This window comes from Pelophylax lessonae (assembly GCF_965119305.1).
Source record: "Pelophylax lessonae genome assembly, chromosome: 4".
NCBI classification, from domain to species: Eukaryota; Metazoa; Chordata; class Amphibia; order Anura; family Ranidae; genus Pelophylax; species Pelophylax lessonae.
The window spans coordinates 631,089,196-631,233,374 of record NC_138771.1 but is presented as its reverse complement, the minus strand read 5'-3'; the positions used below and the strand labels follow the sequence as shown (position 1 = coordinate 631,233,374).

The 144,179-nt window shown below is 44.6% G+C and overlaps 1 protein-coding gene across 1 annotated transcript; it reads right to left on the bottom strand.

Annotated features, from left to right (window-relative positions):
* Positions 1-24,740: 24,740 nt before the first annotated feature.
* Positions 24,741-138,294, bottom strand: LOC309552862 (uncharacterized protein; the record flags this gene model as incomplete). The annotated part of the gene is made up of 8 exons (XM_082253773.1): positions 138,207-138,294; positions 85,701-86,096; positions 80,725-81,069; positions 67,163-67,552; positions 57,427-57,492; positions 52,762-52,836; positions 38,996-39,042; positions 24,741-24,890 (listed from the first exon to the last, which is right to left on the bottom strand). The coding sequence occupies exons 1-8, from the start codon at positions 138,247-138,249 to the stop codon at positions 24,741-24,743; spliced, it is 1,512 nt and encodes a 503-aa protein (XP_082109899.1). The 5' UTR covers positions 138,250-138,294.
* Positions 138,295-144,179: the final 5,885 nt, after the last annotated feature.

Below are 144,179 nucleotides of genomic sequence, written 5' to 3'. Positions count from 1 at the left end.
CTACCCCGGCCCAATGGCCAGACCGAGTGTAGCCCTTACCTACCAGGAGGTTTGGAACGTGGACAGCTTAGGGTGAGCCTGCCTTCAACTGGGGACAAGCCTTTTGCAAGGCCAGATTCAACCCAGGAGGAAAGGCCCTCCCACCGCCATCCTAATTCCTCACCAATTACATCCAGGAGCAATACAGACCGGCCTCCACGACGAACCAGCCCTCTTGCTCCCTTCAAACTGGTAGGGGCGGACCCATTCAAATCAGGAAGGCATTGGAACCATCCGGCTTTCTCTGGTTTGGCCTACTCCGGTCCTCCAGTTACGCCCAGAGCGCCCCGGTTAACTTCGGCCACCACCGATACTAACCTTCAGGTTCCATTCCAACACTGATAAGAACAGATACTACACTTGATCTTAGCCAAAAGGCCGAGAAGGTAGTGTCAGGTTTGGGATTTGAACCAATGACTAGTGTTTGCACTCCCTAGCCACTCCTTTCTTCATAACAGCCAGTTACACAGCCTGGTGCTTCTAGGTATGGGAGAGCATGTGACCTCCTCTCCTGTGACAGTGCTTAGACCTAGCAGCCAATCACTAGCCTGAACACGGTCACATGACTAAGGGAGAGATGGCAATGCTCTCCTGTGATGGAGGAAGGATCACTTCATTCAACATGGCTGGAGAAAGAAATTGGGGTGAGATTGCAGGTAAGGTGAGTATAAGGGGGTCAGGGGAGGCCCATTCAGAAGGTATTGTCACTTTGTCTTGCATGAACCAAAGTGAGAGTGTCCCTTTAAGTGAAATAATTGTACAAGAGTGGCTTCTAAATTAAAAAGTTGATGTGATGGAAAAAAAAGAAGAAGATATTTCATCACTTTAGGTTTCTGTATGTCGTTATGTGTATCTGAATTTTGTGCTTGTGGGAAGGAAAGAGGAAGTGTACGCACAGCGTGGGGATAAATACGAGAAAATAAAGACAGGCATATTTAATATTTACCAGTATAAATTTTCATATGATATAAAAGGAGTTTAATTTTAGCCTGGAAAATAGCAAGCTTGGCTCCACTACAGTACACATTGGTTATTAATGTTAAAATAGGACCCAGGGCCTGCGCTACCTATAGAGGAGGCCTAGAGCTCACATCAGCCAGGGACGGCCGCCCACACTTATATAGACACTGACACCATCTCCTTCTCACTGCTCTCCGATCGCCGCTCTCTGAGCCAGCTCGGTTGTCTGAGCTCAGCGATGGGCGGGAAGCGCCCTGTGATCATGGTCATGTGATGGGGGTCATGTGCAGGCAGCGGGGCTGGCCTATAGGTGATCGCAGTCGCAGAATTCCGCCTCTCTGCTTGGCGGGCGCTGTGCCTCTTCTGCTCCGGACCCGATCTCCTTGTTGTGACAATCCAAAAATCAAAACTATGCAGCGCCAAAGGATGAATACATTAAATATACACAATGAGTGTCAATTAACAAACCATCTTTAAATGAATAAATACGTATAAAAATCTATCACAATCAAAGTGCAAATGCTCTTAAATTATGTGATAAAAAGACAATCCAGGTGATAAAAACTATTTTGGTGAAAAAACAATTGTTATGATAAAGAAATAATATCACAATAAGTGCTCATGCAAATAAATAGTCACACATATGCATACGATAGTGTGAAAATAAGAATCCAAAAAATAAAAATAAGTGCACCAAAGTCCATAGAAGTGAGTGATGATCTTCTAAACTGTGTAGGTATCAAGAGACCAAGTGCTAGTGCTTGGATAACTAAAAAGTGCCTTGGTGCATAAATGATAATGCTGGCTGCTCACCTCCTGGTTTGGCTCACAAGTTATAATGAGCCAAACCCGCTTTGTGTACACACAGGTGCTAATAGGTATGGATAGGTAGCTTCCTCCTGTCCTCCCTCTGTGCAAAGGTACTCCAGGTGAAAGATGACCCGATCCACAGTGTCACTGAGGGGATAGGGTGGTCGCCTCCTCACACTCCTCTCTCCACCATCATGATGCGATACATGTGTAAAATAAATACAACTATCTAGTGCTCTCTGTAACTTACCCCACTTTTATTGGGGTAAAAAAACAGAAAACCAATCACATTGCCGCGGACAGATCGGACCCCTGACTGACATTTGTGACACTTTTGAGGGTAGCAGTGACATTACTATAGTAATCAGTGCTATGAATATGCACTGTTACTATAAAAATGACACTGGCAGGGAAGGGGTTAACTTTATTGGTGATCAAGGGGGTAAGTGTGTCCCTAGGGGCGTGATTCTAACTGTTAGGGGGCGTGGCTAGTGAAGTAATCACAGAGACATACGATCCTACCTAGCAGGATCACATAGCCTCTGTAATTACTTCAGTGAGAATGACAGACGACTGTGTTTACATCAGCCGTCTGTCTTTCTTCCTCTCCTGTGGGAGATCACGAGTGGCCGGTGGACATCGGAGCCGCAGGTCACACGCGCTGGCTAGGCAGGGAACGAGCGGGGGCAGGAGCACGCCGCCGCCGGCACACTCGCCCCCTACAGGCTCGTGGGCGAGTGAAGTACCTGACTTTTTTTTTTATGAATCCCATGCAAGACCTAGCACATTATGATATACTTACCTTAGAACAAAGCTCTTCCAACAGTCTTCCTCAGTTCACATGCTGAAGACATCTGATTGACTGCACAGTGATGACATCACTCCTGCGCATGACCACTAACCATAAAGATTTTCAATCTATCTAATTAGACCTTCACGTCCTCTGAGGTATCCTTATTGAGCCGAGGCCTCACCTTTGCCCCTATAGTTGCCCCAAATTCCTTCCAATTGTTTGTTGATCTTAATCGCTTCACTAGAAATGTAACGGTTAAACGCTATTTCAACATGAAACTTCTAAACCTGATCAGCATCCAGAAGATCCTTTGGAGGATTATTCCATTACAGAGGAGGGTTTAGACTTAACCCCCTCAGATTTGACAGCTCTAGCACATCTAGAGCTACTTTATAATGACGATGAGGACATCTGTCTTCACCTTCTCACCCAACATATGCCAACATCCCCACCCATACAACACACATCATTTCATCCATTTTTAATCCAACCTTTTCTATGGGACCGAATATACAAACCTTTTACCAAGTGGTTTATGCCGACATCCTCCGCCTTTGCAAACAGGCGCCTAAAGCGATCTCCCATTCCTCCAATCTCACCAACCAAGAACACATCACATTGCGTTCCTTCACTTATAACAGAGAACTTATTATCAGGCCAGCTGATAAGGGTGGTGAGATTGTTGTTCAGAACAGGTCAGACTATCTCTGTGAATCCTTCAGCCTACTCTCTGACACCCAAACTTACACCAAACTCACACATGATCCTCGGTTCATTGCAGAAGCACATAATAGCATCGATAGGGCTGCATCTGAAGGCATCATCAACAAAATGGAAACTTTCCTTCTTGAAACATGACTTCTACCATAGACCATATTTTTTATCATCTACCCAAAATGTATAAAGATCCTATACATCCCCCTGGTAGACCTATTGTGGCTGCAATGGAAAGCATAACCAGTTACTTTTCCATTTACAATTCTTACAACCATTAGCACAAAGTCTCCCCTCCTATATAAGAGATAGTAAACATCTGCTACAAACACTCCATAACTACTCTTGGGAACGCACAAATAGGTGGCTCTCGTTAGACATGTCTTACCTACTTCCATACCTCATGGGGTGGGCCTTCAAGCGGTTCAACATTTTCTTGACGAAGATTCAAATCCTAATTCACGCTAAGCCCAATTTATCCTAGAAGCCACCCCCTATTGCTTGACCCATAACTATTTCGAGTTCAACGGAGAGTTTTACATTCAAACAAAAGGCACAGATATGGGGGCAAACTTTGCCCCGAGCTATGCCAACCTTACCATGGGGTTTTGGGAGAACTGATACATCTGGTACGACAACCCATTCTCCTCTCAGCTAGTGTTTTATGATCGCTACATTGACAATGTGGTTATTATCTGGGATGGCTCGCTGGCGTCAGTCCAACAATTCAATTGCAACACTGGAAAAGTACTAGGATGGGCCTATCCTTCACCTCTGTTTGTGATGAAAGCACCTTGGCCTTTCTTGATCAGTTGCTCTGCCATTAGAATCAGACCATACATGCACAAAAATATACTAAACCCACAGCAGGTAACTCGTATTTGCACTATAAGAGTTGCCACCATCCCCGTGTGGTTAATAACATCCCCAAGAGCCAATTCTGTCGGTTCAAACATTGCACCCGAGATGCCGGTTTAGAAAGAAAAATTCTTAGATAAAGGTTACCCCCCCCAAACTTGTAGATGAAGCATTCTTGTTCTTTCAACAAAACGAAACCGCCACCAAAAAGCATACACCTATCAGTCTTGACACACAACCCTTAAGGTTCACCATAACCGTTCACAATCGTTTTTAAAAAATGGAACGCATTTTCCAGAAACATTGGTCTATCCTTTAGGAAGACTCACGTTTAAAATCTAGTATTCCTGATCGACCTCAGGTTATCTTACAGACGAGCCCGGAATCTAAAAAATCGCATCGGCCTGAGTAAGTTTAAAATACACCCCACCACAATCAGCGCCCAATTGACATTTTTCAATATCAAAGGCATGTACCAATGCTGTAGGCCACTATGCCTTACCTGTAAGCATGTTCATCATGGCCAAAAAGAATTTCAAGTTAAAGGTCATACTTATACAATTCCTGATTTCTACAATTGCTCATCTGAATTTGTTGTATACTGCATGTCCTGTCCATGCAGCCTACTTTACGTAGGCCGCACTATCCATACTTTGCCAAAAAGATTTGGGGAACATAGGCATCTTGTAGAAGCCAAGTCAGACAAACACAGTGTCCCTAAACAGTGGTGAGGACAGCCAGTCTGCTCACTGACTGACTTTCCTGGCTGCACAAAGCTCACTGACTGACTGTCCTCAGCATACACTGCTCACTGAATGGCGGTCCTCACCCCACACTGCTCACTGACCAGCTGTCCTCACCCCACACTGCTCACTGACCGGCTGTCCTCACCGCACACACTGCTCACTGACTGACTGTCCTCACCACACTCTGCTCAGTGACTGGCTGTCCTCACCACACTCTGCTCACTGACTGGCTGTCCTCACCACACACTGCTCACTGACTGGCTGTCCTCACCACACTCTGCTCAGTGACTGGCTGCCCTCACCACACTCTGCTCACTGACTGGCTGTCCTCACCACACACTGCTCACTGACTGGCTGTCCTCACCACACACTGCGCACTGACGGGCTGTCCTCACCACACACTGCTCACTGACTGGCTGTCCTCACCACACTCTGCTCACTGACGGGCTGTCTTCACCACACACTGCTCACTGACTGGCTGTCCTCACCACACTCTGCTCAGTGACTGGCTGTCCTCACCACACTCTGCTCACTGACTGGCTGTCCTCACCACACTCTGCTCACTGACTGGCTGTCCTCACCACACACTGCTCACTGACTGGCTGTCCTCACCACACTCTGCTCACTGACGGGCTGTCTTCACCACACACTGCTCACTGACTGGCTGTCCTCACCACACTCTGCTCAGTGACTGGCTGTCCTCACCACACTCTGCTCACTGACTGGCTGTCCTCACCACACACTGCTCACTGACTGGCTGTCCTCACCACACTCTGCTCACTGACGGGCTGTCTTCACCACACACTGCTCACTGACTGGCTGTCCTCACCGCATACTGCTGACTTACTGATTGTCCTCACTGCACACTGCTCACTGACTGGCTGTCCTCACTGTACATTGCTCATTGTATAATAGCACATTATGATTTACTTACCTTAGAACAAAGCTCTTCCCCCAGTCTTCCTGTCCGGTTCACATGCTGCAGCCATCTGATTGGCTACGCAGCGATGACATCACTCCTGCTCATGGCTGACTCACTGTACACTGCTCAATGACTGGCTGTCCTCACCATACACTGCTCACTGACTGGCTGTCCTCACCACACACTGCTCACTGACTGGCTGTCCTCACCACACACTGCTCACTGACTGGCTGTCCTCACCGTACACTGCTCACTGACTGGCTGTCCTCACCACATACTGCTCACTGACTGGCTGTCCTCAATGCACACTGCTCACTGATTGGCTGTCCCCACCACACACTGCTCACTGACTGGCTGTCCTCACCACACACTGCTCACTGACTGACTGTCCTCACCACACTCTGCTCACTGACTGGCTCTCCTAACCACACACTACTCACTGACTAGCTGTTGTCACCGCACACTGGAATCAGGGAGAACTAAATGTCCATGGGTTAGGGGGCACAAATTACTTGTCTTGCCCCGGGCGCTGACAACCTATACTATGCCACTGTATATACTACCCTAGCTTGTCTATATACTACCCTAGCCTGTCCATATATTACCCTAGCCTGTCCATATACTACCCTAGCCTGTCCATATACTACCCTAGCCTTCCCATATACTACCCTAGCCTGCGCATATACAGTACTACCCTAGCCTGTCCATATACTACCCTAGCCTGTCCATATACTACCCTAGCCTTCCCATAGGAGCCAATGTGGGGAGGCAAAAAAAGGTTTTGCCTGGGGTGTAAAAAATCCTTGCACCAGCCCTGAGTGGACCTAACAGGTCACAATCTACGATAACAGTGCCTAGAGGGGGTGACTGAAAACAAGGAAAAGACAAGATTACACAGCTCTGTGTATACAAAGGATGCATGGGGGAGGTCATGTCCATAATGAGGACGGTATTGACACAACCTCAAATGATCCACAATGGCTCAAAAGTGACGGCATACACCCACGGATCCTAAAAGAATTGAGCTCTGTCATTTCAAAGCCTTTGTTTCTAATTTTTATGGACTCTTTGAGGACTGGAATAGTACCACTGGATTTGCGTAGGGCTAATGTGGTGCTTATATTTAAAAAGGGATCAAAGTCTTTACCAAGTAACTATAGACCTGTTAGTTTAACATCTATAGTCAGGAAGATACTGGAGAGTTTATTCAAAGACCACGTAGATGAGTTCTTGGTGGAAAAAAATATTTTAAGCAACAGACAGCACGGATTCATGAAAGACCGAAGATGTCAGACAAATCTGATTTCTTTTTATGAGGAGGTAAGAAAAACCTTGGATAGAGGGGTGGCTGTGGATGTGATATACCTGGATTTTGGAAAAGCGTTTGACACAGTTCCCCACACACGACTAATGTGTAAGGTAAAGTCTACAGGCTTGGAAAGATCAGTTTGTAAATGGATAGAAAACTGTCTAAAATATAGAATTCAGAGAGTAGTGGATAATTATTCATACTTTGGTCTAAGGCTATCAGTGGTGTACCCCAAGGTACTGTGTTGGGATCCTTACTTTGTAATGTCTTTATAAATGATATAGGGTCTGAGATTAAAGTGGTTTTAAACCCACCTTTATAACTTGTACCTGTCGGTAAGCCTATAATAAGGCTTACCTATAGGTACTGTAAATATCTCCTAAACTTGCACCGTTTAGGAGATATTTACATTGCATGCAGCTGATGACGTCATCAGGGCATGCACTCTGAAGAAACGATTGCCTGTGCCATTTCTTCAGATCCCTGTGCCGTGACCGTACAGCCAGAGTCCACAGACCGGAAGTGGGGGAAGATACTTGGGGCCGCCAGCGGGGACAACGCAGGCTTCGTTTGCAGGTGTGATGCATACTAGCACATTATGCATTTACTTTGCAGGGAAGGAAAAAAAAAAAAAGGAAGACTTTACTTCCTCTTTAAAAGTTGCATTTCAGTCTTTGCAGATGACATCAAGCTTTTCAGTGTAATAACTTCCTTACAGGATGTCTCCAACTTGTTTCATTGGGCAACTATGTGGCAAATGAGGTTTAATGTTGATAAATGTAAAGTTATGCACTTGGGGGCTAAGAATAGTATATACTCCCTCAAGAGCTGGTTTTGGCCAGCTCAGAAGATTGCTTTAAAAAAAGGCCTGGATTCTTTCCTAAATGTACATAATATAACTGGGTACTAATATTTATAGATAAAGTTGATCCAAGGAATATCAGATTGCTTCTTGGGGGATCAGAAAGTAATTTTACCCCTCGCTGGAGCAAATTGGATCATCCTTTGCTGGGGTTTTCTGCCTACCTCTGGATCAACTGTGGGTAAAGGATTGTGTATATAAGATTGTATGTATTTTTTTTCCCCTTTTATTGGTTGAACCAGACGGACCGATGTGTCTTTTTTCAACCAGGCTAACTATGTAACTATAATATTTTTCAGAAAAACTCCACCTTTGGGGGCGTGGCTACCGCGCGGAAGATGGCTGCATTCTGAGCTAGCTCCGCGAGGCCACCCGGGACATAGCCTGGTTAAAAAACAAGGTAGCGGATCTGGAGGACCACTCCAGGCGTAAAAATATTAAAGTGAGAGGTATCTCTGAAGCAATTTCCCCTACTCAGCTTTCTCAGCATGTTACTTCTCTCTTTAAAATTTTGGTGCCTTCTGTCCCTGACGCAGACCTCCTCATAGACAGGATCCATAGGCTACCTAAGCCTGCTTTCTTAGCGGGGGATGTGCCCAGAGACGTGCTGTTGAGGGTTCCATTTTTTCATGTCAAGATCAGATTATGCTGGCCTCCAGGCAAACTAATCACCTACCAGAACCCTATGGCAACTTGCAGCTTTTGCCTGATCTATCCAGACACACATTGCAAGCTAGCGGAACCTCTCCACCATCACTAAGGCACTAAGGAATCACCAAGTGCAACATAAATGGTGGTACCCTGCTACCCTTCTGGTGACACACGGAAGCACTACACTATCTGTTAAAACATTGGAGGAAGGAATCGCCATGCTCAGAAGATGGAATATCCTACCAGCTGACCAGACTCCCCCCTCGGATTCTTCTCCTCTGCGCCCACTGGACAGTGAATGGCAGGTGGTGTCCCGCATACAGCCTTCCTGGCCTCCATCAACGCAAGCTAGCCCTAACCACTTATGAACTTCTACAGGATATGTTCCCGGCTTCTGAAAGATAGTCTTTCTCCTGGCCCTCTCTTGGCCCTTTTGAGAGTCTGCTCGCTCTCGGACTGCCAAGACAGTCCTTTTTTTACATTTTGTTCGTCTTTTTTGCTTGTTTTTTTTCCTGAACAAATTCATATTGCTTGACTGACTAGGTACTACATGGTCACAACATGTACCGGTCTTTCTATCACGGTCTGATCTCCCTTTGCCATGACCATTAAATTACTGTCTATCAATGCCAATGGCCTGAATCACCCGGCAAAGCGACGATCCCTATGGAAAGAGGCTGTTCTTCATAAAGCGGACGCACTTTTGGTTCAGGAAACCCAGTTTCAAGATGGCAACCACCCCAAGTGTGTTCACCAGGACTTCTCACAAATCCTGCTTGCTTCTAGTGCTGAAAAGAAGAGGGGAGTTATGTTGGCGTTTCGGAACTCCCTCACAGTTCGCATACATAAGACGGTACTGGATCCGGACGGCAGATACATTATAGTGATTTGTGAACTTAACGATCTCCCGCTTACATTGATGAATGTCTACGCACCGAACTCTCATCAAATCCACTTTCTGAGATGGATGCTCAAGCAAGTATCTAACATTAAGTAAGGTCATTTGTTGTTTTGTGGGAATTTTAATGTTGTTGTCGATCCTGAGTTGGACTCCTCGGCGTCCCCCCAGGGCCGACAGCAATCTCTGGGAGGTCTTCTACATAGTGAACGATTGTATGATGTATGGAGATGTCATCATGCAGGATAAGTCATGCCAGGCCCATGTGTCTGAACAACTGAAGGAATTTCTAGACATTAATGCGTCATCGGTCTCTGACCCGTGGGTGCTGTGGGGTGCACAAAAGGACTTCATCAGAGGGATGTGCATCCAGCAGCAGGCGCGGCTTTGGAGATCGCGGACTAGTAAGGTCTCCTCTCTAACAGCTGAAATTCATACATTAGAGGCAATCAACAAATCGAATCCCACTGAGATTAATTCCATGGCCCTTATTAAGCTTAGACAGGAGCTCCGACTCTTGCTCTTGGAGCAATCGGATAAGTACTTCTGCTGCCTAAAACAGAAGTAATTTTGCCATGCTAACAAAGTGGGCAAGTTCCTAGCGGACCAGGTTAAACGCAGACAGGCAAAATCTAGAATCCCTCACTTGATTAACCCATCTACGGGAACTAAAATTAGTCATCCAAAGGCTATCGCGGATGAGTTTGCAGACTTCTACGGAGCCCTGTATAATCTTCGCGATAATCCCTCCGAGCACCAACAACTCCAGGAAGATATAGACCGCTTCCTTGATGCTGTGTCCCTTCTGTCCCTGACAGAGCAACGGTTACAATCTCTCAACTCACCGATCACGATAGAGGAGGTCCAAGCTAGTGTCTCATCACTACCGAAGGGCAAATCTCCAGGACCAGACGGATTCACCAATGAATTCTATCAGACCTTCTCCAACACCTGAGCCATACGATGACTGACGTGTATAATAAGGCCATGGCAGTTTCCTCCCTACCTGAAGACATACTAGGTGCTCATATAGTAACAGAAAAACTCCACCTTTTATCATTAAAAGTAATGCTTGAGCTCCAGTCCAGTGAGGCTGCCTAGGCTGAGATGATGTCATCAATATGGTGCAGGCAGGGGATTGAATTTCCTCAGTCTCCTCTCCCCAAGTGATCAGACTGCAACATCATACTGTTGTAGCAAGTCACTAGAAGAGAGGCTGCGACAGAGGCTGATATATATATATGTCTGACATGTACAGAATAAACACAGACAAGAATTGAACTGGCATCAGGATTTACATGATTGTGTCATCTCTGAGCAGGATTCTCAGTCCAGGGAGTAGATGGTGACCCTGGATGATGCCTAAACTAAGATGGCTTGGTCCTTTGAGACAAAAAGCAGATGAAAGTGATTATTATCTGAATTACCTCCAAATTGCTGATGAGTTACTAGATGTCATAATTTATCAGTCTGAGTTCTAAAAGGATATGGTCATTTGCTACACTAGTACTTTAAAGGAGGCAATATTATCTTTTAACCTTATTGGAATAAAGTTTTATTCGATATCTGCTATAGTCTCAATTTACATTTTTCTATTTTGAGTCCTTCCATTTGCAGCTGTGCTGGGACTAGTAGGTGTGTTCTATGTTTGCCCAAATGTATGTATTTCAGTAATGCTGTATATAATGTAAATTACAGTGGTCATCCCCACTGGCCATCCATAGTAGCCCTAAATCACTTGTGTTTCCCTGGTCAGTGAGAACATACTAGAATTCAAAGCAGGAATTTAGATATTCCTGATATGATAAGAATAGTTAAAGAGTAGGGGAGATTAGATTACACAGGCAGGGTTATTTCCAGTGGTGGCCGGTGCATAGGGGGCGCCAGGGCGCCGCCCCCCCCCCCAAAAAAAAAAAAAAATAAATAAAAATACAAAATGAGCAATAAAGTTTTTAAAAAAAAAAAATTGCGTTCGCCGCCGCCGGCCTATGTGGAGGCTGGGGGGGGGGGGTGGCATTACGACCCAGAAGAGGCGCCGATTGGCTGCCTTCTGGGGGCGTAACCTGGGCGCAAGGCACAGCGCTTGGACACCCCCACTTCGTGGATTCCTGGCTGTGATTGGTATAGCCTCCAGCCTGGACCAATCATCATCCAGGACATCCGACGCTGACCCCGCTGACGTCACTCGCGTGCGTCATTCTCACTGGAGTGGACCGGACGGACGATGGAGTCGGGTGGACGGACGGGAGTGACGGCAGCACCAGTGAGGAGACCACCATCATCGGATCCAGACGACCGGACCAGTCACCTCACCAGGCCGCAGCGGCAGTGTCTCGAGGAGCGGAGGTCATCTGGAACTGGAAGAGAAGAACCACCAGGCAGTCGGGACTCGGTCACCACCGGTAAGTGAGTCCTCTCAGTCGGTCCAGTCCTGTTGGGGAACATGTATACTGGCTGCACTGGAGGCACGCATGCATAGCTCTGCATTGGGGAACATGTATACTGGCTGCACTGGAGGCACGCACGCATAGCTCTGCATTGGGGAACATGTATACTGGCTGCACTGGAGGCACGCACGCATAGCTCTGCATTGGGGAACATGTATACTGGCTGCACTGGAGGCACGCACGCATAGCTCTGCATTGGGGAACATGTATACTGGCTGCACTGGAGGCACGCAAGCATAGCTCTGCATTGGGGAACATGTATACTGGTGGTCACTGGAGGCACGCACGCATAGCTCTGCATTGGGGAACATGTATACTGGCTGCACTGGAGGCACGCACGCATAGCTCTGCATTGGGGAACACGTATACTGGCTGCACTGGAGGCACGCACGTATAGCTCTGCATTGGGGGACATGTATACTGGCTGCACTGGAGGCATGCACGCATAGCTCTGCATTGGGGAACATGTATACTGGTGGTCACTGGAGGCACGCACGCATAGCTCTGCATTGGGGGACATTTATACTGGTGGTCACTGGAGGCACGCACGCATAGCTCTGCATTGGGGGACATTTATACTGGTGGTCACTGGAGGCACGCACGCATAGCTCTGCATTGGGGGACATGTATACTGGTGGTCACTGGAGGCACGCACGCATAGCTCTGCATTGGGGGACATATATACTGGTGGTCACTGGAGGCACGCACGCATAGCTCTGCATTGGGGGACATGTATACTGGTGGTCACTGGCTGCACTGGAGGCACGCATGCATAGCTCTGCATTGGGGGACATGTATACTGGTGGTCACTGGAGGCACACACGCATAGCTCTGCATTGGGGGACATGTATACTGGTGGTCACTGGCTGCACTGGCGGCACGCACGCATAGCTCTGCATTGGGGGACATGTATACTGGTGGTCACTGGAGGCACGCACGCATAGCTCTGCATTGGGGGACATGTATACTGGTGGTCACTGGAGGCACGCACACATAGCTCTGCATTGGGGGACATGTATACTGGTGGTCACTGGAGGCACGCACGCATAGCTCTGCATTGGGGGGACATGTATACTGGTGGTCACTGGAGGCACACACGCATAGCTCTGCATTGGGGGACATGTATACTGGTGGTCACTGGCTGCACTGGCGGCACGCACGCATAGCTCTGCATTGGGGGACATGTATACTGGTGGTCACTGGAGGCACGCACGCATAGCTCTGCATTGGGGGACATGTATACTGGTGGTCACTGGAGGCACGCACACATAGCTCTGCATTGGGGGACATGTATACTGGTGGTCACTGGAGGCACGCACGCATAGCTCTGCATTGGGGGGACATGTATACTGGTGGTCACTGGAGGCACGCACGCATAGCTCTGCATTGGGGGACATGTATACTGGTGGTCACTGGAGGCACGCACGCATAGCTCTGCATTGGGGACATGTATACTGGTGGTCACTGGCTGCACTGGAGGCACGCACGCATAGCTCTGCATTGGGGGACATGTATACTGGTGGTCACTGGAGGCACGCACGCATAGCTCTGCATTGGGGGACATGTATACTGGTGGTCACTGGCTGCACTGGCGGCACGCATGCATAGCTCTGCATTGGGGGACATGTATACTGGTGGTCACTGGAGGCACGCACGCATAGCTCTGCATTGGGGGACATGTATACTGGTGGTCACTGGCTGCACTGGAGGCACGCACGCATAGCTCTGCATTGGGGGACATGTATACTGGTGGTCACTGGAGGCACGCACGCATAGCTCTGCATTGGGGACATGTATACTGGTGGTCACTGGCTGCACTGGCGGCACGCACGCATAGCTCTGCATTGGGGGACATGTATACTGGTGGTCACTGGAGGCACGCACGCATAGCTCTGCATTGGGGACATGTATACTGGAGGTCACTTGCTGCACTGGAGGCACGCATGCATAGCTCTGCATTGGGGACATGTATACTGGTGGTCACTGGCTGCACTGGAGGCACGCATGCATAGCTCTGCATTGGGGACATGTACGCTGGTGGTCACTGCATTGGAGGCACGCACGCACGCATATCTCTGCATTGGGGACATGTACACTGGTGGTCACTGCATTGGAGGCACGCACGCATAGCTCTGCATTGGGGACATGTATACTGGTCACTGCATTGGGGACATGTATGCTGGTCACTACATTGAAAGGGGGCATTTATACTGGTCACTATATTGAAGGGGGCATGTACTGTGGGGTTTGTGCTAGGGGCCTGTACTGTGGGGTTTATGCTAGAGGGCCTGTACTGTGGGGTTTGTGCTTGAGTTGTTTGTGCGGGGTTTGTGCTTGAGGGGTTTGTGCGGGGTTTGTGCTTGAGGGGTCTGTACTGTGGGGTTTGTGCCACTCTCAGTCCATGTATCCCATAATAGGATGTCTCTCACAGTATATCTCATATATCCCTGTTCCCTATTATGGGATATACTAGTACTGATGGACCCCTTAATATGTGATATATTGGGAGAATTGGTTCATGCAAGCAAAATACAGGGGACAAAATGGGTGGAGTCTATAAGGGGTGGGGTTTCTGAAAAATGGGAGGGGTCCAAATGAAAGGGCGGGGTCTTGCGCCCCCCCAATTTAAAACTTCACCAGCCGCCACTGGTTATTTCACTATATTAGCCTACTGGACACAACAAGATAATAAAAAAAATGTTCAAATGTAAAATATCAGCTGTACCTCATTATATAGATCAATACATGATAAGTGCAATATGTTCTATGTAGTGGGTATTCTCTTAAACTCAGTTTACTTACTTACTTTAGTTTACTTACAGTACATTATATCATGCACCTCTCACGGCATCTGCTGTTGCAAGTCTGATCTTTTTAAAAATCTCTGTATTACTCGCTGCCACACCCAGACAGGGAAACTGGAGTAGCTTATTCAATGGAACAAAGTTCTAGTTATAGCAGTCAAAGGTTCAGCTTAACCAATTTAAATATTTTAATGAAAATTAAAAAAAAACAGTGCAGGAAAAATTTACAGATAATATGTTTACAAAAAAAAGACATAACAGCATCCAAATAAAAAGATTTTAAACATGAAAATAATACTTAAGTGGAGTCCGTCTGGTCTTTGGTGCAGAATTTGGATCACTTCCAGAGTAATTCCAACCTAATGTTTGTAAGAGTCACTGGTCCTCAAAAAGTGACTTCTGGTATTCTTAGTAGTTTCAATAATAAAGAAAGAGCTCCAACTGCCAAATGCTACAGCATTCTTTGTCCTGTGGAAGAGTGGTGCAGAGCTAACTCCACCCAATCAAAGGATGTATTAAAGCCGAGTTCCACCCAAAAGTAGGACTTCCACTCATCTGCTTCCTCCCCCCTCCAGTGCCACATTTGGCACCTTTCAGGGAAAAGTGGGGAAACCGGTACCTGTTTTTGACAGGTACCCTTTCCCACTTCCGGGAGACAGCGCTGCAGCACCATTCCTCAGAAGCCGAGTTCCACCCAAAAGTGGGACTTCAACTCATCTGCTTCCTCCCCCCCTCTAGTGCCACATTTGGCACCTTTCATGGGGGAGAGGGCAAACCGGTACCTATTTTTGACAGGTACCCTTTCCCACTTCCTAGAGACAGTACCACAGCACCGTTCCTCGGAAGTTCTGTCCCCCTTCTCCTTCCCCTGCTGCAGAACCAATGAGAATGCGCAGCGTTCTTCGCGCATGCAAAGTAGGGAACTAGTTGTGAAGCCAAAAGGCTTCATTTCCGGTTTCCCTTTGAAAGAATGGCTGGGTTGCTAACATCGTGGGCCCCCTGGACAGGTAAGTGTCTATATATTAAAAGTCAGCAGCTACAGTATTTGTAGCTGCTGACTTTTATTTATTTTTTTCTTTCCCCAACTGGAACACAGCTTTAAGGGTGGATAAACCCCTAATGTCACTGTACCCGATAATAACACCAAAAACCACCTTCATTTCAACTCCTGTGTTGACTCCAATGCATTTTCTCAAAATAGTGAAATCTCCCAATGTTCAGTGAAACTTCATAGGAATTAAAACTCCAGTTTTGCTTTTCCCTAGGCAAAATATCTGAAAGTTATCTCAGGGGACATTTGGACAGCGAGTTTGCAAACCCTAAAACTCAAGTGTAGAGCTTGAACCAAAAAATTGTTCACTCTCTTCCAATTATAAAGTGAACTGATCCTTTAATTTTCATAACAACCCTTTAACCACTTTACGACCATCAACGTAGACCTACGTCGGCTGGATTTGCGTGGTTGTACCGGGGTGATACCTCTAGCTAGAGGCATCATCCTGGTACCGTTGTTTAGAGCCGACGGTCGGCTTTCCGGCGGTAATGATCGATGCCGCTCGATTGTTACCCCGGCAAGCGGGAGGGGACGTCCCCCCTCCTGCCGCCTTCCGTGGCATTGCCTGGATCTCCCGTCCCACTGGGAGACCCGAGGATCCAGCCGGCACGTCTGCTGGCTGGATGGAGTCCCGATCAGAGCTGGAAGTGGCTTCAATCGGGTCTCCGATGAGGTAACCCGGAGACGGCGTCCATGATGTCACATCCGGGTTATTCTGCTGCTAAAGGCGGCAGATTCAAAAAGTGACAGTATTCAAAGATTCAGTTTTCGGCATTTTGAATACATGGAAGTGTAGTGGAGGGGTCTAGGGTCTTTTAGACCCCTGATCCCTCCATAAAGAGTACCTGTCACTGCATATTGCTGTCACAAGGGATGTTTACATTGTTTGTGACAGCAATAAAAGTGATCAGATTTTTTTATTTTTTTTTAAAAAGTGCTAAAATTTAAAAAAAATTAAATAAATAGGAAAAAAAAATTTAGCCGCCCCCGTCGCCGTTAGCTCTCGCGCGAAAGAAAACGTATATGGAAGTTGCGCCGCAAATGAAATCGCTGTTCAAACCACACATGTGAGGTATCGCCGCGATCGCCAGAGCGTGAGCAATAATTTAAAAAAAGAGCTACACTCTAACTCTAAACTGGTAACCGTTATAACATTTTAAAACGTCGCCTATGAAGATTTCTATTGATCGTAGTTTGTCGCCATTCCGCGGGTGAGTGCAATTTTAAACCATAACATGTTGGGTATCTATTTACTCAGCGTGACATCATCTTTCACAATATACAAAAAAAAATGGGCTAACTTTACTGCTTTGTTTTTTTTAAATGCAGTGAAATGTGATTTTTCGTAATTTTTCCCAATTTTTTTCCGTTTGAAAGACCACTGCGCAAATACCGCGTGACAAAAAATATTGCAATGACCACCATTTTATTCTCCAGAGTCTTTGTTAAAAATATATATATAATGTTTGGGGGTTTTAAGGAGCTTTCTAGCAAAAAATACTGTTTAAACTTCTAAACAAAGAGTGTCAAAAATAGGCTTGGTGGTAAAGTGGTTAATAATCAAGAATATGTGTTAACAGATGCTTTCCTTCTGGAGTATGATCCTTGACTGAAGACCAAATGTTCAAAAAAAAAAAAACACGGAGCTCTGCATAATTGCAGGTTGTCCAAAATAAACCACTATTGACTAAGCAGTTTTTCCTCTTGTGTTTCTAAGAACAAACCAATAATAGCCCAATTCCTTTAGAACATTTCTCTAAATAAAATCATTTCCTGATTCCGAATTTATTCTTCTGCAAATTCCTTGACTTTCTAATTATCATACTAGAAAGTATAACCACATAGGTTATGATGAGGTGGACAAAAAGGAACCTAAACTGAAAGTATTTTCCAGAAACAAATGGTTTACTTCTCACAATGATACTTGGGCTATTTGAGTTTCGTTTGTGAAAAGAGTTCAGGAATTTCCTAATAAATTGATACCCCTTATGGACCAGAGAATTTTTGAAGACAAAACATTTAGGGACTTTTTTTTTTTTTTTTTAACCAGAGCTAGTTTTGAGAAAAAAAAGTAGTTTTACTGTAAATAAAAAGTATAGTTACATATGTTGAAAAAAGACACATGGCATCCAATCAATTGAAAAAAAAAAAAAGATGAATAGAAAACATATTTTAACATATATATATATACCATAACAAATATATACAATCATATATCCACAGGGGAAGGCAAAAAAGTGCAGATAGCTGTTTGAGGCTTGGCGGCCATCATAATTGCAATTTATGTAAACTCCTAAGGAATGAACCCTTTATTTTTGGAATAAGTGATATAATTGAGACAAATGAGGTGGAGAAAAAGGAACCTAAACTGAAAGTATTTCCAAAAACAAATGGTTTACTTCTCACAATGATACTTGGGCTATTTGAGTTTAGTTTGTGAAAAGAGTTTAGGAATTTCCTAATAAATTGATGCCCCTTATGGACCAGAGAATTTTTGAAGACAAAAAGACATTTAGGCTCCTTTCACACGGCCGCTCCGTGTGTCCGCAAATCATCCCATCCGTTTGCGGATGATTTGCGGACATAATGTAAGTGAATGGCACTGCGGGTGTCAGCGGAATACCATCCGCTGACATCCGATTTTCTTCCTGTCAGTTCTGTTCTGTTTTTACGAATGGAACAGAACCCCATTTTTTCTTCCGTGTAAAAAACGGAAAGGAAGGAAAATCGGATGTCAGCGGTGTCATCCGCTGACATCCGCAGTGCCATATACTTACATTATGTCCGCATATCATCCGCAAACGGATAGGATGATATGCGGGCACATGGAGCGGATGACAGAAATGTCATCCGCTCCGTGGAAAAAAAAAAAAAAAAGTCCCGCAGCGGAGCTTTCACACGGAGCGGCCGTGTGAAAGGAGCCTTAGGGTTTTTTTTTTGTTTTTTTTTATACCAGAGCTAGTTTTGAGAAAAAATAGTTTTACTGTAAATAAAAAGTATAGTTACATATGTTGAAAAAAGACACATGGCGCCCAACCAATTGAAAATGATAAAAAAGATGCATAGAAAACATATATTTTAACATATATACCATAACATATATACACAATCCTATATCAACAGTTGATCCAGGGGAAGGCAAAAAAATGCAGATAGCTATTTTAGGCTTGTCGGCCACCATAAATGCAATGTATGTAAACTCCACAGGGATGAACCCTTTATTTTTGGAATAAATGATTTCAATGAGACATGTAGATATCTTCAGTTTTTAACCACTTGCCTACCGGGCACTTTCACCCCCTTCCTATCCAGGCCAATTTTCAGCTTTCAGTGCTCTCACGCTTTGAATGACAATTGCGCGGTCATGCTACACTGTACCCATATTAAATTTTTATCATTTTTTTCACACAAATAGAGCTTTCTTTTGGTGGTATTTAATCATCTCTGGGTTTTTTATTTCTTACAAAAAAAAAAAGAAAAAAGACAGAAAATTTTCTGCAAGTAAATTTTGAAAATAAATACATTTTTCTCCTTCACTGATGTGCCCTGATGAGGCGGCACTGATTGGCACTGATAGGCTGGACTGATGGGCACTGATGAGGTGGCACTTATGGGCACTGATGAGGTGGCACTGATGAGGAGGTACTAATATGCCGCACTGATGAGCACTGATAGGTGGCACTGATAGGTGGCACTGCTGGGCACTGAGAGGTGGCACTGCTGGGCACTGAGATGCGGCACTGATGGGCGGCACTGATGGGCACTGAGAGGCGGCACTGCTGGACACTGATGGGTGGCACTGATGGACACTGACGGGTGGCACTGATGGGCGGCACTGATGAGCACTGATGGGCAGCACCATCAGTGCCCACACTCAGTGCCCATAGTGCTGCCAGTCAGTGCTCATCAGTGCCTAGATGAGCAGGCACTGATGGGCACTGACTGGCAGCACTATGGGCACTGATTGTGGGCACTGATGGGGGGCACTGATGGTGGGCACTTAGTGTATTTTATTTACCTTGTGTAATCAGGGCACTGGTGATCAGTGCCCTTATTACATTCCTCTGTGTCCTTGAACGGCTGATCCGCTCTGCTCCTTCCTCGCATGCAGTCTCTGTGTGAGGAAGGAGAGCTGGCAATGAGAGATGATCTTATATGTTTACATATGAGATCATCTCTCATTGCATGGGCCGAACACGTGGTAAATGGCCGCTGTGATTGGCCATTTACCATGATCTGTGATTGGCTGTGTCCAAGGGACACGGCTGACACAGATTTTCCCCGATGCGCGCTCGCGGGAGCGCACGGGGAGCCTGTTTCTGGGAGGCCGTTTAAAGACGGCCTCCTGGAAATTAGAGTCCGCGCTGTAGCCGTACTTCGGCTATAGCGCGGATCGGAAGAAGTTAAAAGGCTCAACCATAATTCATAAGTGATCATGAGTTTTGCCTGTAAAAGAGAATAATAGTTATCAATAATATCTCTCAAGAGGTATGAAGATTTGGTCCCACTTTACACTGTAAGACCTATGGCCTGTTGCCATGAAGTCTGTAACTCCTAAAAAATCAAAGTCATGCTTACATGTGTACTTCTTGTGACAGATGCTAATGCAATCAGCTCAACCACCTGTCTTCCAGACATCATTGAATATGCTGATTTACCCATCTGTTGGATAATGTGTATTGTATTGCATGAGCTCGAGGATGGCCGTCTGCAAGTTAATTGGCTCAGGTTGATTGAATCATTGTGATCTGTAGAGTTGCTAAGTGGAAATAGAATACTGTTTGTGGTCGTTGTTCCTTAGAAATGTTAGTGAACTCACATTGCTTCTGTTCAGATGGCTAGATAATTAGTTCAGGTTAATTCTATTTCATCTGCATATAATAATGTAATCAGACAACCCCTGACCTGCGTGTGGTAATTTGATCAGGAGGGGGTTGTCCATGCTGTATATAAATTCTGTGTGACTGTTCAATAAAGAGTTTGTTTTTACCCCTTCATGAAGTCTCGGCTCATCTTTGGGGGATTGGGAGCTATTTTCACTTCTTGGTGTTACTTCGACTGGGATTTCGGGAGAAGCTGCACACGGATCTCTCTTATAGAGACTATAGGATCCATTACAATATGTATAGAAAAAATTAGTTACATAGGTTGAAAGAGGCACATGCTGGTCAATTTCACCTTAAAAAGAAAACATTGGGGATGATTTACTAGAACTGGAGGGTATAAAATCTGGTGCATCTGTGCAATCAGCTTCTAAATTCAGCTTGATCAATTGGACGAAAAACCCGGAAGCTGATTGGTTTCTGTGCAGAGCTGCACAAAATATTGCACTCTCCAGTTTGAGTAAATCAACTTCATTGCTTGTATCCTTCTGTTTGTCTTGAAGGTGTTAGGAACTCATTAATTGGGGATGCTAATATCCATAATATAAAAGTTATCATTACATAGGTTGAAAGAGACATGTGTCAATCAACTTCACCTTAAGGCTTCATTTGGACATGAAGTTGGGGGAGAGACACAAATGTGCAATTAAGCCCCATTTTCTGCCCGCCCACCACCCCCCTTTAACTGCAATAGGCAATGTTTACCCAACATGTAGCGATCGACGGGTGGGAAGCCCGAAAATCCCCCCACATTTTGGCAAATAGGGAAGCACCGCAAACTCCTCGCAACTGTGTGCAATGCATGCAGTTACGGCATGGTTTTTGGCAAAAATTGGGTTAAAACAGGCAGTGAGGAGGCGTTCAATGTATAAATAAATAAGTGGTCAACATAGTGAACTTGGTGTTGAGTTATTCACGTTAAGGTCATCACAGAGGGAAGGGGGGTACTCTTAATGTCTGGAGGAAAAGAAATGTAATTTCCAAATACGGAAAGGTTTTTTCACAGTAAGAGCTGTGAAAATGTGGAAGAGTTTCCCTCAAGAGCTGCTTCTGTCCAGCTCAGTAGATTGCTTTAAAAAAGCCTGGAATATTTCCTAAATGTACATAATATAACTGGATACTAGCATTTAGAGGTAAAGTTGATCCAGGGAATATTTGATTGGGGGAGCAAATTAGATTATGCATTGTTGGTTTTTATTTGCCTTCCTCTGGATTCGCTGTGGGTATAGGATTGTGTATATAGGATTGTATATATTTTTTTTTTCCTTTATTGGTTGAACTAGATGGACATGTGTCTTTTTTCAACCAGACTAACTATGTAAGTATGTTACATCGCTTTCTTACCTGTAGCCTCTGAAGCGCTGTCCAAATATGGATCGGGCTTCAGTGCAAAGAAGGATTTAGATGCATTTCTAAATCTACCCTACAAAGGAAAAATGATTTGTATCCCTTTGTTTTTCTTGAAGGTATTAGGAACCCAAAATACTTATATCCATACATATAAAAAAAGTAGTTCCATAGATTGAAAGAGAAAAATGTGGAACAACTTCACCTTGAATATTTATATACTTGTGCTTTCCTCAAAGATGTGAGGAACCAATGAATTGGGGATACTTAAATCCATGAATATAAAGATCATCATTACATAGGCTGAAAGAGGTATTCTGTATGTTGGTCAACTTCACATTAAAAATAAAAAATATATTTGTATCCTTTTGTTGTTCTTAAAGGTGTTAGGAACTTATTAATTGAGATGCATATATTCATATTATGAAAATTATCATTGTATAGGTTAAAAGAGACTAACAGTATCTCACAGAAGTGAGTACACCCCACACATTTTTGTAAATATTTTATTATATCTTTTCATGTGACAACACTGAAGAAATGACACTTTGCTACAATGTAAAGTAGTGAGTGTACAGCTTGTATAACAGTGTAAATGTGCTGTCCCCTCAAAATAACTCAATACGCCATTAACGTCTAAACCACTGGCAACAAAAGTGAGTACATCCCTAAGTGAAAATGTCCAAATTGGGCCCAATTAGCCATTTTCTCTCTCTGGTGTCATGTGACTCGTTAGTGTTACAACGTCTCAGGTGTGAATGGGGAGCAGGTGTGTTAAATTTGGTGTAATCGCTCTCACTCTCTCATACTGGTCACTGGAAGTTCAACATGGCACCTCATGGCAAAGAACTCTCTTAGGATCTGAAAAAAAGAATTGTTGCTCTACATAAAGATGGCCTAGGCTATATGAAGATTACCAAGACCCCGAAACTGAGCTACAGCACAGTGGCCAAAACCATACAGCGGTTTAACAGGACAGGTTCCACTCAGAACAGGCCTCGCCATGGTCGACCAAAGAAGTTGAGTGCACGTGCTCAGCATCATATCCAGAGGTTGTCTTTGGGAAATAGACGTATGAGTGCTGCCGGCATTGCTGCAGAGGTTGAAGGGGTGGGGGGCCAGCCTGTCAGTGCTCAGACCATACGCTGCACACTGCATCAAATTGGTCTGCATGGCTGTCGTCCCAGAAGGAAGTTTCTTCTAAAGATGATGCACAAGAAAGCCCGCAAACAGTTGAAGTTGAACAGTTGAAGTTGAAGACAAGCAGACTAAGGACATAGATTACTGGAACCCTGTCCTGTGGTCTGATGAGACCAAGATAAACTTATTTGGTTCAGATGGTCTCAAGGGTTTGTTGTGACAAGCCAGGTGCGGAGTACCAAGACAAGTGTATCCTGCCTACAGTCAAGCATGGTGGTGGGAGTGTCATGGTCTGGGGCTGCATGAGTGCTGCTGGCACTGGGGAGCTACAGTTTATTGAAGGAACCATGAATGCCAACATGTACTGTGACATACTGAAGCAGAGCATGATCCCCTCCCTTCAGAGACTGGGCCGCAGGGCAGTATTCCAACATGATAATGACCCCAAACATACCTCCAAGACGACCACTGCCTTGCTAAAGAAGCTGAGGGTAAAGGTGATGGACTGGCCAAGCCTGTCTCCATATCTAAACCCTATTGATCATCTGTGAGGCATCCTGAAATGGAGGGTGGAGGAGCGCAAGATGTCATCATGGAGGACTGGAAGAGGACTCCAGTGGCAGCCCGTGAAGCTCTGGTGAACTCCATGTCCAAGAGGGTTAAGGCAGTGCTGGAAAATATTGGCGACCACACAAAATATTGACACTTTGGGCTCATTTTAACTTAGGGGTGTACTCATTTTTGTTGCCAGTGGTTTAGAGATCAATGGCTGTGTGTTGAGTTATTTTGAGGGAACAGCAAATTTACACTGTTATACAAGCTGTACACTCACTACTTTACATTGTAGCAAAGTGACATTTCTTCAGTGTTGTCATATGAAAAGATATAATAAAATATTTACAAAAATATGAGGGGGTGTACTCACTTTTGTGAGATACTGTATGTTGATTAACTTTAAAAAGAAAAAAATGTTTGTATTCCCTTATTTTTCTTGAAGGTGTTAGGAACTCATTCATTTGGGGATACATTCAGTATATCCATAACTGTAAAAAATATAGTTCTATGCGTTGTTCAACTTCACATGGAAATTTAAAAGCGCTTGCATCCTTGCGCTTTTCTCAAAGATGTGAGAAAGACACTAATTGGCAGTACTTATATCCAAAAATTGAAGATTATGATTACATAGGTTCAAAGAGGCACAGGTTGGTCAACTTTGCCTTAAAAAGAAAATAAAATGTTTATATCCTTCTGTTTCTCGAAGGTGTCGGGATATCATAAATTGGCGATACATATGAAAATTATATATACATAGGTTGAAAGAGTCGTATGTTGGTCAACTTCACACTGAAAAGAAAAAAATATTGTTTGTATCCTTGTGCTTTCTGCAAAGGTGTAAGGAGCACATAAGTTGAGGATATTTATATCCAATGCACAAAACTCCGTCATAGAATCTTCAGTCTTCCTCTTTAATGAAGTTTTTGAAGAAATCCCATATCTAAGATGCTAGCGAACAGTTGAATATATTGCTTGATCAGAAGTAGGTTTAACAGCAGCATAAACAACCTGGTTATCGGTGCTTGTAGGGTTCTCTTTATTTCTACCATGTTGGAGTGCTTCCATATTTAAATGAGCATACACAGTGCCTCCAAATTCCTAGAGCAGAAAAACAGTGTTACTTAGAATTGATTATAGTTCCCCTTTAGCAGGGCTTTTTTTCTCCGAGAGTAGGTGCAGGTACTCCCCTCTTCTGAGTCACCCCTTTTCTCCACCCCCTACCCACCTCCGAGCATGGTCCTTTGGTTCCACCCTCTACCCACCTCCCAGTACCCCCCCCTTTTAGAGAATACAGAACCAAGTATCATGTTGTGGTTCTAGGTAATTTGTGTAGAATTTGTTAAGGATAACTAGAAAAGCAGTAACATAGATCCCCTGGAATCAGCAGCAATAGACCCCTCCAACAATAGATCCCCCCAGCAACAATAAATCTTCCCCTGCAACAATAGAAAAAACAGTAAAATAGACCCCCTGCAATCAACAACAATAGACCCCAAACAACAATTGCCCCCCAGCAACAATAAATCCTCCCCTGCAACAATCCCCCCCCCCAATAAATCCTCCCCTGCAACAATAGACCCCCCAACAACAATAGCCCCCAAGCAACAATAAATCCTCCACTGCAACATTAGCTCCCCCCCCCCACAACAAAATGCCCTCCAGCAACAATAGATTCAACCCAGCAACAATAGATCCCCCAGCAGCCAGCATCAATAGGCCATTCAGCTCACCCCACTGACCCCAGCCCCCCTTTGCCATTGCATACATTCAGACTGGAGGTGCCGGAACTGCGTTCCCCCGCGTTCCCACTGAAAAAAAGCCCTGCCATTTAGGGATTCAGTAAAACAATTAGAATAATATGACCCTCCCATTAACTTATTCAGAATCCCACCTCTCAGAAATGTTACTATGATTGGTAGCTGCAATTGCAATTTTTTACCTTTAGCTACACCTGCTGGTAATGCATGGAATAGCAGCATTACTATTCAAATATAATAGTGTGATACAGGAGCCAGGACCCATCAATGATCAGGTTCATTCCATTCAGAAGTGTATACAATAGAGCTGGGGTTCTAATGATACTTGTAAGTGGGCTGAATAAAGCAGCACATAGATCCACAGGTGGAAGGAATGAGAATCACTCGATTCTCCTATCAACACATTCAGTGTGGACGCAGAGGCGTAACTAGAACCTTCATGGCCCCGGTGCAAGAAACCATGAAAGGCCCCCTGGACCCCTGGCTGGGGCCCTTCCCTTCAAGCCCGAGGCTCCTCCCACTGATCCTGGGGCCCTTTAATCTCATTGCAGGGCCCTTTATTACAGACCTGCAGCAGGACCCTTTCACAGGTTCTGCAGTGGGCCCCCTTCCTGCCATCTTGGGGACTCCCCACGGTGGGGGAATGCCAGGGCCCGGTCACAAGTGTGACCTTTGCGATCCTGGAAGTTCACCCACTGGTGTCAGTAGTTTTTATTTTTTGGTATTTTAATTGTATTATTTTTTATCATTTTATTTTTTTACAAGGTCACTGACTATGACTCTGTCCATTCAGAAAAGGAAGGAACTGGTAAATTACATATTTACCGACCCCCTTCCTTGTTCTCTATTGTGACACATCCCCTGCAGCAGACGGCAGGAGAGGGGAGGGAGAACAGTGGGGGGGGGGGGGACCAGGGGAGCACTCAGGGGCCCAGAGACAGCAGAACACAAGTGAACTGGATAGGAGGAGTGGCGGGGGCAGCATACAGAGGAACCAATCTCCTCCATTTTCCTCCTCCAACTACAGGAGGAAAAAGGAGGACAGTGATTTCTCGACATGCTGCCCCCGCCACTCCTCCTATCCAGGTGTGCAGGGGAGCCGCACAGGCCCCCTGGAGCCCAGTTGCTATTGCAATCCTTGCAACCCCTGTAGTTACGCCCCTGTGTTGATGGGAGAATCTCTCCTGCAGCCCCAGGGCCGCTAATAGGGGGGGACCACCAGCACCAGTCCTCCTGTAGGGGGCCCCAACATCACAGGGAATCGGTGCGGTCGGGCAGAAGAGCAGTTACAGAAGGAAGCCCTGTGTGGCTCTCTGCAGCAGCTGAAAGCCAGTTTCTCCCCCTCCTGCCAGCTTTCAGTTTCTGCAAGGGGAGACGCAGACACAGGGTATCGTTCCTGTAATTGCTTCTCCAACACTGATCACAGTCTCTATTCTGCCTGCTTCTGATTCCCCCCTCCCCGTGTGCACCCCTTTTACTGTGTCCACCCCCCCCTCCTCCCACAGCACAACAGGCTTCGTTGTTCTGTGAAAAAAAAATAACAGGGTAGTGGGGAAAAAAAGTAAATATTGTAACAAATAATTAAAAAAAAGAAATAAAATAATGTAAAAAATAAATAAATAAATATATATATATATATATATATATATATATATATATATATATATATATACAGTGGGTACGGAAAGTATTCAGACCCCCTTACATTTTACACTCTTTGTTATATTGCAGCCATTGGCTAAAATCATTTAAGTTCATTCTTCTTCCTCATGAATGTACACATAGCACCCCATACTGACAGAAAAACACAGAATTGTTGACATTGTTGCAGATTTATTAAAAAAGAAAAACTGAAATATCACATGGTCCTAAGTATTCAGACCCTTTGCTGTGACACTCATATATTTATCTCAGGTGCTTTCCATTTCTTCTGATCATCCTTGAGATGGTTCTACACCTTCATTTGAGTCCAGCTGTGTTTGATTATACTGATTGGACTTGATTAGGAAAGCCACACACCTGTCTATATAAGACCTTCCACATCACAATGCATGTCAGAGCAAATGAGAATCATGAGGTCAAAGGAACTGCCTGAAGAGCTCAGAGACAGAATTGTGGCAAGGCACAGATCTGGCCAAGGTTACAAAAAGATTTCTGCTGCACTTAAGGTTCCTAAGAGCACAGTGGCCTCCATAATCCTCAAATGGAAGACGTTTGGGACGACCAGAACCCTTCCTAGAGCTGGCCGTCCGGCCAAACTGAGCTATCGGGGGAGAAGAGCCTTGGTGAGAGAGGTAAAGAAGAACCCAAAGATCACTGTGGCTGAGCTCCAGAGATGCAGTCAGGAGATGGGAGAAAGTTGTAGAAAGTCAACCATCACTGCAGCCCTCCACCAGTCGGAGCTTTATGGCAGAGTGGCCCGACAGAAGCCTCTCCTCAGTGTAAGACACATGAAAGCCCGCATGGAGTTTGCTAAAAAACACCTGAACGACTCCAAGATGGTGAGAAATAAGATTCTCTGGTCTGATGAGACCAAAATAGAACTTTTTGGCCTTAATTCTAAGCGGTATGTGTGGAGAAAACCAGGCACTGCTCATCACCTGTCCAATACAGTCCCAACAGTGAAGCATGGTGGTGGCAGCATCATGCTGTGGGGGTGTTTTTCAGCTTCAGGGACAGGACGACTGATTGCAATTGAGGGAAAGATGAATGCGGCCAAGTACAGGGATAGCCTGGACAAAAACCTTCTCCAGAGTGCTCTGGACCTCAGACTGGGCCGAAGGTTTACCTTCCAACAAGACAATGACCCTAAGCACACAGCTAAAATAACGAAGGAGTGGCTTCACAACAACTCCGTGACTGTTCTTGAATGGCCCAGCCAGAGCCCTGACTTAAACCCAATTGAGCATCTCTGGAGAGACCTAAAAATGGCTGTCCACCAACGTTTACCATCCAACCTGACAGAACTGGAGAGGATCTGCAAGGAGGAATGGCAGAGGATCCCCAAATCCAGGTGTGAAAGACTTGTTGCATCTTTCCCAAAAAGACTCCTGGCTGTATTAGATGAAAAGGGGGCTTCTAATAAATACTGAGCAAAGGGTCTGAATACTTAGGACCATGTGATATTTCAGTTTTTCTTTTTTAATAAATCTGCAACAATGTCAACAATTCTGTGTTTTTCTGTCAGTATGGGGTGCTATGTGTACATTCATGAGGAAGAAGAATGAACCTAAATGATTTTAGCAAATGGCTGCAATATAACAAAGAGTGAAAAATTTAAGGGGGTCTGAATACTTTCCGTACCCACTGTATATACACATACACACACACACACATATATATATATATATATATATATATATATATATTTTTTTTTTTTTTTTTTACATAATTTCATTTTTTTTTTTTTATATGTATATAAATATATATTTTTTAAAAAACAAAAGTAAAAAAAAACATTAAAAGGGCAAATTCAAACAGGTTCTCTGTTATGTTTGTGTCCGCTAATAATGAATTTAGTGTATATTTAGTGAAAAATATTGTCTTGATAAATTCAGGGGGGGGGGGGAGGCCCTTCCAGGTAGGCTGTATGTGGCCCTTTGATTTCTAACAGCAACCCTGTGCAGCCCTATTGTGTTCTGCCAATGAGAGGGCATGGATAGCCTTCCCCACCAGCAAAACACAATGATTACTGCTGGCAGCTATAGCCACAGGCAGTAATCGCATATAAAAATCCTGACAAGCTGGTTGTACCCAAGCCGATCCATGTATTGACTATGGTAAAGTCACCCTGCCCATAGATGGATTGAATCTTGGCTGGTCCCTGCCGAACCAGTCAAACTTCAATCAATAGTATGGGTGGCTTTACTCTACAAGGGCTACTTGAGTTTACCTTGTGAATACTGTTTGGGAGTTTCAATTGAACTGATACCAGAGAAAATGTTACTTCTCCACTATGAGCCTATTCATTTGCCAATAACCTTGTCATTTCTTAAGATAACAATGTAATAAATAAATTATTTTTGGGGTTATACTAAGATTTTTTTTTTTTTTTTTTTTTTTTTAGCAATATTGTCTTGCAAATGCTTTTTTTTTTATTTTTAAATTATAGACAAAAAGACAAAAAGTGATTTGTTTTTCAAGCAGTGTTAGTTTTGAAAAATGTAGTTTTACTGTTAATAAAAACTATACATTTTATTTATATATTGTCCTGTTTATGTCACTAAAATGATGTTTGTGGTGCAATGGCAGTTGCAAGTTATTTGCATACAACATTTTTGTTTTCAGTTTTGCGCCTTTTAGACCAAAAAAAAAATAAACCTACAAAGTGAATAGAAATTAAAAATATAGATTATATTTTTGAAAGTATCGGGGTACCTGCCTTTACACACACACATGAACTTTAATGGCATCCCAGTCTTAGTCCGTAGGGTTCAATATTGAGTTGGCCCACCCTTTGCAGCTATAACAGCTTCAACTCTTCTGGGAAGGCTGTCCACGAGGTTTAGGAGTGTCTATGGGAATGTTTGACCATTCTTCTAGAAGCTCATTTGTGAGGTCAGGCACTGATGTGAACGAGAAGGCCTGGCTCGCAGCCTACGCTCTAATTCATCCCAAGGGTGTTCTTTCGGGTTGGGAGCATGAAATTGTAGAAAATGTCTTGGTATGCTGACGCCTTAAGAGTTTCCTTCACTGGAACTAAGGGGCCAAGCCCAACCCCGGATAAAACAACCCCACACCATACCCCCTCCACTAAATGATTTGGACCAGTGCACAAAGCAAGGTCCATAAAGACATGGATGAGTGAGTTTGGGGTGGAGGAACTTCACTGAGTCCTGACCTCAGCCTAACAGAACACCTTTGGGATTAATTAGAGTGGAGACTGCGAGCCAGGCCTTCTCGTCCAACATCAGTGCCTGACCTCACAAATGCACTTCTGGAAGAATGGTCAAACATTCCCATAGACACACTCCTAAACCTTGTGGACAGCCTTCCCAGAAGAGTTGAAGCTGTTATAGCTGCAAAGGGTGGGCCAACTCAATATTGAACCCTATGGACTAAGACTGGGATGCCATTAAAGTTCATGTGTGTATAAAGACAGGCGCCCCAATACTTTTGACAATATAGTGCATATCATTAATTATTAGTAGCATTTTACAAAATAGAAATAAAACAAATCAGAAGAGGAATTATATATAAGAGGAGAAGGGAAGGATGAAGTCAACTAGGGCTGAGTTTGCACTAACTTAAGTGTTAAATAGGAATGCATTTTAATATATATATATATTTTTTTTTACTTGTAAGGTTCTTTAATTGATGTCCTATGCGAATTAAAAGCCACATCTTTGATCAACATTTGAATGAAACAGTAACTATATGTAACAATACATTGTTACACTGTATTACCCATTGACACTTGCAGACTATATACAAGTGTCATTCCTTAACCACTTGCCTACAGTGCACTTTCACCCCCTTCCTGCCCAGACCGATTTTCAGCTTTCAGCGCTCTCACACTTTGACTGAGAATTACTCAGTCATGCAACACTGTACCCATACAAAAATTGTGTCCTTTTTTTCACACAAATAGAGCTTTCTTTTGATGGTATTTGATCAATACTGGGTTTTTTATTTTTTGTGCTATAAATAAAAAAAGATTGAAAATATAGTGAAAAAAGCATTTTTCTTTGTTTCTGTCATAAAATTTTGCAAATTAGTCATTTTTCTTCACAAATTTTGGCCAAAATTTATACTGCTACTTATCTTTGGTAAAAATAACCCAAGTAAGTGTATATTATTTGGTCTTTGTGAAAGTTATAGAGTCCACAAGCTATGGTGCGAATCATTGAAAATTGATCACACTTGCTCACACCTGATGTACTGAAGGCCTATCTCATTTCTTGAGACACTAAAAAGTCAGGAAAGTACAAATACCCCCCAAATGACCCCTTTTTGGAAAGTAGGCATTCCAAGGTATTTAATAAGGGGCATGGTGAGTTTTATGAAGTTGTAATTTTTTCCCACAATGCTTTGCAAAATGAAGATTTTTTTTTCTTTTTTTTTTTTTTACAAATTGATGTATTAACAGGTTATTTCTCTCACACAGCACATGTATACTTGCAACTACACCCCAAAACACATTCTACTACTCCTCCTGAGTATGGCGATACCACATGTGTGAGACTTTTTCACAGCCTGGCCACATACAGAGGCCTAACATCCAAGTAGCACCGTCCGGCATTCTAGAAGCATAAATTACACATATAATTTCCTGACAACCTATCGCACTTTTGAAGGCCCTGGAGCACCAGGACAATGGAAACCCCCATAAAATGACCCCATTTTGGAAAGAAAACAGCCCAACGTATAATTTTTGAGGCATAATGAGTCTTTTGAATATGTCATTTTTTTCCACAAGTTTTTGGAAAATGTGGAAAGAAAATGAAAACACGTTTTTTTTACACAAAGCTGTCCATTTATGCAATATTTCTAACACATAGCATGTACATAGCAAAAATTGCACCCCAAAATACATTCTGTTATTCCTCCTGAGTATGGCGATACCACATGTGTAACACTTTTTCACAGCCTGGCCACACACATAGGCCTAACATCCAAGTAGCGCTTTACACAAAGTTGTCCATTTATCCACTTTAAGACTGGGCCTATTTTTGACACTTGGTGTTTACAAGCTAAAATCATTTTTTTTGCTAGAAAACTACTTGGAACCCCCAAACATTATATATTTTTTTTTAGCAGAGACCCTAGAGAATAAAATGGAGATTGTTGCAATATTTTTTATCACACCATATTTGCGCAGCAGTCTTCCAAATGCGATTTTTTTGAAAAAAATTCACTTTTTTGAACTAAAAAATAAGAAAACAGTAAATTTAGCCCAATTTTTTTCCATAATGTGAAAGATAATGTTACGCCGAGTAATTAGATACCCAACATGTCATGCTTCAAAATTGCGCATGCTCACAGAATGGCGCCAAACATTGGTACTTAAAAATCCCCATAGGCAACATTTTAAAAATTTCTGCAGGTTACTAGCTTAGAGTTACAGAGGAGGTATAGGGCTCAAATTATTGCTCTCGCTCTAACGATCGCGGCGATACCTCACATGTATGGTTTGAACACCGTTTACATATGTGGGCGGGACTTGCGTATGCGTTTGCTTCTGCGCGCGAGCTAACGGGGACAGGGCGCTTTAATTTTTTTTTTTTTCCTATTTATTTTATTTATTATTTTTTTATTTTTACACAGTTTAAAGAAAAAAATGTTTTGATCATTTTTATTCCTATTACAAGGAATGTAAACATCCCTTGTAATAGAAATAGGCATGACAGGTCCTCTTTATTGTGAGATCTGGGGTCAAAAAGACCTCAAACCTCACAACTACACTAAAAAAGAAAAAAAAAAAAAAATTGTTGAAAGAGGAAAAAAAAAAAAGCGGCCCTTTAAACCGGTTGCTAGGCAACGTCTTTTGACGTAGCTCCGGTCCTCCAAGACCATAGAGTCGAGTGAGGGCCATCTTGCCCTCACTCGACTTCCTGTCTCTGAGGATCCGGGACCGGATAGTTTTCCCCGCTGCCGGCGGGTCCGGTAAGCTGGGAAAACGTCTGGGACGCGGCAGGAGGGGGGGGGGCACCTCTTCCCCTGCACCGTAAGGGTAATTCCGCGGCGAATCTGCCACTGGGACCACCCTTATCTGAAAGCCGACCGCCCGCCGTTTCAAAAAATACCGGGGTTATGGGGGCTATCATAACCCCAGTATTTAGCTTTTAATGGCCGACGCATATAGTCGTTAGGCGGTCAGTAAGTGATTGCATTTATATGGCAAACAGGTGACGATGACTGATGGGGGTGACAGGTGACGATGACTGATGGGGGTGACAGGTGACAATGACTGATGGGGTGACAGGTGACGATGACTGATGGGGTGACAGGTGACGATGATTGATGATGTGACAGGTGACGATGACTGATGGGGTGACAGGTGACGATGATTGATGAGGTGACAGGTGACGATGATTGATGAGGTGATAATGATTGATGAGGTGACAGGTGACGATGATTGATGAGGTGACAAGTGACGATGATTGATGGGGTGACAGATGACAATCACTGATGGGGTGACATGTGACGATGATTGATGGGGTGACAAGTGACGATCACTGATGGGGTGTCAAGTGACGATGATTGATAGGGTGACAGATGACGATGACTGATGGGGCGACAGGTGACGTTGATTGATAGGGTGACAGATGACGATGACTGATGGGGTGACAGGTGACGATGACTGATGGGGTGACAGGTGACGGTGATTGATGGGGTGACAGGTGACGGGCGATGGTCACTGATGGGTGACAGGTGACGGGCGATGGTGCACGGCGGTACTAATGGCAGTCTCTGGTGACAGGTGAACTTTAGGCTACATTCACATGTGAGCGTAGCGATCGCGGGCAGAATCACTGCGATTCTGCCCATGATCCAGAAATCATTGCAAATGGCGGGACGCCTGTGCGTTGCCTGTGATTTGCAATAGCACCCCAAACGCTGTGCGATGTTGCTGCAATGAATCGAGGTAACATCACGCAAACAACGCATGACGCCCCAAAGAAGCTCTTGTACCTTTTTTGGGCGTCATGCGATGTTTGCGCGATGTTACCGCGATTCGGGAGGCGGAAATGGCGGCAACATCGCACAGCGTTTGGGGTGCTATTGCAAAAAACGGGCAACGCACAGGCGTCCCGCAATTTGCAATGATTTCCGGATCGCGGGCAGAATCGCGGTGATTCTGCCCGCGATCGCTACGCTCACATGTGAACGGTATGGGTGTCAATTTCTGGGCGCTGATGAGGTGACTGTTGGGTGACAGGTGACATTGGGGGGGGCTGAGGACTGTGTGGGGACAAGTTTATCAGTGTGATTTTACTTTTGCAGGTTCACAGAGCAGTAACTCACTATTTATAGCTCTGCTCCCCTCATACTGGAAACTGTATGAGGGGAGAAGAGCTAGTAACAGTGAGTTACTGCTCTTTGTTTACATTTTGTGATCGGCTGTGAATGGATTCACAGCCGATCACATAGTAAACAGTCACTGTCAGTGACTATTTACTACTGCCGGTGACAGCTGTGTTCTTACGTAACACAGTGCCACCGACATGACCGCGCTGCGCGCTCCCGATCGCGCATGCGCGGTCATCTCCCGGGCGCCTCCATTGTGATCGGCTGTGTCATTGGAACACAGCCGATCACGTGGGAAACAGCCACGCCCATTGGCTGTTTCCCCCCTGCCGGTGACGGGGGGTGTCCCGGGGACACCCCGACACCGGCAGTGCAGGGCGCCGCGCACGCAATCGCGTGCCTGCCCTGTATCCTGGCATCACGTTATATGACGTCTTCCCAGGATAATGGCCGCACCGCTCCGCCGTCAATTGACGGCGGGCTGGCGGCAAGTAGTTAAAGGGGCAAATGCATTTTTAAAGAGGAAGTAAACCCTCCTCTGCAAGTTGTACCTATAGATAAGCCTATGATAAGGCTTATCTATAGGTACTGTAAATATCTCCTAAACATGTACCGTTTAGGAGATATTTACCTTAGATGTAGCCAGTGACATCACTGGTGCATGCGCTCTGGCTGCTGGTGCCGTTCCTTCAGTGCCCCGTGCCGTGACCGTCGGCTCCCGCACGCATGCGCAGGAGTGGCGTAATCGCGGCTCCAGCCAATCAGATGGCCGGATGCCGCAAACCCGGAAGAAGGGCGACAGAACATGTCGCCCATGAGAGAGTTGAGCAGTCGGCACTTCGCGGCTTCGTTTTAAGGTAAGTATTTCATAATGAGCTACTATGCTATGCATACTAGCTCATTATGTGTTTGTCTTTCAGGTGTTTTTTTTTTTTTCTTAAATTCGGAGGTTTACAACCTCTTTAAATCCACCCCTGTTATGTAATGCAATTCCTGGCTATCATTTTAACAATCAGTATTTGCCGGTAATAGTGGTGGAAAGAATTGTGACAGGGAGTTTCTCACCTTCCATTTAAACCCAATAGCATAAACCACAACATCAGGCTTTTGTGAACATTGACGCAAAGGCTGTCCTCAGCCCTGATGCTGGCCTAACCTGACTACACACAGCCATCCCTGGTATATTTGATGTGAGCCTCCAGGGTCTGGATGATGTCCTGGCCCAAGTGCTGGATGGCCAAGAGAGGGTGATTGCCTATGCCAGCAAAAGCCTACATCCCACTGAGAAGAACCCCCACAACTACAGTTCTTTTAATCTTGAGTTGCTTGCCTTGGTCTAAGCTATCACCCAAAAAATTGCAGAGTACCTCACTGGGGCCCACATCAAGGTCTTTATGAATGACAACCCACTGGATTACCTGGTGACCGCAAAATTGGGGGAATTGGAGCAAAGGTGGGCAGCTTGGCACAGTTTAAACTCAAGATGCATTACCGGCCAGGGAAGCTCAACAGGCATGCCGACGCTCTGTCCCAATTTATGGTGGAGCTCCCAGGAGAAGACGTGGACTCTGACCTGAAAGCTATAGAGGTTGCTTCTGTTCTGCCTGTAACAACTGCTTCAGGTGTCATTGAGGAATGAGATTCTGACCTATGGGTCAGAGCAGCAAAGCTTTATGGGCGGGAGGAATGGGCGCCGATCCAACTAAAAGCCCCAGACCTAATTCAGGTGGAGTGCTACCTCTCTTGAAAGTACAGGCCTACTTCACGGGAATGTCAAAAGTTGTTTTCTATTGCTTGGGCAATCCAGAGACAATGGGATCGGCTGGAATTATAAAACGAGGTACTCTACCGACAGGCCCTTATCCCTTCTGAACAGTGGGATATCCTGCAAGTTTTAGTCCCCCAGATGCATATCTTGTAAATCTGTCAAGTACTCTACACCACGAGTGGCCATTTCAGGGCAGATCTGATTGAGTTGCTCGTCTGGAGATACTTATTTTGCCCCTATATGCTACACTCGGTACACAAAGCCTGCCAGGCGTGTGAAAGCAGTACCATCCATAAGGCCTCCTCCGAGAAGGTAGCACCCATGACCATACTCACCTCTGAACTGTTTGAGTTGGTGACCATGCACTTCCTGACAAATTCCATTGCTCAGGGTACCAGTACGCATTGGTCTTTATTGATCACTTTACCAAATTTGCATTACCTACCAAGGACCAGACAGCTGCCACCACTGCATAACTCTTCTGAGAGCACATTGTCCAACCCTATGGCTGCCCGAAAAGCATTCGGTCAGACCAAGGCCCGAACTTTGAGTCCGTGATAATGACTGAACTCTGTCGCTTAAGTGAGTTAAGAAAGTCCCAAACCACTCCCTATCATCCCCAAGACAACAGCACCTGCGAGCAGTTTAACCATACCTTTATGGGAATGCTGTGGACTCTATAGCTGAGTCACCAGGATTGGTGGGACCAACACGTAGAGGCTGTAGTGTGGGCCTATAACAACACAGTCCACAAGTCCAACTGGCCACCCTGTTTGGACGATACAGTGGACTGCCTGATGGGAACATTGGAACACCTCCTGCCCAGAACACCCAGCTCTTGGGTACAAGAGCGGCTTTAAAAAGTCAGTTGGTGTTGGACAAGGACAAATAGAAGGCTTACTGTATGATCTTGTTATAGACTAACTATCACTGCGCCTGGGGGACTGGGTGTTAATAAAGAACACCAAACAGACCAGAGGAAGCAAGCTGAAGCCCAAGTGGGAGCACACCCTGTATCGGGTGGTGGGGAAGCTTTTTCCACCTACCCCTATGCCCTGGTCTCAGAGGAGCCTGACCCTGTTAAGAAGAGACTGCATCGAAACATGCTGAGACCTTGTGTGCTGGGTGGTGACTGCCCCAGAAGGCCTACCGATGACCAGGAGGCATTTGGTGCTGTGGATATTCCCCCAATGTATAAAGCTTCAATTGACTGGTTCTTGCCTTCCCTTGTATTTGAACCTCTGGTGTCCGCCAACTCTGATACTGACAGCTCTGGTGCTGGGAGTCCAGGAGACCCAGCAACCCCATCCAGTACAATGGACTGTACTGATATGTCTGAGGATGCAACCTTGGCCCAGGGGATGGGCAAGTTCTGGTCATGTGTGGCCCCTTGCTACCTGCAGACCCTGAGCCACTACCTGAAGTTGTTGCCAAATGTCTTGGCTAAAAGCCATTAGAGTCATCGCACTTTGTGATCTAACCGTGGGGAACCTCCTGCTTGATATTCACATCATGTTGTTTATAATTGCTTATATTGTTTTGCCTTAACCTTGCCTACCTAAACAGCATCTATTAAAGAGGAGGGAGGGTGTGTAGGCAGGTGCAGTCTGGTGTCTCCACTGCAGGTGGCACTTAGCCGCAGCAGCAATGCAGGGGGAGAGGAAGTCATGGTTTGCTGAGTCACTGGGGCTGCAATCTGATTGAATGATGGGCACCCATTTGACTCTAGTGGCCATCTTAGGTGTGGCAGAACCTATTTAAGACCCTGGCCCCTGGGTTTGGTGCGTTCTATGCGAGTGGATAGAGTAGGGAAAGGTACCCTATCTGTTAGAAACAGTACTAGCGGTAGGGAAAGGTTCCTGATGAGGGGGGAAAGTGCAGGGTCACATCTTTCTGAAAAACTTCCTCATTGGGCACGAGATAGCCAGGTAACATTCTGTCCCTCTCAACAGACGCGGTTTGTTCAGCTGGAACCTACTTCTTTATATTATTGTATACTGGGTAGCTGTCCCATCGGGTTATTGTGAACTGCTGCTTGCTGCTGCCTTACTTCAATATAAGTTTTCTATTGCAACTAGCTGTAAGAGGTATAGTCGGTGCACCATGTTGCACCTCAACTACCTGCATGCTGATTGGCCAGTGAAGTAAAAGCAGCACACTGATGAGGCCATATCTCTGCTCCCCTTCTGTAAGCAGAGTTAGAAAGAAAGCACTGAGCTATGCTACTACTACTACTACTACTACTACTACATGAGTCTGACTGTCTGACACTGATGGAACTCCCTCCCCCTCTATAATGGGACCCTAGAAAGCTAATAAAAATACAGATTAAGAGCCGGTTCACACTGCGGCGACTTGGTCACCTGACAAGTCGCCGTGGGTCGCCTGCCATAGATTAGCACAGGACCCGTTCTAATAGGAGCGACACAAGTCGCTCTGACTTAGAAAAAGGGTCCTGTACTACTTTGGGGTGACCCGGAGCGACCCACATTGACTTCAATGATATGAAGTTCGTGCAGGTCTCTCCGAGGTCACGGTGCGAACTGTGCACCGCGACTTCACAGGTCGCCCCGGCAAGTCGGGTCGCCTGTATGTGAACCGGCTCTTAGGGTGCTGATACTAGGTATGCAGTAGGTGGTTTGACAAAACAGACAGCTGGTAGATGTTGATGGTGGACATGGTAGTGAATGGATGATTGTGGTTCTCACCTCTTGAATAGTACTTGCATTACTGGATCCGACATTTGACATTTCCACTTAAAAAGAAAGACAATGAATTAATGATAGAATGACGCAAAGCAAAGAAAGGGAAGTAAGGTGAAAGAAAATATTAAGAGAAGGAAAGTGAGGAAAGAGAAGTGAATCGCAGAAATGGAAAGAAAGGGAGGGTACAAAAAGGAAAGGTAAGGATAGAGAAGTGCAAGAAAAATAAATTGAAAGGAAAAGAAAAGGTAAAGAAAGAAAATAGGAAAGAAAAAGGAAGAAAAGAAGATAAAAAAGGAAAAAAGAAAATAGGAAAGGAAAAAAAGAAGATAGAAAAGATAAAGGAAATACAAGAAAGGGAAGAGGAGAGGAGATTTTAAAAAATAATGATGAGGTTAAAAAACACATTTTTCAAATCTATACTCTCCCCCTACCGTTACCATCATTGCTTGGGACCCTTGTTGCACGGTGCACAGGCGAAGGTAAAAGACCTCTGAAAAGACATAAATGTAAAGGATTAAATAAAAAAAAAACACATAGGCTATCATTGTTGACTTTCCTCGGCAGATACTATATGCCTGGCTAATTCAAAACATTATAAGCCACTGTCACTGAGCAAACACGCAACAAGCAGAGCCTCTGATCTGCAATTTCAGAATTAATTCAGAAGTCATAATCTATATATTTGTTCTGAATAACCACTTCCCGCAAAATCACCTACCTGTACATCATTCTGCTTCAAGTGGTTGTAGCGGGATGATATGCATCTGCAGACATCACCCCAGTATTGTTTATTAGAGCGGACAGTCAGCTTTCATGTGATAACAACCGATGTGATTCAGCAGCTGCTCGACCGTTATCACAAGCAGCGAGAGGGACATCCCCCCTTCCCGTTGCCTTCCGTCGCTCTGCCCGGGTCTTCCCTCCCTCCGGGAGACCCGAGCAACCAGCCGGTGTGTCTGCCGGCTGATCGGAGACCTGAACAAAGCTGAAACCGTCTTCGGATTGGGTCACCGATGTAGTAACCCGGAAGTGACCTCACAGTGTCCCTTCCAGTTTACTCGGCAGCCAACGATGCCGGTGTTCCGTGAAAAAACCATACCCATGAGAAAACCATACCCTCGTCACTTCCGGTGCACCTACGGAGGGTATGGATTTATCACAGTAGTGTGTGTGTAACGTTACACTTGCGGCGGTTACATGAAAACAGCTCCTCTGCAATATGGGTCATCTCCGCTTCTATCCCTGTCACTTCCATGATCTCGGCTAATAAATATAAAAGCGGGTAACGGAGCCGAGATCTCCGTCATTTACATTTCATACACCCGCCGCCGCTTTTATATTTATTAGCCGAGATCAGGGAAGTGACAGGGATAGGAACGGAGATTACCCATGTTGCAGCCGAGCTGTTTTAATGTAACCGCCGCAAGTGTAACGTTACACACACTACCGTGATAATTTCATTCCCTCCAAGCATGCGCACTTGTCAACTTCTCTGCTGTTCAATGATGTATCCGGGGCTCTGAGCATGCGCACTGCTACGCTGCTCAGCTGTTTCTGGCAGGAAGTGACGTGGGTATGGAATTCTAACGAGGTATGGTTTTCTAACATTACGCCGGTTTAAAAAAATGGAAAAAATTCAAAAACTTAGATTTTGGCGTTTTGAATACTTCGAAGTGCAGAGGAGGGGTTTGGGGTCTTTTAGACCCCAGATCCCTTCATAAAGAGTACTTGAAACTGCCTATTACTGTCACAAGGGATGTGTGACAGCAATAAAAGTGATCAGATTTTTTTTTTTAAAGGGACAGTGTAAAAAAAAATAATTAAATTAAATAAATATGAAAAAAATCAAATAAGATAAATAAGAAAATAGTTTTTTTTTTAAAGTGCCCCGTCCTCGTGTGTTTGCGTGCCAAAGAAAATGCATACATAAGTCGCGCCCGCAAACATAAACAGTGTTCAAATCACACATGTGTGGTATTGCCATGATCATTAGAATGAGAGCAATATTTCTAGCAAAATAACTCCTCTGTAACTCTAAACAGGTAACCGTTAAAAATGTTTAAAGCTTCGCCTATGGAAATTTTAAAGTACCGTAGATTGTCGCAATTCCACGAGTGCGTGCGTGACATGTTATGGGCCATACGCGCTATCCAGTGGTCCTCAACCCTGGCCTACAGGGCCCACTAACAGGCCAGGTTTGCAAGATAACTGAAATACATCCCAGGTGATATCATTTGTTGCTCAGTGATTGCAATACTCTAGTCTGCATCTCCCCAAGGTAATACCTAAAATCTGGCCTGTTAGTGGGCCCTGAGGACCGGAGTTGAGGACCACTGCGCTATACAATTGACTTTAGATTTTTTCCTTTAGATTTACCAAAACCATATAATATGAAGTCAAACCTAAACACTTTCAATTTGTATGCAATCTGGCAGGCCCTTGCACTACATAGAAAAGGTAAATCTAAAGGAAATCTAACAACAAAAGTTGTATAGTTTGTATCCAGCTTTAGGCATCTATCTACTCGGCGTAACATCATCTTTCACAATATACAAAAAAATTGGGCTAACTTTACTGTTTAGGTTTTTTAAATTCAGTGAAGTGTATTATTTACAAAAACATTGTATTTGAAAGATCACTGCAAAAAATACAGTGTGACATAAAATATTGCAACAACTGCCATCTTATTCTCCAGAGTCTCTGCTAAAAATTATATATAATGTTGGGGGGTTTTGAGTAATTTTCTAGCAAAAAATACTGATTTTAACTTGTAAGCAACAAATGTCAGAAATAGGCCGGGTCTTTAAGTGGTTAAATATTCCAGAAAATACAGAAGGCTCATTTGCCAGGCAACCTGCTTGTCCAGGAGGTCAGTAATGTCAGTCAAAAGTGAAAGGGACAACTTTATATTTAACCACTTAAGCCCTGGAAGATTTTACCCCCTTCCTGACCAGGGGGTATTTTGCGATTCAGCACTGCGTGACTTTAACAAACAATTGCGCGGTCGTGCGACGCTGTACCTAAACGAATTTGACGTCCTTTTTTTCCCACAAACAGAGCTTTCTTTTGGTGGTATTTTATCACCTGTGCGATTTTTTGATCATGCGCTATAAACAAAAAAATAGCGTCAATTTTGCAAAAATAACAATATTTTTCACATTTTTTATATGAAATTCCCAAAAAAAAATGTAAAAATCAATTTTTTTTTTAAATTTTCGGCCGATTTGTTTTATGCTACATATGCTTGGTAAAAAAAATCGCAAAAAGCTTATTTTGATTGGTTTACGCAAAAGTTATTGTGTTTACTAACAAAGGGAAAGATTTTTGTCATTTTTGTTGTTTTTTTTTTAACGAGTAATGGCGGCGATCTGCGATTTTTTTTGCGGGACTGCGACATTGCGGCGGACAGATCGGACCCTTGACTGACATTTTTGACACTTTTGGGTTACCAGTGACATTACTACAGTAATCAGTGCTATACATATGCACTGTTACTGTAAAATGACACTGGTAGTGAAGGGGTTAACTTTATTTGAGAGGAAGGGTGGTGTGTGTCCCTAGGGGCGTGATTCTTACTGTGATTGGCTGTGGCTTGAAGTGTAGGAACAGTGATCAACGGTCCTACATAGTAGAACCGTATGATCACTGTTCATACACAGGGGAGAATGACAGGCGGCTTGTTTACATCAGTCGCCTGCCTTTCTCCCGCTGTCACGGAAGATCGCGAGTGCCCGGAAGACATCGGGTCCGCCGGGCACACGAGCGGGGGGGGTCCGTGACCGCACGGGAGCGCGCCTCCGGTGGTGCGTGCTCGCTCCCCAGAGCCTCACAGGCTAGTGACGTACCCATACGTCACTTTGCCTGTGAGGGGCTGACTGCCGCAGTATATGTACTTGCGGCGGTCGGCAAGTGGTTAACAGAGTAGTAGAAAAAGACCTGCATTTATATTCAACAATAAGATGACATTAGCACTGAAATACTTACCTCTCTTTTTTTTTACAAATTACACCTGTCAATAAAATGTAAAAAGAAGATTATTACCCAAGTGACAATTTCACTGTTCGAAAAGTACACAAGTCCTTATATGCAATCCTAAATTATATCTGATGCTGCAAAGAAGATCATCAGTACCTCTCCCCCATCACTGACCTCCACTGTAAGAGGAACAGCTAAATCAAGGATGTTTAGAATCCAACACTTCCATGAGTGTTGGGTCACTGATCTCCCTGCTGCACCCAGTGGTTTGATCCACCAGTCCTGAGTCACTACTGTGCCCTGTAGTGACATACAGGTCAACAGGAGAAACCACAGAGGGGACATTGGGGGATCAGGGATCCAACACTCCGAGAAGTTTCAGATTTTGAATATTCTTTAGGTGGTGGTTAATTCTACAGCAAAAATCAGTAATGAGGGATAGGTAAGTATTTCTTATTTTAGGCAAACCTTTTTTGGGAACTTTAATTGTAGGTTTAACAAGGAAAAACTCAGTGACTGAACATCTAACAGACAATCCTCTCAAGAAGAAGCATCTAATATAGTGTTTGTATATATAAATTCAGTGGAAGTATAGCAACCAAAATCTCTGCTAACATTACTATACAGCAGGTAAAATAAGTATTAAACACATCACCATTTTTTTAGGTAAATATATTTCTCGTCAGTGCAAATTAATATCAGCTGGTTCGGTCTCAACTGATGGCCTATAAAAAGGTGTCTTATTACCAAAATGTCACACAAGAAACATCTCATGAAGGATAAAAGCAAAAAGCTCTCTCAAGACCTTTGCAACCTATTGTTGCAAAACATACTGATGGCACTGGTTACAAAAGGTCTTCTAAACATCTAAATGTTCCAGTGAGCACTGTTGGGGCCAATCTGGAAGTGGAAAGAACATAATTTCACCATAAACCGGCCATGACCAGGTGCTTCTCACAAGATTTCTGACAGATGAGTGAAAAGAATTATCAGAAAAGTTGTCCAAGAGCCAAGGGCCACTTTTGGAGAGCTTCAGAAAGACCTGGAATTAGCAGGTACAATTGTTTCAATGTCTGTACGCTCACCACGCAAGACTCCATTGCTGAAGGACAAGCATGTTAAAGCTTGTTTAAAGTTTGCTGCACAACATTTAGACAAGCCCGTGAAATACTGGGAGAATATAGTCTGGTCAGGTCTGGTCAAAATGTAACTCCTTGGATAATACACAACATGTTTGAAGGTCAAATGGCACTGCACATTATCCCAAAACACCCCCATACCTACAGTGAAGTTTGGAGGTGGGAACATCATGGTGTGGGGCTGTTTTTCAGCATATGGTACTGGCAAACTTCATATCATTGAGGGAAGGGTGAATGGAAAAATATACCGAGACATTCTTGATAAAAATCTGCTGCCTTCTACCAGGATGATGAAGATGAAACGAGGGCGGACATTTTAGCAAGACAATGATCCCAAACACAAAGCCAAGGAAACTCTCAATTGGTTTCAAAGAAAGAAAATAAAACTGCTAGAATAGCCCAGCCAATTACCTGACATGAATCCAATAGAAAATCTAAGAAAAGAACTAAAGATCACAGTTCATAGAAGAGACCACGGAACCTTCAAGATTGGAAGACTGTTTGTGTGGAAGAATGGGCCAAAATTACACCTAAGCAATGCATGCAACTGGTTTCTTCATACAGGAGGCGTCTTGAAGCTGTCATAACCAACCAAGGATTTTGTACGAAGTATTAAAAAAATTCTGTTAGCATGTTCAATACTTTTTCCAATTTTTTTACACATACCTTCATTTCTGAACTTATTTGTTTTGACTTCTTTGTATGTATGGATTGCATGGATTGTTACCGACATATGGTGAAAATTTCATGTCCATAGCACCTTTACAAATATATTTACCTAGAAAAATGGTGACGGGTTCAATACTTATGTTACCCGCTGTATATACACACAAACCATCTGGATCACGTTTAGGGAATGAGATTTACACCTCTTAAAGTGGAGTTCCACCCATTTTTAATCAATTGGATTACATAGATGTATGTAATCCCCTTTAAAACGACTTTTACCAATGGAAAGTTTTTTTTTTTTTTGCTAGTAAATACCTTATTTTCTGCTTTATTTATCCTCTTCTCACTTCCGGGTCCGGTCGGCGATAACGTCATTCGGCGATTCGCAGTGTGTGCTGGGATGTGTGCTGGGATGTATCTCAGGGCATGAAATCTCGCATTGTTAAACAGGAGATGAGCTGCACTGCGTTCTCTGCCCCGCCTCTGCCCCGCCTCCGCCCCGCCTCCTCTCAGTGAGCTGTACTGTATGTATTGTATTGAGGCCGTGCTTCGCCCGCCTCCTCTCAGTGAGCTCAGTGAGGATATAATGCTTTCAGTCACTTTCGCTCACTGAGAGGAGGCGGGGGCGGAGGCAGGACGGAGCACGGCCTCAATACAATACATACAGTACAGCTCACTGAGAGGAGGCGGGCAGAGGCTGGGAAGAGCACGCAGTACAGCTCATCTCCTGTGTAATAATGCAAGATTTCATGCCCTGAGATACATCCCAGCACACACTGTGAATGACGTAATCGCCAACCGGACCCGGAAGTGAGAAGAGTATAAATAAAGCAGAAAATAAGTTATTTACTAGCAACAAAAAAAAAAAACAACTTTCCATTGGTAAAAGTCGTTTTAAAGGGGATTACATACATCTATGTAATCCAATTTATTAAAAATGGGTGGAACTCCACTTTAAATAAGAATGGAACTTTATTTTGGAAACAGAGTTATTTTTTAAACTTTCTGGTTAAGGAGGATCTGCTTACAAACAGCAGATCTCTAAGAGCATGCTGATCATTTGTAAGACCACAATGTGAACAGCAGATGGAAGCCTTTTTTTTATTTTTAAACTTAATGGTCTTTATTACAACAGTAAATATGAAATTATTCCTTCAGAGAAGTGTTTCATGGAGGAGAAATTCACGAGAAAAAAAAAGTTCTCCCGTACAGTGGGGCTGTGCCCCACTGCATGGGTTACCTGTTTGTTTTGTCCAGGCTATGAGTAAGCGATCTACAGCATCGTGAAACGCGTCAACCCGACACGTCCGTTTGTACACTGTCTGTTTGCTTTATTTATGAGGAATAAAAGAATTCATTGATTTCATCACATTATCTTGAGTACGGTCTCAAACTTGGATTTCTTAGGCTATACTTACCCAATGCTTTGCACCTCTGGAAAACAGCGCTCCCCCATGTCCAGTGGTGGACTGTTCCTGCCGTCCACATGACCACAGCCGGTCTATGGGTGATGAGATCAGGAACAGTCCATTCACAGGACCAACATTTTTCTTGGAATTCCTCTTTAAATTCAGGTCAGGACCCAAACTGGGTTGTGGACATGTTTGAGATGGGTCCCCAGTTGGCGACAGCACACGGAATATGAATGATAGCATGGACATGTATGGTGAGCTAGAGTGCATGTACCATGAGTGATAGAGGGAATTGCTCAGACAAGACACCTGGCGGTAGTTGGAAATGTCTACTATTAAAATAAAATACTACAATTTTATTTATTTGGGTTTTACTAAAGCTTACAGAAAAGAGAGCCACTAATATATTATATGTGGGGAAGTAATGATAGCTTTACATTTACAATAAAGCAAAAATGTTCAAGGGGGTTAAAAAAAATAAATAAGAAGGCATTGGTTTAGCTAAAATGCACACATCATAAAAAACAAAGCCCAGGAATTCTTTAAAGGGAGAAAGCTCCAATAAATGTTTGGACTGTGGAAGGGTAAATTATTTTTGGCAAAATCAGCTTTTAAGACAGTCATTCTAGGTAGATAACTAGTGTAGGGATGTGTTCCCTAAAGATTTGTTTACACCATGTGAAGTGATCTGCATTTTTCCTCACCAGATCAGTGTATATCCCTGCATATGGTTTTCTATGTGCCTCATTCACACCACAATGTTCTATACCTGTATATCGTATTAAAATGCTACCTTCCAGCATTTTAATGTAATGCACGTGACATTTAAGAAATAAAAACGAAAAAGTTATTAGTATTATGACCCTTTTAAGCATCATTTTTTTTTAACTTGTTTTTTATTATTTTCAATACAAAAAAAACATCAATACACACATACAAGTCCCCTAAGGCAGTGTTCCCCAACCCCCGGGCCACGGATCGGTACCGGTCCGTGGATGAAACGGTACCGGGCCGCCCGAGGAACTTTACATTATTTTACTGTGGCGGCCAGTGAGCAGAGCAGTGCGCCCCAAGCCGCCCATTGAGTGACAATAGCGAATAAAAATTCGCTATTGTCACACAGATCCTCCTCCTGGCCAATCAGGGAGCGGGTCCTCCCGCTTCCTGATTGGCCAAAAGGCAAACCCCATGCCATTGGCCGAGGAGGAGGCAGGAGAACTCAAGGAGACGCGGGGACTGAAGAGAAGCTGCTGTGAGGTAAGTGCACGGGTCTCACGGGGGGAACACTGGCATCTGCATTGAAAGGGGGAACGCTGGCATCTCTGCATTGATTCGGGGCATTGTTGTGGCACTCTGCATTGATTCGGGGCATTGCTGTGGCACTTTGCATTGATTGGGGGCATTGCTGTGGCACTCTGCATTGATTGGGGGCAATGCTGTGGCACTCTGCATTGATTGGGGGCAATTCTGTGGCACTCTGCATTGATTGGGGGCATTGCTCTGGCACTCTGCATTGATTGGGGGCATTGCTGTGGCACTCTGCATTGATTGGGGGCAATGCTGTGGCACTCTGCATTGATTGGGGGCAATGCTGTGGCACTCTGCATTGATTGGGGGCACGCTGTGGTCACTGTGCATTGATTGGGGGCACGCTGTGGTCACTGTGCATTGACGCCCCCCTCTCAGCGGGCCACAGAAAAATTATCAAACGTTGACCGGTCTGCGGCGATAAAAAGGTTGGGGAGCACTGCCCTAAGGGACATGAACAATACATACATTCATTGATTCAAGACCAGCATTTTAATGCAACATATTAGCAGGTGTAGTGCTTTTTTTTTTATGCCCCTCCTTCGGTGATGAATGGGTGAAGATTGCATTATTTTTATTATCTGTGGTGGGTGGGGCCTGTCAGTCTGGGCAAGGGTAAAGGATACCCCTGACCAAGGCCATAAAGGTCTGTGGTCTGTGCACTAGAGGGGGAAAGAGAGCCCTCTGTAGGACTGCCAGGAGAATAGTATATGGACTCAAGGAAGAAGGTGGAGCAACCTTGCTACTTCTGACTTTTGCTTAGCAGGTCTGTAGCTTGGTTTAGATAGGCCTCATGGCCTGGGACTGAGGAGCACCTTGGGTTTGAACCACATTTAGTTGCATTACTGGAAGATGGCTGGCTTTTGAATTCCTGATAGCCTCAGTAAAGTGTTCTGCACTGTAAAGACTACTGTTTAGTAAGCTAAGTGAAGGATGTACTGTGTTCTGTACAGAGATGTGTAATGAACACTGGCCCCAGACTGGGAATATGTGAAAAAATGGGCCTGGGGCAGGTAGGCAGATTGTACTCTAAATATGTTGGACTTAGTGAGTTAGCCACTGGCCCAGGCCGGGTGAGGAGTTAGGTTTGTGAAACATTTTGGTCCTGGCTTGCCCACCTGTGCCTTAAAAAGGTGGAAAGCTAGGTCCAAAGAGCCCTGTTTGGTTGATCCTGTTTCTTGCTTGCGGCTCAAGGTACTGGGACTGCTGTGGCTTGCCGTCTGCTGAAAACACCAGGATTCTCAAAAGACGTCCAAGCCATGGAAAATACCAAGATAGACTACTACCTCATGGAGCTAAACCTGTGCATCCTCACAACTGTAGTTAATTCAGTAACAAGGACGTTGTTCATATTGAGCTGTTATGCTGCAAGTTCTTCAGTAAAATTACATTAACCACTCTAAGTCTGGACTGAAGTTATTCAAAGGGGTACATGTGGGTTCTGGCGTATCTAAAGGACCAGGGTCTATAAAGCACACAAAGGGTATGAAGTAAGACTGTTACTAAGGGTTAACTCGGCAAGACAAGGAGAGGGAGTTGCTAGGAATAACCAAGCACAAATTCAAGACACAAAGCAACCAGTCGTGAGGTGTGATACCTGGTAGAGGTGACAGGTCCTCCGGTAGCGAGGGGGTTGATGCTTTGGATCCCTCCTTATTGGTCGGTTTCCAGTAGCAACCAGAACCAAACCCACAATATGGAGATCTATGGCCTGGTCACAAGGTACAGGAATTAAAAAGTTAACTAGTGCACGCATGAGGCCTGTGCTAGTGCACAGCAGGACCCCATTCTATTACTGAGTGAGGTAACAGAAGTATGCTGGACTGGTGGAGTGGACGCGGGCTCAGCATGTGCCTCCTAATGCTACTTTGTACATTAAATTACAGTGTGTAGTAGCATGGGACAGCACTTTTTGGAGGGATTCTGTATGTTTTATTAATGCACACAGTGATGCCCATCTCTAAGTTGGGGAACTGCCCTAATGTTAGATTTTTTTCACATGATCCCGGCCCCGTCTGGTCCTGGGCATTGATGAGCCAGCTTCTCGTGAAAGGTACCCCCACATGCGGGTACATGGCTATCCCATTTAGGAAGAAGCAGGGCAGGACCTGAAAATATTGTGGCAGGAACCGTCACCCAATGCACGGTTCCAACAAATGTATTGAAACGCATTCAATATACAACATTGTTTTTCCTTGTGTCCTTGGAGTGACTTACCTTGATCGTGTGCAAGAAAATGCAGGTCACTGCACATGGTGTGCATGGAGTACACTGATTTCACCCGTAGGGTGTGCTTAGTGGCTTTTTGTGACGTGTCATCTGCCAGACTGTTGAAAGATCCAGAGTACTGTCCCAGGGTTATATCATGATTAGCCTTTTTTTTTTGATAGGCAACCACTGATAGGCTGGTTGTCAGTGGGTTGGGCCTAGCTTCAACAAATCTCCCAGGTATCCTTCTGGGTTGGAGGCACTTTCCTCTTCCCAGGTCTGAGGGCTTTGATCCTTGGGCGTACCATGTGCTACCTACTATTTAGTTGGACCCTGCCCATGTTGTTTCTACTGCTATAAAAATATGTATATTATTTGGGAAAATAGAGAGACACCTAAATCTCCATTGGTCGATGGCTACAGTTATTACTTGGTACAGAAAAAAACACATGAACTCACGTGGTATTAGATCTCATCTCTGGATAGGTAAAGTCTGGGCTCCATGCAGGGACTGGTAGTTGCAAGTCCTGCCCTTGGGTATTCCAGCTATCCCTGCCCTATTCTGTTTTAAATAAATCTTTAAAATAACCTTCAAGAACCTTGGACTGCCATTACTGAGCAAAAACAAATATGAGTACTACACCTGGGGACAAATTTATCTCAATTGGGGGTCCCACTTGCAATCCACAAGGCCAAACTGAGTAGAGGCACTGCCTAGGGAGTTGTAGGCAAAATTTGTAACTGAAGTGTCTACTGATATTTGCAGTTAAATCAGCAATTGGATTTAGGTTGCATTAAAGAAGACCAATACCTTAACCCAGGGATTCCCAAACTACGATCCTGCAGCTTTTGCTGTCCCGTGAGGCATTGTAAAGCTCTGACATTCACATACATGACGACTAGGCATGATGGGAATTGTAGTTCCTGAACAACTGCATGGCCGTGGTTTGGGGATCCCTGCCTTAACCTGTTCCTACAGAAAAAGCACAGCTACTGTATATGTATTACAATTACAGAGGTTAGGAGAATATTTTTGTGTATGAGGCTCAGTTTACTTTTTAATTGGAGTCTTTCTGCAAGTGAGAAATAGAAAGGAGCCTGCAAGGGATGTGTTTGGGAATTGCTCTTCTCCATCACATCCATGAACAGGCCATTATACAGGCCACTCGAGTTCCTCCACACCAAACTCATCATACCATGTCTTTATAGAGCTGGATTTGTATATAGGGGGGCACAGTCATGGTACAATAGAGAAGGGCCTTCCCACATGGCTGAAAGAGCACAATTGTCTAAAATGTCATTGTATGATGCAGCAGGAAGTATTCTTCACGTGAAACACCTGAACTCAAATGTATACATATACAGTGCCTGTATTCGGCCCCCTTGAACTTTTCAACCTTTTGCCACATTTCAGGCTTCAAACATAAAGATATAAAACTGTATTTTTTTGTGAAGAATCAACAACAAGTGGGACACAATCATGAAGTGGAACGAAATTTATTGGATATTTCAAACGTTTTAACAAATAAAAAACTGAAAAATTGTGCATGCAAAATTATTCAGCCCCTTTACTTTCAGTGCAGCAAACTCTCTCCTGAAGTTCAGTGAGGATCACTGAATGATCCAATGTTGACCACCTAAATGACTTGATGATAAATAGAATCCACCTGTGTGTAATCAAGTCTCCGTATAAATGCACCTGCACTGTGATAGTCTCAGAGGTCCGTTTAAAGCGCAGAGAGCATCATGAAGAACAAGGAACACACCAGGCAGGTCCGAGATACTGTTGTGGAGAAGTTTAAAGCCGGATTGGGATACAAAAAGATTTCCCAAGCTTTAAACATCCCAAGGAGCACTGTGCAAGTGATAATATTGAAATGGAAGGAGTATCAGACCACTGCAAATCTACGAAGACCTGGCCGTCCCTCTAAACTTTCAGCTCATACAAGGAGAAGACTGATCAGAGATGCAGCCAAGAGGCCCATGATCACTCTGGATGAACTGCAGAGATCTACAGCTGAGGTGGGAGACTCTGTCCATAGGACAACAATCAGTTGTATACTGCATAAATCTGGCCTTTATGGAAGAGTGGCAAGAAGAAAGCCATTTCTTAAAGATATCCAAAAAAAGTGTCGTTTAAAGATTGCCACAAGCCACCTGGGAGACACACCAAACATGTGGAAGAAGGTGCTCTGGTCAGAAGAAACCAAAATCAAACTTTTTGGCAACAATGCAAAACATTATGTTTGGCGTAAAAGCAACACAGCTCATCACCCTGAACACACCATTCCCACTGTCAAACATAGTGGTGGCAGCATCATGGTTTGGGCCAGCTTTTCTTCAGCAGGGACAGGGAAGATGGTTAAAATTGATGGGAAGATGGATGGAGCCAAAAACAGGACCATTCTGGAAGAAAACCTGATGGAGTCTGCAAAAGACCTGAGACTGGGACGGAGATTTGTCTTCGAACAAGACAATGATCCAAAACATAAAGCAAAATCTACAATATCCAGGTGTTAGAATGGCCAAGTCAAAGTCCAGACCTGAATCCAATCAAGAATCTGTGGAAAGAACTGAAAACTGCTGTTCACAAACGCTCTCCATCCAACCTCACTGAGCTCGAGCTGTTTTGCAAGGAGGAATGGGCAAAAATTTCAGTCTCTCGATGTGCAAAACTGATAGAGACATACCCCAAGCGACTTCCAGCTGTAATCACAGCAAAAGGTGGCGCTACAAAGTATTAACTTAAGGGGGCTGAATAATTTTGCACGCCCAATTTTTCAGTTTTTTATTTGTTAAAAAAGTTTGAAATATCCAATAAATTTCGTTTCACTTCATGATTGTGTCCTACTTGTTGTTGATTCTTCACTAAAAATTACAGTTTTATATCTTTCTGTTTGAAGCCTGAAATGTGGCAAAAGGTCAAAAAGTTCAAGGGGGCCGAATACTTTCGCAAGGCACTGTATATATATGTATGATTTAATTATTTATTTTTAATCATTTTTAATAATTTATTTATTTTTTTTTTTCAAATGATTTAACCTCCTAGTCTGCTCACCTCTCTTCTGCAGGACAATCAATACAACACACAAAATAATCAAAAGGAGCACGACCCCTACTCCACCAATAATCGCTGTAAGAAAATGGGAGAAAAAATAATTATTTCATGTATAATGGTATTCTACAGCGTAGATTCAAGTGTACATAGAGCCTCAACAGCCTGAACAGCATATTTTTTCTTGGCTGTTGACATATAGAGCTTTGAATCCAGAGGATCAGCAGTAAAGACCAGGCAAGTAGCATTTTCTAAAAGGAGGTGGACAACATATTTCCCTGGGTACCATAAACAAGGTCTATTCCGGTTTAGCAAATAGCATTTTTTAGAAGGAGGTCAACAAAATATTCATCTGAGTGACATAAAATATGCCTATTTAGGTATATTTCCTAGGACCAAGATCAACCAATCTGATTTCACGCTTTACCGATTTGAGTTATTTATCATTTAGTAGAATATCCCTCCTTCATTTTTTTGGCCCTTAACCTCTTACATAACATGTGATATGGCTACTTACTTAAATGTCCTACAAGTCTACATGTCTGAACTTTGTGACCTTTCAGCTGTGACCTTTACAGACTTCTCAGAGTAGAAAGACATAAAAGCTATGTAAGCAAAATTTAAGTCATTTTCATAACCTATTTTAGATTATTATTCTTTTACAGGATCTTTTAAAGCTAAATTAAAGTAGAATTATTAACTTGCATTAAACATACAGTATATGTGCTGCAGCACTTAATTCTAAGTCCATCTCCGCTTACGGGTTTATGCCCCCTGCAAAGTTCCACAATAACTGTTGATCCTACCAGTGAAGTCCACTTAATGCAGGTTCCTGTAATGTGGTGGCAACAATGCTGCACTGCTCCTGGATGCAGAGTTGTCACTCTTAAGTGGGCCGTGCTTACTTGTACTATAGCAGTATAATAAACGTTTGCAGGGGTGGCTATCAGCATCGTCTCCGCTAATTCATCAGCCTGTAGCCTGTTAGTCAGCACCTGGCCACATCTAGTCTTGGTCACTGCTTTCTGGATTGGCAGCATTTCCTATGTTGCTCAAATCTTTACACGGTGAGCTGCAGTACCTGAACCATGTGAGACTCAAATGAAGAAAGATTTGGCTCAGTCAGGGAAGGTGAAAAATACTTTTCTTTACCTAATAATGAGGCTTGTGCATCACATAGTAACTGGATTTGGTATTTGTTTGGACAGTTGGGCCAAGGATTTTAGGTGTACTTCAATGGATAATCCAACTCTGTATCAAGAAAGGGTGGGCTTGCAGCAACCATATTGTTACTATGTGTTGGAACTGTTAGGGAAAGCTGAAAATTCTGTGTAGGGAATGATACTGTTTTTGTTTTACTTATTTACAGTAGGTATTTTTTTAATGTTGACATTGGTACATGTCCTTCATGAAAAAATGACCCTTGATGACGACAGCCTACGTGCTGACGAAACGCGTAACGTTTTGATCGCAATCACGTCACTTCCGGGACCAGGCGACATGCATACTGGAATGTGGAAGTGGCGTCTGCCTTTGATGTCCATGGCATGTGTCCTATTGAATGCTCGTATTGACCTGATACCATGTAAGTGTATCTATTTGTATCCTAATAAAACCTGTCAAAGCTTACTTCACTATATCAGCCCTTTTGTCATTTAATATCACTTTGAGGAGTACTGAGGTGGCTGAGCAGTGGGAGTTGGCTATAAAGATTCATCAGGTGGATACCGGTGGATGTCTTTGTCGGGTGCAGATACTCTTTGGAATTTGGATCTATACCCTGTATACTATTCCTGCTTACACTGACCCCCTATAATTAAGGGGTCTGTGTTTTCTGGTAAGCATTTGTGCACACCGGGTGGTCCCATTTGGTGAAGGGATTGAAGATCAAGTGTTATTGGATTAGTTATCCCTCAGAGACTCTGTTATCAGCAATTTTGATTGATGGTCTATGGGACTATTTCACTTAACTTGGATTACTCACCAATACTTATATTTTGGCATATTTTATGTTTGCACATTGTTTAATTTTATTATCACTGTATATTTGCAATATTTTATATTGTTCACTTATTATTTGTTTAGAGTCATTAGGTGAGCGCAGCAATTTTATACTTTACAGTATATTCACTTTTATCCTTACGTTTTCACGGTTCTGTTGCAGCTCCCATTTAGGTAGATCACACCTATTATATATGCATGTTATCCATACATGCATATATATATATATATATTTATTTGCATTTATATTTAATTCACTTTTAATAATTATTTTTTTTTTGGGTGTTGATTCATTTACATTATTCCGTTGCGCGGATACTATTGGCGATTAACGCTAATATACCTTTATACATGTCCTTCATGGCAGTGCCCAGTTTTCTTTTGCTCAATAGCTTGCTTATTAGCTCTAAAAATAACCAAAATTAAATAGCAAGATTCTTAGCAGTGCCCAATCACTTGCTTATTAGCCATATACATGGGCAGAATGGAATAACAAGGTTTCCTCCCCCCACCTATGCTGTAGATTTCATGCTCCCGGCAAAGCTAAAGCAAGACTTGTGAAACTGTTAGCAAATTGAACTCAGCCGGATTCACTCATACCTATTCCTCAGCTCCTTGATCTGTGCCACCCCCTGTGTGAAGCCTATTGCCAGAACTTCTTTAGGAAGGATTGCCTGTGGAGGGCCTCCCAGACCTGCCAGACTCAAAGGGAGGTAAAGAGCAACTCTAATGTATCACAAAGGTGTAGATACATTTTCATTTCCCACTTTTCTCCATTTTTTTTCTTTACACATGCTACCCCCTTTCCTTTGTCTCTAATCTCACTAATCCCCCCTTATCCGCAACCTTTAAAAAAAAAAAAAATCACACATATGGCAGCCTGATAATAGCTGCAGGATGACACACTAATCCAAGTCTACAATAATGGTTGCAAGATGACGCACTATCCCAAGTCTACAGTAATGGATGATGGATGATATACTAACCCAAGTCTACAGTAATGGCTGCTGGATGACCCACTAACCTAAGTCTACAGGAGTAGCTGGATGGCACACTAACCCGAGTTTACAGTAATGGCTCATGGATAACACACGAACCCGACTTTACAGTAATGGCTGTAGGATGTTGCACTATCCCAAGTTTACAGTTATGGCTGATGGATGAGGCACTAACCAAAGTCTACAGTAGTAGCTGCTGGGTGACACACTAACCCAAGTCTACAGTAATGGCTGCAGCATGATGCACTATCCTAAAAATCTACACTTATTGCTGATGGATGACACACTAACCCGAGTCTAAAGTAGTAGCTGCTGCATGACACACTATCTAACCCAAGTCTACAGTAATAACTGTTTGATGATATACTAACCCGAGTCTAAAGTAGTAGCTGCTGGATGGCACACTAACCCAAGTCTACAGTACTGGCTGATGGGTGACAAATTACCCCACAAGTCTACAGCAATAGCTGCTGGGTGACATACTAACCCAAGTCTACAGTAATGGCTGAAGGATGACACACTAACCCAAGTCTACAGCAATGGCTGCTGGATGACACACTAACCCAAGTCTACAGTAATGGCTGAAGGATGACGCACGAACCCAAGTTTACAGTAATGGCTGAAGGATGACGCACTAACCCAAGTCTACAGTAATGGCTGATGGATGACGCACTAACCCAAGTCTACAGTAATGGCTGATGGATGATGCACTAACCCAAGTCTACAGTAATGGCTGATGGATGACACAATAATCCCAAGTCTACAGTAATGGCTGATGGATGATGCACTAACCCAAGTCTACAGTAATGGCTGATGGATGATGTACTAACCCGAGTCTAAATTAGTAGCTGCTGGATGACACACTAACCCAAGTCTACAGTAATAACTGTTGGATGATGTACTAACCCGAGTCTAAAGTAGTAGCTGCTGGATGACACACTAACCCAAGTCTACAGTACTGGCTGATGGGTGATGCAGTTACCCAAGTCTACAGCAATGGCTGCTGGATGACACACTAACCCAAGTCTACAGTAATGGCTGATGGATGACACACTAACCCAAGTCTACAGTAATGGCTGATGGATGACACAATAACCCAAGTCTACAGTAATGGCTGAAGGATGACGCACGAACCCAAGTCTACAGTAATGGCTGATGGATGATGCACTAACCCAAGTCTACAGTAATGGCTGATGGATGATGCACTAACCCAAGTCTACAGTAATGGCTGATGGATGATGCACTAACCCAAGTCTACAGTAATGGCTGATGGATGACACACTAACCCAAGTCTACAGTAATGGCTGATGGATGATGCACTAACCCAAGTCTACAGTAATGGCTGATGGATGACACACTAACCCAAGTCTACAGTAATGGCTGATGGATGATGCACTAACCCAAGTTTACAGTAATGGCTGATGGATGACATACTAACCCAAATCTACAGTAATGGCTGATGGATGACGCACTAACCCAAGTCTACAGTAATGGCTGATGGATGACGCACTAATCCCAAGTCTACAGTAACGGATGATGGATGACACACTAACCCAAATCACCACCAGCAATAGCTGATGGATGGCGCACTATCCCAAGTCTAAGTAAAGGCTGCTAGATGACACACTAGCCCAAGTCTACAGTAATGTGTGCTGGATGATACACTAACCTGGTAGCGCCTGCTGGTCAGAGGTAGTGCTGCTCGTGGTAGTTTCTGTGGTGCGTGTAGGGACACCTGTAAAGGTTTTATTATGTTAGATCCAGCTTAATTCACATCAGTATCATAGAGAGTAAGAGACAGAACATAAATGCTATATGAGACACTAACCCAAGTCAACAGTTGCGTCTGCTGGATGACGCACTAACCTAATAGCTTGAGGAGAGGGAGAGGCAATTTCTGCTGGGGGTGAAGGGGGGGGGGGTGTGTGTGGGGTGTGATTCTGCTGTGGTGAATCTGGTGAGGTGGATATCTTCGCTACAGTGGCTGATTCTGTTGTGTGTGTGTGTGTGTGATTGTTGCTGGGGGGGCTGTTTTTTGACGTGGTGGGAGAAGATCCTTGTTGGGGGGCTGATAATGTTGGTGGGTAGGGAAACTGGTGGGAGGAGATCCTTGCTGGAAGACAATTCTGCTGTGTGTGTGTGCAGGGGGGCGGGGGGGGGGACTTGTGGTCCGACACTCTTTGCTACATGTCATCATTTCTACTGTGGGGGGCCTTGTTGGGACAAACTCTTGGTTGGAGGGGATTTTAGATGTGAGGAGATCTTTTGGGGAGCAACTCTTAGCTGGAGAAGGATGGGGGGTTGATTTTGTTGTGGGGTGGAACTCTGTTTCTGAAGAGGATGCTTCGGTTTGGGAGGGAGTCTTGTTGGGAGGAGCTCTTTTCTAAGAGTGATTCTGCTTTGGGAGGGTTTTTGTGGGTAGGAGCTCCTTGCTGTTGGCATTTTCTAGGTTTGGGGGGTGCTCTTTGCTGGAGAGATTTCTGCTGGGATGCGTTTTCTTGTGGAGGTGCTCTTTGCCAAGGGAGTACTTTCTTGCAGGAAGGAAATATTTGTGAAGTGATTTCTGTTGGGGGTTACTTTTTTGTGGGGGAGCTCCTTGCTGGGAGGGCTACTTAAGGGAAGGTGGGGCAAGTTTTAGAGAGGTGAGTATTTATTTTAAGGTGGAGTATGCTTCGGTGAGAATTTTTGCTGGGGGGGGGGGGGGGGTTTGAGGGAGGATGGGCTTTTTCTGGGGAGATTTGGATAAGGGTGAGGGGGGAAATTTTTTCAAGCGTTATGGAACTGCTTTAGGTACATCTCTGCACTCTATATGCTGTGCATCTGTTAGGAGTGTACAAAATGCAGTATAGCAAATAGAGTTCTTGAGGTTAGGTGTATGTAATGACTCGTGACTGCCAAACCTTGTACCCTGTGCTGTATGTTTTTTCCATACTGTAATCCTTATTGTTGTATTTTACATACTTGTGTGCTCAGCACTTTGTATGATAGACTATATGTTACATGCTAACCACTGCATTCTTTACACTGGGCTTGACCCCACACTATCTTGTAAATGACAAATTCCTGACCCCTCAATTACATACATTGTGTTGCAAATTACATAATTCTAACCCTTGCCTTCTGTTTGTTATATTGTAATGACATAATCCTGACCAGTCCTCAATATCTCAACAGTTGCTGGTTGCTATATAGGAGTTCCGGCCACAAAATAATGGCTGTAGATTTTATGGCATCCGCTTCCTTATCCTTACCTGAGCAATAATTGGATATTTCCGGCCTTTTTTTTTTTTTTACTTACCTTATTAGAGAGCATAATATACTCACCTTACCATCCTCTTCCTCCTTCCTCGGCCGCTCGACCCGCGCTGTCACTTCCTGTCCCGCAATGCATCCTGGGAGCTCTTACTCGTGGCTCTCAGGATGCAATGGGCAGTGACGAAGGCGGCCGGCCGCTCCTCTCATCGCGTGATTTCCAAACAGGAAATGACGCGATGTTAGGCGGAGCACAGTGCGGACGCTGCCGTCCCTATGGAAACAAACACTATGCCGATCGCATAGTACTGGGCATGCGCGAGATTTTGCGCTGGATTCACCGGACTACAACCAGGAAGCAGGGCAGACATTCTATGTTTCCTCACAACGGACTCGGCGATCCAGGACAAAGATGGCGGCGCTCACAATAATTTTTATAAAGTAAGATTTCATGCTTGCAAACATATTATTACAATGTATAAAACAGGATTAGCGGATGTATAGAGCTCGAAGGGTCACTGTTTGGGGGACATTAAAAAAAAAAAAAGGATTCTGTGGCCGGAACTCCGCTTTAAATATTTTAGCCACTTCTGGATCGGAAGGTTTTACCACCTTAATGACCAGGCTGTTTTTTGTGATGCAGCACTGCGTTACTTTAACTGACAATTGGGCAGTCGTGTGACGCTGTACCTAAATTAAATTGATGTCCTTGTTTTCCCACAAATTTCTTTTGGTGGTATATATTCACCTCTGCGATTTTGAAAAAAAAAAACAATATTTTTTTACTTTCTGCTATAAAACACAGCCAAAAAAAAAAAAAAAAAAAAAATCTAATGTTTTCATCATTTTAGGCCAATTTGTATTCTGCTACATATTTTTGGTAAAAAAAAAAAAATCTCAAGAAGTGTATATTGATTGATTTGCACAAAAGTTATCACGTCTACAAACTAGGCTATAGATTTATGGCATTTTTATTGATTTATTTATTTTTTACTAGTAATGGTGGCAATCAGTGATTTTTAGCGTGATTGAAACATTGCGGCGGATAGATCGGACCCCTAACTGACACTTTTGAGGGAACCAGTGACATTACTACAGTAATCAGTGCTAAAAATATGCACTGTTACTGTAATAATGACACTGGCAAGGAAGGGGTTAATACCAGGGACAATTAAAGGATTAGGTGTGTCCCTAGGGCAGTGATGGCAAACCTTGGCGCCCCAGATGTTTTAGAACTACATTTCCCATGATGCTCAACTACATGGCAGAGTGCATGAGCATCATGGGAAATGTAGTTCCAAAACATCTGGGGTGCCAAAGTTCACCATTACTGCCCTATAGGGTGCTTTCTAACTGTGTAGGGGATGGACTCACTGGATAAACACAGAGATCTGTGTTCCTAAATAGCAGGAATACAAGATCACTGTGTTCATCTCTGACAGAACGGTGGTCTGCCTTGTGTACATTGGCAGACCACCGCTCTGTCTCAATGGGGAGCGATTGCAGGGGGCTGGCGGACATTGGCTCTCCCTCTGGCAATTGCAGGAAACGATGTACAGGTATGTCATTTTGCAAAATAGAGCCTACCTGCCGCAGTACATTTCCGCTGATCCCCGCTGAGCAGGCGGATGACAGGTCTGTGTCCGCACACTGTGCAGAGATGGACCTGTCAGAGTCCCGCTCTCCTCCATAGGGAGATTAGATCTGACTCGCTGGACGGATGGCAAACGTATCCCCATCCATCTGTTTTCAGATCTTTCGGATCGGATGATAGACGGGTGTCAGAGTTATCATTCCAGGGCTTCTGTGGCCACAGAAACAGCTACTCAAGCACGTTGTGCATAGCTCCCAACTGTCCCTGATTTCGAGGGACTGTCCCGGATTTGGAACAAAGACCTTCTGTCCCTCTTTCCTCCTCATTTGTCCCTCATTTTGGTCTGATCTATATCGTTGTATATAAAATGCATTATTTATCTTTCAAAAAGTGTTTCCCAGTGCTAACCAGGGATTCCCAAACTATGGCCCTCCAGTTGTTCAGGAACTACAATTCCTATCATGCCTAGTCATGTCTGTGAATGTGAGAGTTTTACAATGCCTCATGGGATGTGTAGTTCCGCAACAGCTGGAGGGCCATAGTTTGGGAATCCCTGTGCTAAACCTTTCATCAATTTCTAAACTGTTGCATTTGTACATGTCAAAGGCCAGCATAAAGGAATAGTATTTGTTTTTGTATAATTCTCCCTTTAAGTGGGCATGGCAAGGGGTGTGTCCTATGCCTATATATATTAGTAATAGGTGTCCCTTGTTCCCATCTCAAAAAGTTGGGAGGTATGAAACTTTGTGCTTGATTAGCTGCAGTGGAGGGCATAAAAGACATTAGGGGACTAATAGACCCCTAATTTCTCCATGAACAGAGCTTCCCACCTGCACAAAGCAATCCTAATTGCTATTGTGATTGCAATCAAATTAAAAAAAGAAAAAAGTTAAACATTTTTGGATGCATATAGAAAAAAAATGTATGTATTTCAAAAAGCTGTGCTTACACCATTGTACCAATTTAAAGTGGGTTTAACCACTTACCGCGAATTGACGTAGCTCTACGATGGCTCGGAGAAGTGGTTGCACCAGGTGATGCCTGCAGCTAGAGGCATCATCCTGGTACCATTTTTTAGAGCCGGCGGTCAGCTTTCAGAAAATAACGCTCGACCGTTACCCCAGTGAGCAGGAGGGGATGACCCCCCCCCTTCTGCGCACGGCTTTGTCTGGGTCTCCCATCCCACCCGAGCAACCAGCTGGCACATCACCAGCAGGTTGGAGTCCCAATCAAAGCCAGATTCAGCTTTGATCGGGTCTCCGATGTATTAACCCGAAAGCAGCGTGACAACATCACGTCTGGGTTACTCAGCGGCTAAAGGCGCCGAATTTAAAAAAAGCATCAATATTCAAAAATGCAGATTTTGCCATTTTGAATACATTGAAGTGCAGAGGAGGGATTTGAGGTCTTTTAGATCCCCGATCCCTCCATTAAGAGTACCTGTCACTACCTATTACTGTCACAAGGGATGTTTACATTGCTTGTGACAGCAATAAAAGTGATCTGATAATTTTTTTTTCTTTAAAAACTGTGCTAAAATGAAAAAATTTAATAAAATAAATAGGAAAAAAATAAATTATAGCGCCCCCCCCCCCCATTGCCGTGAGCTCGCACACTTAAGAAAACGCATACGGAAGTCACGCCCGCAAATGAACGCGCTGTTCAAACCACACATGTGAGGTATCACCATGATCAGCAGAGTGAGAGTAATAATTCTAAATAAAGAGCTCCTCTGTAACTCTAAACTGGTAACCGTTAAAAAATTGTAAAGCGTCGCCTACAGAGATTTTTATTGATTGTAGTATGTCGCCATTCTACGGGTGTGCGCAATTTTAAACCGTAACATGTTAGGTGTCTTTTTACTCAATGTGACATCATCTTTCACATCATACAAAAAAAAAATGGGCTAAATTTACTGTTTAGTTCTCTTTAAATGCAGTGAAATGTATTTTTTCAAAAACAATGGCGTTTGAAAGACCGCTGCGCAAATAACGCATGACAAAAAATATTGCAACAACCGCCATTTTATTCTCTAGAGTCTTTACTAAAAAAAAAAACTAAAAAAAAACCATATATATATATATATATATATACATATATATATATATATATATATATATATATATATATATATATATATATATATATATATATATATATATATATATATATAGTGTTTGGGGGCTCTAAGTAATTTTCTAGCTAAAAATACAGATTTTAACCACTTTAAGACGAAGCTTATTTTTGACACTTTTTGTTTACAAGTTAAAATCAGTATTTTTTGCTAGAAAACTACTTAGACCCCCCAAACATTATATATATATATTTTTTTAGCAAAGACTCTGGAGAATAAAATAGTGGTCATTGCAATATTTTTTGTCACGCGGTATTTGCGCAGCAGTCTTTCAAACGCCATTTTTTGGGGAAAAATTACGAAAAATCACATTTTACTGCATTTAAAAAAACTAAACAGTAAAGTTAGCCCATTTTTTTTGTATATTGTGAAAAATGATGTCATACCGAGTAAATAGATACCCAACATGTTACGGTTTTAAATTGCGCACACCAGTGGAATGGCGACAAACTACGGTAAATAAAAATCTCCAAAGGCGACGCTTTACATTTTTTTAATGGCTACCAGTTTAGAGTGTAGCTCTTTTGTAGCTCTTTTTTTAAAATTATTGCTCATGCTCTGGCAATCGCGGCGATACCTCACATGTGTGGTTTGAACAGCGATTTAATTTGCGGCGCAACTTCCATATACGTTTTCTTTCGTGCGCGAGCTAACAGCGACGGGGGCAGCTACATTTTTTTTTCCTATTTATTTATTTTTTTTTTTAATTTTAACACAGGTTTTTAATAAAAAAAAATAAAAAAATCTGATCACTTTTATTGCTGTCACAAGCAATGTAAACATCCCTTGTGACAGCAATATGCAGTGACAGGTACTCTTTATGGAGGGATCGAGGGTCTAAAAGACCCCAACCCACTCCACTACACTTCCATGTATTCAAAACGCCAAAAACTGCATTTTTGAATACATTCACTTTTTGAAACTGCCGCCTTTAGCAGCCGAGTAACCTGGATGTGACGTCATGGACGCCGCCTCCGGGTTACGTCATCGAAGACCCAATCAAAGCCGCTTCCAGCTTTGATCGGGACTCCGTCCAGCCGGCAGATGCGCCGGCTGGGTGCTCGGGTCTCCCGGTGGGACCGGAGACCCGGGCAGAGCCGCGGAAGGCGGCAGGGAGGGGGGGGACGTCCCCTCCCGCTTGCCGGGGTAAGAATCGAGCGGCTCCTGAGCCACATCGGTCATTACCACTGGAAAGCCGACCGCCGGCTCTAAAAACCAGGTACCTGGACGATGCCTCTAGCTAGAGGCATCATCCCGGTATAACCACGCAAAGCCAGTCAACGTAGGTCTACGTTGCTGGTTGTAAAGTGGTTAACTTGTAAACCACGTGTGTCAGAAATGGGCTCAGTCCAGAAGTGGTTAAAAAAGTAAAGCGCGCTGTGCATTTTTTCGCATGTCAGCTTACCAGAACCAATTGAATGCACTAGATGTAAATGCAACTCGGTAAAAAAATAATATATCCTAAACAATGCCAAAAAACCTGCTGCAAGCACATTGCAAATGCATGTAAATGCACATGCAGAACTGTACACTGAGCTCACAGATTGGGGTATAAAGGGGCCCCAAGACCCTCAAAGCAGGAGGATGATTGTTACTGAAACATTTCTTCCTTAAAGCGGAAGTCCAGCCTAATACCCTAAGTTCTCCCCTGCAATCATCAATGTGAGCGGAGTTCAGCCTTATGTGTCAAAATAAAAAAATCCCAGTTTTTCCCCCTTTATTTTGCAGTATTCAGTGCTGTCACATGACTTCAATCCCTCTTCCTGCTGAGTCCAAGAGCAAGTGGGTGTGGTTACTGAAAGCTAGTGACATCACTTCCAGGGAGGGGCACTGTTCCTGTGTAGCCAGAAGGTGTATACAGAGTGGGAGGAGCCGAACATAGGTTCCCGCCCTCATCAGTAAGGATGCATTGTGCATCCTAATTCATGAGAAAATGATGAGGGGGGAGGGGCACATATACAGTATAGCTGTGCTGGGGGGCACATATACAGTATAGCTGTGCTGGGGGGGAGGGGCACATATACAGTATAGCTGTGCTGGGGGGAGGGGCACATATACAGTATAGCTGTGCTGGGGGGAGGGGCACATATACAGTATAGCTGTGCTGGGGGGAGGGGCACATATACAGTATAGCTGTGCTGGGGGGAGGGGCACATATACAGTATAGCTGTGCTGGGGGGAGGGGCACATATACAGTATAGCTGTTCTGGGGGAGGGGCACATATACAGTATAGCTATGCTGGGGGGGAGGGGTACATATACAGTATAGCTATGCTGGGGGGAGGGGCACATATACAGTATAGCTGTTCTGGGGGAGGGGCACATATACAGTATAGTTGTGCTGGGGGGAGGGGCACATATACAGTATAGCTGTTCTGGGGGAGGGGCACATATACAGTATAGCTATGCTGGGGGGGAGGGGTACATATACAGTATAGCTATGCTGGGGGGAGGGGCACATATACAGTATAGCTGTTCTGGGGGAGGGGCACATATACAGTATAGTTGTGCTGGGGGGAGGGGCACATATACAGTATAGCTGTGCTTGAGGGGGGGGGGCACATGTCAGTTTTAGTGTAGCTGGAAGTGCTCCGGGGTCTCAGCTCACAGTCTACAATCATTATAGAACAGGCAACGACACTAAGTCTGCATTTCCACTAGTGCGACTAATCAATGGCACCCAATCCCATCTATGCGACTTTGAAAATCAGCAACCTTAAAAAGGTACCTGCACTACTTTGATGTGACTTGATGTGACGTTGATCCAGAGAGTGTAAAGTTGCATCAAAGTCACACTCTAAATCGCAATAGTGTAAATGTAGACTAAAGCTCCATTTCAATTAGTGTGACTTATCATGCGACTTTGGACACGCAAAGTCGCATGACAAGTCACAGCCCATTGATTTCAATGGCACCCGTTCCCATCTATGCAACTTTGAAAATCAGTGACTTTGAAAAGGTGCCTGTACTACTTTGATGCAACTTTTGATGCAACTTTGATCTAGAGATCAAATTCACATAAAATTTGCACTCTAAATCGCAATAGTGGAAATGTAGACTAAGGCCCCATTCACACTTGTGCGACTTGTCTTGCTATTTTGGACTGCAAAGTCACATGACAAGTAACACTCCACGATTTACAATGAGTACCATTCTGTGCGACTTCAAGTTGCAATGACTTCAAAGTAGTCCCTGCGATTTTGATGCGTTTTGAGGTCCAAAGACATAGGCATTGCTTCAAGTCCAGTCAAAATTGCAGCAAAATCCTGGCAAAAAATTGCGGCAAAATTGTGCGACTTTTAGGCCGCACAAGTGTGAAAGGGGCCTTAAGCTCCGTTTCCACTAGTGCAACAAATTAATAACACCCGTTCCCATCTATGCGACTTTGAAAAACAGTGACTTTGAAAAGGTACCTGCACTACTTTGATAAAACTTTTGATGCAACTTTGATCCGGAGAGTGTAAAGTTGGATCAAAGTTGCATCAAAATTGCACTCTAAATCCCAATAGTGGAAATGTAGACTAAAGCTCCGTTTCCACTAGTGTGATTTATCATGCGATTTTGGACACACAAAATCGCATGACAAGTCACAGCTTATGCATTTCAACGGCACCCGTTCCCATCTATGCAACTAATAAAATCAGCGACCTTGAAAAGGAACCTGCACTACTTTGATGCAACTTTGATCCAGAGAGTGTAAAGTTGGATCAAAGTTGCATTCCAAAGTTGCACTCTAGCCTAGTGGCTATGTTTTTAGAGTGCAACTTTGATCCAACTTTACACACTCTGGATCAAAGTCACATATAGGTAGTGCAGGCACCTTTTTAAAGTCGCTGATTTTCAAAGTGGCATAGATGGGAACAGGTGCCATTGAAATCAATGGGCTGTAACTTGTCATGCGACTTAATGTGTCCAAAGTTGCATGACAAGTCGCACTAGTGGAAATGGAGCCTAAAACTCAATACTCGCATGTAATGAGCGATAGAAAGTGATCTGTATCCTTCTAAACCTTCACAAACGTTCCTTTGTACCTTATTTCTTTCATATATTGTGCCGGTCACAAGACCCCCCCCCCCTCCCTCTTTCAGGAGAAGCCGCAAAAACAAGGCAATGAAGATAGGACATGGTGAAGGAGAGGATGGATGGGGTGGGGCTGGGCGGGACTGGGCGGGTCTAGGCATGCCTATCTAAGAAATACCGACAACCTTATCAGGAAGTGAAAGACAGCTTAGCAAATTCAGATAAAGGTATATAGCGTTGTCGGTGAAGAAGAAGAATAAGCTGTTTGTCCAGCTTAGATAAGACTTTCTAAGCTACACAAGCAGCTAGACAGAAAATGAATAATATCAAAGATAAAGATATTTAACATACTATTAATAGGAAAAACTTCATTTTTGAAAATAGAAAAAATAAAGTAATTTATACCTGCGGGGGTCTGATTTTTTACATTTATATTTAATTGAGTCCCACTCCCGTATTTCAGCACTGAGTTGGTCTTGTTGGTTCCAATGCAGAATTTCAGCATCACAAAGCAGTAATAGGTGGTGTTATCTGTATGTTGGACCCTGTTTATCTGGAGATTAGAAGATCCACTCAGCTGGGTTCTTCCACTGTAACCGGCCTGAACCATCAGATCGGAGGGGTGATAGGCATAGGGTCCTTTTGGGCTGCCCACTCTCCAGAAAACTCCACTCCACAGAAGGTTTTGGTCTGGTGGGACGGTGTATGAGCAGCTGATGGTGACAGAGTCTCCTTCAATAGCCGTTATATCTTCAGACTGAGTGACTTCGAACTTGATATCATTCTGAGTAGGATCTGAGAAGAGAATGAAAAAGAAACATTTGAAAAAACTTTCCAATCTCAGGGAGCCCCTGCTTATAATGACTATATCTACAACTCATGTTACATTAGTATGATGGTCCGTGGGAAGAATGCTCCGTACACTTGTGGACATTGGAAAGAATTACCTCCTTACAGATAGCTACAAAGATCAATGGTGTCAGAGGGAACTTATCCGAGAGGTAGAATTTGCCCATGGAATTGTAGGCCACACTCCCGCATAATCTCACTTAACTTAACTAGAATAATAACACTGACCCCAGTTTTGGCAAAGAAAAGGCCGCGGCACTCTTTATTGGTTTAAATAAATAAATTAAATCATAACAATTACTTGAAAAGTTGAATCATTCAATTCAATTGAATCATCAATTACTTGTTTGTAAAAACACTCAAACTGAAATAACTTATAATTGCTCAGTTATAAAACAACTCGAGCAACAATAAACATAAAATACCATACGAAATACAATGTCCCCCCTAGTATACTAGGGTGACCCAACCACACAAAGGTGCACGCGACAAAGGGAGGGGGGGCGGGGAACTTTCTTCTTTGTGCTCTTCGGTGCAAAAGGAAGCACCCCAGCCCAAACCAAGCTTATAAAGCCTCTGCCCCAGCTTGCTAGAACCTTCCCTGCACACCGATTGGCCGATACCGGCTGTATGCTCAGGTAAAATTAACCTCCTACTAGCCTAAACCTGTAAACCTATACCCCTATGCTTACCTGACAGAACTGCTAATGGTGGCCACAATCCCACACAAGTGGCCAAATAATGTGCCCCCTTTTATATGGAATTGTAGGCCACACTCCCGCATAATCTCACTTAACTTAACTAGAATAATAACACTGACCCCAGTTTTGGCAAAGAAAAGGCAGCGGCACTCTTTATTGGTTTAAATAAATAAATTAAATCATAACAATTACTTGAAAAGTTGAATCATTCAATTCAATTGAATCATCAATTACTTGTTTGTAAAAACACTCAAACTGAAATAACTTATAATTGCTCAGTTATAAAACAACTCGAGCAACAATAAACATAAAATACCATACGAAATACAATGTCCCCACCAGCCGGGCTTGAGCAACAAGGACGGCCCTACCCCACCACCGCGGCCCTTTCAATGCTACACTGCAGCCCTAGATTTAAAATATCAATCCCCACATCCGAAAGGTGAATGCCATCCTGGCGATAGAGCCCCTGGATGCCACCCTCCAGATCCACATGCCTATAGGACAAGCCGCCAATAGACGGCATAAACGTTTCCATTACCCTATTTACCCTTTTCCTCATCCTCTCCATGACTTTCCTCTGTGATGAGGAAAGCCAAGGAAGCAGAGGAACTATTTCAGAAAATACCACCACTGTCCCTGGAGACGAGAGGGAAAATAAATGCAAATCTCTCTTAATCTTAAATAGTAAGTCCAAAGTTTTAATATTACCAAGGTCATTACCCCCAGCGTGAATAACCACGATGGACGGAGGAGACCAAACTTGGAACAATCTAGACAAATGAAAGTACAGCTGGTGCCACTGCAAGCCTCTAATTCCTTTCCAAAATAATTTAAACTCCGGAGGTAGTGCTAAATTTGTACTGTAAATACATTGTGAAGCTCTTTTCCTCGCCCAAAAAATGAATGAGTGGCCCAAGATCCAGACTGTTCGCTGAAAACCTGAAGGATTCAAATAAACAAGTTAGTCCTTACATACACTTTAAAACATTTGGATTTCCACCTTCCCATACTTTGTATTACCCTGTCCGAAAATCCCCTTCTAGCTGCCTCTGATGCTGCCCCTATCCTGAATGAATGTGAGGAAAACCTAAATTTTTTTAAGCCCAGCCGCTCTAAGCATTTCCGTAAAACAAAATCGAATTGATATTTTGTGAGTGGAGTGGAATCCATGTGGACCAAAAAACGCCCACCACCAACCGGTCTTACTTCCAAAAATTGATTGACCATGCCCAACGGGCAAACACCCTGATTATGCTGAGCCTTAATAGTAATTGCCACACCTCTCCCCAGAGTGTCCGACTTTTAGCGACGTAACCAAATCTGGACATCTTCCCTGCCTACCACTACCTGATCATATAAAAGGCCTCCCTCAGTCTTCTTTGACAAAGGTAGCAGCTCAGAGATGCGGAGCGCCTCAAAAAAGGTCAATACAAAAGCCATTCTGAACAACAGTGCTTCATAGTCAGAATTACACACTAATGAGGTCATACCGCAAATATCCCCCAATAACTCAATAGAAATAAGTCTTCTGTCATCTGTTACCGCCACCTTCCTCCTATAACCTTTCAATGCTTGCTGTATCGAAAAATAGGTCGTACAAGCCAGAAAACCTTTCAGGCGGCAGAAAAAAGAGATGCCCGCCAATGTCTTACGTAAATAACTATAAGACAGTTTCCGCTGCATCAAAGAACCCATAAACTCCAGAACCAGACATTCCTCCGGTCGACCCTCCATCTTGCCCTTTGCCTCCATGAAAGCCAATCAACTCCTCCAGGCAGCAGAATAACTCACCCATGTTCTCGGGGCCACTGATCCCTCGATCAACCTCTCGACTAAATCCCAACAACTGTCCAAACTCGGCTCGGAATCTCGGTACCTTTTTCGTCCGCCTCCGGCAGCAGCTGGCGAAAACGGTCCATCTGAAACCGAGATAGAGCATCGGCCAGATTATTCAAGACACCCGGTGTGTGTTTCGCCTTAAGCCATACATTGAGCTGTAAACACAAAAGGACAATCCTCCTGAGCACTCTAATCACACAAATGGACTTGGATGAGAGGCAGTTCACCGCGAACAAGACCCCTTTGTTGTCAGTTTCCACCAGAATCCTTCTATTCGCGAAACATGCACCCCACAGTTCCAACGCCACTAAGATCGGGAACAGCTCCAACAAAACCACGTTTTTTGTCAGCTTTCCACTTTTCCATGACTCCGGCCATCCTGCACAACACCAATGCGTCTGCCATATGGCCCCAAAGCCTCTAGAGCCCGCCGCATCTGTAAACAAACGAAAGTCAGGGGCAAAAATGAAATCCTCCTGAAAAAATGAACGACCATTAAACACCTTGAGAAATTCCGCCCAAACAGCCAAATCCTCCCGAAGGTCACTAGTCAATCTGATGTGGGAAAAGGGGGGCTTCAAGCCCGAAGTAGACAAGTAAAGGCGCCTTGAAAACACCCTACCCATGGGCATAATTCTGCATGCGAACGCTAACAAACCCAAGAAAGACTGCATCTCCTTCAATAGGACCTTCCTCCTCGACATAAACAACCGCACCAGAGATTTCAGCTTTGCCACCTTATCCACAGGTAAACAGAACTCCATACGATCCGTATCAATGTGAATGCCCAAAAAAAAATATTTTTGTAGTATTCAAGCAAGTTTTTTCCTCCGCCAGAGGAACCCCAAAATCTTCCGCCACTTCCCTAAAGATTTGCAACAAACTAAGACAATCCACAGAATCTGGTGGGCCCATGAACAAAAAATCGTCCAGGTAATGCAAAACTCCCACGCTACCACCCAGTGCAAAAAAGAAGAGGACGCCTCAAAGTAGGCACATGACACAGAACATCTCATAGGGAGGCTTTTGTAAAAGAAGTACATACCTTCCAGCCTTAAGCCCAAAGAATTAAATGCCACAGGTGATATAGGCAAAAGACGAAACGCAGACTTTATGTCCGCCTTCGCTAACAATGCCCCTTGGCCAAACAGCCTTATCTTAGCAATGGCTTCTTCAAACGTGGCATATGACACTGAAGACAAATCTCCATCAATGTCGTCATTCAGTGAGCTTCCTTTCGGGTAAGAGAGGTGGTGTATGACACGGAATTCATTCAGCTCTTTTTTGGGGACCACTCCAAGCGGAGAAACACAAAAACTATCAAAAGGCGGATGCTCAAAAGGACCTGCCACAGCTTGGTTTCCTTAAAAATCTTGTATCTGTCCAACCACGGAAGCATTCTTTCCAGCCTCACAAGCGTGCAGGCTTTTTGGAAAAATATCCTTTGGAACTTGCTCCGACCCTACCGTAGCATTTTTTCTAAAGCACTTACTTACTGGATGTGGGCCAGAGCAAAATTAACATTTGTGCTTATAACGGCAAGCCGCATTCCAACTACATTGACTTTCGTTGAATGCGAAACAACAACCTTTGCGATAAGCTGCATTCTGAGTGTTCACCACCGGCTGCCTAGCAGGATTCTGCGGGGACATCAAGTTCAGCCAAAGGCCGACATCCTTCATACCCCATCTTAAAGAGGGGTGGACTGACACCTTCTGAGGAAAAGATTTGTCGTAATAGTACCAGCCCAACCCCCCAAAGCTCTTGTAAGCTTCCAAGATATAATCGAGGTGCCGAAATAGGCCCCCACACCTCTCAGGGTGCTTCTCAGCCATCACCCCCGCAAATATACAAAACGCCTGCAACCAGGTATGGAATGACCTAGGGGCCCCCCTGCGCCGCTCCTCATCCTGTTTGTCATCTCTTTTATCAGTCCTAACCGACAGCTCCTCATGAGCAGGTAACAGTGATAACAAGTCGACAAACTCGCCCTTCCATATTTTTTCCTTAACCCCAACACTCAAGTGGTAGCCCAGAGGTGACATCTCACATGGCATCGCGCCCTTCATACACACCTCAGGCACACCGCTACCTCCCAGCAATGGTGCATGCGCGGACAAAACATTATTTTCCTTAGATAAACTTTGACTAATATTACTATGAGCGAAATTATCACCATAAGGAATGGAGACAGTAGATACTGCAGGTGAGAAATTAAGTTTACAGCTTGGCTGCTGCTTTTTTAACAGACACAACAGGCTTAACAGGCACAGGAGAAACAGCAGGGGAGACACGAGAAAAAGATTGCACCAAAGCAGATAAAGAGTTAATTAATATAGACAGATTCTGTACATTGCACAACTCACCAGCTGCTGGGGGGAGAACAGGCTGCTGCTCAGCTTCCTCCAGCAGAACACTGTCAGATGCTCCTGTTGTCTCATGCTGCGCTGTAGCCACTCCCACAGCAGGTGTTCTTGAAACTACAGGGATAATTCTCTATGGAGATGGCAGACGTCCTCTCTCCCTCTCTGGGTCCGCCTGGCAGTTTTCAGCCCGCCCTCCGCCGCCCCTTCTTGGAGACAGGGAGGCTCGTCTTCTTCTTTTAGATGCTCGGCGCATGTGCGCCTGGGATGTCTTCACCGCCATGACACCGCATGGCGGCTCGCCTGCAGGTACACACGCTGGCTTCTCAGGCGTCTTCTCTCTCTCTGGGGGCCGTCTCCTGCCCTGGGCTAACTACCGGCCTCGCTGCAGGCGCTTCTGCCTGTGAAGGAGCAGGGTGAACTTCAACCGCAACTTGCTCTGTAATTCCAGACATAGAGAGACAATGCCGCAGCCAGGCTTCTCCCCCCGCACTCTCTGCCTTCTCAATCAGCTGCTTCAACAAGGCCTCCATGACAGCAGGTAAGAAAAAACCTCCTGGACTACTTCTGCTGAACTTTCTTCTTTGTGCTCTTCGGTGCAAAAGGAAGCACCCCAGCCCAAACCAAGCTTATAAAGCCTCTGCCCCAGCTTGCTAGAACCTTCCCTGCACACCGATTGGCCGATACCGGCTGTATGCTCAGGTAAAATTAACCTCCTACTAGACTAAACCTGTAAACCTATACCCCTATGCTTACCTGACAGAACTGCTAATGGTGGCCACAATCCCACACAAGTGGCCAAATAATGTGCCCCCTTTTATATTGCTTAAGAAACCCCTAGTAACCTCTGGAGGAACCCTAGAGCTCCATGGAACTGTGGTTGAGAAACCCTGCTCTAGAGTATGGAAGAGTAAAGCTGACCATAAACGAGTAGATTTTTAAAAGAATGTTTGTAGGAAAAGTCTTACAATTTTTATATGAAAATTTTCAGAACATTTGATGATTTGACGAATGTTATTCAAAAATATTTCACATTTTCATTTGCTTTTAACATTTGATTTGGGAACAGATGGACTGTCTGGAATGGAAGCTACATTTACTGTTAGAAATCTGTCCTTTTTAAAAATATTTTTTAATCCTGCTCCTTCCTAATTTTCTCATCACTGTTGGTTGAAAAAGAAACACGGTTTTGACCCCACTTATGATTAGAAAATTAAAAGAATGTTCTACTATTGTATGGCAAGTTTAAAGTGGTTGAAAATCTCAGACAAAGCATGACCCTCTATAGTGTGCACTTGTCTCAATCCAGAGAACTAAAGCCCCGTACACACGCACCGATTGTTGGCCGACCGATCGTCCTTTTGTCCAGGTTGTGCTTTGTTGGTTGGAATGTGCTCTAGACTGCACACAAATTTTCTCGCCCAACAAAATTCTACTTCAGAAGTGATGTCATGTGTTGGTTTGCTTTCTTTGTGTTCTTTCTTCACTGAGCATGCCCAGACTTGCTCATCAGATTTTTCCCTGTCAAAATCTGTACTGACAGCACGAAAATCGGCCGTTGTGTTGACCGCCAAAAAATTTATAGTCTGCACACCAGATTTTTTCGGCCGGAAAGTCGGAGTTGGTTGTTGGAAGCATCATACTAACAAGCCGAAAATCGGCAAATCGGTCGTCGGACGAAAATTCCCTGCCAATATTCGACGCGTGTGTACGGGGCTTAAGTGTCATTTCTGTCTTCTGCTTTGTTCCATTGTTATCAGCATGAATCCCTTCTGACAAGATTTCTTGGCATCAAGAGAAAAATGGGGACAGGGGAGGGACCTCCAGCTGATTCACCGTCACAGCTCTGTTCCTATGTGCTGTGGCTGCGTGGAGGTGTGGGGGGGGGGGGCTGTCACTTCCCTCCAATCAGCTCTCAGAGCTCCCCTCAGAGTGTGACTTCAGCTTTCTGCCCCCCTTTTCTCTGAACTTACAAGTAATCTTTAAATTATTGAGAAAGGAAGTAGAGAAAAGACAATCCTCAGACAATGCTAGACTTCAAAGGATGCTTCTGTTGCTGTAAAGCAGCCCATAGGTTATGCAATTTTCAATCCTTCCACCACAGGTAACCACGGTCAACACGTGGGATAGCCTCTGCACTCCGGCTCTCTCTGGTGTTCTGTCAGAATACCATACCCCATCAGATTTCCCTACCTACGTCATTTTCGTTGCAGGCTCGTCATGCACCAGCTGTAGCTGCGTCACACGTCCTACTGTGCATGCGCTGAATAGGTAGTGAGTTTTGATGACATCGCAAAAGGGTGAGACAAAAGTCCTACTGCGCATGAGCGGGCGCATGCGCAACAATGGATCGGGTAGCGGCATCTTATAGCAAACATCCATCCGATCTCCATGGCATACACTGCGCCGAGCCGACAATGGGACAATCCTATTCCCTACCCACACGCGCATGCCCACTGTCTTATTGTCGGGTCGGCGCAGTGTGGGGCATGGTGATCGGATTGTCGGTGCAATGTCTGCTTGGCGCAGTGTCCGGTCAGCGCAGTGTATGCCATGTAGATCGGATGGATGTTTGTTATCAGAGATCCCACTGCCCGCCCGTTGGTGCGCATGCAGCGGCGCATGCACACTAGGACTTTTGCCTGACCCCTTACGATGTTATCAAAATGCCCTACCTATTCTGCGCATGCCCAGTAGGACTTGTGACGCGGCTACAGCTGATTCATGACATAGCCACAGCTGATATGCAACCGGAAATGATGGAGGTATGGAATTCTGATAGGGTATGGAATTCTGACAGAACACCGGCTCTCTCACCATCTTGCTCCTCCGCACACATGTCTCCCTCTCAGCCCCTCCTGGAGGCGAAAGTAATTTATAGACTTTCCCTCCTTCTCCAGATTGACTGTGCGTGGGCAACGTCTCCGCCCACAACTCCAAATTGGCGGTGGCTCCTCCTGCTAGGCAGAACTTTCCAGCGTGTGCTTTCCCGCGCGGTAGAGTAACCCTTCCAATGCCGCTTCCTCTCAGCTTAGCCTGCATGGAAGTTACCGTGCCTCTCAGCTTGCACGCATCCGCCATCCTTTCTTGTTCCAGGGCTCCAACTGCGTCTCCATCACTCTGAGTCAGTTGACCCTCTTTGCTAGTTAGTAGAATTGTCCCGCTGTCAGATGCACGGCCAACATTCCTCTTAGCACTTGTACAAGCAAGACTCACCATACTGTATTTGAAAAATGTCCCACTGTCATTAAATGCATGGCCAACAGATTTCTGCACAGCATCCACTTTGCCACTATTTTGGAAGAATGTCCCGCTGTCATTGGATGCATGGTCAACATTTTCCTGTATAGCTCTGGCACACACATGGCCCCCGGCACACTGATCCACGTGCCCTGGGCTGTCATTTTCTCCGTCTACACTTGCACCATTATCTGTTAGGGTTCATTTTCACAGTAAGATGCATTTCTCCCACTCACCAGCACATCACTTGATCAAACAATTTGCGATTCTGACAGGAATTATTTTGTTGCCATGGGCAACCTTTATTGTGCATTTGATTATTCATCCCACTCTCCCTATCTCCTAGTGAGCAGGCCTCACATTTCTCTTGAGCATTAGAACACAATTCTTGAGAGAAAAATTACATTTTCGCAACTTTTCTTCGGCTTTTGCCATTAGAAACCATTCCGGTAACCCAGGACGACATCCCAGACCAGCCCCCAAATGTAGCACTGCCCCCTAGGGAGCTGCTGAGAATTACACTTCTTGGGTTCCCCTGGGTTACCATTAGCAACTGAAAGCAGATACACAGCATTAAAAGTTCTTGGCTCAGACAATGAACAGTCCAGGGGATTTGGTATTTGTATTTTATTTTAGAACTTGGATGGGAGAAGGGAATGAGTAGGATACTCCAACTTGAACTACTCACAATTCCTGAGGACAACTGACTGTAGAATGCAGCAAGGCCGCTGCTTCACCTTGCCACTGAAGTGAAGATAAAGAATATGAACTCTCACTTACGTAGATTACTCTTCAGGGTCTAACTTGGCACCCCCTTTCTCACTGATTGTGTGCGCTGACCTTCTGTCCACTGAAACCCTCCTGGAGTGGTCCCCATCCTGGGCAGACCCCTGGCAAGGTTCCTGGTACTCACGGACACTGTTTTTCCCTGGGTCGCTCTGCCTCCAACTCGCTTGTCAGCATCCACTGGACCTCCCAGCTCAGCACCACACTTCTGGTCCACAAGGCCGACCACCTGTGACCACCTTCCTCAGCAGCAGGAGGAGAGACAACCACCCCCCTTCTCCTGGGAGCTGGCTTCCTGCCCAAAGATACCCTTATATGTGCCCGTGGCTTTTATAACATATTCCAGGATGCACCACTGTTGTGCCTTCCCCCTGGGATAGTCATAAAAGCCTGTGTGTCACTGGCTGGGTCTCCTCCACTGTCCAACAGGCTCCCCTATTGGATACAGTGGGGACACTCCCTCAGACCAGATGAATCACACATGGACACATGCAACAGACATAACTACTGATCAGGCTCCCAGAGCAAACTATACTTTTCCTAGCACCTACCTAGGAGGGTGCTACACAAGGCCCACATAGACAGTGTTCGGTCTCCTGCCTGAGCTTGGGGGCTGATAACTGACATTCACTAGCAGGGGCTGACAGGCAACTTTGGGCTCAGGAGGCAAGTACATACCAGAGGTCCATGGTGCTGCGATTCGGCCCCCCTCCCACTCCCCCGCTTCCCGGCCATCTCCTGACCCCCCATTCTAGGCTAAAGCTCCAGGTACTCTCTACTCACCAGCCGAATTCAGGTTCCTGACCTCACCAGCAGGGGACAGTTTGGGAGAGCTCGGACAGCTCGGTTAAAGCTAGCTAGGGGCTAGGGGAGGAGATTTTCCAGTGGGGCATGGAACAGGCCTCTGCTCAGACACAGTTTACACCATCCATGTTAGGGGGGAGGAGGCCTGCGCTCTGTCCTTGTCTTCATCCCTCACTCAGTAGGTCAGCGATGGGGACTTTTATCTTCTCTTCACCTGGAATCCTTTAGGCATGTCTTTGGCAGAAGTTGAGAGGTTACTCCTTGCAAATGCACTGATTGATTGCTTCTCTGTAAGAGAAACAAGTACTGTATGTTTTCCAGCCTGTTTAATCTCTGAGCAAAGAAAGTAAAGGAAAGGAGGTCATTAACCAGTTCTGGACCTGAAGATTTTTCCCCTTAATAACCAGGCCATTTTTTTGCGATTTGGCACTGTGTTACTTTAACGGACAATTGCGCAGTCGTGCGGCACTGTACCCAAATAAAATTGATGTCTTTTTTTTCCTCCACAAATAGAGATTTCTTTTGATGGTATTTGATCACCTCTGCGATATTTATTTTTTGTGCTGTAAACAAAAAAGCTTCTCTGTAACGTAGCAAGTTTACGAAAGAAAGATACTGGGATAGAGATTGGCAGTGCATGAAAAAGGTATAGGAGTCGTGGCAGTATGGCCATCTTGACAATCGCAGCTCTCCCGAACCAAGAACATTTCCCTCTATCCCACTTTCACAAGTCACCCTCTATTGCTTTAAGCAAGGGGACAAAATTAATTTCAAACAGAGAATCAGTGTTAGCGGGCAACCAAACACCCAAGTATTTCAGAGAGCATGATTCCCATTTATAAGCACAGTTGGTTTTAGTCAGTTCAATCATCTCGGCAGGTAAGGTTAGATTCAGGGCTTCTGATTTTGAGTGATTGATTTTGAAATTGGAGAGATATCTAAAAAGGATGAATTGTTTATTAAGGTTAGGTATAGATATGTGGAGTTGGCTTATGTAGAATAGGAGGTCATCTGCATAAGCTGAGACTTTGTATTCATTATCATGTAGTTCAAAGCCCTGGATCGAAGCGTCCAAATTGATAGTCCTGATAAGAGGTTCTAGGGTCAAAATGAATAATATTGGGGAAAGGGGGCAGCCCTGTCTTGTTCCATTGTGGAGTGGAAAAGGAGTGGAAAGTGTACCATTTACTTTAACCTTAGCTCGGGGCTCCGTATCTAGGGTCGGAATTAGAGGTGTCCCGAACTTCGCATGTTCGCGTTCGCCTCGGCGGGCGAACATATGCGATGTTCGGTCCGCCTCCTATACCTCTTTATTGAGCAAATTTGACCCTGTACCTCACAGTCAGCAGACACATTCCAGCCAATCAGCATACCCTCCCTCCCAGACCCTCCCACCTCCTATAAAAAAGCAAGGGCAGCATCCATCTTAGATTCATTCTGAAGCTGCAGAGTTAGTTAGAGCAGGGAGAGGGCTGCTGTTGCTGCTGAATTGATAGGGAAATCATTAGCTAGGCCAGTGTTCTGTGTCCACTCCTGCTGTAAGGACAACATCCTGACAGCACCCCAAAAAGCCCTTTTTAGGGCTGGTACATCAGTCTGCTTTTATTTATTTTTCTATTTCTATATATTTATCAGGCATTTTTGGAGGCAGGCATGACTTTTTTGGGATTAGTGTCGGGGGGGTCTAAAAAGTGTACCTGTGAAGTTTCAGCTCTGTAGCATGTCCAGAACCAGAAAAAAAATTAGAATTAGGGTTAGGGTTAGGGTCAGGGCTAAGGTTAGAGCTAGGGTTAGGGTCAGGGCTAAGGTTAGGGTTATTTTTAGTGCTTAGGGTTAGAGGGTTAGGGTTAGAGGGGTAGGAGTAGGGTTACTAACTCTAACCCTAAGTATCTCACCATAACCCTAAAGCTACCCCCTAACACTAGACCTAACCCTAACCCTCTAACCATAACCCTAACCCTCTAACCTTAACCCTAACCCTCTAAGCCTAGCCATAAAAATAATCCTAACCCTAAACCTAACCCTAACCCTAAACCTAACCCTAGCCCTAACCCTAATCCTAACCCTAACCCTCTAACCTTAAACTTAACCCCCTAACCCTAGCCCTAACCCTAGCTCTAACCCTAACCCTAGCCCTAACCCTAATTCGTAATTTTTTTCTGGTTCTGGACATGCTACAGAGCTGAAACTTCACAGGTACACTTTTTAGACCCCCCCCCCCCCAGACATTAAATCCAAAGACATTGTTTTTTTTTTTTTTTAATTTTTCCAATAATTGGCTCTCTATTAAAAAATGACAATTTTTAAGAACTTTTTTTTGTGTGATTTGGTGTCTGGGGGGTCTAAAAAGTGTACCTGTGAAGTTTCAGCTCTGTAGCATGTCCAGAACCAGAAAAAAAAATAGAATTAGGGTTAGGGCTAGGGTTAGGGTTAGGGCTAGGGTTAGGGTTATTTTTAGTGCTTAGGGTTAGAAGGTTAGGGTTAGAGGCGTAGGGGTAGGGTTACTAACTCTAACCCTAAGTATCTCACCGTAACCCTAACCCTAGCCCCTAACACTAAACCTAACCCTAACCCTTAAAGCCCAGTTCCTGTCCCATTTTGGTCGGTTCTGGTCTGTTTGCAGATGTTCGCGGTGCGTTTGATCTGTCAGAGTTTGGTCTGTCACTGTGAAGCGGGCGTAATCCTTACACTACCTGATCGATACAACATCATACCTGATCGTATACACACACTGGATGTTTTAAAGCACGTTATTCCAAACAATTTAGGAATGTTAGGTGATTTATGCCCTTTATGGATTAAAACCAGACTCTGCGTCAACTACGTAAATTTCCATGGAAGTTTTGCCATGGATCCCCCTCCGGCATGCCATAGTCCAGGCGTTAGTCCCCTTGAAACAACTTTTCAATCACTATTGTGGCCAGAAAGAGTCCCTGTGGATTTTAAAATTTGCCTGCCTATTGAAGTCTATGGCGGTTCGCAATGTTCGGCGGTTCGCGAACATTTGCAGAAGTTCGCGTTCGCCGTTCGCGAACATTCAATTTTATGTTCGCAACATCACTAGTCTGAATCCATGAGCACATATTGGTGCCTAAACCTATATGTTTGCAGGTGGAGAAGAGAAAATCAGGTTTAGGGATTTAATGATGTTATCTTTGGCTTCCCTGCCTGGCATGAATCCTACCTGTTCGGGCCAATGATGTGCTCTAAGAAGGGGCGGAGTCTATCAGCAAGAATTATAGCGAGTAATTTGAGGTCTATATTAAGTAGAGAAATTGGCCTATAGTTAGAGCATAGACATGGATCCTTGTCTGGTTTAGGGATAACTGAAATATGCGCTAATAGGAAATCTTTGGAGGGAGTGTGATTGAGATGATCTTACCTGCTATCACTACCTGGGTGCCGTGTGTAGAGGACTGTCCATCTGATCTTGTTTTTGTCCTCACCTCACAGCAGTATTGCAGACGGTCAGAATATGTCACACTCTTTATGCGTAATAAGAAGATATTCTCCGATTTTTTCAGTGTACTTTGTCCAATCTTTCGTGTTATATTGTTTGTATTCCATATTAAAAATTCAAAATTTTCAAAACACAGATCACTTTTTCCTACCCTCCAGATAATCTCCTCTATAACATCAGGGGATTTATAATGAACAGCACATGGTATAGAGATATCTTCTCCCATCACAGCAGGGACAACATCCGGCTGTTCTACAAAAAACTGGTCTGCAGAGAAGAATGAATAAAAAAAGCGTTATTCAAAAGTTATAAAAAGTTATTTAATAAAGGTGAATTCAAGACAAACAGCATATAACACATCGTGTGCCTAGTTAAAAACATCAAAATAAAACGTCACTATGTGTTCATCCCTTAAAGCGGAGTTCCGGCCATGAAAAAATGTTTTCAATAAAAATACCCCCGGGACAGTCAGGGCTAGTACATTCCACAATGGATAGCCTCTGTACTGTCCCGGGTCGCACTTACCTGCAAGAAGAAATACTTACCTTTAAAATTTCTTCTCCAGCGTTGCCATCTCGGATGTGGGCAGCTGAAGCCAGCGCGATCCTCTTCTGCGTCCTCTTCCGTGTCCTCTTCTCCCAGAATGCGCCTGCACCGACCCCACTCGTCACTTCCGGTGCGGCACCGCATTCCTCCACAGCTTCTGGGCATGCCCAGAAGCTGTTTAGCAGGGAATGCGGCACCGCACCGGAAGTGACGAGCGGGGCCGGTGCCGTCGCATTGATTCTTGGGAGCGATGACGTTCAGCTCCCAGGAATCATTGCAAACCGGAAGTGACGGTGCGGGCCGCGGCCGCCAAGGGAGGAAGTGGAAGAACGGTGAGTATATTTTTCTACAATAACAAGGTAAGTAAAAAAAAAAAAAAAAAAATCGTAACTATCCATTTCCTTTTCAGGTGATGAAAATCAAGCGGATGGCCACAAAATCGATTATGTCGATTTTGTGGCCGGAACTCCGCTTTAAGCCCCATGAGTGCCAGTATATATTTTGGACTGTATGTACTTAATGCTTTGTTGATCACCCAGTCCCATTTTCTCCTGGATATGTGTGCTGTAGCAACTATTGGAATATATCGTGTATATATAAATATATTTATGTAACAACCTTGTTACATATATATGTTGTCAGAGGTGTCTAATAAATTTAGAATCCCTGGTCAGTAGTTTCCTTAGGCCAATTTGTAGTTTTTATCACTTGGTTTTTCCCCTAGGCTTGTTGTAGTTCTCTGCTGTTACGACTGGCACTCAAGGCAATAATTACAGGGGTGGTGACAATCTTCTGCTATTTAGCATTTATAGCACCTTGACTACCACTAGGACAGGGGTCTGCAACCTTTAAGACATAAAGAGCCACTTGGACCCGTTTCCGAAGGGAAAAAAAAAACTGGGAGCCACAAAACCTACAAAAACCTACCGGGGGGTCAAAAACAGGGACGTAATTAGAAATCACAGGGCCCCATAGCAAAATTTGCTATGCCCAATGATCATACCCCAATGCAGAGACCAGCGTACATGCCCCTTTCAATGCAGTGACCAGCATACATGCCCCTTTCAATGCAGTGACCAGCATACATGCCCCTTTCATTGCAGTGACCAGCATACATGCCCCTTTCAATGTAGTGACCAGCATACATGCCCCTTTCAATGTAGTGACCAGCATACATGCCCCTTTCAGTGACCAGCATACATGCCCCTTTCAATGCAGTGACCAGCATACATGCCCCTTTCAATGCAGTGACCAGCATGCATGCCCCTTTCAATGTAGTGACCAGCATACATGCCCCTTTCAATGCAGTGACCAGCATACATGCCCCTTTCAATGTAGTGACCAGCATACATGCCCCTTTCAATGCAGTGACCAGCATACATGCCCCCTTTCAATGCAGTGACCAGCATACATGCCCCTTTCAATGTAGTGACCAGCATACATGCCCCTTTCAATGTAGTGACCAGCATACATGCCCCCTTACAATGTAGTGACCAGCATACATGCCCCTTTCAATATAGTGACCAGCATACATGCCCCTTTCAATGTAGTGACCAGCATACATGCCCCCTTTCAATGCAGAGACCAGCGTGCGTGCATGCGTGCCCCCTTCAAAGCGGTGTGTGGCCCCCCCCCCCCCCCCGAGGCATCACTTCACTTACCTCACACTGGTGCCTGGCGTGCTGCTGCTGACGGGAGTCTGGACAGACGTCTTCTTCGAACTGCATGCGCGCCTCTGCCCTCCTCTCTGACTGCAGGCGGGAAGGTGACGTCGGGACGGTACGTGACTAACGCACGCACCGCCCCCCACGCGACATCACAGCCAGGACAGCGCCACAGTGGGGAGTGTCTGTGCGCACAGTGCGCCTCCTCCCCTCGCTAGCATCCGCCCCGGAGCCGCAGCAAAGGTTCAAAAGAGCCGCATGCGGCTCCGGAGCCGCGGGTTGCTGACCTATGCACTAGGAGGTTCATGTCGGTGGTGCATGCTGGGGGAGGCTATACATTTTGAAGAGTGGCCTGGTGAGCTCTCTTTCCCCTCCTGACTGCAGCCTGGGGAGTTGTGTGCAGAAAATTTTGTCCAGAGTAGGCCTAGAACCTGTTTGGGGCCTAACATAGAATTCCTCAAGCTGCCTGGTCAAGGATTGTACAGCTTCCATGGTGAAAGAGCCAGAGAAATGGAGGTCCTGCTGAAGGGGGATCAGTGTCCGCCCTTGGAGGATCCTGGCAGTTTCTTGGGTAGAGGAAAAGTCTTTCAGAGTCTGGAGTCCTGTCGCTAATAGAGACCTGTACCCTAACCCTCTTTCCATGAGTCAGAGCAGTAAACCTGAGACAAAGGACTAATGCGTCTGGTGCCCTTTTTGTTTTGATTATCTTCATTGTGGCCATGGATCCACCCTGGGGTAATATCTGCCCAATCCATGTGTTGGAGGTAAGCTATTCTCTACCCCAGGCGGGGGGGGGGGGGGGGGGGGTTGCATCATGTATATTGTACAGGAGGCCAGGGATGGGTCCTGAATGGTAGATATGTCACTGTTGTTTGGGTTGTAGCCCCTTTAAGGGGGGGGGGGGGGGGTGACAGGAGAAACAGCTTTGGATTGGCCCACCCATGGAAAAGCTCTGAAAAGGGCAGAAATTAGCCAACAAGTTGTTGAGGTATTGTGTGGAGCAGGATACAGTATGAGAGGACTGTAAGATGTTTGTCTGCTAGGACTCTGCTAGAATTCTGTGACATTTTCTTGACCCCTGGAGCAGATAGGAACTTTGAACCTTGTTGGGGGACAAGGGTGTGCTGGTAGTGAGCCAAATGTTTTTGTTTTTGTTTTTTACCAGAGTTTATGGACTGTTTTTGTTTGTCTTACTTTGAAGAGAAGCTAAAGATAGAAATAAAGATTTTTTTTATGAATGGCTAGCATTCTGAAACCCCCAAATATTATGTTATATAATTTGGTTATATTCGGTTAACTTTTGTTGATATAGCCCCCTGAAATTTTTTTGGATGAACAGCAGTTGCGTCCAAACAGATACTGCTACTGTTCGGGGTATTTTGAAACAGCTGGCTGATAAAATACAATAGCTGGAGAAAGAGATAAGTCCATCTTCCCTACATAGCACGAATGGTGGAATTTGTTTTTTTTTTCTTCCAGAAACTAGGTAGTATGGCCAGCTTTACACATCCTTGCCACACAGTACTTCAGTAACACGTTCGGGCTCTCTGTCTTCCCCCAGACTGTGACTGAACTATGTAGGAAAAGCAGGAAGGTGATGAGCTCATCTCCCTGTCTCTGCTCTCTTCATACAGCATGTTCCTTGTTGCAGCTGACAGACAGAGAGGGAGAGATTTTTTCAATTAATAAAAAGATTTTTACATTTCTTCAGTCAGAATTGATATGTGTTATATGACCATAGTGCAATAAGGGAGACAATGGTTTTTCCGCATCTTTCAGGCCAGGCCTTCACAATATAATAGTAGACAGACAGAAGGGAGCTATGAGTCTGTCCTCCTCCTGCAGGGTGATACAGACAGAAGGGGGCTATGAGTCTGTCCTCCTCCTGCAGGGTGATACAGACAGAAGGGGGCTATGAGTCTGTCCTCCTCCTGCAGGGTGATACAGACAGAAGGGGGCTATGAGTCTGTCCTCCTCCTGCAGTGTGATACAGACAGAAGGGGTATGAGTCTGTCCTCCTCATGCAGGGTGATACAGACAGAAGGAGCTATGAGTCTGTCCTCCTCCTGCAGGGTGATACAGACAGAAGGGGGCTATGAGTCTGTCCTCCTCCTGCAGGGTGATACAGACAGAAGGGAGCTATGAGTCTGTCCTCCTCCTGCAGGGTGATACAGACAGAAGGGGGCTATGAGTCTGTCCTCCTCCTGCAGGGTGATACAGACAGAAGGGGGCTATGAGTCTGTCCTCCTCCTGCAGTGTGATACAGACAGAAGGGGGCTATGAGTCTGTCCTCCTCCTGCAGGGTGATACAGACAGAAGGGAGCTATAAATCTGTCCTCCTCCTGCAGGATGATACAGACAGAAGGGGGCTATGAGTCTGTCCTCCTCCTGCAGGGTAATACAGACAGAAGGGGGTATGAGTCTGTCCTCCTCCTGCAGGGTGATACAGACAGAAGGGAGCTATAAATCTGTCCTCCTCCTGCAGGATGATACAGACAGAAGGGGGCTATGAGTCTGTCCTCCTCCTGCAGGGTGATACAGACAGAAGGGAGCTATGAGTCTGTCCTCCTCCTGCAGGGTGATAGACAGAAGGAGCTATGAGTCTGTCCTCCTCCTGCAGGGGGATACAGACAGAAGGGTGTTATGTTTCTGGGATAACAGGACATTTAGTAATATTACAAATTGTACCTTTGAATCTTATGTATGTTCCATGTCGGTTCTGCCATGATTCTTTTAGAGTCCCATTATAATAAAGCAAGATCCTACAGCAGAACATGGGTCCATCCTTTTCCTTCAGGTTCTGGATTCTGATTGTCGCTGTTCTCTCCAGCTCTGGGTTTCCCTCCATGCTGATCCGTCCTGTATAGGCTGCAAGTGTGTTGTTCTCAGTGTGACTGTAAATAAATGTATTATCTCCACATCTACCTCCTGTTGCTTGTCTCCAGTACACTCTCACCTCTGCTGGTTTATAATTCTTAGGATAGGAGAAGTTACAAGGGATGATCACCGATTCCCCCTTTTTTACCATTATGGAGTCAGGTTGCTCTGTACAGTACGGCTCATCTTTATTACCGGAGACATCTCCTAAGGAGAAATCAATTATATTCATCATTTCTCTGTAATATATTACTATAACAATACTTCAAAAGAACCTTTCATTTTTAAAAACATTATTACTTAAATATTTTAAATAATTTTTAAACTGAAAGGAGCTTGACAAAAACATGTGTTTTTTAAATGTATGTATTTCAAAAAGAATTATTTAGGCTGTAGTCTGTGGGTCGGATGAACAGAATCCATCTCAGGAAATCCTCTGTTAGGCCCCTTTCACACTATCCGTCCGTCGGACGGATTCCGTTTTTCTCAACGGGGGATCGAGCCACCGATCCCCCGCTGAGCAGCAGGAGGACAGCTGTCAGTTCCCCATGCATCTCTATGGGGGAAATCGGATGCGAACATGGGAACGGACCGTCGGTCCGTTCTCATCCGATCCCATCCGATCTGATTCTCTGGATGGATGGAAAATAGGGTTTCCATCCGTCCAGATTTGACGGATCGGATCTGGTCGGACATGTCTCCGCTGCCATCCGATGCCCCATAGGAATGCATGGGGGGACCGTTCAGATCTGCCAAAAAAACGGACAGGCGGATCTGAATGGTCCGCCTGTGTGAAAGGGGCCTAAATCTTCTCTCTTTCAGTAAGAAGGTAATAATTGAGGTCAGGCAGGGGAGGAGTGGGGAGGATGATTCGCAGAAACGCACTACAGCCCATTTACCTTAGTTTCCTATGGGACACATTCACATCTATGCTTTTTTTAGCTTCTGCATTTTTGGAAAGGGTCAGGGACTTTTTTAAAAGCAAAAAAGTGAACTTTTGGTTCAATAGACTTCAGTGGAGAAGCAGCAGAAAAGCATGTAGTGTGCTTTTGGCTGCTTTTTTACCATGATTTTGCTTCGATTTACGTTTCGTGTTTGTAGCACCCTACTATAGTACTAGAGTGAGAGTAAAATGTTTTTGGTTTCTTTGCTTAACAGGGAGACAGCTAAGTAAATATATGTGATGTCTGCTTAACAGAGAGCTGTGATTGTTTAGTAAAGTCTGCTCAGTGTGCTCTGGTGCTGCTCATTAGTGAAGAGCCGAACAATAGTGATGTCGCGAACCTAAAATTCGCCGTTCGCGAACGGCGAACGCGAACATCGGCAAATGTTCGCGAACCGGCGAACCGGGCGAACCGCCATAGAGTTCAATAGGCAGGCGAATTTTAAAACACACAGGGACTCTTTCTGGCCACAATAGTGATGGAAAAGTTGTTTCAAGGGGACTAACACCTGGACTGTGGCATGCCGGAGGGGGATCCATGGCAAAACTCCCATGGAAAATTACGTAGTTGACGCAGAGTCGGGTTTTGATCCATAAAGGGCATAAATCACCTAACATTCCTAAATTGTTTGGAATAACGTGCTTTAAAACATCCAGTGTGTGAATACGATCAGGTATGATGTTTTATCGGTCAAGTAGTGTAAGGGTTACGCCCGCTTCACAGTGACAGACCAAACTCTGACAGACCAAACTCCCCGTTTAACAACAGTCAGTCAGTCCATTTGCACAACCGCAAACTCCCCATTTGCACAAGGTTGGATACCAAGCTAGCCATGTCCCGTTCCTTGTCCTCACTGACATCATTGAAGGTCTGTTCCTCCACCCAGCCACGTACAACACCAAGGGTCCCCGAAAGGTGAGAACAAGCCCCCTGGGACGCCTGCTGTGGTTGTTCTTCCACCTCCTCAAAGCCACCTTCCTCCTCTGACTTCTCTTCTTCAGACTCCTCTCTCTGCGTTGCCACAGGTCCAGCAATTGACAACGACAAGGCTGCTTCTGGTGGTGGGGAGTGGACCACAACTCTTCCTCTTCATGCTCATCTACAGCCTGATCCAGTACTCTTCGCAGGGCACGCTCCAGAAAAAACGCATATGGGATGAGGTCGATGATGTTGCCTTGGGTTCGACTGACCACCAGGGTTGTCACCTCCGCAAAAGGATGCATGAGCCTACAGCCATTGTTCATGAGCATTTAGTAACGCGGCCAAAAAATACCCAGCTCCGCAGAAAGAATGAAAGAAAATGAATGTTTTTTAATGAAAAATTATCCTGCGGATCGCTTTTGGTCTGTTCACAATGAAGCAACGACCTTATCATCTGGGGTGTGCCAACACACTCCTAGAGGTGATCGCTTCATTGTGATACGCAAGCCCCTTCACCACGACAAGGTAACGATCACGAAGGGGAATTGACACATGTATGTGCCTTTTTTTTTTGTTTTTTGTTTTTTTGCAGCCACAGTGTAGCACCAGAGGCCAGAAAAATTAGGCATGTACACATGCATGAAAAAGTAGGTATTGTTGCAGCCGCTGCTGTAGCAGTGGCCTGAAAAATTGAGGTTTTCAAGGCAGAAAGTGCACTAAAACATTGCGGCTTGAACCGTAGTTGGTGGCGGAGACGTCACGTAAGTCATCCGGCATGCAGAGAATGATTAAAGACAGCAGCGTGTGGACTATTTTTAGGCCAAGGCATCTCAGTCATCACCAGGCCTTTTTTAGTCAAATGCATCCCCCACTGTCAGTCCCTTCGGGATCCATGCCTCATTCATCTTAATAAACGTGAGGTAATCAAGACTTTTTTGACCTAGGCGACTTCTCTTCTCAGTGACAATACCTCCTGCTGCGCTGAAGGTCCTTTCTGACAGCACACTTGAAGCGGGGCAGGCCAGAAGTTCAATGGCAAATTGGGATAGCTCAGGCCACAGGTCAAGCCTGCACACCCAGTAGTCAAGGGGTTCATCGCTCCTCAGAGTGTCGATATCTGCAGTTAAGGCAAGGTAGTCTGCTACCTGTCGGTCGAGTCGTTCTCTGAGGGTGGACCCCGAAGGACTGTGGCGATGCATAGGACTAAAAAAGCTCCGCATGTCCTCCATCAACAAGACGTCTGTAAAGCGTCCTGTCCTTGCCGGCGTGGTTGTGGTGGTAGGAGGAGGATTACTTTCACCTCTTCCCCTGTTGGATTCCCATTGTGCTGTGACATCACCCTTATATGCTGTGTAAAGCATACTTTTCAACTTATTTTGTAGCTGCTGCATCCTTTGCGACTGCCGGTAATTGGGTAACATATCAGAGACTTTCTGCTTATACCGGGGGTCTAGTAGCGTGGCCACCCAGTACAGGTCGTTCTCCTTCAGCCTTTTTATACGAGGGTCCCTCAACAGGCATGACAGCATGAAAGACCCCATTTGCACAAGGTTGGATGCCGAGCTACTCATGTCCAATTCCTCGTCCTCACTGATGTCATTGAAGGTGTGTTCTTCCCCCCAGCCACGTACAACACCACGGGTACCAGATAGGTGACAACGAGCACCCTGGGATGCCTGCTGTGGTTGGTGCTCCTCCTCCTCAAAGCCACATTCCTCCTCTGACTCCTCTTCCTCACACTCCTCTTCCAGTGTTGCCGCAGGTCCAGCAAGCGATGGTAAGGCTGTTTCTGGTGGTGGTGATGGTGACCACAACTCTTCCTCTTCACGCTCATCTACGGCCTGATCCAGCACTCTTCGCAGGGCACGCTCCAGGAAAAAAACATATGGGATGATGTCGCTGATGGTGCCTTCGGTGCGACTCACTAGGTTTGTCACCTCCTCAAAAGGACGCATGAGCCTACAGGCATTGCGCATGAGCGTCCAGTAACGTGGCAAAAAAATACCCAGCTCCGCAGAGGCTGTCCTAGCACCCCGGTCATACAAATACTCGTTGACCGCTTTTTCTTGTTGGAGCAGGCGGTCGAACATTAGCAGTGTTGAATTCCAACGTGTCGGGCTGTCGCAAATCAAGCGCCTCACTGGCATGTTGTTTCGCCGCTGAATATCTGCAAAGTGCGCCATGGCCGTGTAGGAATGCCTGAAATGGCCACACACCTTCCTGGCCTGCTTGAGGACGTCCTGTAAGCCTGAGTACTTCTGCACAAAACGTTGCACAATCAGATTCAACACATGTGCCATGCACGGCACATGTGTCAACTTGCCCAAATTCAATGCCGCCAACAAATTGCTGCCGTTGTCACACACCACTTTGCTGATCTCCAGTTGGTGCGGGGTCAGCCACTGATCCACCCGTGCGTTCAAGGCAGACAGTAGTGCTGGTCCGGTGTGACTCTCTGCTTTCAGGCAAGTCACCCCCAAGACAGCGTGACACTGTCGTATCCGGCATGTGGAATAGCCCCTGGGGAGCTGGGGGGGTGCAGTTGGTGTGGAGAAAGATGCAACAGCAGAAGAGGACTCAGCCGAGGAGGTTAGCAAAGAGGATGGAGTAGGAGGAGTAGAGGAGGTGGCAGCAGGCCTGCCTGCAAGTCGTGGCGGTGTCACCAACTCCTCTGCAGCAGAGCCACGCATTCCATGCTTGGCAGCCGCCAGCAGGTTTACCCAATGTGCAGTGTAAGTTATATACCTGCCCTGACCGTGCTTTGCAGACCAGCTATCAGTGGTCAGATGGACCCTTGCCCTAACACTGTGTGCCAGACGTGACATGATTTCCTTTTCCACAATAGAGTACAGGTTGGGGATTGCCTTTTGTGAAAAATAATTTCGGCCGGGTACCTTCCACTGCGGTGTCCTAATAGCGACAAATTTTTTGAAGGCCTCAGACTCCACCAGCTTGTATGGTAAAAGCTGGCGGGCTAAGAGTTCCGACAAGCCAGCTGTCAGACGCCGGGCAAGGGGGTGACTCTGTGAGATTGGCTTCTTACGCTAAAACATTTCCTTGACAGACACCTGACTGTGGGCAGGTGACGAGCAGGAACTGCTGAAGGTGAGAGGCGGAGGGGCGGGTTGTTGATAGGGGGCATGGAGGACAGCAGTGGTTGACATGGCTGAAGATGCTGGACCAGGAGGAGGATGGTGGCTTTCAGTTTGTGTGCTGCTTTTACTCATGTGTTGATCCCATAGGCGTTTGTGATGTGAGATCATGTGCCTTCGCAAAGCAGTTGTACCTAGGTGGGTGTTGGACTTCCCACGACTCAGTTTCTTTTGGCACAGGTTACAAATTGCATCGCTGATATCAGAGGCAGACACACAAAAAAAATGCCACACTGCTGAGCTTTGCAAGGACGGCATTCTGGTGGTGGCAACAGCTTGCGTTGATTGGCGTGCTGTCTGGCTGACCCCGGGTGCCGAATCTACATGCTGTCTGACTGCGCCACTAGCTCCTTGCGATGACCTCCTCCCCCTGCTTCCAACTCGTCTCCTCCTCCTCTCTGTCTCCCCATCTGAACTTTCCCCCTCTTCTTCTGCTCTTCGAGCAGGCACCCGGGTGACATCCACAGACACATCGTCATCATCAGCCGCTTCACTTGACAACTCAGAAAAGGCAGCAGCAGCAGGTACAACATCATCATCATCATCATCACAATGTACGTCCATGTGTATAATGCTGCCTGACTGAGACATATCCCCGTTATCTACATCCTCTGGCACTAATAGTTGCGCATCACTTATTTCTTCCAACTGATGTGAAAATAACTCCTCTGACGGATCAAGTGAAGCGGCTGTGGTGCTAGTGTTGGTGGTGCTGTCGGCGGGCTGGCGAGTGGTAAATTGAGAGGTGCCCGAAGCTGAGCTGGAGGAGAATGGTGCATTAAGGTTCCAAACGGAAGCTGTAGACGATTGGGTGTCCTGTGTAAGCCAGTCAACTATGTCCTCAGAATTTTTTGAGTTCAGGGTCTGTGGTGGCCTCTGAACACTGGGCATTATTCTAGGGCCTAAGGAAATCACAGCACCACGACCACGACGGCCCTTGCAGGGTGGCCTGCCTCTGCCTGTCATTTTTTTTTTAATGTGTTGTTACTGTTGTACTATGAGTGCAAGGTGCTGTGCCACCCCTATAGGAGTGTTGGGCAGTGGATACAGTACACTCTGTGGACCTGACAGTCACTGGCACCCAGGCAACTGCAATTAAAAAATATATATATTTTTTTTTACTTTGCAAGCTGCTGTGCCACCTTATATATCAGTGGTGGGTGGGCAGTGGCACAGTACACTCTCTGTGGACCTGACAGCAGTCACTGGCACCCAGGCAACTGCAATTAAAAAATATATATATTTTTTTTTACTTTGCAAGCTGCTGTGCCACCTTATATATCAGTGGTGGGTGGGCAGTGGCACAGTACACTCTCTGTGGACCTGACAGCAGTCACTGGCACCCAGGCAACTGCAATTAAAAAATATATATATATTTTTTTACTTTGCAAGCTGCTGTGCCACCTTATATATCAGTGGTGGGTGGGCAGTGGCACAGTACACTCTCTGTGGACCTGACACTGACAGCAGTCACTGGCACCCAGGCAACTGCAATTAAAAAATATATATATTTTTTTTTACTTTGCAAGCTGCTGTGCCACCTTATATATCAGTGGTGGGTGGGCAGTGGCACAGTACACTCTCTGTGGACCTGACACTGACAGCAGTCACTGGCACCCAGGCAACTGCAATTAAAAAATATATGTATATTTTTTTACTTTGCAAGCTGCTGTGCCACCTTATATATCAGTGGTGGGTGGGCAGTGGCACAGTACACTCTCTGTGGATCTGACAGCAGTCACTGGCACCCAGGCAACTGCAATTAAAAAATATATATATATTTTTTTACTTTGCAAGCTGCTGTGCCACCTTATATATCAGTGGTGGGTGGGCACACAGTGGCACTGCAGTGGGCACAGTACACTCTGTGGACCTGACAGTCACTGGCAGCCCAGGCAACTGCAATAATAAAAAATATTTTTTTTTTTCAATTTGCAACAAGATGGTGTGCCACCGTATATATATCAGTGGTGGGCAGTGCACTGCAGTGGGTACAGTGCACTCTGTGGACCTGACACAGCACTCACTGCAATTATGACAGAGGAAAAAAAACATATTTTTTAAAATGCAAGGTACTCCTGTGCCACCCGAAATGAGTGTGGTGTGCACACAGTACAGTCTGTGGTAGGTCTGTGGCCTCTCACACACAGCGGGCAGGCAACTGCAGTGTACAATAGATATATATATATATATATATATATATATATATATATATATATAAAGAAAAAACTCTATTACCTTACCAGCCCTTAAAAGGGCTTTTGGGGACACTAGATATATATATATATATATATATATATATATATATATATATATATATATGTATATATATATAAATAAAAAAAAAATCCTCAATTACCAGCCCTTAAAAGGGCTTTTGGGGACACTAGATATATATATATATATATATAAGAAGAAAAAACTCAATTACCAGCCCTTAAAGGGCTTTTGGGGACGCTAGATATATATATATATATATATATATATATATATATATATATATATATATATATATAAAAATTACACAAATACCAGCCCTTAGAAGGGCTTTTTGCAGTAGTGGACCAAGAACACTGCAAGACCAGGAACACTGACTAACTGTCCCTAGCTTAACAGCAGCAGCAGCAGCAGCAGCTCTCCCTACTCTCACTACACACACTGCTTCAGAATGATCTAAGATGGATGCTGCCCTTGCTTATTTATAGGAGGTGGGAGGGTGTGGGAGGGAGGTATGCTGATTGGCTGGAAATGTGCCTGCTGACTGTAAAGTTCAGGGTCAAAGTTTGCCTCAATGATGTATTATGGGGGGCGGACCGAACATCGCATATGTTCGCCCGCAGCGGCGAACGTGAACATGCTAAGTTCGCCGGGAACTGTCCGCCGGCGAACAATTCTATACATCTCTACCGAACAACCCCCAGAACACTGCGAACAGAGGAAAAGTTTGTTCGAATAAACGAACCCCATTGAAGTCTATGGGACTCAACCTTGAAAATCAAATGGCCTCATTTTGAAGGCTTAAATGCAGGTTATTGCCCCAAAAAAGTGTATGGGGGTCTGGAAACTGACATGGGGAACATGTAGCAATGAAAAAAAAAAGGTTTTAAATACGATCATTTTTAAAGGAGCACTGATTTACTGGTTTTAATGAGGTTTAAAGTGAAACTACAAAAATGAAAAATTCCTTCAAATATCGTGCCTGGGGGTCTCCTGAATGTGCCTGCAAAGTAGTGCATCTCTACGATGTATGTAGCCTGCTGCAGCAATACTGAGATTTCTAAAGCAAAAAATGTCATATAAAATATACATACAAATTTCAAATCGCATGTACTTGTCATACATAAAAATTGGGCCTTGGTTGTTGGTGGTGCCTGAACACTGTAACCAAGCCCTCGCAGTTATTCTTGCTGGGTGCAGGAACGAGACCTGCTGGTAAGAATTCCATACAAATTTGAAATTGCATGTACTTGTCATACAGGTGCAAAAATATTGGGCCTTTGGTGTTGGTGATGCCGGAACACCGTAACCCCTCACAGTTAGCAGGGCACAGGGACAGGGCCTGCTGTTGAAAATTACCTACGACATTTAAATTGTATGCACATGTCATACAAGTGCAGAAAAAATTAGGCCTTGGGGGTTGGTAGTGACCTAAACCAAAAACATTGTTGGAAGCTAGCAGAATCAAGGTAGAGGAATAGGATAGGCAGCATATGCAGTCTTCAAGGGATGGCAGATCCCTAGCAAATTCAATCAGTTACATCAGCATCAGGGGCTTGATAGCTCTTGTTGATCCAGGACTGGTTCATTTTGATAAAAGTCAGCTGATCAACAGAGTCTGTGGCCAGTAGCCCCATTGCATATTGAGCAAGTTCTGGCCAGTGGTCCATCCTCAAGACCCAGTAACCCAGTGGATGCTTAGCTGGAAAGGTCTCCAAGTTTACTCTTGCGCCTAGATAATCATGCACCATATGATGGAGACTCTGCCGATGGTTGCTTAAACCTAACAGCCCTGGGTGCTGCTGAGGACTAAAGAACTGTTTAAAGGCAACGGTCAACCGGCTGCCTTCTCCACCGCTCCTCCTTTGGCTGAACGATGCCTCAGAAACACATCCAGAGAATGTTGACCTCCCAGTGTCTGGAAAGGTGGTACACAATTTTTTTTCAAGGCCTCCTCAAGATGTTTTATCCTCTGCTCCCTCTGCGAAGGCAGGATGAGCTCTGCAACTTTACCCTTGTAACGTGGATCAAGAAGGGTTGCCAACCAGTAATAAACCCTCTCCTTGATAGCATCAATCCTTGGGTCCTTCACAGGTTTTGCAGAATCAGGGAGCCCATGCAATGCAAGTTGGAGGAGGCATGAGCTTCTGAGTCCTCTAGGTCCCTAAGGATGACATTATCAGCAGGAGCAACCTCTCCCCAACCACGTACAACTCCTGGGGTTTCTGGGGAATCAAAACCATCCCTTGAAGACTGCTGTATGCTATCCTCTACATCCATGCTGCCGAAATCCTCCTCCTCCTCCTCCTCCTCTTCCTCCTGTGTGTTTTGTGGCCCTGCAGGAATGATATCTGCATAAAGGGGGCCTTGTGAGGAAAGGAAGTCCTCCTCCTCCTCCTGCCACTGTTCTGCCTCAAGTGCCCTGTCCATGATTCCAAGCAGCATGTGCTCCAGCAGGTAGACTAGAGGGATAGCCACTGATGCATGCATCGTCCTGGCTCACCATTCTTGTGGCCTCCTCAAATGGTGACAGGATCATGCATGCATCCTTTATTAAAACCCACTGGCGTGGCAAAAAAAAAAAGCCAAGCTCCCCTGACCCTGTCCATGTGCCATACTCACACAGGTACTCATTAATGGCCCTCTGCTGCGTATGCAGCCGCTGCAGCATTGCCAATGTTGAGTTCCACCTGGTGGGCATGTCACAGATGAGGCGGTTGGTGGGCAGATTGAATTCCCATTGAATTTCAGATAAGCGAGCACTGGCATTGTACAAAAGGCGGAAATGGCCACAGACTTTTTTGGCCTGCCTCTGGAGATCTTGGAAGCCTGGGTATCTGCTCAAGAAACGCTGCACCATGTAAGATTCTGGTACCTCTGGTACCCTTAATAACTTATTTCCTTCCAAATATGCGTCCCACCTTTCTTACTAGGTGGTACGCATACACCTTTAAAACGGATGATGTCATCGCTGAGCGCCGCAGAGCGGCTATTTCAACCGCCGGCGTTCTCACTCACATCGTTCGTTCAACCTGCCTTGTGTATCCACATGCTTTCAAGCCTGTCTTGCTGTCGGAACCTCCAGCTAATTACTTCTACCTGGAGCAGACCGGAACCTCGCTACTGATCCCTGTATCTCGCTACCGGATCTTTCCCTCTCTACTGGACCCCTCTACTACTAACATTTACTAGTGATAAGTACCCCACAGGGGAATCCTCCATAACCTTACTTACACCATCTACCATCTGCACTGTTACATAGATTGCTAGCTCTTGAGTCTACTACCATCTATCATCTGCACTGTTACATAGATTGCTTGCTCTTAAGTCTACTACCATCTATCATCTGCACTGCTACATAGATTGCTAGCTCTTGAGTCTACTACCATCTATCCTTGCACTGGGTTAGTCTATCCTGTATTTGTCATCTGCTGTCCTTACCACCTGTTACCATACTCGATTACTAACCTATCTGCATTCTACCTAATACCATCTAGTACTCTCCTGAACAAACCTATCAAGTGCTTACCATCTCTACCACTGTTCACACCTGTCCCTTCAGCACATCACCTTCATACTGTCATATACATTCTACCACTCCAGGAACATCTTATTGAGTGTGTATATATCTGTATGTTGAAGCTGACAGGCCCACAGTGATGAGTCTGGAGAGTTGGATCTGGTTATTCAACACATCTCTACATGACTACTGAGTGGAGATTTTGCAGCTGCAAATCCAGCCTACTACAAAAACGCAGGAGCGTTACAGATTGAACGAACGAGGAAAAAAAAAATGGATTCAGCAGAATTATCCACTCAAGTGACACAATTAACACAACAAGTAAATGCGTTAATACTTGCTCTTACTGAAGTAAAAGAAGAGAATCAGACTCTGACGCAGCAGGTAACCCATCTCTCACGGCTTACTACTGTTCAGCCCCCTGAACCTAAAATAAACCCTCCCCTAGTGTTTACAGGTGATCGGAAAAAATGTTGTGAATTCAAAAACGCATGTCAACTGCTTTTTTTGTTAAAACCTCGTACATACCCTACTGATCAAATTAAAGTCTGTACCGTTATTTCATACTTAACGGGTGATCCCCGGGCCTGGGCAGACTCTCTCTTTGAGAAAAATGATCAGATTCTCAACTCCTATTCCTTATTCCTAGCAGAACTCGCTAGTTTATATGAAGACCCCAATAGGCAGAGTACTGCTGATATTCAATTGAGGGCTTTAAAACAAGGAAGGAGACCTGTAGAAGGCTTTGTAGCAGAGTTCAAAAGATGGACCCTTGATTCAGGGTGGAATGATACATCTCTGCGAACTCAATTCAGACTCGGGTTATCAGAAGCTGTTAAAGACGAGCTTGCCCGAGCGGATTTACCTGGCACCTTGGATGCCTTGATACAACTTAGTATCAACATCGACAGACGACTGCGAGAAAGAAGGGCTGAAAAAATGGGAATGCCATTATCTAGTCCTTCTCGGATTTCGGCCGTTGACCCCACTCCCATGGAGGTAGGAACTATACGCCCACCTTTATCAACTACTGAACGAGCCAGAAGAAGATCCAGAAATCTCTGCATGTACTGCGCATCCCCGGATCATTTGATAAGCGTCTGTCCCCTTGTCCGCAAAAAAGAGGGTGAGTGTTCACATGTCTTGCTAGGAGGATTAACGACTTCCTTTTCTAACCCCTATCTTTTTGTTCATTTAACATTACAGTGGGACCAGACTAGGATCACCACCAAGGCTATGATCCACACTGGATCTTGTGGAAACTATATTGATACACGTTTTGTTACCTTAAATAAAATACCTATTATTTCAAAACCTAAACCTGTTTCTGTTAGTTTCATTAACGGTATTCCATTGTCTTCTGGTCCAATCACCAACCAGACACAGGCACTCCTTGCCACTGCCAACGAGTCTCATGTGGAGACCATCACCTTTGATATACTATCCTCACCCCATTTTTCCATTATTTTGGGACTTCCCTGGTTACACACACACCAACCAATCATAGATTGGAAAAGACGGACTTTGGCTTTCCCTTCTCACTATTGTGAGATTACGTGTAACCTCCCATCTTATGGAAAGATCCTGTCTGTGGTGTCAGATGAGATTGCACCACTATGCTATCAGGATCTGTCCGAAGTATTCCTTGAGAAAAATGCTCAAGTGTTGCCTCCCCATAGGGATTATGATTGCACTATCGATCTACTCCCTAACAGCAAATTGCCTTTCGGTCATGTTTATCCCCTTTCACAGGATGAACTTTCTCATCTCAAGGAATACTTGGATGAGAATTTGAAAAAAGGGTTCATCAGACCCTCTACTTCTTCCACAGCTGCAGGACTTTTCTTTGTCCGCAATAAGGATTCCAGTCTTAGGCCTATTATCGGTTATAGGCAATTAAACACGATTACGATAAAGGATCGCTATCCTTTGCCGCTCATCCCTGAACTCATTGAACAAGTGCGTGGGGCTACTTACTTCTCTAAATTAGACCTGAAAGGGGCATACAACCTAATCCGAATTCGTGACGGAGATGAGTGGAAAACAGCATTCAGAACCAGATACGGATTATTCGAATATCTTGTGATGCCATTCGGGTTGTGTAATGCTCCCGCAGCCTTCCAAAGGTTCATAAACAACATCTTTAGAGACTTACTTGATGTCTGTGTCGTAGTATACCTGGACGATATACTTATCTATTCGCAATCTATGCCTGAACATATAAAACATGTAAGACTTGTGTTATCCAGATTACTCTCACACAATCTATACGTGAAATTAAAAAAATGCTTATTTCATAAGGAAGAAATATTATTTCTAGGATACATCATATCCAAAACTGGAATTAAGATGGATATGAGCAAGATATCCTGTATTCTGGACTGGCCTATACCAACAACTCGTAAGGCATTACAGCGATTCCTTGGATTCTCAAACTTCTATAGGAAGTTCATCAAGAACTTTTCCGCTATTGTGAGACCTCTCACACAACTGACAAGTATAAAGAAACCATTCAAATGGTCAGAAGAAGCGAATCAAGCTTTCTGCTGGTAAAATCAAGCTTTACTTCTGCTCCCATACTACGCCATCCAGACCCATCCCTCCAATATATTCTGGAGGTAGATGCGTCAAATATGGCAGTAGGAGCAGTTCTCTCCCAACGACCAACAAATACTTCACCACTCCACCCAGTTGCTTTCTTTTCAAAATCACTAAGCAGCCCAGAGGTGAACTACCCAGTGGGTGAAAAGGAGTTGCTTGCCATAAAACTGGCACTGGAGAATTGGCGACATCTACTCGAAGGTACCCAGCTACCAATACTCATATATACATATCATAAAAACCTTCAATACCTCCAGACTAACAAAACTCTCTCCCACCGACAGGTACGATGGTCATTATTCTTCCTAAGATTCAACTTCCTAGTGACCTACACGCCTGCAGACAAAAATAAAAAAGCGGATGCGCTATCACGATTAATCGAAGATAACTGCGCCGAAATCCCTTCCATTCCCATAATACCCTATGAACGTATTATTGGTGTTGTCCGTTCCTTGAAGGAAGAGATTTTGCACAGTATAGGATTGGATTCACCTCCACCACAACTGAGTACTGATGCAGAAGGCTTCCTCTATTACAACGACAAACTTTACATACCCCCTACTATGCGCACCAAGATCTTGGAGTTATCACATGATGTGCCCATGGCAGGACATATGGGTATGACGAAAACCCTTAATTTGCTTACCAGGCAGTTTTGGTGGCCTGATATGAAGACGTCTGTACAAAAATTTGTTTCTTCATGTGACATCTGTGCAAGGTCCAAGATTGACACTACAAAACCATCTGGTCTACTCTGCAGTCTACCAATACCCCAGGTTCCATGGGAAGTTGTGTCCTTAGACTTTATAGTAGAACTACCACCTTCTAAAGGATTTAATACCATTCTAGTGTCAGTGGACCACTTGACAAAGATGGCACATTTCATTGCTATCCGTAGACTAACTTCGTCTAAACAAACAGCGGAACTACTGATGAAACATGTGTTCAAGTTGCATGGAATTCCAAAGACTCTTTTGTCCGACAGTGGTTCACAGTTCATCTCTAAATTTTGGCAAGCACTTTGTCAAATATTACGGATTGAGCGAAAGCTCACTTCTCCCTACCATCCTCAGACCAACGGACAGACTGAAAGAGTCAACCAGTGCATTGAGCAATATCTACGTTGCTATACATCATACCTACAGGATGATTGGGTGGATCTCCTCCCTCTGGCGGAATTTGCTTACAACAATGCAACCCACAGTACTACTAAGCAAAGTCCGTTCTACTTGAATTATGGGTTTCATCCCACTCTTCTTCCACCACGCATCCTGCCATCAAGTAACCCAGTAGCCTCGGATTATCTTACCCAAATAAAAGACTCTCTGGGTTTACTCAATACCACTATATCACACGCTCATAGTCAACAAAAAAGGTACTACGACCTTCGTAGAAGACCTTCTCCTCAGTATGCTATTGGGGACCTCGTTTGGCTATCAACAAGAAACTTAAGATTAAAGATCCCTAGCAAAAAACTTGGACCTCTATTTTTGGGACCCTTCCCAATTAAGAAACTTATTGGAAAAGCTGCAGTACAGCTCACCTTACCAGCAGATCCTAAGATCCATCCCATCTTCCATGTGTCGCTACTGAAGCCCCATGTTCCTAACCAAGGAATAAGGCCTACCATCTTGCCTCCACCTCCAATACAAGTTGAAGGCGGAGAAGAATATGAGATCAAGGAGATTTTGGATCCTCGCATCCATAGAGGAAGACTCCAGTATCTCATAAGATGGAAGAACTATGGACCCCAAGACGACACCTGGTTGGATACCTCTGATGTTCATGCACCTAGGCTTATACGAAGGTTTCACTCGAAATACCCAGAGAAACCAGTGCTATAGGCCTTCCGGAGCCGGCCTTAAGGGGGGGGTACTGTAAGATTCTGGTACCTCTGGTACCCTTAATAACTTATTTCCTTCCAAATATGCGTCCCACCTTTCTTACTAGGTGGTACGCATACACCTTTAAGACGGATGATGTCATCGCTGAGCGCCGCAGAGCGGCTATTTCAACCGCCGGCGTTCTCACTCACATCGTTCGTTCAACCTGCCTTGTGTATCCACATGCTTTCAAGCCTGTCTTGCTGTCGGAACCTCCAGCTAATTACTTCTACCTGGAGCAGACCGGAACCTCGCTACTGATCCCTGTATCTCGCTACCGGATCTTTCCCTCTCTACTGGACCCCTCTACTACTAACATTTACTAGTGATAAGTACCCCACAGGGGAATCCTCCATAACCTTACTTACACCATCTACCATCTGCACTGTTACATAGATTGCTTGCTCTTAAGTCTACTACCATTTATCATCTGCACTGCTACATAGATTGCTAGCTCTTGAGTCTACTACCATCTATCCTTGCACTGGGTTAGTCTATCCTGTATTTGTCCCAAAAAACAATAAGGTGTGACCACCCTCCTCCTGCGCTTGGTATCCAAGCCCCTCGACCACACTCCTCCCGGGACTCACAACTGGCTTCTTAGATGGCTTAGGTCTTGCTGCCCATAACGGACTGGGGTAGTCCACCGGTACTGAAAGCAAAGAAACAAAAAAGGGCGCACCGACCTAGCGCATTATCCTCAATAGAAGGCTTTATTAAAGTAACATTAAAAAATGGCTACTCACAGACGTAGATAAAGTAAGTCATATCAAGCTCAATTGCTCAAACGTCCGGGTTTAGTCCATACAATCGTTCATAACTGATGAGATGACGGCTGACGCGTTTCGAGGCCCAGCCTCTTCCTCAGAGCCCCCTGTATTTGTCATCTGCTGTCCTTACCACCTGTTACCATACTCGATTACTAACCTATCTGCATTCTACCTAATACCATCTAGTACTCTCCTGAACAAACCTATCAAGTGCTTACCATCTCTACCACTGTTCACACCTGTCCCTTCAGCACATCACCTTCATACTGTCATATACATTCTACCACTCCAGGAACATCTTATTGAGTGTGTATATATCTGTATGTTGAAGCTGACAGGCCCACAGTGATGAGTCTGGAGAGTTGGATCTGGTTATTCAGCACATCTCTACATGACTACTGAGTGGAGATTTTGCAGCTGCAAATCCAGCCTACTACAAAAACGCAGGAGCGTTACACACCACCATATTGAGAACATGTGTCAAGTGTCCCTGTCGGAGGGCGGAGAGAAGGTTGGTGCCATTGTCACATACAACCATTCCTGGCTCAAGCTGTCGTAGTGTCAACCATCTCTGAGCCTGCCCTTGCAGAGCTGACAGAATCTCTGCACCGGTGTAACTCCTATCCCCTAGACAGACCAACTGAAGCACTGCATGGCATCTTTTAGCCTGACTGCTTGTGTAGCCCCTTGAACGCTTAGAGAGCACTGCTGCTTCAGAGGACAATTGAGAAGAAGAAGACATGGAGGAGGAGGAGGTGGTGGAGTAGCCATATGTGGCAGAACCAGCACCAGCTTTTTGGAGGCGTGGTGGCAAAACAAGCTTCCACACCGAACCCCGTCCTGCATCCTTCCCAGCTGCCAGCAGAGTTACCCAGTGCACCGTGAACAAAATGTAACATCCCTGTCCATGCCTGCTGGACCAAGAGTCAGCAGTAATGTGCACCTTCCTGCTGACCGCTTTGTCCAAAGAGGCAAAAACACTACCTTCCACATGACGGTAGAGAGCCAGGATGGCCTTACGCAAAAATAAATGCCTTTTTGGGTTCCACAAATTTGCGAAAGGGAGCAGAGTCTACCAGATGAAAAGTCAGCAACTGTAATGCTAGCAATTTGGCCAAGCTAGCATTAAGACACTGAGCATGTGGATGGCTGGGACAGTATTTCTTTTTATGGTTCAAAAACAAGGGTAGTGAAATTTGCCTGCTGCTCAAATCAAGCGGTGGTGTACTGCTAGCAGATTGGGTGCCAGTCTCTGTGCCACTCATTGCTATACCATCATCCCTCTCAATGCTGGTGTAGCGGTGTTAAAATATGCCTAAGGATACTGTTTGATACCCGGGAAGGAACTAGGCTCCCTCTAGTGACAGTTACATGGAATTTCCCGGGCCGTGACTTTCTTTCCAGGAAGTTGAGGAGACTACATCTCCCATGGTGCTTTGCAAGATCCAGGGTGCACGGCTGCACCGCACGGCTTTATGGGGGAAGTTAAGTAAAGGAAGGGAGGAGCCAAGCTCGGGCCCCTTCTGCGCTGGACTCCGAGGAACCAAGAAGCTAGAGCTGAGGACTGATGCTGGATATTAGGCCAAAGCCTCTAAGCCTGGAGTGACGACGTTGAACCGTTCCATCTTAAGCACGAGACAATACCCTGGAGGTCCCATCGCTGTTTGCAGAGACGTAGACATCCACCAAAGACAGACTTCGCGCAGCTGAACACGGAGGCAGAGACTAAGATCGCAGTGGAGCGCGCCAAAGAGAAACTCCTGTTGGTGAGAGGGCACTTGCCCAAAAACTGACTTTATCTGCCAAGGAAGTAGCTTTACCTACAGATAGCGATAGCGTAACAGAAGGTGATAAACCCCGGGGTAGATCAGCATACTGTCTCAGGATATTCATAGACAAACAACCGTATCTATAAAGGAGTCGCCAGAGGCCTACCTCTCTCACAGAAGTTACTGCTCAGTTACGCAGATACCCTGCGGTGACAACCAACAGTCTGCTGCTCTTTTTTTCCCTCTCTGGATCTTCATCCCTAATGTGGAGTACAAATAAACCTGTGCACCAACATTGCTAGTGAAGATACCAAGAAGAAAGAAGAGAACTCTAGGGGAAGGACTCAGATAGGCCTACCTATCTGGTACTGTGTCTAGCCTTAATGAAGGAGGAGTGTGGGGGTATTTCTTTTATCTTTTTAAAGCTGATTTAAGTAACCTTTTATGGACTTGTATTGCATTGTATCTCCCTTGCTCAATTTGATACATAGTAAATTAAGTTTTGATTAATTACAATCCTGTGTGCTGTTCCATTGTGTCACCCAGAAGGACTACCATTGAAGAAGGTAACAAGTCACTGTTGCATATTGACGTATTGTATTCCAATCTGTGTATCCATTTGATAGTCCAGTCCTATTCTGGGTCAGTTGTGCATGAGGAGGGATCAAGCCAATTTGATTGGGTTGTTAGGCAGGGTGTAGACCCAACAATATAATTAGCAGCTCCTGCGGGGGTGGTGCTACACGTGGGGGCTCGTCCGGGATTTCTACAGTCCTGCAACACAACCCTCTCAGCCACAGAATCCCCTCCCACGCAGAAATGGATCCTGCCGCTGCAGCTGAGTGGTGCAAGGAAGAGAACGTCACAGTGGAAAATGGCCTGGTGGTTGAAATCAAGGGAGAAGCCTGGACTGAAGAAAAGCTCCTCCCTGTTTTAAGGACACTATCCACAGACAGGAAATTCTGGGTGATTGACATAAAAACCGACACCACTGTCCCACACACGTATGCACTGTGTGAGTGGAGGAAGGGGGTCCCTGACTATTTTAATGGAAACAGTGTAAAAACTACTGACCAAACAGAACTTTTCCTAATACATCCAGGAGTTCCTACTGCGGGTCCCTCATCCACCACTCCTGGGGTATCCAGCCAAGAAAAAGGTGTCCAAGAAGGGCATCCCGAGTCATCACCTTTGTCGACTTTTAGCTCAGAACTGTGTGCTGTTCTTCGGGAGATTGTAGCAAAATGTAGTAAGGACTCCCCGAACTATAGGATGACTGGATATAGGAAACTCCGGACATTCTCTGGGAAACAGCCTGTGCCTTCAGCAGAAGATGGGTTCGAGGAGTGGTTAGACACCGCCACTCAGGCTTAGGAGGAATGGGAGGTACCAGAACAGCACAAGAAGCAGAGGATCACAGAGAGTTTAAGGGGACCTGCATTAGAGGCTGTACGTAATCTAAAGCTCAGCAAGAAGAACTGCACTGCACAGGATTATCTGGACAATCTACAAGATGTGTTTGGTCGGACGGAGAACGCGGCTGAACTTCTCTACCAGTTGGACCACTGTTATCAGGAAGAGGAGGAGAAGTTGTCCAAATTCATTAAACGCCTGGATAGGATTATCCACCAGATCCTGTTAAAGAAAGGGATAGACCCCCGGAAAGTAGATGAGACTCGTGCACGACAGGTTCTGAAAGGGGCTCAACCTTTAGATCCCATTGCCATACTGTTACAAACTCGTCAAGATGGCGGTATTTTAGAATACCCTGACCTGATTCGAATGGTCAGAGAGGAAGAGGTCATGTTGGATAACAAAAAGAAAAGTCGGCAGTTTGACTCAACTGCCCGAGTTAGAGTGATAAGTGTAGAAGAGGGTGACTCTCAAGTTGAACTCCTAAAGACCCAAGTGTCTCAGTTAATAGAAATGGTGTCCATCCTGACTGGTCAGGTATCCACTCTACCCAAGGGGGGTATATCGGAGAAGCCAGATGAACCTGCTAGCCTCAGCGCAGATCCAGAGCCAAGACCTGCAAGATTGCTAACTTGTTTCAATTGCGGGGGAGTCGGGCATGTTAGAGGAGTATGTCCCAGCCCAGGAAAGGTTGCCACAAAACCTCGCAAGCCAGCGGGAAACTTCAGAGGACACCGGTGAAGTAGTCAACCGGGTGTCCGCCAGTCTTAAGGGACTCCAGGAGGCTCGCTGGTTCAGGGAAACTGAGTCAGGGGGTCAGGCCCAAATACAACACCCCCAGTTCTAGACTCCGGGTTACTGAGGGAAGGAAAATCAATGCACACCGGGTTCAGCGGGGGCCCATACCAAGGAAGAAAAAGGAGAAGAGGGCCTGGGTACAGAGAACTGAATCAGACAACAAGGCTACATCAAGAGAATTCCCAACTAACTTGGTCGGGCCCTTCCCAGTGGTCTCAGTTCAGGTAGAAGGAATTTACACAAGAGCCCTCCTTGACACAGGGGCCAAAGTGACTCTTTTGTATAGAAACTTCTATGATAAACGTCTTACCCATCTACCTTTGCAGAAGTTGGAAGATCTGGAGATATGGGGCATCGGGACTCAAAGTTTTCCCTATGACGGGTATCTACCAATCAAGTTGGCCTTTGACCCCTCAGTGGCTGGTGAAGCGGAAACCTTCGACACCTTAGCGGTGGTCTGTCCTCGTCCACCAGGGGCCAACAAAAGCTCCCTCATCGTAGGAACAAACACTGACCTGGTAAGGCGCCTTCTGATACAACTGAGCCAGGGACAAGATGCTCCAGCACCAAGGATCCACCCTATGCTACGGCAGGCCTACCGACGATTAGTGTTGGAGCAAGAGACCCCCGCCGAAGGAGTTGGACGACTCTGGAAGTTGGACAGAGCGGAAAAGGTCTTGCAGCCAGGGGAGGTGGCCTGTCTTAAGGCTTCTGTTAAACTCACATGGCAACAGCCGGGCCCTTTCATCATCTTTGAATCAGGTCCCAAGGAGAGGGAGAGAGGGATAGAAGTGATCCCTGAAGTGATCCCTTTGAAGGTGTTACAGAAAAACCGTAGAAGGGTTTTAGTGAGTGTCAGAAACACCTCTACTACACCAGTGAAGGTACCGGCCAGAGTGCTGCTGGGCCAAGTTAACCCGGCCACCCCAGTCGCCCCCATTGATCTCAAAGAGGAGGAAATGGGCGAAGCTGTCATAGAGGAGCTCTGCTCTGGAAACGCTGCCCTCCCCCCGGAATGGGTGAAGAGGGCCAAGGCACAACTTGTTCGGTGGAGGGAAATATTCTCTAAGGACGAGTTTGACGTGGGATGTGCCAGGAGTGCCACTCATAAGGTCCGCCTGAGTGAGGACAAGCCTTTCAGGGAAAGAGTCTGGCGAGTCCCCTTAGGTGATTTAGAAGACCTACGTCAACAGCTGGCGGAACTCAAGAAGACCGGGATTATCCGAGAATCCAGGAGCCCATATGCTTCTCCGATAGTGGTAGTCCGGAAGAAAAACGGATCTCTGAGGCTTTGTATCGACTACCGAACGCTGAATAGAAGAACCATCCCAGACCAGTATACCACTCCTCGAATCGAAGATGCCCTACAGAGTCTGTCAGGGGCGAAGTGGTTCAGTGTGATGGACTTAAAGAGTGGGTATTATCAGATCCCCATGCACCCTGAAGATCGGGAGAAGACAGCCTTCATCACCCCCGTGGGGTTCTTTGAGTTCAATCGCATGCCTCAGGGGTTGTCCGGGGCCCCTGCTACCTTCCAAAGGCTGATGGAAAGGACCGTTGGAGATATGAATTTGATAGAGGTACTGGTATACTTGGATGATGTTATCGTGTTTGGCAGAACTTTGGAAGAACACGAGGAGAGGTTGGAAAAGGTCCTGAAGAGGCTACATGAAGAAGGTCTGAAACTTTCTCCTGAGAAGTGCCAATTCTATCAGTCCTCGGTCCATTACCTGGGCCATATCGTGTCCGCAGAAGGGGTAGCCACCGACCCGGCTAAGCTGGATGCTGTCGCTTCCTGGCCGAGACCCACAAATGTGACCGAACTCCGGTCGTTCTTGGGCTTTTGCTCCTATTACAGGAGGTTTGTGGAGGGGTTCGCCCAGATTGCCCGACCCCTAAATGAGTTCCTAAAGAACGAAGAAGATGATGTCCCTGAGTTGGTAAAGCCGGCGAAGTCCACAATGGGACCCCGGAAGGCTAAGGAATCCATCCAGGATCAGTGGACCTCGGAATGTGAAGGGGCTTTTGTTCAGCTGAAAAGGACTCTAACCACTGCCCCTGTGTTGGCCTATGCGGACCCCACAAAACCATATGAACTGCATGTCGATGCCAGCCGAGATGGGCTGGGGGGGTACTCTACCAGGAGCATGAGGGTCATCTGCGACCTGTCGCCTACGTGAGCAGAAGCCTACTACCTGCTGAAAGGAATTACCCTACCCACAAACTTGAATTCTTGGCCTTGAAGTGGGCAGCGGTTGACAAACTGAAAGACTACCTGTACGGAGCTGAATTCATTGTCAAGACGGATAATAATCCCCTCACCTATCTGCTGACTACAGCCAAGCTGGATGCAACAGGACATCGATGGTTGGCTGCCCTCTCTAGCTTCAATTTTAGTCTGAAGTATCGGCCAGGAATTGGAAACAGGGATGCAGATGCCCTATCCAGAAGGTTGCATGCATCACAGGAACCTGAGGAAGAATGGACTCATTTGGCTCCAGAAGGGGTGCGGGCCCTATATCAGGGAACTGAATTTCGATCCAGAGGAGGGTCAAGAGCAGAAGAGATTGGGGTTTCGGCTGTTGGAGTACCCAAATACTACTGCAGGGTGACCCAGGTAGAAGGGGAAGATTTACCCCGGCTGTCCAAAAGGGACTTGAGGAAGGAGCAGTTGGAAGACCCTTTGGGAAAACTTCTTTTGGAAGCCTTGGAGATTCAGCGCCCTGAGTTGCTTCTAACCGACTCCCCTCAGGGGGCCCGCCTGTTACATAAAGAGTGGACCCGGTTGCAGATCAAAGAAGGAGTGGCCTACCGGAGAGGTCCCTCTGAAGATCTGGAGGAGAAGTGGCAATTGTTCTTACCAGCTAGATACAGAAAGGGAGTTCTGGCCGCTCTTCATGATAATCATGGCCATCTGGGGCCTGAAAGAACCTTTCAGCTTGTCAGAGACAGGTTCTACTGGCCTTGTATGAGGGCCGAAGTTGAAGGATACTGTCATTCTTGTGTCCGATGTATACAAAGGAAGACTCTGCCACGGCAAGCAGCCCCAATGGGCCATCTGCAAAGCCAGGGACCCATGGAACTGGTGTGCATTAATTTCCTTTGCTTAGAACCTGATCTGAGTGGCCAAGGGAATGTCCTTGTGGTAACAGACCATTTTACCAGGTACGCTCAAGCATTCCCAACAAGGGATCAGAAGGCCTCAACGGTAACCAAAGTTCTTGTAGAGAAGTTCTTTGTACACTATGGGCTACCACAACGCCTCCATTCTGATCAGGGAAGGGACTTCGAAAGCAGACTGATCAAGAGACTGTTAGATGTGTTAGGCATTCAAAAGACTAGAACCACTCCCTACCATCCACAAGGGGATGCCCAGCCTGAACGATTTAACCACTTAAGCCCCGGAGGATTTGGCTGCTAAACGACCAGGGGGTATTTTGTGATTCGGCACTGCGTGACTTTAACGGACAATTGCGCGGTCGTGCGACGCTGTACCTAAACGAATTTGGCGTCCTTTTTTTCCCACAAACAGAGCTTTCTTTTGGCGGTATTTGATCACCTGTGCGATTTTTTGATCACGCGCTATAAACAAAAAAAGAGCGTCAATTTTGCAAAAATAGCAATATTTTTCCCTTTTTTTTATATGAAATTCCCCCCCAAAAAAATGTAAAAATCAAAATTTTTTAACATTTTCAGCCAATTTGTTTTATGCTACCTATGTTTGGTAAAAAAAAATCACAAAAAGCGTATTTTGATTGGTTTGCGCAAAAGTTATTGCGTTTACTGACTAAGGGAAAGATTTTTGTCATTTTTGTTGTTTTTTTTTTTAACGCGTAATGGCGGCGATCTGCGATTTTTTTTGCGGTACTGCGACATTGGGGCAGACAGATCGGACCCTTGACTGACATTTTTGACACTTTTGGGGTTACCAGTGACATTTCTACAGTAATCAGTGCTATATATATGCACTGTTACTGTAAAAATACACTGGTAGTGAAGGGGTTAACTTTATTTGAGAGGGAGGGGCTGTGTGTGTCCCTAGGGGCGTGATTCTTACTGTGATTGGCTGTGGCTTCAGCTGTATGCAGAGTGATCAACGGATCTACATAGTAGATCCATATGATCAGCTCTCATACAGAGGGGAGAATGACAGGCAGCTTGTTTACACAAGCTGCCTGACTTTCTCCCTCTCCCCCGCCGATCGCAGAGTGGCCGGCGGACATCGGGTCTGCCGGTCACACGCGCAGGGGGGTCCGTGACCACGCGGGAGCGGGAGCGCGCCTCCGGCGGCGCGCGCTCGCTCCCTAGACCCTCACAAGCTAGTGACGTAGCCCTACGTCACTTTGCCTGTGAGGGGCTGACCGCCGACGTAGATCGGCGTGCGGCGGTCGGCAAGTGGTTAACAGGACTCTTTTGGACATGTTGGGAACTTTGAGCTCAGAGAAGAAACAGCACTGGGGCAAACATGTAGCTGCCATTGTGCATGCCTACAACAGCACTGTCAGTGATGCTACTGGATATTCCCCTTATCGGCTGATGTTTGGGAGGGAGGCTCGGTTACCAGTGGATTTGGCCTTTGGCATTTCGCCTGATCATACCTCTTCAGCATCGCATAGAGGATATGTGGACCGACTGCGGAAGAGTCTGAAAGAGGCCTATGACAAGGCTCAGGCCACATCTGATCACCGTGGACTGCGGAATAAAAAAAATTTCGACCTAAAAGTTCGGATCCATGACTTGCAACCAGGGGACAGGGTTTTGTTGAGAAACTTGGGTGTCCCGGGAAAACAAAAGTTGGCAGACCGCTGGAAGTCCCAACCTTATGTTATCTGCAAGCAACTACCAAACCTTCCTGTGTACCAAATTCGGCTTGAAGGAAGTGTGGGTCCATTGAAGACTTGGCATAGGAACCATTTGCTGCCTCTCTCTGAAGCGGTTCGTATGCCCCCTGTGGAAGATTTGTCAGAGGCCCCTTCGACTTCTCGCCAGTCCAGACCAGTTACCAGATCTCAGACGACGCTCCCAGATGAGGGGGAGGGAAATTCTCCATCTGAAGATTTGGAAGATGAAGAGCAGGTACCCGACTGGCTGTGGTCATCTCAGTTGCCAGAACCTACACCTGCCTCCCTGTCTTCATCTGACTTAGCTGACAGAGGAGCCCTTCGGGCAGAAGCCCCCGAATTCATACCCTTTTATATGCTTCCAGAAGAAGTAGCTGAGGATGAAGACCTTGAGGAGGAGGTTGCTCCTTTCTCTGAAGAAGAACTGACCGCTCTTGAACCATCAGATTCCTCTGTGTTGGAACATGAGGAGGTGGACATTGAAGAATCCTCAGAAGTGCCTGGTCCTAGTACCTCTGAGAGCATGCCTCCACAGGAACAGAGGGAGAGGAGAGTCATTCACCCGCCTAAGAGACTGACCTATGATCAATTGGGTGAATGTTCGGAAGAAGCTGTCTTTACCTCAAAAAGATCCCCTGACCAGCCTTGCTCTTCCACCGTAGATTTGGTGGAGGACAACCCTAGCTCACCCCCAGGCACATCTGTACAAGCCACCCAAGTGTCGGGGGTCTGTGACCAGACTTGTCTTCCCTCCCCCGACAATTGGTGGGAGGTTCCTTTGTTGAACCTGTGTTGTAATATGCAGTTGTTGAGTTTGGCTTCTGCTCATGAGAAGACAGATAACTCCCTGTTAGGCATATGTTAATGTTTTTGTTGTATAATGCCAACCTATGCACTAGGGTACATACTGTTGACCTCTTTGGGGACCAAAGTTTCTCAAGTGGGGGGAGTGTGTAGCGGTGTTAAATATGCCTAAGGATACTGTTTGATACCCGGGAAGGAACTAGGCTCCCTCTAGTGACAGTTACATGGAATTTCCCGGGCCGTGACTTTCTTTCCAGGAAGTTGAGGAGACTACATCTCCCATGGTGCTTTGCAAGATCCAGGGTGCACGGCTGCACCGCACGGCTTTATGGGGGAAGTTATTTAAAGGAAGGGAGGAGCTAAGCTCGGGCCCCTTCTGCGCTGGACTCCGAGGAACCAAGAAGCTAGAGCTGAGGACTGATGCTGGATATTAGGCCAAAGCCTCTAAGCCTGGAGTGACGACGTTGAACCGTTCCATCTTAAGCACGAGACAATACCCTGGAGGTCCCATCGCTGTTTGCAGAGACCGGAGACATCCACCAAAGACAGACTTCGCGCAGCTGAACACGGAGGCAGAGACTAAGATCGCAGTGGAGCGCGCCAAAGAGAAACTCCTGTTGGTGAGAGGGCACTTGCCCAAAAACTGACTTTATCTGCCAAGGAAGTAGCTTTACCTACAGATAGCGATAGCGTAACAGAAGGTGATAAACCCCGGGGTAGATCAGCATACTGTCTCAGGATATTCATAGACAAACAACCGTATCTATAAAGGAGTCGCCAGAGGCCTACCTCTCTCACAGAAGTTACTGCTCAGTTACGCAGATACCCTGCGGTGCTGCTCTTTTTTTCCCTCTCTGGATCTTCATCCCTAATGTGGAGTACAAATAAACCTGTGCACCAACATTGCTAGTGAAGATACCAAGAAGAAAGAAGAGAACTCTAGGGGAAGGACTCAGATAGGCCTACCTATCTGGTACTGTGTCTAGCCTTAATGAAGGAGGAGTGTGGGGGTATTTCTTTTATCTTTTTAAAGCTGATTTAAGTAACCTTTTATGGACTTGTATTGCATTGTATCTCCCTTGCTCAATTTGATACATAGTAAATTAAGTTTTGATTAATTACAATCCTGTGTGCTGTTCCATTGTGTCACCCAGAAGGACTACCATTGAAGAAGGTAACAAGTCACTGTTGCATATTGAAGTATTGTATTCCAATCTGTGTATCCATTTGATAGTCCAGTCCTATTCTGGGTCAGTTGTGCCTGAGGAGGGATCGAGCCAATTTGATTGGGTTGTTAGGCAGGGTGTAGACCCAACAACATAATTAGCAGCTCCTGCGGGGGTGGTGCTACACTGGTATTTGAGAAGTTATGAGGTATAGTAGGGTTAGAGATCACAGATGAGGAGCAAGGTGATGTATGCTTGTTTTGATCTGGTGCCTCTTTCAGGTACTGTTGCCAACAGACTGCATGGCAGGTCGTCATATGCCTTGTCAAGCATGTGGTGCCCAAGCAGCTGGTGTTCTGGCCACGCTGGATCAACTTTAGACAGATCTTGCAAATCGCAACGCTGCGGTCTACTGCACATGTGCTGAAAAAAGCCCACACTAATGAACTTTTGTGAGTCTGCGGGGAGTTTGCAGCACCCTGCACCTGTGGAGCTCTGTGCTGTGACGCAAAAGGGCGGCTACTGCTATGGCTGCCCCTGGAGCACATCCTGCCTCATTGGAGTTGTGCCTCCTCCTCATCCTCCCCCTCCTCCTCCTCCTCTATCCTGTCAGGCACCCAGGTACAGTCAGTGACCTCATCACCCCCTCCCTCCTCGTCACTGGAGCAAACTTGGCAATATGCTTCAGCTGTGGCAACATGACTGCTGGAGACTTGTCCATCATTGTCACCCCCTTTCTCTAGGCTCATGTTATTCCCTTCATCAAGCTGGGAACCAACATCACTTTCAAATTGCTGCGCATCCTCCAGGAGCATGTCACTGACACTATGATGGAATAGTTCAGGGGACTCCTCCATGCATGATGGTGGTGAAGGAGTAGTTGTGGAGAAGGAGCCTGTGGAACAGGCCACTTTGGCAGCTGCGGTGGAAGGCAAACTACTGGGAGTGTGGGTGTCAGAGGAAGAGGAGGATGAGGACGGCTTATTGATCCGCTCCACCAACTCTTCCACATGTTCTGGCTGAATAACACGGGCAGCACCGGATATAAAGAAGGGGCATGCCCCGCTTGCAGAGGATGCACTATGTCGACTGTGACCATCACTTTTCACAATGGACACAGAGGCTGATTGCCCTCTTTTCGTGGCCTGTGAGCGTCTGCCTCTCCTTGTCCGCTTTTTGGACATGATGTTGATGCAGATCAATATAGGGTATACGCAACTGACCGATAGAAACTCAATGACCTGATCTGATGTATTCAATAGCCCTATATATAGATAGAGATGTGATGGGAATAGGGTATATGCAAGTGACCGATTAAACTACTCAATCACCTGATATGATGTAATCAATAGCCTTATATATAGATAAAGATGTGGTGGGTATAGCATATACGCAAGTGAGCGATTAAAATACTCTATCATTTGATATGATGTAATCAATAGCCCTATATATAGGTAAAGATGTGATGGTTATACAGTATATGCAATAACCTGATATGATGTAATCGATAGCCCTATATATAGATAAAGATCTATGTATGATATATGATCTATGGTATGCACTACTGAATATACTTCTCACTATCTGATCTCCAAACTTATCTTATCTCTCCCTCCCTGCTAGCAATGTCTCATTGCACTGTCTGACACTGCAAAGAAACGATTCTCTCCTTGCGTCAAACACGTTCCTGTCCCTCCCTACACTGCTAGGAATGTCTCTCTGCACTGTCTGACAAACTCCAAAAAAAGCTACTCTCGCCCTGCCTCTAACGCGTTCCTCTCCCTGTCTCCTCGCCCACACAATCACACTACACGCTGCAGCTGTGCGGGCAGTCTTTATTTAGTGTGGGGCGTGTACTTGGCCCCTGAGCCACGATTGAGCCATGAATGTCCAATCATGGCAGAGATCATTTGATTGGCCAAAGCATGAGGTCAGGGTGCATGCTTTGGCCAATCGCATAACGTGCTGCACGTGAATTTCCCGCGAAGAAGCACATTTGTTCATCATTCGACAAACGATCGAACGACCGATGTACGAGTCGAAGTTAGCTTCGACTCCAACTCGAAGCTCATCCCTACTGCTCATGTTGTCTTGATGTTTCACACTGATCCAATATCTATGGAGTATATTGGACAATGGGTGGAAACCTAGCAGATGAGAGCATTGATGTCTGTACAGCCCTGGCCAATAAGAGGATGTACCCCAAAGCATGCTGGGTACCTGTATTTGTATCTGAAGAGCACATGGGCTCATGGTCCAGTCCAGTCTACCTCTAGAGAGGTCCAGGTGGGGAGAGGGCTTCTGCCTTTCCCCAGCACAGGCTGCCATGTGGCCTCGGGTAGTTGACCTGGGTGCCTGAAACATTCAAGTTGCAACCCATGGTCCTTAACCACTTGCCGCCCACCCGCCGTCAATTGACGGCGGAGCGGTGCGACCATTATTCTGGGAAGGCGTCATATGACGTGATCCAGAAAAGCAGGGCAGGCGCGCAACCGTGTGCGCGCCGCCCTGCACTGCCGGGACACCCCCCGTCACAGGCAGGGGGGAAACAGCCAATGGGCATGGCTGTTTCCCACGTGATCGGCTGTGTTCCAATGACACAGCCGATCACAATAGAGGAGCCCGGAAGATAACCGCGCATGCGCGATCGGGAGCGCGCAGCACGGTCATGTCGGTGGCGCTGTGTTCCGATCACAAAATGTAAACAAAGAGCAGTAACTCACTGTTACTAGCTCTTCTCCCCTCATACAGCTTCCAGAGCTAGAAATAGTGAGTTACTGCTCTGTGTACCTGTAAAAGTAAAATCACAAAAATAAATGTCCCCACACAGTCCTCAGCCCCCCCCCCCAATTGCATCTGTCACCCAACAGTCACCTCATCAGTGCCCAGAAATTGACACCCATAAGGCTACGTTCACATGTGAGCGTAGCGATCGCGGGCAGAATCATCGCGATTCTGCCTGCGATCCAGAAATCATTGCAAATTGCGGGATGCCTGTGTGTTGCCCGTGATTTGCAATAGCACCCCAAAAGCTGTGCGATGCCGCGATTTCCACCTGCCGAATCGCGGTAACATCGCGCAAACAACGCATGACGCCCAAAAAAGGTACAAGAGCTTCTTTGGGGCGTCATACGTTGTTTGCATGATGTTACCTCGATTCGGCAGGCGGAAATCGCAGCAACATTGCACAGCGTTTGGGGTGCTATTGCAAATCACGGGCAATGCACAGGCGTCCCGCCATTTGCAATGATTTCTGGATCGCGGGCAGAATCGCAGTGATTCTGCGTGCGATCGCTACGCTCACATGTGAACGTAGCCTAAAGTTCACCGGTCACCAGAGACTGCCATCACTACCGCCGTGCACCATCGCCCGTCACCTGTCACCCATCAGTGACCATCGCCCGTCACCTGTCACCCCATCAATCACCGTCACCTGTCACCCCATAAGTCATCGTCATCTGTCACCCTATCAATCATTGTCACTTGTCACCCCATCAGTGATCGTCACTTGTCACCCCATCAATCATCGTCACTTGTCACCCCGTCAGTGATTGTCATCTGTCACCCATCAATCATTGTCACCTGTCACCCCATCAGTCATCATCACCTGTCACCCCATCAGTCATTGTCACCTGTCACCCCATCAGTCATCGTCACCTGTCACCCCATCAGTCATCGTCACCTGTTTGCCATATACTGTACATGCAATCACTTACTGACCGACTATATGCGTCGGCCATTAAAAGCTAAATACTGGGGTTATGGCAGCAGATAGCTGCCATAACCCAGGTATTTTTTTAAACGGCGGGCGGTTGGCTTTCTGATAAGGGTGGTCCCAGTGGCGGATTTGCCGCGGAATTACCCTTACGGTGCAGGGGAAGAGGTGCCCCCCAGCCTCCTGCCGCGTCCCAGACGTTTTCCCAGCTTATCGAAACCGCCGGCAGCGGGGGAAACTATCCGGTCCCGGATCCTCAGAGACAGGAAGTCGAGTGAGGGCAAGATGGCCCTCACTCGACTCTATGGTCTTGGAGGACCGGAGCTACGTCAAAGACGTTTTGACGGTTTAAAGGGCCGCTTTTTTTTTTTTTTTTTCCTTTTTCAACAATTTTTTTTTTTCTTTTTTAGTGTAGTTGTGAGGTGTGAGGTCTTTTTGACCCCAGATTTCACAATAAAGAGGACCTGTCATGCCTATTTCTATTACAAGGGATGTTTACATTCCTTGTAATAGGAATAAAAATGATCAAAACATTTTATTTTTAAACTGTGTAAAAATAAAAAAAATAATAAATAAAATAAATAGGAAAAAAAAAAAAATTAAAGCGCCCTGTCCGCCCTGTCCCCGTTCGCGTGCAGAAGCAAACGCATACCCAAGTCCCGCCCACATATGTAAACGGTGTTCAAACCATACATGTGAGGTATCTCCGCGATCGTTAGAGCGAGAGCAATAATTTGAGCCCTAGATCTCCTCTGTAACTCTAAGCTAGTAACCTGCAGAAATTTTTAAAATGTTGCCTATGGGGATTTTTAAGTACCAGTGTTTGGCGCCATTCTGTGAGCATGTGCAATTTTGAAGGATGACATGTTGGGTATCTAATTACTCGGCATAACATTATCTTTCACATTGTGGAAAAAAATTGGGCTAAATTTACTGTTTTCTTATTTTTTAGTTAAAAAAAGTGAATTTTTTTCAAAAAAAATTGCATTTGGAAGACTGCTGCGCAAATATGGTGTGATAAAAAATATTGCAACGATTTCCATTTTATTCTCTAGGGTCTCTGCTAAAAAATATATATATATAATGTTTGGGGGTTCTAAGTAGTTTTCTAGCAAAAAAAATGATTTTAGCTTGTAAACACCAAGTGTCAAAAATAGGCCTAGTCTTAGGCTACATTCACACCTGAGCGTAGCGTTTTTCGCGCGTTTTTTACCGCGATTTTTGCGGCGTTTTTTACCGCGATTTTACCGCGATTTTTACCGCGATTTTTGTGCAGGCGTTTTTAGATTGAATGGAGATCAATGGAAAACGCCTGTAATCTGCCCAAAAAGAAGCTCATGTACTTTTTTGAGCGTTGGGCGTTTTGTATACAGCGTCAAAACGCTCAGATGTGAACAGGGGCCATTGAAATGAATAGGATTTGTCTTGTTGGGCGTTTTGAGAGCTGATCCTAGAGCAGAAAAACGCCCCAAAAACGCCCCAAAACGCCTAGATGTGAACGGAGCCTAAAAGTGGATAAATGGACAACTTTGTGAAAAGTGCTACTTGGATGTTAGGCCTATGTATGTGGCTAGGCTGTGTAAAAGTGTTACACATGTGGTATCGCCATACTCAGGAGGAGTAGTATAATGTGTTTTGGGGTGTAGTTGCAAGTATACATATGCTGTGTGAGAGAAATAACCTGTTAATACGTCAATTTGTAGAAAAAAAAAATCTTCATTTTGCAAAGAGTTGTGGGAAAAAATGACAACTTCAAAAAACTCACCATGCCCCTTATTAAATAACTTGGAATGTCAGCTTTCCAAAAAGGGGTCATTTGGGGGGTATTTGTACTTTCCTGACTTTTTAGTGTCTCAAGAAATGAGATAGGCCTTCAGTACATCAGGTGTGGTCAAGTGTGATCAATTTTCAATGAATAGCACCATAACTTGTGGACTCTATATCTTTCACAAAGACCAAATAATATACACTTATTTGGGTTATTTTTACCAAAGATAAGTAGCAGTATAAATTTTGGCCAAAATCTGTGAAGAAAAATTACTAATTTGCTAAATTTTATGACAGAAACAAAGAAAAATGTGTTTTTTCACAATATTTTCAGTCTTTTTTTTTATTTATAGCACAAAATATAAAAAACCCAGTAGTGATTAAATACCATGAAAAGAAAGCTCTATTTGTGTGAAAAAAAGGACACACATTTTTTATGGGTACAGTGTTGCATGACTGAGTAATTGTCATTCAAAATGTGAGAGCGCTGAAAGCTGAAAATCAGTCTGGGCAGGAAGGGGGTGAAAGTGCACTGTAGGCAAGTGGTTAAAGAGGAGTTCCGCCTGGGGAAAAACACTGTAAACAAATACTGTAGCTACTGACTTTTAATATATAGACACTTATCTGCCCGGGGATCCTGCCATGTCGGCTCCCCAGCCAATTTTCAGGATTGGCTGTCAGGTGCTGCCACCGCCATTTGTCAAAAGGGAAATCCCTACTACGCATACATGAAGCGCGCTGCACTTTCCAATTTGCCCAGTGGCGGAGAAAGGAGGAGGGAGGCCGAACTTCTGAGGTATGGTGCCCCGGCACTGTCTCCCGGAAGTGGGGAAGGGTACCTGTCGAAAACAGGTACCCGTTCCCCCTTCCCCCCTGAAAGGTGTCAAATGTGTCACCGGAGGGAGGAGGAGGTAGATCACCGAAAGTTCCACTTTTGGGTGGAACTCCGGTTTAAGTACAGATCCCCCACAGGGGATCCCTGGAACTTGTGCTGTTAGATCCCTTTCTGGGTGCTGGAAGTCAGCTACTGGTTGCAAGCTAAAGGAGACACTGGCTAGTGTCTTGAAGAGGGGAAAGTTCACCGAGTTCCTTCAGCTAGAAAATGACTTGTTCATCCCATACAGGCACTGTATAGTCCTACAGATGATCTGAGATACAGTTCTATTAAAGGAGGTGTCCTAACTTGTTGATATTTAATTTGGAATATCCTACTAATTCCCTTCTCCTATCCAATTTCTCAAAAAAAAAAAAAAAAAAAAAACACAAATCCCCTAGACTGGTCATTGAAGATAATGAGCACAAGAGTATGTGCACCTGATTGTATGAAAATACCCAGTGATTGGCTGCGGAGTAATCATAGGGAGGCCTGGGCAAACTAATTTCAGGGCGACTCCTGCGGGGGTACCACTACATGTTTTTTAATCCACGCAACAACAAATTGGTCCCTAAAAAGAAGGATAACAAATGCAAAACATGCAAAAAATGTGTCAAAAACGTGCTTTGAGAACAAAAGCAAAAAAGCAAAAAGCACCGCAGAAATGGATCAAAAGCAAACTGCATGGGCGTGAACCAAGCCTAATGGGCCATGCACACTATAAGATTTTCTGAAGACTTTTTCCTTTAGGGCTCTTTCACACGGGCGTTCCGTATGTCCGTTTTTCATCCCATCCGTTTGCGGATGAAAAACTGACATAATGTATCTCTAAGTAAATACGGATGTCATCGGATGATCATCCTCTGACATCCGTTTTTCGTCAGTTCAGTTTTTTTGAACGGAGGAGAACCCTATTTTTTCTTCCTTTCAAAAAACGGAACGGATGCAAAAACGGATGTCAGTGGTGTCATCCGCAGACATCCGTATTTACATAGACATGCATTATGTCAGTTTTTCATCCGCAAACGGATGGGATGAAAAACGGACATACGGACCGGATGACACAAGTGTCATCCGTGTCCGTTACAAAAAAAAAAAAAAGGAACTGATTGGGCAAAAAAAAAGGAACGCCCGTGAGAAACCATATAATATGAGGTCAAACCTAAACACTTTCAATTTGTATGCAATCCGGCAGGCCCTTGCACTACATAAAAAAGGTAAATCTGAAGGAAAATGTCTTCAGAAAATCTTGTAGTGTGTATGGCCCTTAAGGCTCCATTCACACCTATGCATGTTGCTTTTTACCATTTCTGCAATGCTTTTTTGCTGTGCTTTCTGTGTTTTTGGTGCTTTTGATGCATTTTTGAATCTTTTTTTTTTTTTTTTTTCTTTTTATTTGACCAATTTGTTGCTGGCAGTTTAAATAATGCAAAACGTGTAAAAAAACGTGCTTTTCTGCAACATCTCTATTGAAAACTATTGAACCAAAAAAAGCAAATAAATGCAGTGTTCTGCGTTTAAAAAAGTCCCGGACCCTCTCCAAAAACGTAGAGGCACAAAAATGCATTGATGTGAACGTGTTCCATAGGAACCCATGTTAAAAAACATGTCCTACATTTCTGCAAAAAGCATGAATAAATGCATTGGTGTGAATGAAGTCTGAATGTTTGAACACAGTTTTGGCACTTAGACATGTGTTATTAAAACTGTACATATCACAACAACTTAGTATATCCAGGTGAATTATGCCTTGTTTTTTCAGGTCAAATTGAGCTTTCATTTGGTGGTATAAAATAAAATATATAGGAACCCAACAGGTTCTAAACCCGTGCAAATCAACAGGAAAAAACTACGGGTTTAAAGTATTACTAAAGGCAAACATTTTTATGTAGTTTTGGACAGAGTAGAGATAAATTAGAACACCTGTCTGTTTTTATTGCTGTCTGTGTAACCGTTAGGGAGATTCATCCTCTCTATTTTCCGGTTTGCTATTATCATTGAAAGTAAAAGAAATGACTGGAATTGTGGGTTGTCCCCAGAAAAGTAATAGAGAGGAAATCTTCCAACGGGGACACAAGTTTAGGTGACCTGGGGATCCCCAAGGTATTCCCTTATTTTGCAGGGATTTACTCTTGTTTGGCTATGGGACAGGAAGTGAAGAGAAATCTCTGCAATGGGACACAGATGACAAATAGAAATCTGTCAGGGGTTATAACCCTCCCTTACTCTATTCAAAATGAAAAAATAAATAAATTTGCCTAAAGTTCTCCTTTAATCACAGCTATAGTACAAAAGAAGTAGAGTAAAACCTTAGGGGTATATGTTGATCCTCGCGCGACCACAGACTGGGTGATTTATGTATCTATCCAGGTGCTGCTCATACTAAACTGTTACATTAACAGAGTTAATTAGCAAATATGAAGTAATAAATAGATGTACTGCGCTCCTAGAAAGTTACGTCTTTTAGGTATAATTACGTATTCAGTACTCTGCTCCACAGGTGGAGAAGTCTCGTGTGACGTGACACAATGCGTAGGGTCATACGGAAACCGGAAGTGACGCGGAGGGATACGGACAATGTGTCCCCATCGTTCTATGTAGCTGCAACGCTGAAGTTTACAATTTTAAAAGTGAGTGGATATTTTAAACTATTAATAAACGTTTTAAAAATACTATACACTATGATGCCCATTCTTTATACCTAAAACAGAATACGCGAGAGTGAGGCACAGACCATTGGAGGAGAACACACCAGAGAGTCTATCCCCCCCTCCCTCCCCCACCTGGGATAAGGAGCCCACCGGAGAGAATCAAGTACAAAGAAGGATACAATACGGGAAAGGATCGGAGGCACCCTGATCTTTAATACCCATATGGCCTGACATATGTGGCTAGAGGTGAGAGGCTAGCACACATAGAAGTGTAATCACTGAAGTGCACCGGTTGGAGCACAATATTGGAGGTGGAGGTGGCTTACATATACAGCCATATCTGCAGAATTACCCTGAAAAAATATTACAGAGCACAGTACTTCACTAATAGAGACTTTTTTGATAGAGACTTTTTTGACACAAAAATTATTAAAAGTATTATTTGTTATATTTGTTCATTTGCACAAATTTAGGCACTTTATATATTTTTTGCACAAGACTGCTCTATCAGAATAGCGCTACCCAGATTCTGCAACCGGAAGTGACGTTCGGACGAGAACAACTTACTGCGCATGCACCATGCATTCCAACACGGGTGCTATGCATTTCAATAGCTTTCCTAATGTGACAGAACACGAAGCAGAGGCGGACATCTTACACCCACGCAAGTCTTGAATTTTACATTTATTTTAGCAGTAAACTCACTTGTTGGAATCTTTAACAAGGGGGTCCCCTAAATCGCAGCCCCCCACCCCATATGAATGGGTATCGGGCACATAGTACCCTTACCCATTCACCAAAAAAGTGTCAAAAAATAATAAACACAAGAGACAGTTTTTGAAAAATCCTTTATAAACAAATAGTGTCTCTTGATGTACTGTAAATCCATCGTCAATCACGCCGCCCGCCAAACAAAAAAAAAATAAAAAACACGGCGCTTCCCGTCGTTTGCCTGCTCTGCTCTTTGCCATTTCTTATATAGGTAAATGGCGGGCCACCTGGCTACATCACCCGGGGGCACCACCACCTTCTGAAGTCACGAACTTGTGCATGCTGGGCATGAGACGTCAGAAGGGGCGGTGCCACCAGGCGACGTAGCCAGGTGGCCCCGCTCCTTAGCTTTATAAGAAATGTCAAAGCGCGCAGAGGAGGCAATCGGCAGGAGGCCGTCCCAGGAGGTGGAGTGTTTTTGATTTTTCGGGACAGGCAGGTGGCGTGATTGACAATGGATTTACATTGAGGGACACTGTTTTTTTTTTTTTTGTTTTCTATTTTTCAAAAGGATTTACCAAAAACTGTCTCTTGTGATTATTACATTTTGACACTTTTTTGGTGAAAGGGTAGAGGTACCCATTCATATGGGGGGGTGCGGGTTCTGGGGGCCCCTTGTTAAAAACAAGCAAAAATATAAAGAATAAATAAAAAAAGTAAAAATATATTTAATAGTGTACTCTTTTTTATTCTCTGTGTACAGCTGACAGCTGTAAAAATACAGATTTGTTTGCTAACAAGCATCATTACAGGCCAGCTGCTATAGTAATTATAGCATCTTGCCTAAAAGAATGATGTGCTTCTTTTTAGTCCTGGCTGTGAAATAGGGTGACCACATTTCCTAACTGCCATTCAGGGACACTTACTTTCCCAAGTGCATTTCGTCAAACTTATACTAAATAAAATGCCAGGATCGGACGCAGTGCTTGCGAATAGCGATATGATCGTGTATTACATGGGACGATTTTGGTTCCACAGACCCACAACACGGCGCATGCAGATAAGGAAGTCAGAGAAAAGTCAGAACTCCCGATCTACATGCTTGTTTACCTCAGACAACACAGAATCAGCATGAGAGCCAGGCAACCAGCATTTCCACAGCTCAGCAATATGTTTTGTTGGTGTGTATGTGTTTTATATGACCAGCTGGGACTTTCCCTGCATATATGGGACTGTCCCATATATGCAGGGAAAGTCCCAGGCTGGTCATATAAAACACATACACACCAACAAAACATATTGCTGAGCTGTGGAAATGCTGGCATTGGGACTGTTCCTTGTCATTCACCCTGCAGGACTTGGCAGCTTTATTTCCTGTCACATTATGTGACATTATGCACGGTACAGGCCGCCACTGCTGTGTAAGCGCCCTGCGGACATGCCAGGACTGGTGTCAGACATTTTATTGAGAATTGGGTCAGTGTGTGGCAGGCTGGCAGCAGACATCCATTAAAAAGTTTAACTTACATTTTTTGTCCTCCTCTTAAATGCTGATAACCCGGCCGGCCGTTGGAGACAGTTACAGGAGCAGGCTGAGTTGAGCTGAGGCGGCGCAGCACAGTAGATGATCCAGGGCCGGCTCCGGCTGACGTCACCGTCCACCTCTGCTCACTGCTCTCGTATTGGCTCGAATTGCAGGCAGCCCGCCCTCTAACATGGTACACACAGCCCAGCCCAGCCATGAGCCATCCTCCCTCATCCAGCCGCGGACTGTCGGACATGATACAGACAGTCCAGACTGAGACTCACGGTCGGCAGACATTCCGGGACACTGCATTGTCCCATAATGAGGGTGACCGGGACCCGGGACAGACTCCACAAATGCGGGACTGTCCCGGGCGATCCGGGACACGTGGTCACCCTACTGTGAAAAGGAGAGTGGAGGGCACTGGGTGTGCTACACAGGCCCAAAAAAGTCATCAAAGTACATGTGTGTTACATTCAGTCTTTCTGCCCCTCTGCTATTCCCTTCCTCCTACATGCCAGCAATTTTTGTCTGAAAATGAAGACAGAAGTTGTTGTGTAAATCCATCAGCTCTGGCATCTGTCAAAAAAAGAACTGTCTGATAAAGGGTGCATTCATACATGTTAATGCACCCTGGCTGCGATTATATGCAGTAATCTCAGCAGGGGTTTCCGTGATTAGCTATAGGAATTCCGAATCTCACAGCTTTTTGCACCCACTCTCATGTAATTGCACATACTGTTATTGTATGAGAGTGTTCAGCCCTGGATGCAGGAAGTACCCAATGGAGGAGCATGAAACCTCCTTGGAGGTCTCTGGATGGTTATATGCCCTGTGAATTATGTAGCATTACCCCCTTAGGAGCCGCTGGATTTTTGGGTCTCCCCTTACATGCAACAGGAATTTTCTGGAATTCACTCAGTATTCAAGAACCAGTCCAGGGTGCTTTGTTTTGTTAGGGGATAAACTTGGATGGGGAGGGGAAGGTATGGGATGACCAGAAATGGGATTTAAATGCAACTTGAGGACTTGAAACTGTCTCTGGCTACCAGAAATCACGAGGCTGTCTTACTGTAGGATAAACCATGTGCCCCTTCCCCTGATCTCTCTGTCAAAATCGATAACGCAACTATCAGTCCACCCCAGCGTGCCAAGGTTCTAGGTGTAGTCCTGGATGCTGAACTCCCCTTCAAGCCCCACATCCAATCACTGTCTAAATCTTGCCGCCTCAACCTCCGCAACATCTCCAAAATACAACCCTTTCTAACCAATGACACAACAAAGCTCCTAGTTCTCTCCCTGGTTATCTCTTGCCTCAATTACTGCAACTCCCTTCTCATTTGCTTACCTCTACATAGACTATCCCCCCTTCAATCCATCAAAAATCCTGCTGTTAGACTCCTCTCTGTCAATTCCTCCACTGGTTTCCGCTCAAGCAACACATTCAATTCAAAATACTAACAACTTACAAAGCCATCCACAACTTAGCCCACAGCTACATCACTAGTCTAGTCCCAAAATACCAATTTAATCGTTCTCTTCGTTCCTCTCAAGGCCCATTGCTCTCTAGCTCCCTCATCACCTCCTCTCATGCTCGCCTCCAGGACTTTTCCAGAGCCTCTCCAATCCTATGGAACTCCTTACCCTAATCTGTCTGATTATCTCCTACTCTATTAGCTTTTAGACAATCCCTGAAAACCCTCCTCTTCGGAGAAGCGGATCCTACCCACACCTAACAACTGTATTTTCCTTTTGTCCATCAGCTCATCCCCACAGTTATTTCCTTTTGTTTCACTTGACCCTCGCTTCTAAATTGTAAGCTCTAACAAGCAGAGCCCTCTGATTCCTCCTGTATTAAATTGTATTGTAACTGTATTGTCTGCCCTCATGTTGTAAAGAGCTGCACAAACTATTGGCTCTATAAAAATCCTGATAATAATAATAATAAACAGATTAGCCTAACTGGTAAAGAAATGTTTCCAATCAATTAACGCAGGTGCTCTATCTCCATAGAAAACTTCAAGTTACCTGGCTTCTTGGATTCCCCGAACAAGAGGTGTAGGGTAGCTGTGCTGGCTTTACATGGCTCTAAGCTGTCCCTTGGTAGAAGGCTAGCTGGTGATTGCACCTGGCTGTTTCTCCTCTATCAGGGACTGGAGTGTAATGGTTGAAGCTACTCACCCAGTCCCTTTGGTGTATCCTGAAACACATATGACTGCTACACATATGACAGGTCCCAATGGCTCCCAGGATGGTTTCAGGTAAGCCTATCTAAGGCTCAGAAGGCGTGAGTCTTTAGATGCTTCTCTGTCTCTCTCTCTGGACATGCACGCCTGATGGCCATGCTTGTACATCCAGGAAGTGGACTACACTCGAACACACACATATTTTTTCACTTTCATATTTTTATATTTTTTTTTTTACTTTCATGTACGGCTTTTGTGACACATGATGCAGCAAGTATTACAATTTTAATTTTAATTTATTTTCACATATGTGTCATTCCACATACATACAGACTGAGATTGTTGCAGAATTGCCACACCTGTTGTAGTGCCAGTTTTTTTTATCAATTTTAGCGCTGCTCTTTTTTTCCTTTTTAGATGCTGTAGATAGATTGCGCTAAGTCTGTCTATGAACACTCTTTATTCTATATAGATCTATCTCTGAACTACTAGAGAGAGACCGATATTGACATTGGAGCAGAATCACTTTTACAGCCGTCTTAATATAGAGTTAATGTTGTTAACGATGTTGTCAGGGTCACCGCTCTGTTACTATTAGGAGACTATATATATCATAGATGCGGATAGCCAAGATAAAAACCCACACACTTCTAAAATATTCCATCATGTGTTCAACTGAAAGTTTGACTAAGAGAAAATTTCACAAGACATTTGAGGAAGGATGAAAAAAAGAGAAGTGATTTCACTGTATCCAGCTGGTCTAAAAAACACTAAATTCCAAATGGTCAAAAAAGTGCCCCATACAAAGAAGATAGTAAACAAACACTTGCCCTACCTCTTTTGACCACTGCTGTATTGCAGTCTAGAGAATTATCTGATGTTGAAACATCTGGTCTACCACCGTGTAGTGTTATTCTCCCTGCTTGCCCCCCTTGTCACCGATTCCCTTGAAGGCCCCTCTCTCCCATGTAACAAACACTAGATTAAAAAATAGAGAAGTGCAGTGCTAATGCATATGTCAGTCCATTTGACGTCACAGTAAGTTCACACATAAACGCTGTGTAATGATAGTTAATAAAAAAGGAGAAAGGGGTGTTGAAAATAAGCCGTCACCAACACCCGTTCACACTGCCTATTACCCCTTAATGTGGACTCGCAACAAGGAAGGTCAATCAAGCACTGTCAGAACAATCCTAGAATGATGTCACTGGATTAGGTTTCCGACTTCTCCTTAATGGGATATTAATCGACTGCCTACAGTCTCTTTCTCAGCCTCCTCAAATGTAAAGGCACAAGAAGGGGCATAACATAGTGTAGTATGTTCAGATAAAGTACTTTATTATGCTAAAATATTGCACTCACTTGTAAACAGAAAGGGACAAGTATCAAGCATGGAAACTGCTTGTTTCCAACCAAAAAGATGGCCGCCACGTCCTGGTACGCAATGACATCACATGTCACTACTTCTCCCTACGTGTCTCGTCATCAATGACGTCATCAGGGGCGTGACCAGCATGCAACATCGCGCAGCATTTGTAGGACTTTCCGCGTGTGGTGATTATGTTAAAGCAAAGTTAGCTGCAGGAGGAAAATGGAGGAGATTGGTTCCTCTGTATGCTGCCCCCGCCACTCCTCCTATCCAGTTCACTTGTGTTCTGCTGTCTCTGGGCCCCTGTGTGCTCCCCTGGTACCCCCCACTGCGCTCTCTCCCCTCTCCTGCCGGCTGCTGCAGGGGATGTGTCACAATAAAGAACCAGGAAGGGGGTCCGTAAATATGTAATTTACCAGCTCCTTCCTTTTCTGAATGGACAGAGTCATAGTCAGTGACATTGTAAAAAAAAAGAAAATAAAATGATAAAAATAATTCAATTAAAGTATCAAAAAATAAAAACTACTAAGGTCACAGTTGCAACCAAACCCTGGCATTCCACCACTGTTGGGAGGACCCAAGATGGCAGGAAGGTGGCCCACTGCAGAACTTGTGAAAGGGTCCCGTTGCGGGACCGTAATAAAGGGCCCCGCTATGAGAGTAAAGGGCCCCAGGATCAGTGGGAAGAGCCCCCGGGCTGGAAGGGAAGGGCCCCGAAGGTTGCACTGGGGGCCCTGAAGGTTCTAGTTATGCCTCTGGCCCGCACAGAAGTCCCATAGATGCAGTTCTGGTCAGGAAATCTTGCGATATTTTGAAATGCCCTAAGACTTCTGGGATCAATAACATAGATATCCCAGGAGTCAATGGGCCAGGCTGCTGACATAGTCGCCTAGGCAGATGCGACCAGAAGTCAAGGGGAAGACTATTAAAAAAAAAGGTACTCGCTTTAGAAATCTCAAGATTTAACTGTCCAAACATTACAGCACTATAGGTGGACATTACAATGAAGCCAATTATTAAAAATAAGTAAGACTCCGCTTTAATGATTGCATCTGACAGAAAATGGTCACAAATGTGTCTCATTCATAACAGATAATAAATATTCACCTCTCTAGCCCTACTTCCTTTGACCAAGTGCTGTATTACAGAGGTCTGGAGAATCATCTTAATCAAACACTTGATCATGTGCTTTGATTCTTTCCACTGGTCCCTATGTCATTAATTACGTCAAAGGCTTCTATAAAATATAACAGACAAGCAATAACTACGATGAACACCTTTTTTGGTGCAAAACACTGGCATTATAATCTATTTACTATTAATAACATTGGCAGCAAGTCTCTTTTTTTAATCCCAGTCAGTTTTCAACCCTTGCCACAACACAGTGTCACTCTCTTTCAGCTTACTTCCCCTTTTTATGTTTAGTTTTTTTCAAAATAAGCAGAAACCATTGAGAAGATCTAAAATAATAATTTGGCTTTGTGGTGGGTGCAGCAGCTGTAGGAACTGGAAATTATGCCTGGAGATGAGACAATTGTTCAATCTAACCACTTACCCACCGGGCACCTAAACCCCCTTCCTAACCAGACCAATTTTCAGCTTTCAGTGCCCTCACATGTTGAATGACAATTACTCAGTCATGCAACACTGTACCCATATGAAATTTTCGTCCATTTTTTTCACACAAATAGAGCTTTCTTTTATTGGTATTTAATCATCATTGGGTTTTTTTTTTTTTTTTTTGCACTATAAAAGAAAAAAGACTGAAAATTTAGTAAAAAAAATGCATTTTTCTTTGTTTCAGTTTTAAAAATTTGCAAATTTAGTAATTTTTTTTTCACAAAATGATCATATTAGCAAGTTATTTCTCACACACTGTATAGGCATACTTTCAACTACACACCAAAATACATTCTGCTACTTCTCCTGAGTATGGCAATACCACATATGTGAGACTTTTACACAGCCTGGCCACATACAGAGGCCCAACATCCAAATAGCACTTCCAGGTGTTCTAGAAGCAAAAATTTCACATATACTGTATCTTCCTGAAAACCTATCACACTTTTGAAGGCCCTGGAGCACCAGGACAGTGGAAATGCCCACAAAATGACCCCATTTTGGAAAGCAAACACCCCAACACATAATTTAAGAGGCATAATGCGTCTTTTGAACAAGTCATTTTTTTCCACAAGTTTTTTTAGAAAATGTGGAAAGAAAATGAAAACACATTTTTTTTTTACACAAAGTTGTCCATTTATAAGATATTTCTAACACATAGCATGTACATAGAAAAAATGACACCCCAAAATACATTCTGCTACTCCTTCTGAGTATGGCGATACCACACGGATGAGCACTGATGTGGTTCGGAGGTGGCACGGATGAACACTGATGTGGCACGGATGTAGCATGGATGTGGCACAGATGAGCACTGACGTGGCATGGATGTGGCACAGATGAGCACTGACGTGACAAGGATGTGGCATGGATGAACACTGATGTGGCATGGATGTGGGACAGATGAGCACTGACGTGGCATGGATGTGGCACAGATGAGCACTGACGTGGCATGGATGTGGCATGGATGAACACTGATGTGGCATGGATGTGGAACAGATGAGCACTGACGTGGCATGGATGTGGAACAGATGAGCACTGATGTGGCATGGATGAGCATTGATGTGGCATGGATGTGGCATAGAGGAGCCACGGATGAGCACTGAGGTGGCATGAGTGGGCACAGATGAGGCATGGATGTGGCACGGATGGGCATGGATGAGGCATGGTTGAGGCAGGGATAGGCATAATTGAGGCATGGATGGGCATGACTGAGGTATGATCGAGGTTTGAATCAGGCAGGGGATGAGTGGTGCTGCAGCCTCCCTCCTCTCCTCGCACGCTGTACCGATCGCTGTGTACAGCACGCGAGGAGAGGAGAGAACTGAATTGGACATATGCCGGTTTGTTGACAACTGTTCGCTCTGTCATATTATTGGATGGTCCTGAGGAACTTCTTCAGGCATGCCTCACTACCATGAACCAAAACACCTTTAATATTTGATTTACTATGTATTTTAGTAAGCCTAGCATCACTTTTCTTGATGTCACCATCTCCAGAAATGATGAGGACATGCTATTATGTGAACTGTATCGCAAGCCCACAGTGGGTAATACAATTTTACATGCAATCAGTTTCCATCCACAGCCCTTGGTTCTGTCTATCCCATACAGCCAGTACTTACGGGCCAAACTGAATTGTTCCAGTGATAAAGCCTTCTTCAGGGAGGCTTTGAGCATTGAGACATCGACTACTAGAGAGGGGATACAGTCACAAATGCCTCAAAAGGGCATACAAAGAGCTTTGTTAAACACCAGACAGGACCTTATTTTCACAAAAAGAGAAGTCCACCAAGGGGAGGTGAGTAGAATTATTACTAGGTATTCTACAAAACATAAGAAAGTTGAACACATTCTGAACAAATACTGGCACTTCCTGACCTTGAGTCCCATTGTGGGCCCCTTCGTGCCCACTGTCCCTATGGTCACCTATAGGCGGGTCACCTCAGTCGGTGACCAATTGGTACACAGTGAGTACCGGGCTCAAAACGAGGAGACACATGCAAACTGTTGGGGACTTTTCCATGTGGATCCTGCTCACACTGCCGATACATTGACAGAAGAGCATGTCCACCTTTACCCAACGGTCAGTTGTTCCATCCCAGGCATTTTCTTAATTGCCAGACTACCGGGATGGCATACCTTTTGCTATGTGATTGTGGATTGTTCTATATAGGTAAGACCATCCAAAAATTCTGGTATATATCGTCATGTCCAAAGTATGAAGCGGAATGACTCCGAACTCCGTTTAGGGAGGCATGTACTACATATCCATGATGGTAAATTTCCCCGCAAATCCTTTATGGCCCTGGAACAAATCCACCCTAGCCCACACGGAGGGGATCTTATTAAGTTTCTCCTTCAGCGTGAGCTGTGGTGGATCTTTGACCTAAATGCCACCACTCAATGAGGCTTTCAATTTCAAGCCATTCCTTCAAGGCTTTACATCTGGGGGCTATGAAAGAGACTTATAACACATACCAAGTTTGTGCAGTAAGAGCCCTCAGATTACTGGTGGGTTTTGTGTTTAGATATGGGATTTGATTGTTTTATAGCACCCACCTACCATTTTCCATCCTTGTTTGAACATCTCTCATGGCCACAATGTCTTTCCTTTTTTCTTTATCCTGTATGCCACTTTGCTCTCTTATGTCCCTCCTGCCATATCGCCAACTCCCCTATTCCTTCCTTCCCCCCCTTTTTTTTTCACCTCTAACCTTGTGCAGGCTTCACTTTGGGTACGGCTGTAAATGGTTCACAATGTTATACCTGTAGGTACAACTTGAGGCTGACCTTCCTGTACTGCTTGTGGATAGTTCCAAAAGGACTCAGCAGTATATGCTGGGCTCCATTTGGAGCCTCCCATCCATATTTTCTCTTCTATACTCCCTTTTTATAGATAATGAATAACTATATACCTAATTACCCTTATCACTATTATTGTCTTGTCAGGATGGGCGCCAAACTTTGCTGATCCTTGTGGGTGCACAGCATAGCAGAACACTTGAGCATGTCCCTGCTCTCCTAAATTTCCAGCACTGCCTGGCCTTTACACATATGGCCCTCCTTTATGGGGTCATACTATCTGTATGTCTTACAGTGAGGCATTCATTCTGGAGCACAAGTGCAGTTGTCTGACCTAATTGTATCTATGTGAGTATACAGCAATATACATGCCATGATGCTGACTGTCTTTATTATGATATGTTTTATGTCACATGTATTGATATACACATTTTGTATTCTCAGACCTAAGTGCCGTGTTCCTAATTTTATCCCTTGAAGAAGGAATTTAAAGTTCTGAAACATGTTGGAATAATTGCATCAGTGTGAACCTAGTTTGGGGCTGGATAATCACATTCCTTTACATATATGGCTCCCCTGACTGATCTCATGGTACACCTTTATATGTACTAAACGGTTAACAGTTTTTTTTAATATTATGTCTTGTAAATTCGACATTTTATATTTGAAATAAATGCTATATTTTATACACTTCTACATTTTCATTCTGCCTTCAAAGTCCCATTTGGGGGTTTTCTTTTCTGTGTTACATAACCTGGGATTGGATCTTTACCCAGTTCAGGCTATTGCTTCCAGTACACACTAATGGTAGGTACTCTAACAATGATATGTATTAATTAATATACTACCTTCCACAATTCTAGTATATTCTCTCACCCCCCCCCCCCCCAGAGATTACGCCCCTGCCATGCATTTATTCTCTATCTTTTTTCTAGATTCCTATTATTTGCCATCTCTCCCTCCTCTTGAGCGGTATGCTGTAAGGCTGAATTAGAAGGCTGGAGGAATATTACTATTACTTAAGTTGACTGGTGTTTAGGATACCCTACACCTTCCGGCTCAGTGGAGAAGTATTGTCTGATTTCCCTCTTATTGTTCTGGATACAACTGCTTTGAGATACATTCCCATAGTGACCCCGGCGCCTGCCCAGGGATATTGCTTCACCCAGCCTCTGACCAATATGGGTTAGTAAGGATGCCTTTTTATCCTATGTCCATATATCTGTATATGATGATATATTTTTAAAAAGATTCATTGTTTGTTATTAAAATGTACTGTTGTCATATATACTCTTATAGAATGCTGGTCTTGCCTTCGGTCTCTTTGGCCCTGAGGAAGCCCTAAGTGCGAAACACGTCGGCTTACCGGGAACCTTTAGACTGCACTCCATTTGTAACCACGGTCATCGACGTGGTATTTTTGTATCACACTTGATATGGAGCAATTTATCTTTTAATGTACATGTTCAATCTTAATTTGTGGACCAATAAAATGTTGTTTTTACTACCCATTGTACTTCATTCATAGACATCCCCTTTTGGCCTTTTTTCAAAGTCCTGCTTTTTCTCCTCGTTTTAGTTTTGTATGCACTATTTGGGATGATGACCTTATAATCACGGTATTCATTGTTCTAACATGTAGCAGCCAGGGAAGGAATGAAGGGGAATATTATAGAGTGTCACTTCACTGAAAGCTTTGAGTTTGCTGGGGCTGTTGACATCCCATCCAAGATGGTGGTGCACAGCAGCAGTCTCTGGGTTTTTCGATGCCTACGCAATGAAGGCTTTTACAGGAAAATAACATGGATAAAATACAGCTAATACACATATAATCCTAAGGGTGGTATATGGTTGAAATGATTGGCCTAGTGAAAGGATCTCTTTAAACTGAATCTGCACCCTTGCAGGGCAAAACCTGTTATGCTCCACTTTCATGTAACTTTTCTGTGTTGTATCAAACTAGCTTATTATTGTTTTGAGCTTTGCTGATATCTAGTGATGGTTTTGGGCCACTGAAGCTTGTTTAGTATGTGAACTTGCTCTGCCCTCGCCTCCTGTTTAGTGCTAGTTAGTTTAGTCCTACCTAGACCCTCCCCACCTCTTCTGTGTACCCTTAGTCAGTATTAGTTATTCACAAAGACAGGGCTTAGAAAAGTCATTGTCTTCTTATACTTCAAACGACTGAAAAAATATCTTCTGTACTGCAATTAGCTGAGGTAAAATTGCTTTGATTTAAACTTCTTATTGAAGAGTTATACTGCCAGTGAATGTTGCCAAGTCAGCAGGTGACTATAGTGTCCAGACACACTAAGTCTAAGGAGGCATGTCAATGCATAAAGTGGTATTTGAAACAGAAAACCACTTGTTTATTGTGCAGGCCTCTACAAATGCAGATACTAATCTTTAGGCCACTGGGAGCAAAATACTGTAAAACTCATGCATGGCTATAGAGCCTGAGAATTTCCTGATTGCTTCTGTGCTTTTAGTTTTTATTAATGAAATAAGAAAGGAAGTATACTTGTGCGTTAACATACAATAACACAACACTGGAACATGATTAATATAATTGATGTTTTGTAGCCAAGGTCTCCAAAAATGTTGGAAGTTGACAAAATGGGCACCCAGTATACATAAGAAAACAACAAAATCAATAAAAAATAAAATGAGAGTGCCCTAACTTGCATATTGGATTCAGATGAACTAAGGAATTTATGGTTCTACGAATGCACATGCTCAATAATATTTAGTATTTTGAGCAGAGGTAGTTTTAAAATAAGTGATGTCACTGTAAATAAAAGTTTACATTTGATCCCATAATTTGTCTAGTTTAAAATGACACTTACAGTAAATAATGTTTCTGGCCCAAAGCACGGCAAAGTCATGCGCAAATGAAAAAATGTGATAAAAAAAAAAGGCACTAAATGACACAAAAAAAAAAAAAAAAAACAGCCAAACAAATAAAAATAAAAAAAGTAAAGAAATAGAGATGAAAAAATTCAGCAGAAAAATAAAAGCTAAGGGGAGAAAAGGTAGAAGGAGTTAATTGGGTTGATTAGGGTTAACTAACGGTTAATACAAGGTTAAATAGGAATATATTTATTTATTACAGGCATTTATATATAGCCAGCAATTTATACAGCACTTTACATACTGTACATTGACATCAGTTCCTGCCCTCAAGGAGCTTTCACTCTTGATTTCCTATCTCACATGTGTACTGTATAGACACACACATAATAGTGTCAATTTAGACTTTTAGACAGGAACCAATTAACCTACCAGCAATTATTAGGAAAAAATAAATAAATTCTGACAGTGGTACCCTAGAAACGTTGTAACATCTTTTAGGCCTTTATGTCCTACTTCTAAGATCCTTAAACTGTATATTCAATAAAGCATGCTTGTTAAACTCACTGTAGAACCTAAGGGGTCAATCCTCTACATTGTGTAAAAATGCTGTTTGATCCTGTCTCCTCTGATCCCCCCCCCCCCTCTTCCAGAGTTCCCAATTTATCTCCTAATAGTACAGATGCTAGGGGACGAGCTGCACATGTTCAGTTCTGTGTGCATTGCTAGAGAGTTTTTTTTTTTCTTGGGAGGGTGCATGTGATCAGCACAGGGCCAATCAGCACTGTCCAGACAGAGGGTCAGGGGTCCTGCATCCTCCTAGGATAATCATGGGAGAAAGAAAACTCCTCCCACAAGCTTTAAAGCCGTTGTATCCCGCTTTTTGACACTTTTACCTACAGGTAAGCCTATAATAAGGCTTACCTGTAGGTACAAATAATATCTCCTAAACCGGCACGGTTTAGGAGATATTTACAGTGCATGCAGCCGCTCGCGCGAGCGGCGCATGCGCTCTGAAGGTCCGGGGGGACCTTCAATTAAGTTGCCGGGAGCTTGCCGGAAAAATCACTCCCGCGCGCATGCGCGGGAGTGACGTCATCGCGGCTCCGGCCAATCAGCGCACTGGAGCCGTCTCTTCCGGCCAATCAGCGCGCCGGAGCCGCCGAACCCGGAAGAGACGACGAGGGATCATGGCAGCGCCCGCATCGATGTCCGGGGGTCCATGTCGGGGCTTCGTTTTAAGGTAAGTTACACATAATGGGCTAGTATGCGATGCATACTAGCTCATTATGCCTTTGTCTTGCAGGTTTTTTTTTTTTATTTTTTTTTTTATAGGGTTTACAACCGCTTTAACCAGACACTGATAAAAGTAACAAGACTGCTATATACTGCTGATGAGAAAAAGGTATTTAGCAGTTTATATTTACTACTTTATTTGCTAGAAAATTACCTGGAACCCCAAAGCATTATTTTTTTTTTTTTGAAAAGCAGAGACCCTGGAGAATAATATGGTGGTTGTTGTATTTTTTTTATGTTGCACAATATTTGCACATATTTTTGCACAGTCATTTTTAAAATGTAAATTTGAAGGAAACATATATTTTATTGACTTTTAGTGCACAAAAACACAATATAATACCCCTTTTACTGTAAAATATAAAATATAATGTTATGCCAGGTAAATCGATACCTAACATGTCACAATTTAAAGTTGTGGATGTCTGTGAAGTGGCAACAAACTACGGTACCATAGGCTACATTTTAAAGAGGAATTAATCCCTCCTCTGTAACTTGTACCTATAGGTAAGCCTATGATAAGACTTACCTATAGGTACTGTAAATATCTCCTAAACATGTACCGTTTAGGAGATATTTACCTTATACGCAGCCAGTGACGTCACTGGCGCATGCGCTCTGAAGGAACGGCCGCTCGTGCGACCGTGGGCTCCAGCGTGCGTGCGTGGGAGTGACGTCACCGCGGCTTCGGGCAATCAGATGGCCGGATGCCGCAATCCCGGAAGACGGGCGACTGGACATGTTGCCGTCATACAGGTAAGCGGGCGGCACGGCGGGGGCTCGTTCTAAGGTAAGTATTTCATAATGAGCTAGTATGCTGTGCTGTTGTTGCTGGAAGGGATCTACTGTACTGTTGAGAGAGAGGTCTTTTGTTACCGGCTGCTGGATGGGTTAATTGATGCTTGTTGCTGGGAGATCTATTGTTGCTGGGATGGATCTATTGTTGCTGGGGTGGTATTTTGTAGTGGGGGGGCATAGTTGTGGAGGGGGATCTACAGTTGCTGGGGATCTATTGTTGCTGGCTGAAGGGGATCTATTTTTCTGCTTGTCTTGTTATAATTTACTAGTTCCATAAAAATAACTTAGCACCACCGAATGATATTTGGTTCTGTATTCGCTAAAAGGGGCGGTAAAGGGAGGCAGGTAAGGGGTGGAAATAAGGGACGGTGCTTGCAGGTGGGTAGGGGCAGAGACAAGGGGTGACTCAGAAGAGGGGAGTTCCTGAACCTATTCTCTGAGAAAAAAAGTCCTGTTTATCTATCTATCTATTTTTTATTTTATTTGAGGTACTTATATAGCGCTGTCAATTTACGCAGCGCTTTACATATACATTCACACCAGTCCCTGCCCTCAAGGAGCTTACAATCTAAGGTCCCTAACTCACATACATACACAGTAGGGCCAATTTTTTTTATACAGGATCAAATTAACCTACCAGCATGTCTTTGGAGTGTGGGAGGAAACCGGAGTACCCGGAGGAAACCCACGCAGGCACAGGGAGAACATGCAAACTCCAGGCAGGTAGTGTCATGGTTGTGATTCGAACCAGCAACCCTCTTGCTGCTAGGTGAAAGTGCTAAGCACTACACCACTGTGCCGCCCATATCTATACATACATATATACAATTAGTAAATGTAAACTTAATTACATTACTGCCAAATGAGAGTAGAAGGAACAGACAAGCATTGTATATCTCACATGGAAAGGAAACATTATCATAAGTATTAGCAAAAAAGGGATATTACCGAAAAACCTAACAATTTGCTTAAACAAACCTCTACTTCCTTAAATAGTATTTGTGCTACTCATAGCAATTCAATTTTCTCGTTATGTAAGAAGAAAACACACTCTTGACCTGTCACTAAAAACATAAACTTAATTCTAGTGTTAAATAAAATAAACAAGTCATTTTCAAGGTGGAATAAATGTTAAAAAGTTACAATCATTTTAAATAGAACCTACGTACATTTAACATATTGTGAAAGAAAGAAGGTTCAGAAGATTTGCCAACTTCTTCCATTTGCCTTCCTCTTCATCAACTTTTCGATTTTTCAGATAGAACAGTAAAATAATTTAGCATGAATCCCTTTCAACCCAAAAACAACCCAACCATATGTATGCTGTATGTGACCACAGGTCACTAATACTCACCATAGATGAAGAATAGTAACAGGAGGACCTGGGTGGCTTTCATGTTGGAAGGCAGATTCTGTAGAACGGAGCGGTTGTGTTTATTTTGTCTTAGACTGTAGAAGAAGAAGAAGAAAAAGAAAAAGAAGAAGAAAACTCATTTCCTGGACATCACAAATTGTGGTTGGTAGTTCTGCCGCACAGTTCTCCTTTTTTATAACTGGAAATGTGAGTACGCTGACATAAAGTGAAAAATAATTTTTTCAGATTTTTTCCTTAGAGTTTAATAAATGTGGGGAAATTTTACTTTGCAAAGAATACCCAATCATGTGCATGGAGAATAAGATAAAAAAAAAAACAACATTTTTGGATGATGGAAGTCAGTGGGAACCTCACTCACTAATGCCCCATACACACGTGCAGATTATCTGCAGACTTTTGTCTGCAGACTTACCAAAACCATATAATATGAGGTCAAACCTAAACACTTTCAATTTGTATGCAATCCGGCAGGCCCTTGCACTACATAGAAAAGGTAAGTCTGCAGACAAAAGTCTGCAGATAATCTGCACGTGTGTATGGGGCATAAGTTCTGGGGAAAATCCCCCTACAAAAGTACAACTTCCCTACAAAGTGAAAATACATTTGGCTTTAGCAAATCCTCCCCTAAATGTTATTGGTGGTAATACTGATTTGTCTTTGGAAGTAAAGAAGGAAATATTTAGGTGGTACCTTACTCCTTACTCCACAGCTAGATTTACAAAGGGAGGAGATAATACCTGTTGGAGAGGTTGCGGCCAGGTGGAAACTCTGTGCCACATGTTCTGGGCCTGCCTACACATTCAGGAGCTATGAGAACTCAGTGTTTAGATTTCTTGCAGAAGTGTCAGGTGTTTGGGTAAAGGCAAATATAGAACAAGCAATTCTCTCCATTAATGTTAACAAATACTCACCACAACTTAGACCCATAGATCAGGGTTTCTCAGCCAGGGTTCCTCCTGAGGTTGCTAGAGGTTCCTTGAGCAATGGGCAACTTCTGCCTCTCTAATAAGTTTTCAATGACACCATTGTTCCTTTTAGCTATCTTTAAGGGGATAATTGTTCCCAATGATGACAAGAGTTAGGAGCATTCTTCCCACTGACTAATGTGACATGAGTTGTAAATTTTTAATTTTTAGCCGGGGTACCCCGAAACCAGAAATGTATTTAAAGGGATCCTCTGTGTTGAAATGGTTGAGAAAGGCTGCCATAGTGATTAACATCCTAGCAGTGGCCCGACTAATGGTTCTTAAAGCGGTTGTAAACCTAAAAAAAAAAAAAAAAACCCCTGCAAGACAAAGGCATAATGAGCTAGTATGCATCGCATTCTAGCTCATTATGAATTACTTACCTTAGAACGAAGCCCCAACACGGACCCCCGGACACCGCTGTGGGAGCTGACATGATCCCTCGGCGTCTCTTTTGGGTTCAGCGGCTCCGGCGCTGTGATTGACCGGAGCCGCAATGATGTCACTCTCGCGCATGCGCGCGGGAGTCATTTTCCAGCATGCTCCCGGCATGCGCCGCTCGCGTGAGCGGCTGCATGCAGTGCAAATATCTCCTAAATATTAATTGTCCGAGATATTAATTGTACCTACAGGTAAGCCTTATTACAGGCTTACCTGTAGTTAAAAGTGGAAAAAAGCGGTATACTACCGTTTTAAAAAGTGGAAATCCTCTGTTATCCCTAGCATTACTGAAGTTAAATGCCACACAGATATAATTTTCCAATATGAGAGTTTAATGGAATACAGAGATGGGAGTCTCTGTTAAATTTTATCAGCGGTGGGATCCCTGGCTGTCCTATAAATCAAGGTTCCAAAAGGTATACATTCTCTTCTACTCATCCTCTTCCTTTTTGGTACACACATTCGTTATCTTCTCTACAATACCATTACACTTGTTTTCCGTGCTTGATTACTTTAACCTCCTGTTTGTAATATTGTTACGAGATTGGACATTTTGTGCACTTTGTAGTTGACAGTAATATTTCAGCTTCTTGTATTTTGATATAGAATTCAATAAAAACCATTTAGGTAAAAAATGACATTTTTTTTTAATATTTGTATGTAAATATATATTTGTAATCATTATTGTATTTCTGTCCATGACATCTTTAGCCTCACTTGTCTTATTGAAATCTCAGACACGGCCTGCGAAAGTATTCGGCCCCCTTGAACTTTTTGACCTTTTGCCACATTTCAGGCTTCAAACATAAAGATATAAAACTGTAATTTTTTGTGAAGAATCAACAACAAGTGGGACACAATCATGAAGTGGAACTAAATTTTTTGGATATTTCAAACTTTGTTAATAAATAAAAAAACTGAAAAATTGGGCGTGCAAAATTATTCAGCCCCTTTACTTTCAGTGCAGCAAACTCTCTCCAGAAGTTCAGTGAGGATCTCTGAATGATCCAATGTTGACCTAAATGACTAATGATGATAAATAGAATCCACCTGTGTGTAATCAAGTCTCCGTATAAATGCACCCGTAATCGCAGCAAAAGGTGGCGTTACAAAGTATTAATAGTTAATACTAGTAGTTAATAATAATTAATAGTAGTTAATACTTAAGGGGGCTGAATAATTTTTCAGTTTTTTATTTGTTAAAAAAGTTTGAAATATCCAATAAATTTCGTTCCACTTCATGATTGTGTTCCACTTGTTGTTGATTCTTCACAAAAAATTACAGTTTTATATCTTTATGTTTGAAGCCTGAAATGTGGCAAAAGGTCGAAAAGTTCAAGGGGGCCGAATACTTTCGCAAAGCACTGTATATGTATTTGCTCTTGGAACAGGAACAGGAAAACCTTCTCTTTTATATTGTATCTATTTTTAGCCCTGGTATTGGAGGAATATATATTCTTTCTCCTTCCTTGTTGGACTTCTTAGCTATTGGGGGTCATTTTTACGTCAACAAGATGAATTATGTGGTCCTGTTGGGTGATTCTATGGGCCCCACCTGGGTGTAGTGCTGTATTTAGGCTTTTCATGGAGACTGGTAGATATTGAAATGTGAGTGCAAATCTGTTGATATAAATTTTTTTTATGTATAATGTAGAATTTAAGTTACCGGTAGCTTTCTCTATATTACATGGTAGCAATAATAATCCGTGATTAAGATACTCTACAGACATTCAAAACATGTTGGATTCACTTTCAATATTAACCGTTACTGAACAAATCCTATTGTACAGTCATATATGGTATTGGGTATCACCACCTAGTATTCTACCTGTATATACATTGTTGCATTGTTTTTATATGGTATGAGCCTCAAGGAGGTTTGTTTTTAACCTGTGAGGAATAATATTTATATTTTTATACAATATGATTTCTAATATATTGATTCCCAGTCAAAGTCCCATAAAAGGTTACTGGGGTATTTTTGTCTTTATGAACCTTGCTTTGTGCACTGGTGCGAAGTCATTTTGGAACAGGAAGGGGTCATCCCCAAACTGTTCCCACAAAGTTGGGGGCATGAAATTGTCTAAAATGTCTTGGTATGCTGACGCCTTAAGAGTTCCCCTCACTGAAACTAAGGGGCCAAGCCCAACCCCTAAAAAACTACTCCACACCATAATCCCCCCTCCACTAAATGATATGGACCAGTGCAAAAAGCAAGGTCTATAAAGACATGGATGAACTAGTTTGGGGTGGAGGAACTTGACTGGCCTGCACAGAGTCCTGACCTCAACCTGATAGAACACCTTTGGGATGAATTAGAGCGGAGAGTGCGAGCCAGGCCTTCTCATTCAACATCAGTGCCTGACCTCACAAATACACTTCTGGAAAAATGGTCAAATTTTCCCATAGACACACTCCTATAACTTGTGGACAGCCTTCCCAGAAGAGTTGAACCTGTTATAGCTGCAAAGGGTGGGCCAACTCAGCCCTACGACCTAAGACTGGGATGCCATTAAAGCTCCTGTGCGTGTAAAGACAGGCGTCCCAATACTTTTGTACTTTTGACAATATAGTGTATATACACTGCTCAAAGAAATTAATGAAACAATTTGAAAACAAATCAGATCTCAATGGGGAAAAATATCTTGCTGAATATCTATACTGATATGGACTGGGTAATGTGTTAGGAATGAAAGGATGCCCCATCGTTTGATGGAAATGACAATTATCATCCTACAGAGGGTTAAATTCAAAGACACCCCGAAAATCAAAGTGAAAAAATTATGCAGCAGGCTAGTCCATTTCGCTGAAATTTCATTGCAGCAACTCAAAATGGTACTCAGTAGTTTGTATGGCCCCCCACATGCTCGTATGCATGCCTGACAATGTCAGGGCATGCTCCTAATGAGACGGCGGATGGTGTCCTGGGGTATTTTTCCCTAGATTAGGAGTATCACTGAGCTCCTAAACAGACTGAGGTGCAACCTGGCGGCCCAGAGGTCGTTCTATTGGATTTAGGTCAGGTAAACATGGGGCCATTCAATGGTATCAATTTCTTCATCCTCCAGGAACTGGCAGCATACTCTGGCCTTGAGGCAAGGCATTGTCGTGCACCAGGAGAAACCCCGGACCCACTGCACCAGTGTAGGGTCTGACAATGGGTCCAAGGATTTCATCCCAATACCTAATGGCAGTCAGGATGCCATTGTCTAGCCTGTAGAGGTCTGTGCATCCCTCCATGGATATGCCTCCCCAGACTATCACTGCCCACTACCAAACCAGTTATGCTGAACGATATTACAGGCTGCATAACATTCTCCATGGCTTCTCCAGACCATTTCATGACTGTCACATGTGCTCAGGGTGAACCTGCTCTCATCTGTGAAAAGGACAGGGTGCCAGTGGCAGACCTGCCAATTCTGGTGTCCAATGGCAAATGCTAATCAAGCTCCAGGGTGCCGAGCACAGGGCCCACTAGAGGACCATCCTTATGAAGTCTGTTTCTGATTGTTTGGTCAGAGATATTCACACCAGTGGCCTGCTGGAGGTAATTTTGTAGGGTGCTGGAGGTACTCATCCTGTTCCTACTTACACAAAGGAGCAGATACCAATCCTGCTTATGGGTTAAGAATCTTCTACGGCTCTGTTCAGCTCTCCTAGAGTAACTGCCTGTTTCCTGGAATCTCCTCCATGCTCTTGAGAGACACAGCAAACCTTCTGGCAATGGCACGTATCGATGTCCCAACCTGGAGGAGTTGGACTGCCTGTGCACCCTCTATAGCAGTGATGGCTAACCTTGGCACCCCAGATGTTTCGGAACTATGCTTCCCATGATGCTCATCTACACTGCAGAGTGCATGAGCATCATGGGAAATGTAGTTCCAAAACATCTGGGGTGCCAAGGTTTGCCATCACTGCTCTATAGGGTCCTGGTGTCAACTTAGGCTACCAGTAGTGACACTGACCCTAGCCAAATGCAAAACTAGTGAAAAACAGTCAGAAAAGATGAGTAGGGGAAAAATTCAGTGGCCTCCACCTGTAAAACCATTCCTGTTTTGAGGGTCCTCTTATTGCCCATCTAGTGGACCTGCTGTTAATTTCATTAACATCAAAGCAGCCAAAACGGATTAACAGCCCCCTCTGCTACTTAACTGACCATATTAATATCCCAGGAGTTTAGTTGATTTGATGCTATACTCTGAATAAAAAGTGCTCCTTTAATTTTTTTTTGAGCAGTGTATATACAATATATATATTGTAACAATTCAGGGCGATTGAACTCAAATGGTGCATGCGATTTCAGAAAGGGGTGCCACTCCAGACTGCATGTTCAAGGGCATGGCAGCCCACTTTTATTTTCCCAGTCCCACTTTTATTTTCCCAGTGGGGAGACTCCCCTCTCAGTAACCTCACCTGAGAGACATGACAGATCAGCTGAAATCATGGCCCTGCTGTCATACTTTACCTAGCACCTACTTGTAGGGTGCTACATATATATATATATTTATATGTATATACATATTTACAGTATATTTCAAGACTGGTG